Source organism: Oncorhynchus keta, chromosome 28, assembly GCF_023373465.1.
Source record: "Oncorhynchus keta strain PuntledgeMale-10-30-2019 chromosome 28, Oket_V2, whole genome shotgun sequence".
NCBI lineage: Eukaryota > Metazoa > Chordata > Actinopteri > Salmoniformes > Salmonidae > Oncorhynchus > Oncorhynchus keta.
The window spans coordinates 65,533,974-65,678,152 of record NC_068448.1 but is presented as its reverse complement, the minus strand read 5'-3'; the positions used below and the strand labels follow the sequence as shown (position 1 = coordinate 65,678,152).

Below are 144,179 nucleotides of genomic sequence, written 5' to 3'. Positions count from 1 at the left end.
AAAACACTATGCTTTCTCTCGCTCTCAGATCAATGAGTTGAGCCATGTTCAGATCCCTATCATGCTGATGCCTGATGACTTCAAGGCCTACTCTAAGATCAAGGTGGACAATCACCTCTTCAACAAGTAAGTGTACAGACTCGCACAACACACACAAATCAAAATGCTCTGATGTTAAATGTCTATCTCAATAACGGCTTGTACTGTGTATGTGTGTGTGTAGGGAAAACATGCCGAGCCATTTCAAGTTTAAGGAGTACTGTCCTCTGGTGTTCCGCAACCTTAGAGAACGTTTTGGCATCGACGACCAGGATTTCCAGGTACACGCACGCAGAAGCAGACTGAACTCCTCTCTCTGTCTTCTGAATCTTGCTATATTTCTTTCATGTTTATTGCCAAGTTTCTCTCTTTGTCAGTACCCTCGGAATACAGTTTTACACACAGAGTGAGTGTGTGCTCTGTGTTGGCAATAGGGAAGTCTGTCTTCTGGTCCTCTGTAGCTGTCTTTTTGTCTCATGTTTATATCACGGTGGAGGGAGAAAGAGTGGGTGAGGGTAGGAAGAACCACACATGGAGGGGGGAAGGGGTTACAGAGAGGAGTGCGGTAGGGAAGTGATGTGTCTCTGGGGTTGCTCTGGAGGGCATCAGCTGTGTGCTGGGGGCAGGAGGGTGGCACACACCCAGGGGAAGGAGGGGTGTCTGTCCACACACACACTCGAGCGCACACACAGTGGCTGGGCTGGTGCAGGGTGTGAGCGATGGATAGAAGGGCCTTAGAAGCCTGCCTGACTTCAGCTGTCTCTGACAATCACACACTGTCTCTCTCTCTCCCACACATTCTCTCTATAGATTCAAAAACAGTTTCAGATTTTTACAGAAATGTGTGATTCACTGTTCTTTCTCTGTTTGTAGAACTCCCTAACCCGTGCAGCTCCGTTAAACAGTGATTCCCAGGGTCGGAGTGGGGCTCGCTTCCACACCTCCTACGACAAACGCTACGTCATCAAAACAATCACCAGTGAGGATGTGGCTGAGATGCACAACATCCTCAAGAAGTACCACCAGGTACACACACACACACACACACACACACACACACACACACACACACACACACACACACACACCTCAAGAAGTACCAAAGTACAATCCAACTCTCCTCCAATGCTTCTATTTCTCTAGTTCATAGTGGAGTGTCATGGCAACACGCTGCTGCCTCAGTTCCTGGGGATGTACCGCCTCACAGTGGACGGAGACGAGACCTACATGATCGTCACCAGGAATGTCTTCTCCCACCGCCTCTCTGTCTACAAAAAATATGACCTCAAGGTAGGTAGGTAGGTAGGTAGGGGTGGGAGGGGATAATTGGAGACTTTCATAAGGAAAAAGGAATGTCTGACATCTTTCTGTCTATCAGGGCTCCACTGTGGCCAGGGAGGCCAGCGACAAGGAGAAGGTACAGTAATTTACACACACACACACACACAAATCAACCAGACATATATATGGTGTGTTTTAGTGTATTGATATAGACACTAATTACGGAGTTTGATTCTGATTCCTGGCCATCCCCTGTCCTAAAAAAGCCATGGGGGGGAGGGACCGACGGCAGGGGGGACCGAGGGACCGACGGCAGGGGGGACCGAGGGACCGACGGCAGGGGGGACCGAGGGACCGACGGCAGGGGGGACCGAGGGACCGACGGCAGGGGGGACCGAGGGACCGACGGCAGGGGGGACCGACGGCAGGGGGGACCGACGGCAGGGGGGACCGACGGCAGGGGGGACCGACGGCAGGGGGGACCGACGGCAGGGGGGACCGACGGCAGGGGGGACCGACGGCAGGGGGGACCGACGGCAGGGGGGACCGAGGGACCGACGGCAGGGGGGACCGAGGGACCGACGGCAGGGGGGACCGGGGGACCGGACCGAGGGAGGGGAGGGGACCGGAACGGGGGAGGGGACCGGAACGGGGGAGGGGACCGGAACGGGGGAGGGGACCGAGGGAGGGGAACGAGGGAGGGAGAGAGCTGTGTGTTAACACCTGGTCCATTAAACCAACAGCTTCTGTCATTACCTATCGGCCCTTCCTTATGTCATCAACTACATGGCTCCACTTCTACTGAGCTGGTTTGCTTTGGTTTTTGGGGTGGGAGTGGGGGTAGTTCAAACTGTTCATCTTCTTCTGTTAAGACCCCTGCCCATTATACTCACCATACTCTTGCACGCTCCGTATGTCTTCAGTTTGCTGCTGCTACAGCAGTCCCATTGCTTCCCCTGCTTGCTGTCTGTGTGTGAGAGACAGAGATGTTTGTGCCAGATGCTTTGTTTGTCTTCTAGAGAGTGAATGTTTTTTGTGTGTGCGTTTACATTCCTGGAATATTTGATCAGATGGAGTTTGTTGTATGCTTCAGTTTTCTGGTAATGAGAGCAGACTTTCCTTGAGAGTGAATGAGTGAATCAGCCCAGAGCCGTGTGGTCTAAATATATGGCTCTGATTCAGCCAATGGCAGTTGTACAAACAGAACACAGGCTTTGATTCTGCAACCTTCCCTGTTGGCAGGAATCTTCCCTGCAGTGTGGGAAAGTGCGATGTGGTGTGAACTGGCGTGTGAGACTGAACTTTTCGGCATATTTAGACTGTGTGTGTGTGTGTGTGTGTGTACACGAGTTTGTGTGCGTGTCTGAGTAGCTAGATTATCATTTGAACCCGACAGGTCGGCTCTTTCCTCCTAAAACTGTAGAAGCTCGGCCGGGTGGAACACCAAAACCAGCGGGGCGTTGTAACTTCGGGGAACCCCTCAGTCTAAATATAGCCCTCTGAGGAAGAAAATAGGGACTTAAATGGAAGTACAGAAGCTGTTGATCACACACTGTACTACACAGTAAGCTCTCTTCTCTCAGCTTAATGTGTCACTATTACAGAATGCCAATAGTTATTTCTGACAGATCAGCGATAACGGACTAGCCAAGATGTGGAACGACTTGAATTGTTCAATTTACAACCACCACGGCTGCAGTGCTACGACAATACCTACTGCTGCTGCTTTTACCACAGTCCCAGCATTCACAGTTGTTCACTGTTTATTCCTAAACGTTTGACATCCCACACACACACACACACACACACATTGTATGCTCACAGAAATCCGTGAACAGGCATGCCATGACCACCCACCATCACTGTTCAATACATGACTTGTGAATTAATTAAAGGCCTTCTCACATTGTGTGTGTGTGTGTGTGTGTGTGTGTGTGTGTGTGTGTGTGTGTGTGTGTGTGTGTGTGTGTGTGTGTGTGTGTGTGTTCAGGCCTGACTACTTGCACTATCATGTTTCATCTCTAATGGCAAACTGGCTTTAACTACAAATGTTCTACATTTTCAGGTTAGGTTGATTCATTGGTTAGTTGGTAAAAAGTTGTGACTGAGTGGTATCCATAGGCACTGCTGTGTATTCATGAATACAGGAGGGGTGAATGGAGTTACAAGGTATTTGGTGTGTGTTGAGGTACATGGTAGTTAGTATGTGTTAGGTGGTGTAATGTGTGTAACAGCTGTATGGTGTGTAGTGTTTCACACACAAACAACTCTTGACTGATTGCATGCCCCCCACCCACCCATGCACGTTCTCTGCATGGTCCTACATCTCTAGGTTCGTCTCCAACACCTCCACCAACCACTCTGTTCTGCATGCTGTAGACTCACTTGTCCTACTGTCCTCACATGGAACCTGGACTTTTATTTCACATCAACATATTCATACTTTACAGCCAGGGTGGGCAATGGGGCTGCAGTATGCACTGTGCGGGGTTTTGTTCCAGCCCAGCTCTTAACACACCTAATTCAAGTGATCTCGTCACAGTCAATGTTTAGACCCTGAATAGTGATGTGATTAGGAATCAGTTGTGTTAGTGCTGGGCTGGAACAAAAGCCTGCACTCCCAGCTTCCCCCTGGGTCCAGAGATTTGTCATGGTACCTGTTTACCACTATAGCTCTCTGCTATCTAACGTTGTTATTGTTTCCTCTCCCTGGGTTCCTCCTGCCAGCTGGTAGTGGTGTTATTAACACTGTTAGCTACCGGCTGGCCCTCCCTACAGGCGACATGGCTTTTACCTGACACAGTTTGTCTTAGCAGCAGTCTAAAAGAACACCTGAATTGCCACCCTAGCTGTTACAGCGCTTTCTTATGCGCACAAAACCGGAGGATATGCAGATTCTGTTTACACTTAGCAGATGCTTTATCCAAAGAGATTTGCAGTACAGTGAAAGCATACAATTTAGTATGTGTATGTGATCCCTGCGGGAATTGAACTTGTAACCTTGGCTTTTCTAGCAGCACTTGCCAGGCTGTACACTCTTTCAGAAGCTCTCTTTCCTTGCCGCGCTTTAAACTAATACAGTTTGTATATTTCTTAAACACTTGCCTTTCCTTAAAACTTCCTTCCTTCCTGTCCCCGGCTCTCTCCTCTCATCCTCCTACCTCCATCCCTCCCTCGCTCCCCTCTTCTAGCAGCCACGCCCTCCTGAGGATGCGCCACCGCGGCCCAAATCTAACGTTCAGCAAAGGCTGCAAACGCTGCGGATCGCCACGCGCTTTTACTGCGCCATGAAACACGTAAGAGACGTAAGGAACAAGGCCAGGCATGCTCAATCTATCTACCTATCAAATCATATTATAGAACCAAGTTCAGGCATGCTCAATTTATCTACATATCAAATCATATTATAGAACCAAGTCCAGGCATGCTCAATTTATCAGATCAATCGTATCATTTTATTTTCATAGCTTTTTCAGATTCATGTAATGACGGATACAGGACACCTGCAATGAACTGACATGTAGGAAACAGGCAGATGGAACTGGCTTATTCTGGAACAGTTTTTCACACTGCTGTTTTTTCCCCCTTTCCTCTATGGCTATTGACTCTCAACCAATCACTTTCACTTCCTGTCAATCAGAAATACACACACACACAGTATAATGATGCTGTTCCTCGGAGTGTGTCAGTGTCTGAAATGGCACCCTATTCCCTATATAGTGCACTGCTTTTGACCAGGGCCCATCAGTCCCCCTGGCTAAAAGTGTGCGCTATATAGGGAAAACGGGTGCTATTTCAGACACAACCTGTGTGTAGCTGACACAGATTCCCATTCGGTGTTGACGGGTAGGCAGAGAGAGACACACGTGACTGGTTAGAACAGCTGTTGTCTGAGCATGCCCAGAGCACAGCACCACTGGGCTGCAGCTGCTCACCACCAGGCCTGGCCTCTCCATTCCTCTCCTGTCCTTCCTGACCAATAATCACAATCCTGCAGTACTATCATCACACCAGGCTGTTTCACTGACCGCTTTTGGTTTTATTGACCTTTTATTTACCTGGAGGTTTGACTGTATATTTGTTGATACTTCAGTTGGTGATCTGTTACAATTCTCCTGTTCTCTCTCGCCAAGCTGAGTCAAATGCACTATCAAGCGACCTCGCTCACATCCGATGTGCCACAAACTTCCTGTAGCGCACTGGTAATGATGATAGAGCTCAAAGAGATCCTTCATGTCATTCTATGATGATGCCGTTCAAAAAAACTTGAATTTGAAGGCCTTGTGCAATGGCCCTATGATCGATCTTATCTCTACCCTGTTCTCATTGTTTTTCTCTCATTTTCTCCCTCTCTCTCACATTCTCTCACTCTTTTGGCTGTTTTCATCTCACTTCATCTATTCTACTCTACCATGTCAGCCCAGTCTACCTCTGAACCACAATCGTTACGTACAGCACCTGATCTACTGCTTGTATGAGCTGCTCTATACTTTCTCTGATATCTGAACTGATCATTGAGCGATTTAGAGTGGTTGATCAGGAAGATGAGTGTTTGGGAAGAGATTGAGGATGCATAGAGTGGGTGGATGGATATTTGCAATGTATATTATTTTCAGGATGATGTCTGTAGCTGGTACTAGTGTGCCTCTACCTGCTTGTTGACTCTCCACATTATTAAACGTTCACCTATCTGAGTGTGCAAGAGAGCCTCGGCCATTGCAGCATTGTTTGTGGTCTTTGTTGCTATATGTGTGTGAGTTTGTGTGGCCGCTTTTCCCTTGCTGCCGTAGAACTGCTTCTGTCAGCTCTCTGAGCAGTGCTGCTGCTGTGACTTCATTTCCTGCTCACTCCTTCCTTTGTGCCACAGAATAACACCCCCTCCTGACACCAGCCCCCCTGCAGACCACAGGCCACACATGGTGCTGTAGCCAGATGGCTCAATGGAAACTCACATGCCTCCATAGAACTCCCACTGTCTTTAACTGTTGTTATATATGTCACAGATCACTTATTTCAACGAGTCAGTTTGTTGGATCATTTTATAGATTGTACATTTGGACTCCTTTCTAATAATGTAATTGGTTATAGAGTCCTGACTGTGTTTGTCTGTGTGGGGCTTCAGGCCAAGGAGCTGCCCACCTACAAGGACAACGACTTCATCAACGATGGACAGAAGATCTACATTGACGATGACAACAAGAAGATGTTCCTGGAGAAACTACGTAAAGATGTGGAGGTGTGTGTGTGTGTGGTTCTGTTATTTCTTCTGGTGTGAGTGAATAAATACTTGGGTTGGATTAATCCTGGTCTTAATCCTCTTACCAAAAGTTTAATTCTCCCCTTTTACTCTCCATTACTTTATTTTATGTCTCCTTTCTCCCTCCCTCCAGTTCCTGGCCCAGTTGAAGCTGATGGACTACAGTCTGCTGGTGGGGATCCATGACGTGGAGCGGGCTGAGCAGGAGGAAGTGGAGAGTGAGGATAACGAGGGGGATGATGAGGGGGAGAGTGACGGAGGGATTGGCACTCCCCCGGACTCCCCCAGTAACACCCTGGACAGCACCAAGCCCCTGTCCCCGGGGGAGTTTGACCCCACCATAGACGTCTATGCCATCAAGAGCAATGACAGTGAGTGGAGAGGGGCAATGAGGGAGAAGAAGGAAAGGGATAGAGGAGGGGTACAGAAGACTAAAAAGCAAACGATTCACTTCAAAACAGTGGGTCAGAAATACCAAATAGATGAGCAGTATGGTTGTAGCCCTCTCGTGGCTTCATGTTATATAATTAAGCAATATACCACAGCTAAGAGCTGTTCTTAGGCACGACGCAGCACAGTGTGCCAGGATACAGCCCTTAGCCGTGGTATATTGGCCATATACCACAAACACCCGAGGTGCTTCATTGCTATTATAAACTGGTTACCAACATGTCAGCCAATCAGCATTCATGGATTGAACCACCCAGTTCATAATATAGGGATAATCCTGTGTGTCTGTGTCCAGGTGCTCCTAGGAAGGAGGTGTACTTCATGGCGGTCATTGACATTCTGCAGCATTACGATGCCAAGAAGAAGGCTGCTCATGCTGCTAAGACCGTCAAACATGGGGTGTGTGTGTGTGTGTGAGGTCACATGCCTACTTCTGTGTTGGTGTAAATGTTGTGTGTTTGGGTTTCTTCCCTTGACTGACTGTCGTCCACCGTGTGTCTCCCCCTGCAGGCGGGAGCTGAAATCTCCACGGTAAACCCAGAGCAGTACTCCAAGAGGTTCTACGACTTCATCACCACCATTCTCTCATAGCCCCCAGGGGAAGGGGAGGGGGCACTTAGGGAGAGATGGAGAGAAGGGATGGGTGAGGGTGGGGTATTGCGCTCCATCTCTCCGTCAGCAAGGGTGTCCCTCTCAGCAGCTAATACCATCATTCGTTTACATACATCTTCTCCGCTGTTACATTGAACAGGAGAACTGCTATTCTAGGTTCTAGTCTGTACTTTTTTATTAGTTTGTTTTGTTTACTTTGGGAATGTTTATTTGTTTTTTTTACTGCCTCTTAACACCACGTCCTCAACCTGCATTGTTTTTGTTTGTTTGTTCTGCATTCCTGTTTGGGGGGGATGAGGATGAACAGGGCTGTGATTGGATAACAATAGCGCGGTCACTCGGAGTAAATAGTATAGGGTGAAGTGCTCGTCTTCAGGAAGTATGAAGCAGTCTTCCAGTAGACCTTCAGCCAGACCATCCAATCGCCATTTAGTACAGCCCTGCCCCAGCCAAAGCTACTTTCCTATTTGTCCCATCATCCATCACTTTCCCTTTAGACCCTCCTGGCAGTGGATGTTACTACTCCATTCTCACCTTACACTGCTATCCTCCTGTCACACACACTGCTCTCCTCTACCCCTCCCTCCATACACAAGATAAGTTTAAGATGAGTTGTGTTTAGTAAGACTGGGAGCTGGTCAGTAAGGGCTGTGTTTAATAAGACTGGGAGCTGGTCAGTAGGGCTGTGTTTAATAAGACTGGGAGCTGGTCAGTAGAGCTGTGTTTAATAAGACTGGGAGCTGGTCAGTAGGGCTGTGTTTAGTAAGACGGGGAGCTGGTCAGTAGTAGGGCTGTGTTTAGTAAGACGGGGAGCTGGTCAGTAGGGCTGTGTTTAATAAGACGGGGAGCTGGTCAGTAGAGCTGTGTTTAATAAGACGGGGAGCTGGTCAGTAGAGCTGTGTTTAGTAAGACGGGGAGCTGGTCAGTAGAGCTGTGTTTAATAAGACTGGGAGCTGGTCAGTAGAGCTGTGTTTAATAAGACGGGGAGCTGGTCAGTAGAGCTGTGTTTAATAAGACGGGGAGCTGGTCAGTAGGGCTGTGTTTAATAAGACGGGAGCTGGTCAGTAGAGCTGTGTTTAATAAGACTGGGAGCTGGTCAGTAGAGCTGTGTTTAATAAGACTGGGAGCTGGTCAGTAGGGCTGTGTTTAATAAGACGGGGAGCTGGTCAGTAGGGCTGTGTTTAGTAAGACGGGGAGCTGGTCAGTAGAGCTGTGTTTAATAACACGGGGAGCTGGTCAGTAGGGCTGTGTTTAGTAAGACGGGGAGCTGGTCAGTAGAGCTGTGTTTAATAAGACGGGGAGCTGGTCAGTAGAGCTGTGTTTAATAAGACGGGGAGCTGGTCAGTAGAGCTGTGTTTAATAAGACTGGGAGCTGGTCAGTAGAGCTGTGTTTAATAAGACGGGGAGCTGGTCAGTAGAGCTGTGTTTAATAAGACGGGGAGCTGGTCAGTAGGGCTGTGTTTAGTAAGACGGGGAGCTGGTCAGTAGGGCTGTGTTTAATAAGACGGGGAGCTGGTCAGTAGAGCTGTGTTTAATAAGACGGGGAGCTGGTCAGTAGGGCTGTGTTTAATAAGACGGGGAGCTGGTCAGTAGAGTTGTGTTTAGTAAGACTGGGAGCTGGTCAGTAGAGCTGTGTTTAATAAGACTGGGAGCTGGTCAGTAGAGCTGTGTTTAATAAGACGGGGAGCTGGTCAGTAGAGCTGTGTTTAATAAGACGGGGAGCTGGTCAGTAGGGCTGTGTTTAATAAGACGGGGAGCTGGTCAGTAGAGTTGTGTTTAGTAAGACTGGGAGCTGGTCAGTAGAGCTGTGTTTAATAAGACTGGGAGCTGGTCAGTAGAGCTGTGTTTAGTAAGACGGGGATCTTGTCAGTAGAGCTGTGTTTAGTAAGACGGGGAGCTGGTCAGTAGGGCTGTGTTTAGTAAGACGGGGATCTTGTCAGTAGAGCTGTGTTTAGTAAGACTGGGAGCTGGTCAGTAGGGCTGTGTTTAGTAAGACGGGGAGCTGGTCAGTAGGGCTGTGTTTAATAAGACTGGGAGCTGGTCAGTAGAGCTGTGTTTAATAAGACGGGGAGCTGGTCAGTAGAGCTGTGTTTAATAAGACTGGGAGCTGGTCAGTAGAGCTGTGTTTAGTAAGACGGGGAGCTGGTCAGTAGAGCTGTGTTTAATAAGACGGGGAGCTGGTCAGTGTTTAATAAGACGGGGAGCTGGTCAGTAGAGCTGTGTTTAATAAGACGGGGAGCTGGTCAGTAGAGCTGTGTTTAATAAGACGGGGAGCTGGTCTGTGTTTAGTAAGACGGGGAGCTGGTCAGTAGGGCTGTGTTTAATAAGACGGGGAGCTGGTCAGTAGAGCTGTGTTTAATAAGACGGGGAGCTGGTCAGTAGAGCTGTGTTTAATAAGACTGGGAGCTGGTCAGTAGAGTTGTGTTTAGTAAGACTGGGAGCTGGTCAGTAGAGCTGTGTTTAATAAGACTGGGAGCTGGTCAGTAGAGCTGTGTTTAATAAGACTGGGAGCTGGTCAGTAGAGCTGTGTTTAGTAAGACTGGGAGCTGGTCAGTAGAGCTGTGTTTAATAAGACGGGGAGCTGGTCAGTAGAGCTGTGTTTAATAAGACGGGGAGCTGGTCTGTGTTTAGTAAGACGGGGAGCTGGTCAGTAGGGCTGTGTTTAATAAGACGGGGAGCTGGTCAGTAGAGCTGTGTTTAATAAGACGGGGAGCTGGTCAGTAGAGCTGTGTTTAATAAGACTGGGAGCTGGTCAGTAGAGTTGTGTTTAGTAAGACTGGGAGCTGGTCAGTAGAGCTGTGTTTAATAAGACTGGGAGCTGGTCAGTAGAGCTGTGTTTAATAAGACTGGGAGCTGGTCAGTAGAGCTGTGTTTAATAAGACGGGGAGCTGGTCAGTAGAGCTGTGTTTAATAAGACTGGGAGCTGGTCAGTAGAGCTGTGTTTAATAAGACGGGGAGCTGGTCAGTAGAGCTGTGTTTAATAAGACGGGGAGCTGGTCAGTAGGGCTGTGTTTAATAAGACGGGGAGCTGGTCAGTAGAGCTGTGTTTAATAAGACGGGGAGCTGGTCAGTAGGGCTGTGTTTAATAAGACTGTGAGCTGGTCAGTAGAGCTGTGTTTAATAAGACGGGGAGCTGATCAGTAGAGCTGTGTTTAATAAGACTGGGTGGGAGCTGGTCAGTAGAGCTGTGTTTAATAAGACGGGGAGCTGGTCAGTAGGGCTGTGTTTAATAAGACTGGGAGCTGGTCAGTAGAGCTGTGTTTAATAAGACGGGGAGCTGATCAGTAGAGCTGTGTTTAATAAGACTGGGTGGGAGCTGGTCAGTAGAGCTGTGTTTAATAAGACGGGGAGCTGGTCAGTAGAGCTGTGTTTAATAAGACGGGGAGCTGGTCAGTAGGGCTGTGTTTAATAAGACTGGGTGGGAGCTGGTCAGTAGAGCTGTGTTTAATAAGACGGGGAGCTGGTCAGTAGAGCTGTGTTTAATAAGACGGGGAGCTGGTCAGTAGAGCTGTGTTTAATAAGACGGGGAGCTGATCAGTAGAGCTGTGTTTAATAAGACTGGGTGGGAGCTGGTCAGTAGAGCTGTGTTTAATAAGACGGGGAGCTGGTCAGTAGAGCTGTGTTTAATAAGACGGGGAGCTGGTCAGTAGGGCTGTGTTTAATAAGACTGGGTGGGAGCTGGTCAGTAGAGCTGTGTTTAATAAGACGGGGAGCTGGTCAGTAGAGCTGTGTTTAATAAGACGGGGAGCTGGTCAGTAGAGCTGTGTTTAATAAGACTGGGAGCTGGTCAGTAGGGCTGTGTTTAGTAAGACGGGGAGCTGGTCAGTAGGGCTGTGTTTAATAAGACTGGGAGCTGGTCAGTAGAGCTGTGTTTAGTAAGACTGGGAGCTGGTCAGTAGAGCTGTGTTTAATAAGACGGGGAGCTGGTCAGTAGGGCTGTGTTTAGTAAGACTGGGAGCTGGTCAGTAGAGCTGTGTTTAATAAGACGGGGAGCTGGTCAGTAGGGCTGTGTTTAATAAGACGGGGAGCTGGTCAGTAGGGCTGTGTTTAGTAAGACGGGGAGCTGGTCAGTAGAGCTGTGTTTAATAAGACGGGGAGCTGGTCAGTAGAGCTGTGTTTAATAAGACGGGGAGCTGGTCAGTAGGGCTGTGTTTAATAAGACGGGGAGCTGGTCAGTAGAGCTGTGTTTAATAAGACGGGGAGCTGGTCAGTAGGGCTGTGTTTAATAAGACGGGGAGCTGGTCAGTAGAGCTGTGTTTAATAAGACGGGGAGCTGGTCAGTAGGGCTGTGTTTAGTAAGACGGGGAGCTGGTCAGTAGAGCTGTGTTTAATAAGACGGGGAGCTGGTCAGTAGAGCTGTGTTTAATAAGACGGGGAGCTGGTCAGTAGAGCTGTGTTTAATAAGACGGGGAGCTGGTCAGTAGAGCTGTGTTTAATAAGACGGGGAGCTGGTCAGTAGGGCTGTGTTTAATAAGACGGGGAGCTGGTCAGTAGGGCTGTGTTTAATAAGACTGGGAGCTGTGTGTGATTTACGAAAACACTGACTGATCTGGTTTGTCTCATTCTGGATAGTTCCCAGGAAGTTGGTGTGTGACTTCCTCTGGGAAAGGGCAGGGCTGTGGTGTGATCCTTCATGGACCTTTGATCCTGCATTGCCATCAGCACCTTAAACAAATCATTGCACTTTTATGTTGTTAAACATAGGATTTTTTTTGTTCTGTTACATGTGCTGCAACAAGCACTGTTTGAAGCTATCGAACTGTGCCCCAAGATTTTTGATGGGGGTGTAGTAGGGATGAGGGAAAGGGTCTTGGCTGTAAGGCACTAGGGAGTGGGAGGGACTACAGGTGGGTTTGGGACAGGGCCTGAATGTAGTGAGTAGCAGAGAGAGAGGAGGGGTGTGTTCCGGACAGACAGCCCAGTGTTTACCTCTGGCATTGTACCTGCCTGAACCAGAGTCTTAGCCACATCTGTCTGTCTCAGGTCTCCAACCCCGGCCCTGAAGAAGTACTGGGTATGCAGGTTTTTACTCCAGCCCAGCACTAGCACACCTGATTCAACTAATTTTGGTCCAGATTGAAGACCTTGATTAGTTGGTTATTTGAATCTGTACGTGTAGTTATGGATCCCCATTAGCTGCTGCCAAGGCACCAGCTAATCTTCCTGGGGTCTGGCAAAATTAAGGCTGTTATACAATTTTAAAAACATTACAATACATTCATAAGAGATTTAACAACACACTGTGTGCCCTCAGGCCCCTACTCCACTACCACATATCTACCAAACAAAATCCATGTGTACGATTGTGTGTAATGCGTATGAATATGTCTGCGCCTATGTTTGTGTTGCTTCAGGTGTTTTAAAGCTGGGCTGGAACAAAAGCCTGCACACCCAGTAAATCTCCAGGACCGGAGTTGGAAAACCCTGAGACATACAAAGATCTCTACATATGGTTCAGGCCTGAATCGGACATGTCTCAGGTTTTCATGAGAGAAGGGGAGGGTGGGGAAGAGGTGCTGGGTTGTAGAAACATATGCTTTTGTTTAAGTGGTGACGTCATGCCAACCTGTCAGCCTCTCCTTTTAACATTTGTCTGTTATTCAGACTTGTTGGTGTTTTTGAAAGGTTGTTTATCTCTGAATTTGGCAGGTTTGAATTGACTTGGTAAATTTGTATATTTTGCACAAAAAGGAACCAAATGTTATGCATCCGATCCTAACTGGTTGCTGTGGTCTTAACAAGGGAAACACAATATCAATATACCTGTACCAGAACCATATACACACTGAGTGTACAAAACATTAGGAACTCCTACCTAATATTGTGTTTCACCCCCTTTTCCATCAGGGCATGGACTCTACAAGGTGTCGAAAGCGTTCTACAGGGATGTTGGCCCATGTTGACTCAGACTTCCCACAGTTATCAAGTTGGCCGGAAGTCCTGTTAGTGGGGGACCATTCTTGATACACACAGGAAACTGTTGAGCATTTAAAACCTAGCAGCATTGCAGTTCTTGACACAAACTGGTGCTAACACACTTACTAACATACCCCGTTCAAAAGGCACTTACATATTTTGTCTTGCCCATTCACCCTCTGAATGGCACACGTACACAATCCATGTATCAAGGCTTAAAAATCCTTCATTAACCTGTCTCCTCCCTTTCATCAACCCTGATTTAACAGGTGACATCAATAAGGGATCATAGTGTTCACCTGGTCAGTATGTTATGGAAAGAGCAGGTGTTCCTAATGTTTTGTACACAGTGTATACTGTTTGACTCTCTCTATATATATGGCTCTGACTTGTACCAAGTGAGAAGAGTCTGGTGTTTTATCTGTGATTGGTAACCAACTAAAACCAGTAACATTGTCCTCTACTATTCTATCACAAGCAAAAACCTTACATATTGTTTTAGATGCATAGATTATATTCACATATATTTTTACATTGCATTTAAGTCATGAAATATAATTGTATTTTAAAGCACCACCCTTTGAGTGAATGACAGTGTTGGGTTATATGAAGAATGATACTGCTTGAATTTGTACAATGCTTGTACGTACTGTAAAAACAAAACAAATGCATGTTGCAGGAATACGCTTTCTTCCTCCTATGTCTTGGCTGTTTAAATCCATTGTAGCTCTCCTAGACTTAACCCCATCTGAGTCTCTCCTTACCATGCTTTAAACTGTATTTGTATCATATACACTGTGTAAGAGGTGTGCCTTTATACTCCAAATTATTTACATTTTTACCTTTTTTTTAAAACTTTTTGTTTATAAAGTTTATTTTAATAATAGGGTGGTTACTTTGAGTTTTATTTTCCACCTTTTCTCCCTCCCTGTGTAGTAGGTGTTTTCAATCTATTATTGTTATGGAGTCAATGAGTTTTCAAACAAAACTAAAATGTCAGTCTCTGTTGTGGTAATTTTATGGGTAGAATATAGTCATTAGGCACTGATCCAGTTTACCTTCCCCAAATCCTAAACTTGCCATTTGGGGGAAAACTGCAAATCTGAACATAGATCAGTGTCTAGGGACAACGTCTACCTCCTCCCTGGTGTGGAGATGGCATCTATGCTGATGTTAACCCTTCGTTCCTTGCTGCTTCTGTCTCAGTAAATACCTTTTTGTTTGTGTCGTGGCTGTGGTCTGTGACTGTCGTGATGGTGTTTGTCGGGCTTGTCCTCTGACCACTTCCTCAAGTTTGAGTGTGTCTGACATGGCACCATATTCCCCGTAAGAGTGCAATTATTTTGACAAGAGCCCACTTAGGGCTAAGGATTATAGTTAGATGGGTTCTGGTCATAGGTAGTGCACTATTTAGGGAATCGGGTGCTATTTCAGATGCAGACTACACTCTTAGGAGTCGCTCCCCCCTGTCCACCATCTAATGTTAACGTCACTGCATCGTCACTGCTCACTAAGCCCTAACCTTTTTAGGTTAAGGGGAAACGTCTACCTGCTCCACCTTCCACCCACTGGCCAGCTCTCACTTTCCTCACGAACAGGACTCAAAGAGGATACAGCTCTGTTTGGCCTTGATGGCTTCCTGTAGTCAAGGTGAGCACACTGAGAGAAAACAGAGCGTTGTTTTTGCTCTAGGAGGATGGAGGCTGGATCCATAGAGAATATGCTGCCATGTCACAGACTTGGACCTTACTCACTGAGCCCCAGTCCAGTAGGATATAGGGGGCTGGTTTTGTCCATTGTTGGCTGGTCCTTCAACCCTCACCCTCTGCGTAAAGGCTTCAATATTCCCCTACTAAACCTACCATTTTGCCAAAAGCAACTTTTCCTATCTATGTGCGTTCATCTACAGTCAAAACGACCCCACATATTAGCTTTAACATATTGTAAGGTGTAAATGTACCAGTTTGATTGAATCTGTACATTTTTTAATGGGAGTGTGTGTGTCACAGATGGGTGTTTAATGTTCACAGCTGTTGGGACAGACTGGTGTGAGGTTTATATGTGGAGTTTTAACTGTTTTGGGAAATAAGACATGACTTGGGCTTGACAGAATCTGCAGGGGCAGAATTTTCTCAATTTCTTCTCAGAAAGGATTTAAAGTTGATAATACTCATAGAATTAACTCCAATAAAACAAAATACCGTTACAAAATAAATAAGTTTGTTGGAATTAATAGGCAGCCAGACTAGATGACTATAAAGGTTTTGGTGAGAGCTTCCCTGCAGATTGTGTCCTGTCTGTAATGATGACCCAGAGTCCTTGCTAACTGTTGCTAAAGTGTTGTGCGTGTGTATTGCTGTCTGCTGGTGGTCAGTGGGAGTAAACTGTTGTGTGCTGTGAGGGAGGCTAACTCATGTTCTATGATGTTTATTGTTCAACACAATGATAATAATAATAAACTCCTTTCCATAAGCATTTGCTCAAATACAATAAAGCACTTGGTCTGCTAAACTAAAGTCTGCTTAGAATACTGTGCTTTTCCATTATTGTCACCATCTGACGGTCTTTTGGGCTTTATTAATTCATGTGTCCTGTATTTTTCAAGGTAGTGCCATTGAGAAGCGTCTTTTTTTTCGGGAGGAAGACTTAAGGCGGCTACACATACAGGACACGACTAAAACTACATGCTACTTGAAGGAGATTCAAAATGGAATCACAAATGATATACAAACTCTTCCAACTGTGACACAGGCACATTCTATTACACAAGCTAGTCCCTGCATACGGTTTGCCCTGTTGTTTTTGACGAAAAAGATTACATCCTTTAGACTTTAGGGTGGTGTTTAAAATATTATTTTAAATTATTACGGATATTTATCTGCATCTTCGTCTATGAAAGGTGGGCTTTTATTTAACTGAAGAGTCATATTTTCGTGTAAATGAAACATTCTGTCTGAAATGGGTGTTCAATTCCATCAGATGCGGCATAAATATCAGGATCAAATACAGGGACATGCAAAAACGAAATACACGTGATAATGTTCACAAAATAGTTCGTTTTGATTTGTATTTATTTATTTAGGAATTAAGTATAATTTATTCCTTTTTTGTCAAGTGTTCTTGGCTAATTCTTAAAAATAAATCAATGCTCATACAGTTTTGCTCATTTGCTACGGTAAATGAATAGCCCCCAAAAGAAAAGAGAACTCATATCTCCAGTTAGTCTTTGGTCTAGGTAGGCTGGATCTGAGTAAATTCATTTAATTTTGCTAATTGTATTGATTGTGACTTGTGTTGAGCCCAAATCCTGCATCACACACGTTTAATCCAGCGTCCATACGCAGATAAACTATCCCGGTGGTTGAGTCAACCCCAGAGCAGCGGAGGGAACCGGAGTTGAAAGTCCGATGTGGGAGAGAACGCTGTGTCAATTAACACCAGTAACACGCTGTTCAGATAGCCAGCAATTAGAGGTGTGTGTGTGTATATATATATATATATCAAAAAGGGTTCTACCTGGAACCAAAGGGGTACTCCTATAGGGACAGCCGAATAACCAATTTGTAAACCTTTTTCTTAGAGTGTATGATAGCCAGTGTGTATGTATATATATATATATATATATATATATATATATACACACACACTGGCTATCATACACTCTAAGAAAAAGGTTTACAAATTGGTTATTCGGCTGTCCCTATAGGAGTACCCCTTTGGTTCCAGGTAGAACCCTTTTTGATTCCACGTAGAACCTTCTGTAAAAAATAATAATAGTAATAGTAAAACGCTTATTCACAGGGTGGGGATAGCCGAAGAACCCATTTGGCTTCTTGATAGACCTATAACTTTTTTTTGTAATTGTGACCCCCTTTAGAAAGCCTGTGTGTAGGCTACTTTTTACAACAACAAAAACATTCGTAATGTTATTTCGTTAATCCTATTAGAGTCGGTTCTCCTGCTTTTATGCCTACACAGTTCTTTCGAATTCTGTGGTGAGTTTATTTTGAATAGGCCTATGTGTCTTTTTATTTATTTAACTAGGCAAGTTAAGAACAAATTCTTGTTCACAATGACGGCCTACCTGGGAACAGCGGGTTAGCTGCCTTGTTCAGGCGCAGAACGACAGATTTTTGCCTTGTCAGCTTTATTCCATCCAGCAACCTTTCTGCTACTGTCCCAACGCTCTAACCACTAGGCTACCTGCCGCCCTTAGCATACATTACCAATAGCTTCCATAATAACCTATATGACAGTTTTGGTGGCGAGTATAGGCTAGCCAGCTCAATAGACAAGAGGAAAATCACATAGAAAAAGGAAATAGTGACTGAAATTACGTTTATGCATAGAGCCTTACATTTCTCAATTGCCTCTGGCTGGCCTTGGTGTCGTTTCTGTTATTGATAGTGACGGACCGGGTAGCATAGGGCGTGGATCATCAACTAGATTCAGCCGCAGGCCGATTTTTTTGCTGAGCGGTTGGGCTGAGATGGTTGGACCGGAACATAATTACAAATAATTTGTAAACTACAAACTGACCGCAAGAATACTAAACAGACATTGTTGGCGATTTTTTTTTTAACCTAAAACACAATTTCAAACCTTGCTTACAATTTATATACGATCACGTGCCTCTCTTATGCGTGGGAATACTTGGGAACAGATTTCTTACATTCAAATCACTTGGAGCTGATTTCCTGGTGTTTTTAGTCTATGTTCAATAGTGAAAAAATTGAATGAAAAAAAATAGATATTTTTTTTTCTCAGTAAACTTGGTGGGCCAAATGAAACAACCAGCGGGCCAAATTCGGCACGCAGGCTGCCAGTTGGGGGACCCTGGCATAGGGGATCACTTCTGCGCATCATTTAGCATCTAATGTACTGCCATGCACTCGTGAGCAGTTCATTATTTATTGACCCAAGATTGAAGCTAGAATAGTTTCAAATCCCTCAGCAGGTAATGCACACTGCCTACTCAAACCCGGCAATATTACAAATGTCAATGTGTCGGTATAAAACACTAAATAGCAAGAAACATGATACCAACACCAACTTTCTCACCGCTCTATGGATTCCTTGTTAAATGCGCCTGTATCTCCCCCGTTCCACCTTAAAGTTAATTTCTGGTATCCCTGACATCCCCTTTAAGAGGGCGCGTTACACCCTTGTGTGGCCGGGTGGGGGCGCTCGTAGATTGTGTCATCGCCTACTAGGGACTGGGGAATATCTGTGTGTTTAATTTCCGAGTGGAAGCCTAATTTTATGCTCACTGTTAAAAAATACATTTTTAATAGATTTAACACCCCGTATACGACATAGGCGAAAACCAACGAATAGTCTAACCGCAGACAAAATCAAGTCCAAATCATTTAGCCGCTAGGCAATTCGTTGTCCTTGCTGTTTTTTTATTTTTTTATTATACAATATTACATAATCAGTTAATTATCAGCCCACCAAGGCTCACGAAACAAACTCTGTCTAGGGGGGCAGAGTGCAGCACGCACGCGGAGAGATGCATCTTCTCGGTGTAGCCTTCTATAACGCCACTGCTCCGAGCACAGTAGAACAGTTCGGAGAAATATTTTATTACTGCCTTATGTAAGCGTTGTTTACGTTGCACAGAGAACGTGTAACAGCTGATATCCCATTAAAGTGTTGTAATGTAATGGCAAGTCTTTTGAAAACAAGGATGCAGGCCTGTTTTAAACACGTGACACAATGCATCTGTCACCCTTTCTTAGGTGACAAAACTCGGCATGATAACGAGGTTTTTTAAAATCTTTTAAATGAATGAAAAATATATTAACATATTTCAGAATGTGTACGTTTGAGTAGAATTGTATGAACTTTTATCAGTATTAACTGAATTAATTGACCATGTAACTAAGACATTTTCAATGCAGTTTTATTTTCAATAGTTATTTTAGTCATCCATAATTTTCCTAAATAATTCATTTCTAATGTTTCATATAAAGGACTGACCACATTACAGAGTATTTTCTAGAACACAATTGCAGAATGTCACACCCCATATAGCATGGGAACAATATGCCTTCAGGTAATATGAAACAGGGATCCGCTCTGAACTCCCAAGTAAGCAAGTCTCAAAGAATCTGCTCAAACAAACAACTACCATAATATGATGATTTAGGACTAAATCGCTAATAAAGCAGAAAGCCTTTTTTTTCATACAGAAGACAGGACTGCTAATGTGTGTGTGTGTGTGTGTGTGTGTGTGTGTGTGTGTGTGTGTGTGTGTGTGTGTGTGTGTGTGTGTGTGTGTGTGTGTGTGTGTGTGTGTGTGTGTGTGTGTGTGAAACTGTAAGCCCTACACGTTGTTTATAAAAACGTTACAGCTACTGTATGCATATGCATAGGCTACACGAAACCACAAGTAACCTAGCTAGTCTGCTAAAGCGTAAGCATGTTGGTATCAAGCTTTTGTTTTGTTTATGCTAGTTTATGCTATTATATAACTTAAGAAAATGCAGTAAGCATATGTTGTGGATAGGCTTGCCTATTGAATCAGTAAAATATGTATTTATAAAATAAACCTAGCCAAATTAATTTAAATGGCCAAACCAGTAAAGGACCAATGAGGTAGTTGAGGTGAAGGCACTGGAACATTTCAAAGTGTCAACCAAAGTGCATTATCTTAATTAAGGAATCAGATTGTCTTATTTCAAAAATCATCTCAATGGACCAGCCTTTTTTTCTCCTGATTTTACATCATATCCCTGACTGCTGGTCTATTTGATGTTTTACTGATCAATATTCAATTGCTTTCATTGAACTGGGAAATAATTAGGCCTACATTTTGACTTAACTTTGAACACGTTTCGATAATAAAATCTGTCAACACAACCTCCAAAAGGACGTTCTTCACTAGCTAGTCCCTAAATTGATATCAAAGGCTATATTTTTTCTAACATGATAATTGCTTGATTGGCTTCAGACACCTCTCACCATCAGCCTGTTTCGGAAACACATCAAATAATAGCCTGTATAGTTTGACATATGGATGAGAATTATACTTGATTTATTGATTTATTTTCAGCAGGCGTAACCTGTATGCATTGTGATCCATGGATATTTCGTTAGACATATTTCATTCCAGCAAAAGCAAAGGTAGCTTCCTACATATTTTGAAGTTCCACATATTTGAAGTATTGGGTCTATAAACTGTTCGACTTCGTCCGTTGACGATCCGTGTCCCAAGGCGTTTGGGTCCGAGTCGAATTACCCTCTAAACAAGTTCCAATCAAACCAAACCTAACCATCCACGGTGACGTGCAGATCTTATCAAAACCGGGACGCCGGGAGGGTCAAGTCACGTGGTATTATAAGGATTTAATTCATTCATATAACTCCTGTTTGATTTCGTGGAGCGTAAACGAGGTGGGCATCGCGTTCCCTTAAGGGTTAAATACAATGCGGACTGAATCCCTTGCTTTTCCCCTTTCTTCCAGACCCAAATACCCAATTTAAAGAAGTGGTCCAAAAGATGTCTGAAACCTGAGTGGTAGAATACAGGAGAACCAGACAGTCAATGGTCCTATTGTGTTTATTAAGAAATATAACTTTTAAAGTGAAAAAAGGGAGCTTTTACAATAAAAAGTGTATTTGACATACAGTATCAGCCTGCTGCACTAGTAAGTGTTTGGCTTCTATGAGTTATATAGCATCTCTCTTTTCTCACAAATCTGCTAGGCAGAGAAATTACATTTTCATGTTTCTCCTTTTATTTCGTGTTCAATAGCCTACCCTTTTCCGCGACAATCCTTTTCAGGCCTCACTGTGAGCTCATTCCAAAGGTGATGAATTGACTTCAATTACTTTTCAACAACTCAGTTATTAACTAAGAAAAAATTAAGATAGAAAGTAGGCCTAATAAAATATAATTCATCTCAAAATGAAGGGACTGTGGCAAGGTTGTGTCCATGATTTGGACGTTGTTTTGGAAATGTTTCCTAATGTTAGACCAAGACTAGCCTATTTGTTGCTATGAATTAATGAATAAATATGAGCTAATCATTTGTTTTGCTATAGATCAATAGAATGTGTGTAGCTATATAGGCCTATTCGTTGGTGTGTTCGTGGCATTCACCCAGCGCATACCGCGGAGCCTGATTCCGTGGTATGAGGGGCCAAAGGTCACCGCTGGACGAGATTGTTCCTAATAAATCCCCGCAGGCGGGCATGCGGGCGCAGCCACGTCCACAGCCTATCGGACAAACAATGGCGTTTATCAATGACGAGAATGCTCGTGTTTGAGCTGTCATTTTAGAATGCAGAATGGAGCGACATACTTTTTTGTATTAGGCTATTTCAATAAAAAAAATACGTGTTATCCTTTTTATCCAATGGAAGGTGGTCAAAATAGAACCGGTGGATTAGGCTACACCAGTTCAGTGGATTCTGTTTAGGAATATTGTATGTAGCTGCTGTTGGTCTACATAACAATGTATAGAATAATATGAATGTTTTGTAGCCTAGCCTAGGTCTATACCTCATTTATATTTCAAAGGCAATTATGAACAACAATTCTGGACATATTTAACTTAGTTTATATTGAGCCTCAATATATCTTCCTTCCTACTCAATAGATCTTCCTACCTATAACCTTAAATCATCTGGCATAAGTGATTCCAAATATCACAGGGCAGTTTAGTGTGATTTGATGTAGGCCTATCTCTCTGTGCAATATCATCATTTTTTTCTGTAAATTCTATAGCCTATATGTTACGATGTCAATGACAAACATTGACAATTGTTGCCGACTATTTTTGGTAAATACAATGATTTAGCCTAAATAAATAAAATGGTTGATCGCAGCCCTGTTATATAGAATTTCAGCTATAATCAAGATAAACATAGACTCATCGACCGTGGCGCTTCAAGAGAGGAGAAATACTTGAGAAATCACTATAATAATTTCAGCTGCTATAAGTTGGACATTTAAATCAGTTGTTGAACAGCTGTTCTGAAGCTATAGTTTAAAATAAGCGAGTCCTCTCATTCGTGTAAAAGGATTAGAAATGCACTAGAGGAATTTAAACTATAAATTCAGATAGGTAAAATGTACGAGAACAATAGTCTGTCTATACCTTCAACAATTATTCAATAATATGAATAATAATTATAAGTAATTAGAATAAAAACATGGACTACTAAGCCTATAGATTGGTATGTTAGCCTTTAGTTTATGCCTGATGGGGGTTGTTGTGAAATCAGTCTTTTAACCCCGAAGGAGGTCGCTCGGGGCCAATCCGCTTCAGAGGAATTCAGAAATGGGATTGTTCGAAGACCCGAGGCAGCCCTTTTTTTCCACGGCTGTAACTTTCATAAGCAACACTTTTGCTGAAGGACTGCTATAGTAGTAAAATGTTTGTAAATTATTAGCCTATGGGTGATCCTGTTATTGTATTCATTGCCAATATAAATAGGCTACATGTAGCTGTATAAATACAAAGACCTGAAACTTAATGATAAAAATGTATAGATTGAATATGAATGCAGGTATATACTTAGGCTAATTAAACCTAATTATACTTAAAGGCCCAGTGCAGTCAAAAACGTGATTTATCCTCTGTTTTATATACATTTCCACACTATGAGATTGGAATAATACGAAGAGCTATTTGAAAAAACACCTGACATTTCAACCTGTTTTGGTGGGAGGAGTTTTGGCCTTTAAATTGGTTAATATACTAATAAGAAATAGAGTTACAAAACTCTCTGCCAATCACAAATCGTTTTTTAGTTTTCCTCTCACCACTCAGACCCCTCCGAGACAGTCCTAGACAAATTCTTACTTGAGAAACTGCTCTTGTTTTTTTTTTGACCATGTTGATTGAAAACAATCACAGTAAAGTACTTCATTCTTACCCAGAAATGATTTGATATTGAGATTATAAGGGCTGCATTGGGCAGTCTAAGCATATCCTCATAAATGTTAACTCGTTTTATTTATGCTTAACTATCTAAATGCACCCTAGGCTATAGGCCCTTATGGGATCTCTCAGCACCTGAATATATGTATAGCCGAAGCTTTAAGAGATTAATGCAGAATAGGCCTACAGCAGTTTTATGCGGATTTTGTGCTGAATCTAGAGGCTGACGTTTTGCTTGGAATGACTATTTTCCTGACTTGTTCCTTGTCCTCTCCGCAAAAGAAGCTTTAAAATCGCGCTGGGCTCCATGACCAGGCTCAAACCTTCTGCCAGGCGGTTACCCCCTCGACCAACGAGCCCCATATGCAGCCCCGCTCCCTCGCGATCAGGAAAAGCCTCTCCCTGCAACCTGTCGAGGATATTGCTGAAGGCTTGGGGTGCTTCTGAAACCAACATGATTTCACAAATGTCTTTGGATCACGTCATTTTAACCAGACGAATACAGGCGCCTTTGAAATATGCCCTAGATAAGTTGGCTTCATGAACTCATTGGCTGCAATATGCGAGCGAGCGTTCAGCTTCACGCTGGAGGCCTTTTGTGTCTTTTGATGCATGCATCCATGCGTTGTTATATAATTTGAAATATGTTACATAATTTGGACTACTTCTCATGACATTATTCTCTCCAATTTTGTTCGAGGCCTGTTTGTATTGGACTGAAATAGCTCATTATAAAACCTTCATTGAAATCACATTAAGAGCTATGGTTATTTCCAACATAACTGTGAACAGGCTATATATTTTAAAATGTGACTAAAGAAAACTAATATTACCTCCGCACGTTTATCATTTAAAATTAGGCCTAGTGAATTTAAAATTAGATACAATAGGCCTATGTTCATTGAATATGTTGTCATTATATTAACAGTGCATCACAGGCAAAATAAGTAAAATAGTCAGTTTCACTTGCAGTTTGAACCAGGCGTTTCGGCCTTCACCAGCGATTGACTATAGAATACGTTATTCTATAGGCCTGTCATAAACCCATTAATGGATACTTATCACGCTTTCTCTAACCGAAATCAATGTAGCTACGCCGCGGTGGAGAGGTTAAGGTTTACCGCAGAAGGAGGAGGATGATCAGGCAACCATGTTTACTGGATTGTGGACTAGGCTATGGGAAAATAAATAAGCATATTTTATGCTTGCTGCAGTGATGGCACACTATGGTATTTCACCTAATATATATGGGAGTTTATTCAAATTGGATTTATTTTCAAATTCATTGTTGGTCTCTCTCGCCACAGCATACATGTGTACAGGGTAGACAGTCTTTCAGCTCTCACAGTCTCTTCTGTTTCTCGAACTTCAAATTTAGGATCGGCTTAAAACAAAATCTCAGAAACAAAAACAACTTCATGTCGTTTGAGTCGAACAATCAACCGTTGGCTGCAGAGGCGGACGCTTACCCCAATCCGCCATCCCGTTCACACAACAAAATAGAAAACCTACTTCAAACTAATAGCGCTCACTTTTGCCTCTGGTGGCTGGTTTTTACGTCATCTCCTTATGTCCTCAGACATGGATGGACGTCGAATACTGATTTGTCTCACGGGTGACCTGGCTGGGGCAGTCCACAGCATCTCTCTGGCCTCAGATGAACGACATGATGCAGCTCTATGGAATCACACAATTGAAATACTGTGTGCTGTAACATGTCACTGACAACTTTAAGAATAGTATGACAGTATAAGCAAATATATACTCAATAACTCCTCTACTCAATAACTCCTTCCACGGGAGAACTGTGAAATGTGAGGAGTCAATGGTTGGTTTTTCAACAAAGTGCCAAAGAAAAACTTTTATTACACTATAGTAATTAAAGTGAATAATGGTATTAAATAACAATTAATGCAAAAGTCTTCAAAAATCAGAATGAGGCGTGCTTCGATCTGGACGCATTGTGTCCTGCACAATAAACCACAAACACATTTCCACGCCACTAACTTTTCTAATAAAGTTAAGATAGTTTTCTGCTTAAAGTTGAAATTGCATTAAAAAAAGGCTAGATATGTACTTTCCTCTTCAGCTCTCATTTACTCACGACCAACATCAACAGAAGAAGAACTTTTAACTTAATAACAGAAAATTGCTGAAAATATAAACCATTCACCAATTTTGCAAAAAGGGATAACATGAATTTATACATTAGTTTAGGGTATAGACACATACTTTGGAGAATTACTTCAATTGTAGATTTAAATCACGAGTTGACTAAAAATAAAAAATGATGCCCATGTTTCGTCTTCCATCTTCGCCTCCACTGCAGGGTTGCATGCAGGCTTCAGGCAGTCAGTCTCATAAAGAAGCGAATAGGAGATGTGCTGTTATGATCACACCTCTGTTATCATGGCTGCTATCTCTGCTGCTCTGTCAATGGAGACCAACCAGCGTGTTTACATAAGTCAGCGTTGTAAAACAGACACCCGTCGGTTAAGTAAATAACCACCATTGTCAGTGAGACAATAAAAGCTATGGGTATTTCACTTATACGGTCTTTGAATTATACGGACTGAAGTGAAAACGTTTGTTCTGAGAGAGGTTGAGTTTCTATCGGTGCAATGATGGTTCGTGGTGTAGCGGTTTAGCCTATACATTCGTCTGGTTCAACGGGGCAGGCTGGTACAAATGCCAGGGTCCTCGAGCTTTCGCTTATGCAGGAGGTTATATAGGTCACACACACACGCACGCACACGCACACACACACACACACACACACACACACACACACACACACACACACACACACACACACACACACACACACACACGCAACTCTATATAGTACGTTTTTAAAATACTAGCTCATTATAATATGAGCGTGAGTGTAATATCCCTCACCTCCAGAAGACTCTCCAAGCCGTTACCGTAGCAGGATTGAAATGCAGGGTAACGGGTCGCCAATATAGAGCTATGGATGTGAAGAGGTTAACTGCATGGTTAACTGAATTTCCACTGGTTTTCACCTACATAGGGTGCACTCTCCAATAATGTGTAGGCTTTTTAGAAGTTGAAGTACAGGCTTCAGCATCATCATGAGTGTCAGTGTTGGATTTGTAGTGACTAAAGCAGCTCTTTCTTGCTAAAGCAACATTATTTTGTGATTTCAATAGCTCAATATCTATTCATTTGAAAATAATTATACTTTTAATAATATAATTATTTCAATTGTTGAGCTAATCAAATTCGTCGATGGACTTACCATTATTCAGTAGTTGGGTCATTTGATTCAGGCGTTGGTGTAACACCCTGCATGACCAAATCAGTTGTGGATTTCTGCTGTACATGGTCAACTAGGGCCTAGTGCTGTACGATCACATAGTCCTACTTTGGTCTGGCTGCATTTACCTATGGAAAATAATGAAATAGGCCTAATAAAAGTGTTGAAAGTAAGCCTAGGCCTATTACTATTCCAAAGACTATTGGTAAAATAAGACTATTGGTAATTTGGACAATTAAGTGCACAAAATGCATATCGGAACTTGGGCAAAGGTGATTTCTGGTATTCATAATGTGTAGGATCAGACTTTATCAGACTGCATGGGACGGGTTAACAGCAGCAGCATTTGCCTATTGATTACAGTCAGTGTGGTCCAAAGTTATTTATGCTCGCCTAACACGAAATCTCCCGGAAATCTCCCATTGAAATAAATGCAACATTTTACAATAAGATCGAGATACTAAATGTGTGTCAATGTTTTATTTATTTTGTCGTTATTTAACAGACAAATCAGTTAAGAACAAAGTCTTATTTACAATGAGAGCCTTCCCCGGCCAAACTCGGACGCTACTGGGCCACTTGTGCGCCGCGCCGCCCAATCACGGCCGGATGTGATACAGCCTGGATTCGACCCATGTACTGTAATGACCCCTATTGCACTGAAATGCAGTGTCTTAGACGGCTGCGCCACTCGGGAGTATTGGTGAAGTATTTATAGACAATATTATATAGCCTATACCTATGTGGAGCGATGCAGAGGGTTCGAGGGTTATGCCTCACTATAGCTGTTCGAACCCGCGACTATGTGCCTCAGAAACAGTTCCCATGATTTGCATGTTCATTTCAAAATTCGACGCTTTAACCTGGATTCGAACCAGATACTGCAGTGACGACTCTTGCACTGAGACGCAGTGTGATAAACCAAATTGTTTCCCACAAGCACCAATGAAAACTAGCCTATATATAGATTCAAATGTATTTTACTGAAGCTAGTAACTTGTGTGTGTGTGTGTGTTTTCTATCGGCCCTATACATCTTAAAATATAAATCATTAGCCTAATTAATTATATTATTTATTTGTTCATTAATTCGTATAAGTATTTTGCATTATGGGATTTTGAATAGTCTTTTCAATGACCTTTTGAGAGGAAATGAATGACAGGCAACAACATATATATTTATTTTTTTGTTGTACATTTGAGAGATTTAATCATAGAGTAGTGACAACTTTGATCGGTCTTTCGTATTTAATTGTCTGATAGCTCAGTGCGTTCTGCTGACCCTGATTCAGGCTGTGTCCTTCAACGTTAATCTTTTAACTTGTTTTTCTAAACAAGCACAGCAGGGAAAATACTGTATTGAGTGCTTTGGATGCGATAACTGTCCACGCAGCGATGGCGCAATAAAGAATAGTCAACGCCTTTTGTAAATTGCTTGTTTTTTCTTGATCCAACTAGTGGTTTAACTATTTTAATCCCTCTCTGCCTATCTCTTGTTATTGTATATAGTCTATTGGTTCGCAATCCGCATTGGAATTTATCTCCAATAGTCGTCTGTTGCTGCCTCCAGGCAGATAGGCCTGGCCTAGGTTAGACTGCCCTCTACCCCGGGGTCCACCCATCAACCTCCTGGTTTACCATACCATAAAATCCCATTAATCAAAACCGCAGCAGAGAAACAAACATGGCGGATGAGATGTTGTCGGTTGTGAATGGGTACTATGCACTACGAGTCGATCATATATTCCTGTGGATATCAATGGTGAAACCCTTCGTACGGCCTTAATGGCAAACCAAAGCAAAAGGTTTGTGTATAGAAGTGCGTGTACTGCTAGAAGTTTGTACTGACTTGGCCTATATGTTCACTAGGCCAACATGTCCATATTACGTAGAAGTAGGCCTATAGTGTGTATCAAACATGGCAGCGTAATATCTCTGTGGGTCTTAGTTACATTTCTGTAATGGATAGTAAAAGTTGTCCCTTGCACCAATATTTCCTAATCCAAAATACACTCTGAGTTACACATTTGTCCAAAGAACCAATTCTCTTCCAATATGGTATCCTCTTGGTGAGGTTTCAGTCTATGTAGGCATACAGTGTAATACCAATATGAATGAAGTGTGTGATTGTTCAACTCACAACAAAGAGAAGGCAGCGTCACTCACACTCAGATGTCTTTAATGAGTCATTCATAACTCGGAAGAAAGGGAAAGTGCTTCAGAAATCCAACATTCAAGGTTTTCATTTCGAGTGCATTATCCTAAACAACAATGATATACAAAACCCAGTAATTCACAAAAATAAATATTCCGTTTTTTATATAAACAGCCAGTGACTTCAAATGTCATGTCAAAACCCTGACCTCAATCAAGTATTGTATCAAAAAGCTAAAATAAGGTTTGGAGCTGAGAGGAAAAGCGAGAGGGAGAACGAGAGGGAGAACGAGAAAGAGCCCTGTGCCTCGAGCTGCTACACCATGCAATTATTTACATTGACAGCGTCACTGTCAGAGCTCTTTTAGTCTTCCCTAAACGCCTCTACCACCATCTCCTTGCCCGGGTGATGTTCTCTGTGATCGGCGTGAGAATTGGCGAGTACCTACAACGGGAAGTGTGTGTGTGTGTATGTGTGTGTCCTCTCTAAACTGGGCTGTATATATCCCTCCTCTGGCCCAGTACACTTTGACGCGGGGATTACGCGGTGGAAGCTTCCCTCGTGCAACATATGAATTCCATCCCTCCCCTCCCCATAACTCCCTCTAGGTTGGAGAGAGATTACGTCATTTTCAAATGGAGATTAAAATGGCTGTGTTTAGTTTGGAGGCAAATGTGCCATTTTTAAGTGCTTCTCTACCTTCGCTACAATGGAAGTGCGCACTATGGTATGGGAAGCCTACAGGCATGGGGTGGTAGAGGTGCATGTCACACACAGATCAATCTATACAAACTCTGAGCATTGTGTGAAACGGAGCTTTTTTTCTCCCTTAACTACAATCACCAATCGAATGGGCTTTTGTTTCTGTCTTTGCTGCTGATGTTGATGTGAGAATCCTGACATTATCAGGCATATTGTTTGTGGTTATGTGCCAGGCTGGCTCGGACTCTCTTTGTCACAGGGAGAAAAGCTCATTCTTAGCCACAACTTCACCAAATCAACATTTTACGTTGGTGGAAAAATATCGATATTTAGGTGCAACTTCAGTTAAATTTGACTGAATTGTATTTTTTATTTTTTTGGTCTATTCTTCGTTTATTAATTAGCAACGTAAGGATCAATGGAAAAAGTTTGACATATAGGCCTATACATTCATCACGCGTCCATATGTAAAGGCTAGATTTATACATGTTTATGTGGCAACATTAGAAAATATTTTTCTGACTTGATTCATGTGAGAAAACAGCGTAGAGACTATATCAGTAGAAGTGGAGACATGGAGAAGGACATGGCCTTTTGTGGAAAACAGAGTGCAATGCTTTCATAACAAAGGGCCACAATCAGCTTTGTGTTTTGGCCTACATTTTCGACTGACTGTATAGTCTATTTTAATAATTTTGTATGACTGGAGATGTTCCCAGGTCAATTCAGCACCGTGGGCTTCCCAGCAGAATTTAACAGGTAATTATGCATTTACCCCCCGAGCTAATAGCTAACTATTCCACAGCAACGTGCTGTGCTGGGCATTTTATTCATTCTTGCAGATGTAAGGATACAATAAACAACTGATAAACTGCTCTAATACCATGTTGACCCAAATAGAAAATAATTCAACCTCATGTGAATGGCCACAAATAACCAATTATATATTTTAGATGAAATATTTAAATGGACATAAGCTAGTAGCCTACCGTATCTTACATTTATTTTATTTTAACTTCTCTCATAATGTAGGCTATCCTACAATCATCAAGCGGAAATGGGACCCTAGAGTGTGTCAAAGTGCAAAGCATGTAGGCCTACCACTTGTGCTTTCATGTGTTGTTTCTAAATGAAATGACATTAGGCTCGGTGTGTTGTAAGACATCGTTTTGGTGTGTTTGGGTTTTTGTTTAAGTGTGATGCAAACCCCAAACTGGTATTAGGACAGCGTCTTGGACAGGAGTGTAATTTTCACTGTTTTTCTCATACTTTTTTCGTGTAGGACATTGCGAATGTTTTAATTGACAAATAAATGTGTAATGTAAAGGAACATGTCCCACCAAAATGCTAAAAAAGGCTGTCCAGGACGTGTGATTTTTCACTGAAAGGCTTGATCTGTGTCAGGCCTGGGCAGTCTCTCTCTGTGTGATTGTCTGTACATAAGGCCTGCAGTGTTTTGGGGCCTTTATGGGTGCTGGCGGCTGTCTGACTACAGCCAACATAAGTTTACCAGGAAATACTCTCATAAATACAAACAACGCTGGAAACCATATCACAAACACGGAAAATCTGCAAGCACCAGCCAGACCAGAGTAATGGTAATTTCCCTCACAATTCTTCCTAATTCAATATAGCCTGTCCAAAGAACATTATGATTTTGGACTTGCTTGGATAAATTAATTGACATTTGAAATCGAATTCAAAAACAGTTATCTGAATTAGATAACATTTAGATAAAATTTACCCAAACTCTGGCAAGCATAAAATAAAAATTGAAATGAGGGTTTCTACAAGGTTTTACAAATCCTATAGTGAAAAAAACAACCACGGCTCATAATAGGACTAATGTGACAGACAATAGTAGTAGCCCTAACCATGTTACCAAAGGAAAACCCTGAATCTGTTGATTAAACCCAATTTTACCCAAGTTAAAGCTGATGTTAGAAAAATACAGTAAAGAAGACCAACATATAGGAGTGCTGTGATTTTTATGAGAGGGAGTCTCCCCCTCTCTTTCTCTCACCACAAAGGGAGTAGGCCTACAGCACAACAAAATGTTTACTTCACTGAAACCCTGGTACAATCCAACCGCTCGAGCGTCAAGGCGAAGAGAAAATAGATCCGAGAGAAAGTCATGTAAACCCATTTTGCCAAACCGTGTAGCCTATTGCTTATGGTAGATAGCTTGTTTAGAGTTAGTTAGTCAGAATAAATCCACGAGGAGGGATCGTCCAGTGGCATGGGTAGAGCATCTCAAATATGGTCCGCGCGATATGGAGAATAGTAGTGTATATAACTGATCTATAACTCCACAACGAGGAACGTTTTAAATCCACTACATCATATAAAGGATACAATTTAAATGAAAACAACGGAAGGACGCAAGCCATTAGAGTCTCCCATTCAGTTTAAGACGCAAGTTGTCGTCAACGTAGGTTTCCATCCAGGTGTTTTTTCTTTCTCTTGTTTTTGTCAAAGAAAAAAGCGTGAACATTTCCTGATTCTCTGAGCGGGTGGGGGAGGGACAGGCAGACCGCCAGGCTGCCATCGCCACACGGGGTGAGAGCGAGGGGGAGGTCGGGGTCCCCCCAGAGAGTTCAGAGAGTAAGCAGGGCTTAAATCCCCGTCGCTGCCCACTAACAGGGACGGAGGAGCGGGGAAATTCGCCATGAAGCTGAAAGGCCTCTTCAGAGGGGCTGCTACATTACTGGACGCGCGTTTTCGTTTAGTCGCCCCTGTTAGATCCTCAGTATTTCCCTCACAAATCTCAGCTTTGCCCACGGGACGAGAAGACAAAGTCCTGTCAACTTTAGACACGTTCTGTTTCTGCTGCACCCTTGAAATTCCAGGCTTCTTCCCCAGCACCAGACTCCTGTAGTTTTTCCTGACCCCAGCTCCGTTTTTATACTCCCCTTCCTCGGGACAAGGGGTGTCTTGAGTGCTCCCGCATTCCTGCAAGCCGGAGGAGGACTTGGGAGCCCCAGCAGAACTTTCAATGGCTTTGGTCTCGTTGTTGAAACAGCCAGCAGCTTGTTTGATGTCGCCGCCGTAGTATTGGCCATTGTTGATAACCGCCTCGTCTCCTAGGCATTGGAAACCAGAGGCTTGGCTATAGTATTCATATTCATCATAGCTCTCCTCCACTTTGATTTTCACATTCTGCAGGTTGAAGGGGGGAGTCTTGACCGCCCTGCTGCGCTCGGGGAGGGGACCCGCGGCCACTGATAGCTCCTCCGGCTCAGTCTTAATGGTTTTGAGCAGAAAGGGCAGTTTCAGGTTGGGGCTGATTCTCACCTCACTTTTTAGATTTGTAGCTAATGAAAGCTTGTTGTTTTTAGGCTTGGGGTACTTTGTGTCTTTGTCAGGCGCGGAGTGTGAGCTCAGAACTGGGGGGCATTTGTTTGCGTGTCCCGTTGTCCTGTGTGGAAGAACCGCTTTTATTCCGTTGGGGTTAGGTGAGGGGCTCAGTGCGTACAATTTTCTGGACACAGGCTCGGTTCGCTTTATCTCTCGTTGGGTCTGGACCTGGGACCCAGGAACCTTCCTGTCTCTCCTCTTAGTGAAATAACTCCCACGGGTGACAGGCGAGCTGAACCTGTGTGTGTGTGTGTCCTGCTTGGCCTCCCTGGCTGTAAAGTCATATTTCGGTTGTTTCTTCGGAATGTCATAGTCCACCTGGTTTGTTCCAAACTGGCCCACCGGTTTAGATGGCTGCTGCTGGTGGCTGTAGTGGAAGGTAGGCTGCAGGAGCAAAGGTGCGTTAGTGAGCGAGATAGTTCTACTGTTGGATAGAGTTCTAGAGTTCGACTGATTTCTAGTGCTGGAGAGAGTTGTGGAGAGAGATTGGGCATTAGGCAGAGTTCTAGTGCTGGAGAGAGTTGTGGAGAGAGATTGAGCATTAGGCAGAGTTCTAGTGATGATATTTTTGGTGGTGTTGAGAGAGGGGAACCGGGCCCTCCTGAAGCGGATAGACTGGACAGACACTTGGCTGGACACAGAGCTGCTATCAGACTGAGATGAACTCTCCTCATCAGAACTGACCTCAGAGCTCTCCAATGGGCTCTCCTCTTCATCCTCCTCATCAGAGGTCCCAGAGTTGCTGCTGGTCGATAAACTGGAGCCGATGTCGGAGTCGTTGTTGAGGCGCTCTGAGTAGCAACTGGACTCCGTGTCACTGCTGTAGCTCTCCGGGAACCCTCTCACATGTTGATGCGGGTGACGATGGTGGTGATCGTGGTGGTCGATGTAAAACTCGTGTCCAATGTCAAAATGGCTCAGAGTTGTCCGGTTGTGGTTGTAGTGTGTTTTGGGCTTTCTGCAGCACTTGGGCTGCACGAGGAGCACCGGGTGGTGTGTGTGAGAGTAAGTGTGTGAGTGTGTGTGTCTGCTCCTGCTCCATGACTGCCTCGCGCCGCTGCTGCCTATATCCCTGCCGCCGCCCCCCCCGCGCCTCCTCTTCCTTTTGTGAAGTAGGTCGCCGGTTGCAGAGAGCCTGGACTGAGCAGCAATGGCGGACTGAAACAACACTGGTTGCCCGCTGACCACGCTCCGGAAAAACGAGTGTCCCTGGCTAAACGCGACGCAATTGCCCGGTATTTGACCAGTTTCATAGTTTTTAAAGGGTTTACATGCTGATTTGGTGACAGAGGAGTAATCCCGACCGAGGGATTTATTGTAAATTTGAGGTAGATTGGAGTCGGGGCGCAAGGTTGGTTGTTCTCTCCTGCCGGCTTTGTTTTTGAGGGACATAGTCTGTGGAACGCTGTGCAAACTTAACCAAACTTTCTCCCTCCATAACCCGGCAGGGTGCGTGTCTGCGTTGAGCTTGCCTTCGCCCACACCCTCCGGTAAACTGTCTTTCTTTGCTTTTCTTTTGTTGGATTTTAACACGCGCTCCGTTTTGCAGGAGAAATAAAGCGCCTCTACGTCCTCCCGTGATATCAGAGTACATTTAGCGGCGTGGAAAGCAATAGAATTGATTGCTTTGAGCTTTCTTAACTCCTCCAAATCACAGTGGTGTTTTTTAACGTTCAGGTGATCCATGCGTTTGTGCACGGTGGTTCGGGGAATATTTTTCAGCAGGTCGGTGAAGACCTGGGAGAGGGCGAACATTTGTTTTCCTTTTATCAGCAGGTATCCCAGCCTCACTCCCTGCATTTCCTCAAACCCAAACTTCAGGTCTCCCATGTTGCTTTTCACTCTCTATTGTAATAATCTCAGCATTTAACTCGGTCAGTTGTATTCATGCAGCAACGAAAATAAAGGAATAAACTCCCTGTTTTGAGCTCAATGCATTCTGACTCGCCGGCCGCTGCTGATGCGTCCTAGTAGGCTACCTCCAAGCTGCGTCATGAACAGGCAAACTTTGAGATGCCGAGTTAAATGGAGTGGTATCGGATGGGTTCACAGCATCAGTCCCCGGGCCCTGCCACGGACCAGGCATGGTGGAGGAATGCGAGGGATTACCGCCAGACCGGCTGCTGGCTGTCTGCTATCCCCTGTCTCTCCTCCTCTCCTGCTCACTCCCTCTGACCGGCAGCACGACAGGAAGGTGTATACCACTGCCACAACGAGAGGATAAAAAAGAGAGAGGGGTAGGGAGAGAGCTACACAGAGAGAGGGAGGGAGAGAGAGGGGTGGGGGGTGGGAGGGAGGGATGGAAGGAGAGAGAGAGAGAATAAGAGCCAAAATGCAGCTGCTCTCCTGGATTCGGGGTTAGCCACAAATAAAATGACAGAGGGGAAGTGCACGAGCCCGGAGACACCTTCATCAATTAATGCCCTCAGACTCGAAGCTTATTGGACGCCGCTGACAGGTGATGCAATAAAAATGGATATTCCACCCCCTGACACCCCCCTCTCAAACCCCCCGTTGATTACCATACTATTGTACCTCCACCTCCGTTTGTTAAGTATGCTAAATAATTCCGCTATGACAAGTTCATATTTCAATATTGTTTTTTAATAGATGAAGTGGTATAGCTGAACTTGCTGAAATGGGCAAGTCGTCTTCTATATCCTGCTAGTAGGCTATTTATGGCGTTATGCCTATATCGCTGTCAGTCAAACAACGTGGGATTATTGAGAGCACAAATATCATTTCAAAGAAATATAGGCCAATAGATGGCATATCATTTTCATGGTTAAATTCAGACATGTTTGAATTCAGACGTCTGTCAATCTGTCTTAACCCCCTTGCTAATTATATTGTGAAGGTTTGTTGTAACATTCTTTCAAATGGACTCAGACAAAGAGATTTACATTTTTCACCTGAGTAGAACGCTGTTTGAACTCCCAAATGTAGAGTTATGTCGGGGTACTCAAGGAAATTAATCTTAAGCATGAGTTTTTTTTTGTTATTTCGTGAATTGTCAAAGGTGAAAGGGGATCTCATTCTAACGACGATTTAGCCAAACCTTTACGCATAGCGACACATATATGCATGGGCGGCTTGTTATTTCAGAATTAATACAAACATAGGCATACATACACCATTTTGTTATATTTGATTATTATATTTGATGAGTTTTCGATACCATTCTACATTTTGTTGAATGCATTTAGGTTGAAACTTGGTGAATGGTCAATGTGTGTGTGTGTGTGTGTGTCTGTGTGCCCTCCTCTTACATTTTGTATTAATTAAGGATCCCCATAGCGTGTGTGTATCTCTTCACAGTCCGCGTTGTTCCATAAGGTGTATTTGTATATTTTCAGGCTTGGAGAGACTTTGGGTCAGCGTGCATTGCCGTTCACCTCGGTATTAATGGTCAGTCTTTCTCGCGGTCTTATTCTAAACCGATAGATATGCTATTTCTATCTCAGCCACCGAGTCTGCTGTTCCCTGGTCCACCACGATAAAAACATGAGCAACGTGACGGACGATTTGTCTGGGAAAAGCTCTAGCTTTCACTTGCTGTAAAAGTGCACGCTCAGAGTTGATTTTCCCCAAGGCCTCTTCTGCAAACGTGATAATAATTAATATCAGGTTTATTATAGGCCTATTGAACATAGGCATATCAGTATGTATTTTTGTAAAACACACACACTGTTTAAGGCTCTATCATGCACATGTTGATAATGGGTTGATATTCTGAGAGCAGAGCAGGGTGAAGCTGAGAGGAGAAATGTCACACTGTGCCATATCATCACTAAACTGCGCCCTGCTCCTAATGTAAAGAGGCCTTTAATGGGTTGTTAATTGTTGTTGTTGTTGTTGTTGTGTGTGTTCGTGTGAGACAACAAGCATGCATATGAGATATATATGATCATTAATGATGACGGTTTAACCCGTACAAGTATATTTCCCTTGGTTTTATCGCTAATTTTGGTAAATTTACGGTATAGGCCTAGGCTTCGCAGCTCTCAGTGAGCCCGCAGATGATCTGGAGAAATGACCGGCGATGGCGTTATACGGACTCGTTGAATTGTGAAATTAACGAAAAGAGAACATGCAAATCATGGAAACTGTTTCTGAGGCACATAGTCGCGGGTTAGAATAGCCATAGTGAGGCATAACATAGGTATAGGCTATATAATATTTGTCTATAAATACTTTACCAATACTCCCGAGTGGCGCAGCGGTCTAAGGCACTTCATCTCAGTGCAAGAGGCGTCAATACAGTCCCTGGTTCGAATCCAGTCTCTATCACATCCGTGATTGGGAGTCCCATAGGTCGGCGCACAATTGGGACCAGAGTCGTCCGAGGGAAGGCCGCCATTGTACATAAGAATGTGTTCTTTAACTGACTTGCCTAGTTAGATAAAGGTTACATTTTTTTAAACGTAAAGTTGCAGAGGATTGTGGTGAGGGAAGGATGTAAGAAAAGGTGCGAGGGGGTGTGAGTGAGAGGGAGAACTTTGGAATTCTACATCCTGCCCTTGCAGTTTAATTCCATAACAATATAAAGAACGCATTGTTGGTTGGTGCTTTTCCACTAAGGAGCTCCAATATACTTCGATTATTTGTGAAAGGTAGGCTACATTGGGGAGTGTTTTCTTTGTTTGTTTATTTAGCCTATTTGTTTGTTATTTTGTTATATTATTATAGGCTATAATGTCAACGAAGTGGTTGTTGTAATTGTGATGATTCACACTATTCAATGGATGACTCCGTCATATTACCGACATAAGAACTCCAGTCTCACCTTCACAGAAAGAAATACACAACTTCCTGACTCATTTGTTGTACTACTCTGCTTCAGTCCTACACAGCCGGTTCTATGGGCCATATATTATCATCAAGTCTTTAGGCGCTTCTAAACCACTATTGCACATTCATTAACGTGTGTTTACTTAGCAGCCTGTGATCCAGGGCCAGGTACAAGTGGAAGCACATCCCGGCCTGTAGCTCCCTGCTGAGATCGAGGGCTGAGCGGTGTCAGCAGGCCGCAGAGTCGGGAGACCAAATGGCCTGATATTACTATCGATGCTGAACTGTACGCACCGTCATTAGGAGGTTTTCGGTTCCACCTGAATTGTGTGTGTAGCGTATATACGTGGTAAGTAGCCTACATGTACTAAGTAGGCAAGGAGGAAGGCACAATTTGCATGAGACACTTAGTCTTTCACCTCTGTGTGTGTGTGTGTGTGTGTGTGTGTGTGTGTGTGTGTGTGTGTGTGTGTGTGTGTGGCGGGGGGGGGGTGTCTTTAATCCAACCCAGCCCACATCATGACTTTTCCCAATTGTACCATCTTCAGTGAACCGAGTTATCATGCATAAAGTATTCTATAGCTTTTGAGGTGTGTGTGGATAATTGTTTTGCCTTCGGATGGACAAAGGAGAAGGGTCCTCTGTTTGCAGAGCTCCACCACCCTGAGGCCTGATCCGTGGGGATTACGGCTCTACCTCTCCAGCTCTGCCCGGCCACAGAGAGCCAAAGATAGCCGGGCTGGAGAATGTTTGGTTGGATAAAACATATGGTTTGATCTCGCCTTGCAGATATAAAAACGTTCGTAGCTTCATCAATACTCATCAATACTTTATGCAGATGTCATCACAGTTCTGTTCGGAACATTGTCTGAAGTCACTCGGTCTGAAGAAGTTAGCAGACAGACAGAAATATAAGGCCTGTCTGTTTTCGGGTTGAGGGAATGTCGGCATAGCAAATCATTGAGTTTACAGGCCAACAGAATAAATCTCGTCTGATTGGACACTGAACGTTTTTAGCCCTTATAACACATATGTTTGCTGTCATAGGTTAACGATCCTGTTATGAATAAAACAATAATAATGAAGTAAAGTGACACGTTCACAGGGTCAGGGGGAATCATGTATAGGGCTATCAAAAATTATGCAGAAATTGATACGATGATTTGTAGGCCCCTACTCATCGATCCATCTCCAATAATTTCTTAAATTGACGTTCCCTGAATTAATCAATGACGCGTAAAAATAAGGTATTTTTTTGTCCTGCAATAGATATTTAAATGATGTGATGATGCAGAAAAGACGCATGTGCCCCATCGGATCAACCCAAAGGGCAATTAAAAAATGTGACAAAGTAGACTGAATGTTTTGTATTTAACCCGTTACCAAACCTATAGTCTACAACCCATAGCCTAAATTCACTGATATTGTAGGCTAAAGACCCTCGAATCATTATTGTGTGTAACAAGGTAAATTAGGCCTACTGTGAATTTCATTTGTGTAATTTCAGGGTATGGGGAAACCTACAGCGCATATTTTTTGTTATAAAGGCCAACATTTTATACAACCTTAAAGAATGAATCAAAATACAAAAAATATATATTATTTTATGTGAAAACCCTAAATGTATATTGAGTATTTGTTCATGGTCCGTGCTATTCCCCTGTACTCTATATGAACCTCCCTATTGCAGCTCGGTATTTTCTTGCTCTGGATAGTGTTTTAAGTTCGACATTTTTAAACCACGCATTTGTTTACCCATTACACATTGTTTTCTTATATAAGCTAAACGTTTGGGCTGCTCTTTCGTTTTGTGTTGCAGTTCTGTAGCCTATTTAACATCGATATTCCTATCAGCTGCTACAGGCTATTCAGAAGTTGTGGCTACTGTTGCCTGCGTTTCTCCGGCCCATTGTGAGAGGAGCCCCCTCGGTCCCTCTCTTCTCTTCTCTCCCTCTGAGCTCAGCCGGTCAGGCCGGTGGACTGCAGATGACTCACGCCCCAGAGCGGCACATCAGCGTGCTGCACCTCAGCGAGCTGCATGGAAGCTCAATAATACCCGGGGAATACCGCGACCAGAGAGACCCGACTGTCAGACTAGCCTCCTGCCTTTCCAGGGGCGCACATTCATCACTCGGGCGGATAGATATGTTTGTTGTAATGTGCACGTGTGCTTTTGGCGAAGACATGGCTGCGCAGATGGAGGAGATTGGCGGATTAGAGCGAGTGGAAGGTAAGAGGACACACACACTTAGTCATTCACACACACATGCGCACGCACTCACACACGTCCGCGCTTTTCTCGGAAAACGATGCAGAACAAAGAACAAAGAACAAGAGTAATGTTTCCCTCTCGTTTACACTTCTAAAGCATTTTCTTGGCCTTTATAGCCTACAGGATGTGGTTGCGCTCAGGTATAGTATATTTGAGAGACGTGTGAAGTGAATACGAAGATAAAAATACAGGCCTATGGGACGAACAGACAGTAGAATATTTGAGGATTAAACAACATACATCGGCCTCCCATTACGAACGTAAATGCAGTTATTTTAACAAAATATGCCCACGTGGAAATGTTGAGGCACACGACTTTAAAACCTGTGGTGTAGCTATTATATTAGGTGTATGTGAGTGCGCGTGTTTCCCATGTGGGAAAACCACACCACAAAACGGATATCTGTCAACCGTGATTAAATAGCTGAATAACTCCCGTTTGTGTTTCGGTTGATTTCTTAAAAAGCAAACCCGTTGCTCTGAAAGTGCTTCACTCTACCCAAACTCTGAAATCCCAAAACCTTAACCCTTGAAACCAACTTGCTTCTCTAACACCCAACTCATAGTGTTCATTTTATTAACCTTGTCCCTTTCCCCACCCTGCCCCAAGTCATTTGTTTTGCAATGAGTTTTATGGATACACTTGGTCGAGGCACTTGTAGATAGGCATTTTACGGCACAAATTCACTAGCCATGCCAAAACAAATAAATTATCTTTTTCGGATCCCCCCTAAGAATGCGATTTTACATGCAATCTGAGCCAGAAGTGTGAGCGTGTTGTTGCTGGAGGAGGGGGGGGGGGCACCAGAGAGGAGAGGATGTAGGCCTATGTCCAATAGGTATGCAGGCTGTTGCCACAGTAGTGTCTGACGCGTCACCACTGCTCCAGTAGATGTGGAGGATGTGATTTATTGTCAGATCTAAGCACACGACCCATTCCCTTGACCTTTCTTGAATACCACACGTTTTGGACGGAGGCTTATTTCACACACACACACAAAATTATTTTTCGTGTATCTTACACATCATTTCGCGTGCATGTCATGCATTTTACTTTCTCATGTTTTTAGGGGAAGTTCAACATGTAGCTTGCAACTTAGTCTTTACTTCATAGCCCAATGAATTTACCTCTATACAATCTCTACCAGCTTAATAGCCCCGTCATGCTATTGTAGGCTGTTTTTATTTAAATCAATAATTTAATTGATGTCAAATGTAATTTAATATAGGCCTAGTTCTATACAATCATTTAATATAGCCTACATTACAATCAAACACAGGCCATTATCAGTTGGCTACTTTATTTCATTGACAGTGGAGGGGTTACATAGTTTTAATTTCAGCATGATTATTTCATCAACATTTTTTAAATAATAATTGTACATCTGATCTGACATTAATCCTCAATTATAAACAACAACATTTCAATCAACGAATTGGTGCATCAATTTTTGATGACCAACAATATTCGTGTGCAATAAGCTATTCATCTGTCAAATTTTAACATTCTTTCAAATCTAAAACATATCACAAATCACAGCACAATAAATGAACACGGTCTATTTTATGGACAGGGATATGGCCTGTAGTCTAGCGATTTGTTACCTATCAACGTACCAATAAATAATTCATAAGGACGCCAATGGGTCTTAGAATTAGGAAATATGCTGTGTGTAGCCTATGGATGGTGTATAGCTCTATTGTGCAACCCATTAACTAACCCTCCAGGCCTGAGGTTGTATAGGGACGTTCCCTTTCCACTCCGACGAGGCTGAGACACACCAAGGCCGGCTGCAGAGGGGCAGGACCGGTCTGGTAGTGTTCATTTTCAAATCAAATTGTACGTGTCACATGCGCCAAATACAACAGGTGTAGTAGACCTTACAGTGAAATGTTAACTTACAAGCCCTTAACCAACAATTCGGTCTTAAGAAAAATAAGTGTTAATAAGAAAGTATCTACTAAATTAAACTGAAGTAAACAAAACTGCAATAATAAATAATTAAAGAGCAACAATAAAATAACAGTAACCAGGCTATGTACAGGGGGTACCAGTACAGAGTCAATGTGCGGTGGTACAGGTTAGTCAAGGTCATTTACATGATATGTACATGTAGGTAGAGGTAAAGTGGCTATGCACAGATAATAAACAGAGAGTAGCAGCAGCTAAAAATGGGGGGTGTCAATGTAAATAGTCCTACTGTTGCTATATGTCAACTATGATTTGGGAGAAAAGTATGAAAAAGCTCAATATGGAGATAGCAAGGCTACTTGTTAGACCATTCTGGTAATCCAGATTCATAAATTAAACAGTTGTGGAGGGTGTAAGAGCAAATGCGCACAATCTCATTCATGGAGTGTTATGGCCCTCCCCCACTGTCCCACGGTCTCCTCTCCCTTCCCTCCGGAAAAGAAAGGAAAATGCAGCTCTCTTCAGTCTTAGGTGCTTCCTTAGCTGAGAGAGAGAGAGAGAGTGAGGGTAATGTTTACTTTTCATTTTATTGTTTATTTCACTTTTGTATATTATCTACTTCACTTGCTTTGGCAATGTTAACATATGTTTCCCATGCCAATAAAGCCCCTTGAATTTAATTGAATTGAGAGAGAGAAACAGCATTCCCTCCCCCATATGCCCCCCTAGGCAAAACTATGACAACATAACAAACAAAAACAGGTCACAACTCCTGCAGCTATGTCGCATGCTGGGTATGTACATAGTCAATGGTAGGCTTCGAAGGGACTCCTATGGTAGGTACACCTACAGTTCATCTCTTGGCTGTAGTACTGTTGACTACTTTATCACTGACTCCAACCCAGAGTCTCTCAGAGCGTTCACAGTCATTCCACTGACAACCCTATCAGATCATAGCAAAATCACAGTCTACTTGAACAGAGCAATACTCAATCATGAGGCATCAAAGCCAAAGGAACTGAGTAATATTAGGAAATGCTATAGATGGAAGGAATGTAGTGTGGAAACCTACCAAAAAACAATTAGGCAACAACACATTCAATCCTTTTTAGAAAACTTCTTGGACAAAACATTCCATTGTAATAGTGAAGGTGTAAACTTGGCAGTATAAAATCTTAACAGTATATTTGACCTCTCAGCTTCCCTATCAAATCTAAAAATGTCAAACAGGAAACCGAAGAAAATTAACAACAATGACAAATGGTTTGATGAAGAATGCAAAAACCTAAAAAATAAATTTGAGAAACCTCCAACCAAAAACACAGAGACCCAGAAAACCTGAATTTACACCTTCACTATGGTGAATCACTAAAACAATACAGAAATACACTACAGAAAAAGAAGGAACAGCACGTCAGAAATCAGCTCAATGTAATTGAATAATCCATAGACTCCTCCTGGAAAAATTGAAAAACACTAAACAAACAACAACACAAATAATTATCTGTCCAAAATGGAAATGTATAGGTAAACCACTTCTCCAATCTTGTTGGCTCAATAACAAAGATCAAACAGCAAAAACATATACATGATCAAATACAAATCTTAGAATCAACTATTAAAGACTACCAGAACCCACTGGATTCTCCAATTGCCTTGAACGAACTCATGGACAAAATAAAAACCCTCCAACCCAAAAAGGCCTGTGGTGTTAATGGTATCCTCAATGAAATGATCAAATATACAGGCAACAAATTCCAATTGGCTATATTAAAACTCTTTAACATCATCCTTAGCTCTGGCATTTTCTCCAATATTTGGAACCAAGGACTGATCACCCCAATCCACAAAAGTGGAGACAAATTTGACCCCAATAACTGCCGTGGGATATGCGTCAACAGCAGTCTTGAGAAAATCCTGTGCATTATCATTAACAGCAGACTTGTACATTTCCTCAGTGAAAATAATGTACTGAGCAAATATCAAATTGTCTTTTTACCAAATGATCATACGCCAGACCACGTATTCACCCTGCACACCCTAAATGACAATCAAACCAAAACAAAGGCAAAGTCTTGTCATGCTTTGTTGAGTTAAAAAAAACAACCTTTGACTCAATTTGGCATGAGGGCCTGCTTTACAAATTGATGGAAACTGGTGTTGGGTGAAAAACATACAACATTATAAAATCCATGTACACAAACAACAAGTGTGCGGTTAAAATAGGCAAAAAACACACACATTTCTTCCCATAGGGCCGTGGGGTGAGACAAGGGTGCAGCTTAAACCCCACCCTCTTCAACATACATATCAACGAATTGGTGAGGGCAGTAGAACAGTCTGCAGCATCCGGCCTCACCCTACTAGAACCTGAAGTCAAATGTCTACTGTTTGCTGATGATCTGGTGCTTCTGTCACCAACCAAGGAGGGCCTATAGCAGCACCTAGATATTCTGCACAGATTCTGCCAGACCTGGGCCCTGACAGTAAATCTCATTAAGACCAAAATAATGGTGTTCCAGCCGCCAGGACCACAAATGCAAATTACATCTAGACACCGTTGCCCTATAGCCCACAAAAAACCTTGGTATAAACATCAGCATCACAGGTAACTTCCACAAAGCTGTGAACGATCTGAGAGACAAGGCAAGAAGGGCCTTCTATGCCATCAAAAGGAACATCAAATTCAACATACCAATTAGGATCTGGCTAAAAATACTTGAATCAGTTATAGAAGCCATTGCCCTTTATGGTTGTGAGGTCTGGGGTCTGCTCACCAACCAAGAATTCACAATATGGGACAAACACCAAATTGAGACTCTGCATGCAGAATTCTACAAACAATATCCTCTGTGTACAATGTAAAACACCAAATAATGTATTCAGAGCAGAATTAGGCCGATACCCGCTAATGATCAAAATCCAGAAAAGAGACGTTCAATTCCACAACTACCTAAAAGGAAGCGATCCCCCAAATCTTCCATAACACCTACAGAGAGATGAACCTGGAGAAGAGTCCCCTAAGCAAACTGGTCCTGGGACTCTGTTCACAAACACAAACAGACCCCACAGCCCCAGGACAGCAACACAATTAGACCCAACCAAATCATGAGAAAACAAAAAGGTAATTATTTACTTGACACATTGGAAAGAATTAATTAAAAAACAGAGCAAACTAGAATGCTATTTGGCCCTAAACAGAGAGTACACAGTGGCAGAATACCTGACCACCGTGACTGACCGAAACTTAAGTAAAGCTTTGAATATGTACAGACTCAATGAGCATAGCCTTGCTATGTGCCGTCACAGCAGCAAAATTTGTGACCTGTTGCCACAAGAAAAGGGCAACCAGTGAAGAACAAACACCATTGTAAATACAACCCATATTAATGTTTATTTATTTTCCCTTTTGTACTTTAACCATTTGCACATTGTTACAACACTGTATATACTATTACATTTGTAATCTCTTTATTATTTTGGAACTTCTGTGAGTGTAATGTTTACTGTTCATTTTAATTGTTCATTTCACTTTTGTATATTATCTACTTCACTTGCTTTGGCAATGTTAACATATGTTTCCCATTCCAAGCCCCATGAATTGAATTGAGAGAGACAGAGAGAGAAAGAGAGAGAGGGAGATAGATGGTCGTCGCAATGCATATTGTAGTAAGCATTTCACTGTTAGTCTACACCTAGGAAGCATGTGACAAATAACATTTGATTTGATTTTAGTTTGATCACCAAGCAGAGGCTAACTAAAAGCTGGCTAGCATGTGCCTTCCAGGAGTATCAACATGCCATATATCTCAGACTACACATGGCTGTGAAGACTCTCTGGCCCAGCTCGCTAATTACTCATTACATACCGTGTAATTATACGTTTGGCTTATTGTTAGAACCAACAGACAGATGACTGAATGAGGCACTGAAGCCATGCCATGCGTCAACTCATCCTCAGGTCCGTGCGATATAGAACTAGAACTTTGAGTTGGTGTGTGTGTGTGTGTGTGTGTGTGTGTGTGTGTGTGTGTGTGTGTGTGTGTGTGTGTGTGTGTGTGTGTGTGTGTGTGTGTGTGTGTGTGTGTGTGTGTGTGTGTGTGTGTGTGTGTGTGTGTGTGTGTGTGTGTGTCGTTGCATAATTATTATGTTGTTTAATTATTTAAAAACATGAGTGCAGACAGTATAAAACCATTTTGATAAATCATATATTTGTTAACAGCCTACTCATAATGAACAACAGCCAGCTATGGAGGCGAGGTGAACAATAATGCAAACAATAGATCAAAAGAGAAGGTACTCGAGTAAAAAAGATAATTATGCATTTATAAAAGCTTTGTTATTAGTTGACCATACGTTTTCCACTCATCTCTGTCAGGAAAGCCATACGCCACAGCTTCATATGATGTTCGATATTGCAGCCTAACAATCGACACACAAATAAGATCCCATTTATTTAGTGGCCTTTTTTGTTAACGAACAAGGTTGTGTGTGTGTGAGAGAGAGAGGGGGAAGGAGGAGTTTATCATTACCCCTCCATCCATGATCTGAACATCAATTATTAACGGTGTTGATCTAGCGTCAATGTTCATCATACACAACAAGGACGATTTGGCTGTCTGAATTCGGTTTGATGAAGGCTGGTCTTAACCAATCTTTTACACCTATAGTTTCTCACCCCCCAACCTGGTTTACCCTCCACGTTATCTGGTTCAGTCTCCCCATAGACCCGATGTCCCATTCACAGTTTTGTTCTAGTTCTGAACTGGAGAGGATTTTCGACATGAACAGTCAAGTGTGAAATATTTAAAATGTTGCCTGCATGGGAAATAATTGTAAGACATGTAACATACGACAGAAGGTAAAATAAATAGGCTAATTATTTGGTCGAAATTTAGAAAAAAATGTATTTATTTATGTTGGTTGTTATATATTTTATATTAATTTTCATAATTATATAGGTAGCCTATGCAATGTATTTCATTTTTTTGAGTTCAGTGATTACACAATTTGTTTTGAAAACCTGTTCCTTCGTATTCCACCATCATACCTTCTATATATAGGTCTTTACTCTGCAGTTTTCCCACTTAATCCCCACAGCCCTTAGGCCTCCAGGCTGCATGCAAGACAACCCCCATCGCCATGAGTGTCGCATAGAACAGGACAGTCATGCAGTGTCATGTTGGTTTAATGTAGCCTATGGTCTCTGCCCGTGTTAATAAGCAGGCTCCCGACTGAACAGAGGACTGACTGCCAGATACCGTTGGCCAACATTTGTCTGAAGTGGTAGCCAACAGTGGGAGGGGCTGAGGAGGCCATATCTAATACAATAATTCATAGATGGTAGATGGTGTTTCCCAAATATCTTTAGTGATGGGATGGTATGCACATTCATAAAAACACCCAGATGCTGGACTAGAGGGTAAACTGAGAAAGACCCAGCTTGGCTTCGAAACGCTGCCCAACCGATTAAAATAAACGTTGAAAGTTGCCTACCAGGCATATTTATTATTGAATCATTTCACAATTTCATTCACACAACATTGAACATTTCTTAGTCTTTTAACCATTTGCCCAATCATTGAGCATAGGCCTGCCTATAGACGTATCCTACAGTTAATGGAACGTGACAAGCGATTCAAAAGGGTTGTGTAAAGAAAAAGACAATATATAATTATATGGTTTACTAAATTCGGTTAAAAAAATATATAGGCCAAGTGTAAAAAAAGAGAAGAACATTATTTTTTTTAATGCATCGTTTTGGAAATGTGAATGGGGTCAATTCGTTTGAAGTTTTTCTCATTTTAAAAGGGTTGCATTTCACAGGGGCTGAAGTTTGGAGTCAGCAGAACTGTTTCTGCTATGTTACCGAGACCCTGACAAATACAATACATCATCAATTATATTCTAAACATGTGAAAAACCTTACCTTGAAATATATAACATCTGAGAGCAAATCCAAGAAACCAACCGCAATAGTTTTTCAGCCTTTGGATGAATTTGGATCCTAGTCATAAGAAGCATGGCACTGCATGACAGAAAACATATTTGGGAAAGTTGGTCAGATGTAGAAATGTCTCTCTTTAGCAGTTACAGTGTACTACATCAGTGGAGATCAAATCTGTCATGTCAGGGTTAAACATGAGGCTCACCCCCATGTCTCAAACACTAACCACAACAAACTATAACAAGTCACATGAGGTGTGGAACTCCCAAAAACATTTTACATGGTCAAATGTGATGTTGATACAAAAAGACATTACAGTTCACTAGGCTATTTTATCAAATACATTTTAAAATACTTTGTAAAAAAATATAGCCTACATACAAGTTTGGAATTTAAAATATTGTGGATTTTCACGGTTTAATTAAGTATATGGTACTGAAGTTCTTGAACTGTTATAGGTTCATGACCAAAAATAACTGCGATGTTGTGCCATGTATTAGCCTATAAGCCTAAGAAATTACAAATCTTAGTTTCATGTGTGCATGCAAGGTTAGCCTACTATTTTCTGAAAAAGAACATATAGGCAAATAACAAACATAGACCCAATAACAGAATAGGCATATGTTTGTTATATGTTATATGTGTTGGCTATATTATAGTTTTCCACAAAACAGCATATATATTTGACACTGACCCCTGTGCCAGCAGTATGCATCATTAAAATTAAGCCAATATATAACCTCGCTATATAGTTTCCATTAGTAAACCTGTTATAGGGGCACTGAATTGTAATAGGAAGCAGCGCAGAAGTAATTTCCTCTCGCCAATGCATGAACCCTCTTCTCTCTGAGCACGAAGAGAGCACATGTACGGGAAGACTTAGACTTAATCAAGTGCAAGTTGTAAAAATAATTTGCTATTTCAGTGTTTCAGTAGCCTCCAACCCTCCGACAGCTGCCCCCCTCGCCTTCCTTTGTTCTCGCCAACTCTAATAGGTTTTCCCCCGCCACACACAATTCACTTTTTTTCCTTTTCCTCCCCTCTTCCCCTTTTCCCCGTTTTGTGCGGAGCCCAGTGTGGACTGGAGCATTTGAGCAATTTGAAATTAAAGCCAACAATAGGGAGACCACTCCCGGGGACCTCTCGCTCTCCACATTACACGGAAGACGCTCGTGTGCTCTCCCACATTATTGGCAAGTCATTACGTTTCTCTGGAAACCAAACCGCGAGCGAGCGGGAGACTTCTGAGGGCTCGCGGACGGTGATGCAAGCAGAATATATCCATGCACAGTGCAGTTTCTCTGATTGATTCAACCAAGATTATGTCATTAACAACGTTCAAAACAAAAGTGTAATGCAATTTTGTTTAAAAAGTGTGCTTTTGCATTTCATGTGTGTAAAGTGGAAGTAATTTACTGAGTTCAACATTTAATTTAAATTAAAAATATATATATATTGATTTGACATGCCCAGTTCTGTTAAAAAACATTTATTAGATTATTTGGGATTTATTTTAGCTCATAATTTGACTTTTGAGTCTGCCCTGAGTTAAACACAAAAATACACATGCAAACATATTAGTTCAGCTCCATTCATGCTTTATGTAGGCCTTACATGTTTTTCTCTAATTTAAGATTCTAGCAGTGATGTTTGAGAGCAGATTTGACTGTATACAATTATCGCACTCATTCTAACCCCCGAGTAATTCCACATACATTTCTCCCTCACTGTGCCTATTCCTTAAACCATTTTGCAACACACACACACACACACACACACACACACACACACACACACACACACACACGGGATGATATATAGGCCTAATTGGAAAGGCAATGTCAGTGACACAAACAAACACTTATGTTTTATTCAGGGCTAATGTAAAGGCAGTGGGTATTGTCAGATGTGTACAGGCTAATAGTGTTTGCAACCAACAAAAAACCTGGGCCATGCATGCATCATGCAATTCACCATGAAACGTTCATATGCAAATGAAAGTTGACCTACAGTGTAGTGTCTTATAGTGCTCAATGAATGACATTATATTCTTTGAAAGCAAAATTATGTCTAGGTTTTCTAAACATGGTTTTAAACTATAGGCCTTGGCTACATCTTTATGCTATTTAAAAAAATATTTAATGACAACAATAGCCTACAAACAATAGAGAAATCGTCATACGTGTTTTTGTTATGATAAGGTATGCATTATGCATATTTTAAAAACCTCATGTTGGTATTTGGTGGATACAATGCTGCCAATCGCAATTCACCATTTGTAAAAACCACGCATGGCAGTAGCTGGTGTTACAAAAGTTTCCAAAGCAAACACATTCGTTTTAAAAGGCCATGTGGAGTCAAAATGGCGCCACGCAAACTGGCAACACTCTTTGAGCCAATCACATCCATCCTTTCTGCGCTGTCACTGGCCATTCGTGATTACGCACTTCCACTTTCCGACCGGCCGCTTCTTCTCGCTCGCGCGGTGTGTATCCTTCGCTGAAGTGGAAAAAAATACGGTGTCGAAACGGATTGTAAACACGACTAAAACATGACATTTCGGCCAAGTGAGACCAAAAGCGTTGTCACAGTGGGTAGATGAGGATCTTATGCAAAGGTTTAGGCTCATCTTTGTTTTCTTCGCATGTTCACTTTCTCCGTAGATGGTCTCCGGCGAGCTGTGCCTGGCAGCGGACAACGACTTTTTGGCAAATAATATGAAGGAGATGATTGGAGGTTGCTGCGTGTGCTCAGACGAGAGAGGCTGGGCAGAAAACCCTCTCGTCTACTGTGACGGTCACGGCTGCAATGTTGCAGTCCATCAAGGTAAAAACCGAATAAAGTCAAATGCAAGTAACATGAAATTTGTTTGACTAACATCCGATAACTAACGTTAGCTAGTTGCTAGCTAGCTCGCTAAGGCTAGCTATCGCGGTTGATCGCCTGCCATGAAGCTGGCTAGCTATCAACGTTAGCTGGGGTGTATTCATTACGTTGATTCTGTTTTAAAAAATGGAAGCAAACTGAACGAAACGGGGAGTGATCTATCTGCGTTTGTCCAGTAGGGATGGTCGTTTTCTATGTTTGCTTCCGTTTGGTTTTTAAATGGTAAACGGTTTCCGTAATGAATACTCCCCTACTCTAGCTAGTTTTGCTATTAGCTAGCTAGCGAACTATTCAGCTAGCCAATAGCCAAGGTTATATTGTTAGTTAGCTAACTTTAGTTCTATTCAATCGACAGTTATGCGCGCGTGTAGTGTGGTAATGTTAATCATTGGGTAAGATAAAGTAGCTAACATGTTATTTAAGTTCTACGAGTTGTATAGCCAAGAAAACATTACAGCCTATCTTGACAACTACAGACATTTGTTACTTTAGCCAACTCCATACCCACGCTACCTAGCTAGCCTTCCTGTTTAGTAGGTATGGAGTTGGCTAAAGTAACTAACATTCCTGCAGCTGTCAACATTGGCTGTAATATTATCCTGGCTACTATTTGTAGAATTTAACAAACATGTTGGCTACAAGGTCTTACCCAATGATACACATTACCACACTATCAGTGATGATAGCCAACTACTAAATCATATTTGCCCAATGTATTGCGAGATACGTTTTGTAAACAATAGTGCCATGCGGTTAGGGAACTAGCTAAGTTGTTATACAGAAGGAACCAGACTGTGTAGCTAGCTTAAGATTGTCTGCAACACATTAAACCCAAACAAGACAGATGGTTTCACAGATCCAAACAACAATGTCAATGGTACTCAAATTCTGTTGACAAAGTCACAATCAGAACTAGGCTGACTGACTCTGGTACCCAGTCAATACTGGTGATTTTGGCTTTGTGAGAGAGAAACTCATGATCATTGTCATGCTTCGTTTCGTAGTTGTAATAATTCTGGTGAATTGAATATCTGGCCTCTTACCCATACAACTCAACACACCTATTTGTACATGCTTTAGACCCTTGTTATTAAATACCCACCCACCCATTCGTTTTAAATATGAATTCATTGGGTCAAAATTATAAACATTTTTTATTTAACATTTATTTAACTAGGCAAGTCAGTTAAGAACAAATTCTTACTTACAATGACAGCCAAACCTGGACGACGCTAGGCCAATTGTGCGCCGTCCTATGGGACTCCCAATCACGGCAGGATGTGATACAGCCTGGATTAGAACCAGGGACTGTAGTGATGCCTCTTGCAATGAAATACAGTGCCTTTACACCTCTGTGCCACTTGGGAGTGTAAATGTAATCTGTAGCTAACCAACACATTGTGACACGATTGTACCAATCACTGACTCCTCTGTCCACAACAATATAAACATTACCCTTTTTATTATCAGTGGATTATTTCTGTTGATTAGAGCTGTCCCGACAAAAAAATCTTGGTCGACCTGAGAGTCGTCCTGTTCTTTCAACCAATCGATTGGTCGAAATGTTTTAACTTATTTTTCCATATATAGACACACGCCCTATGTGTTTGAATAAAATAAACTACATATGCACTGAGCTTGTCAGATGCTTTAAGCACACATTTTGATTAAATAATTAAGACATACATGACTTGAGAATTAGCCCGATGGTCACATTGTATAAAAAAAAAGTGAGTGCCTGTGTGACTAGCACATGTTGTCTCGCTCTACTCCCTACTGCTGCAAAAATGCACCCCAGCACAACACCATTTCAGCCATTTAGTTTCTTACTTGTTTCTGACTGACCAGTTCTGTTACTGAAGTCCCTAATTTGTTTAGGAAAAACATTCCCTATTCCCTCAGCCCTTGCTCTCTTTGTGAAACATGTAAGCATACCATGCATGTGACCAATAGGGTCTGACCTATAGCCTATCATAATCACATCAATAAATTGGTTATAACAAACTCCAAACACAGTAACACGTGACAGCAAAATGGATGCGGAGGATGTGAAAAAGAAACCCGAACTGGGCGGATGTTTACTGGTTGCTCAGGAGGGAAAGGGGAAGTCAGATCTGTGGAAGACATTTGACTTAGTTGAGGAAACTACTGGAGATCAAGAAAAAGGAAGTTATCAGAGCACACGTTGTGTGAGTATTGTGTGGCAAACAGTTGCTTTTAGATTACAATATTATAACTTTTTCTGACCATTTGGAACAGTGTAAACAACACTAAATAAATAAGTGTACCAGAGAGTCTGATCTAACAACGACAAAAAATATATATAAAGCCTTTATTACAGCAGACTAAAAATAGATGCATGCATTAATTTGCTGTTTATTGCATAGTGTAATTATTCAATGCTCTCTTTGATATTTAATTTTAAAACTAAAATGCTTGGTTGCATTTCAAGCATGAATGTCTCGTATGCAGTTTGATGTCATGAACAAATTAATTATTGATACATATTGAAATATAGGCCTAAGTAAGTTAGAGTATAAGACTTAACAGGATGTGCTCTTAGGCCTACAAGTAATACAAGGCTACTAATGATAACAACATTACATATTATTATAACGATGATCATCATAATAAGGAGATCAAGAAAAAGGAGGATATATGAGCAAGAGCTGCATGCATATTATTTTACATACAGGTGCTTTTACTTTACAGTATAATTTTTCTGCCTTTTTGGAACAGTGTAAACAACACTAAATTAGTTATGGGTGGTCACAAGCCATCAAACAAAGCCGAGCTGCTTGAATTTTTGCGCCAGGAGTTGCATAAAGTCACACAACATCAATGTGAAAGACTGGTGGAAAGCATGCAAAGACGCATGAAAACTGTGATTGAAAATCAGGGTTATTCCACCAAATATTGATTTCTGAACTCTTCCTAAGTTAAAACATTCGTATTGTGTTTAAAAATGAATATGAACTTATTTTTTTAGCGTTATTCGAGGTCTGACAACACTGCATCTTATTTGTTATTTTGACCAGTTGTCATTTTCTGGACATAAATGCTCTAAATGACAATATATATATATATTTTAAAATCACGTACATTTTATTTTGCCCATATTTTGCAGCCCTAGTGTGAGATAGGTTATTGTGGTTAATAACTGTGTTCTCTCTGCAGCGTGCTATGGCATCGTGCAGGTGCCCACTGGACCCTGGTTCTGCAGGAAGTGTGAATCTCAGGAGAGAGCAGCCAGAGTGGTGAGTCTGATCAATAGAATATCAACAATGCATTCTCAGCACTGTATTTTATGATAGAGCTTCCACTAGTATTAAGTTGATACGTTACAGGAAAGTATGTGGTATTAAATAGGTACTCTCTGGCACTTACTTCAAAGAATTCAACACAATTGGCAATTACCTGGTAGAGCTGGGACAGTAAACCAATAACTATTGTTACCGACCATACTGATCACTTATCGCAGGCATTTTGCATATGTCGTTCATTACAGTAAGTAGCCTATACTAGAGATATGTGAGGTTTGAACTTAAACATATTATGAACTTAAACTTACGCTCTTTGTTATCACATTAATTCAGCCAATTTACGGTGATATGGATTTTTGTCCATATTTCCCAGCTCTACTACCTGGCAGTAAATACTACCATGTGGTGCTTGTATTAACCAATCCAAAAAAAACAAGTACAACATTGGTTAATATTACAGTGACAGAGTGGGGTCATGTCCGTGGAAGCAACAGGCATGCCTAAGACGCACCCCAGCGTATTTCTCATCCTGGCTGTAGAAATGGTTAAACAGTGGTGTCATAGTCTCTTATGATATTGTGTGGACAAAAACTGTCAGGGATGTTGAGGGATGGCTTGCATCCTGTGGGAGGGGTGGAGTAACGGGTGTGAAATTGGCACGACTGGAGAGATAAAAACACACGGACACAGACACACAGGAAAGGGAAGCAGTCTTGGGCAGCAGTATGTTTGTACTGTACGAAAAGCTGAGGCTTGAAGCCAACTAGGCCCTCCCTTCCTATGCTATGGGGTGGAACCAACTTATACTTATTTGATAAGTGTTGGATCACTGATTACCCAAAAGTGTGTGTTAGAAAGAGATTAGGGCACATGCTTGTGAGTGTATCTAAACCAAATGTATTTATATTGCCCTTCTTACATCAGCTGATATATCAAAGTGCTGTACAGAAACCCAGCCTAAAACCCCCAACAGCAAGCAATGCAGGTGTAGAAGCATGGTGGCTAGGAAAAACTCCCTAGAAAGGCCAAAACCTAGGAAGAAACCAAGAGGAACCAGGCTATGAGGGGTGGCCAGTCCTCTTCTGGCTGTGCCGGGTGGAGATTATAACAGAACATGGCCAAGATGTTCAAATGTTCATAAATGACCAGCATGGTCAAATAATAACAGTGAACGGGTCAGGGTTCCATAGCCCCAGGCAGAACAGTTTAAACTGGAGCAGCAGCACGGCCAGGTGGACTGGGGACAACAAGGAGTCATCATGCCAGGTAGTCCTGAGGCATGGTCCTAGGGCTCAGGTCCTCCGAGAGAATTAGAGAGAGCATACTTAAATTCACACAAGACACCGGATAAGACAGGATAAAAACTCCAGATATAACAGACTGACCCTAGTCCCCCGACACAAACTACTGCAGCATAAATCTGGAGGCTGAGACAGGAGGGGTCAGGAGACACTGTGGCCCCATCTGATGATACCCCCGGACAGGGCCAAACAGGCAGGACATAACCCCACCCACTTTGCAAAGCACAGCCCCAACACCACGAGAGGGATATCTTCAACCTTGTCCTGAGACAAGGCTGAGTGTAGCCTACAAAGATCCCCCCCATGGCACAACCCAAGGGGGGCGCCAACCCAGACAGGAAGACCACGTCAGTGACTCAACCCACTTAAGTGACACACCCCTCCTAGGGACGGCATGGAAGAGCACCAGTAAGCCAGTGACTCAGCCCCTGTAATAGGGTTAGAGGCAGAGAATCTTCTGGAGGATCTTCTGAAGAGATGAGTCTTCAGTAAAGAGTTAAAGGTTGAGACCAAGTCTACGTCTCTCACATGGGTAGGCAGACCATTCCATAAAAATGGTTCTATAGGAGAAAGCCCTGCCTCTAGCTGTTTTTTTAAATAGAAATTCTAGGGACAATTAGGAGGCCTGCATCGTGTGACCGTAGCGTACGTGTAGGTATGTACGGCAGGACCAAATCGGAAAAATAGGTAGGAGCAAGCCCAAGTAATGCTTTGTAGGTTAGCAGTAAAACCTTGAAATCAGCCCTTGTCTTAACCTCATAGTCCGCCCCATCCCGCATGCGGTCGCGTTACTACAGCCTCAAGCTCATTACCATAACGCAACGTTAGCGATTTCTAAAAATCGCAAATGAAATGAAATAAATATGCCTGCTCTCAAGCTTATCCTTTTCTTAACAATCCTGTCGTCTCAGATTTTCAAAATATGCTTTAGAACCAGAGAAAATCAATAATTTGTGTAAGAGTGGTGATAGCTAGCTTAGCATTTAGCGTTAGCATTTAGCACGCAACATATTCACAAAAACCAGCAAAGGGATCAAATAAAATAATTTACCTTTGAAGAACTTCAGATGTTTCAATGAGGAGACTCTCAGTTACATAGCAGATGTCCAGTTTTTCCTGAAAGATTCTTGTGTAGGACACATCGTTCCGTTTTGTTACTATGCATTTGGCTACCGAAACTAACCGAAAATTCAGTCACCCACACGTCAAACTTTTTCCGAATTAACTCCATAATATCGACTGAAACATGGAAAACGTTGTTTGAATCAATCCTCAAGGTGTTTTGTCATATATCTCTTCATTGAAATGGCAGTCCTAGAAGCCTTCTTTGTTCTCTGATTCGGATGGAAAAATACTGGTAGCTGACTTTTGCGCACCAATTTCCACGCAGACACCGTGCGGGACACTTGGCAATTGTAGTCTCTTATGGTCAATCTTCCAATGATATGCCTACAAATACGTCACAATGCTGCAGACACCTTGGGGAAACGCTAGAAAGTGTCCGTTCATTCCTGTCGCATTCACAGCCATATAAGGCGATCATGGAAAACGTACCTTCAGAAATCCTGTTGATTTCCTGGTCGCTCAAACATCTTGGTTTTGCCTGAAGCTTTTGTTATAAGGCACTCACAGTGAAAATCATTGCAGTTCTGGAAACGTAAGAGTGTCTTCTTTCCAAAACTATCAATTCCAAGCATAGTCGAGCATCTTTTCGTGACAAAATATTGCGCTTAAAATGGGCACGTCTTTTTATCTAAAAATGAAATAATGCCCCTAGAGGACTAACAGGTTAACAGGAAGCCAGTGTAGGGAGGCTAGCACTGGAGTAATATGATCACATTTTTTGGTTCTAGTCAGGATTCTAGCAGCCGTATTTAGCACTAACTGAAGTTTATTTAGTGCTTTATCCGGGTAGCCAGAAAGTAGAGCATTGCAGTAGTCTAACCTAGAAGTAACAAAAGCATGGATTAACTTTTCTGCATCATTTTTGGACAGAACATTTCTGATTTTTGCAATGTTACGTAAATGGAAAAAATCTGTCCTTGAAACAGTCTTGATATGTTCGTCATTCATTGAAATGTACAGCTGTATCATCCGCATAGCAGTGAAAGTTAACATTATGTTTCCGAATGACGTCCCCAAGAGGTTAAATATATACTGAAAACAATAGTGGTCCTAAAATGTAACCTTGAGGAATACCGAAATTAACAATTGATTTGTCAGAGGACAAACCATTCACAGAGACAAACTTATATCTTTCCGACAGATGAGATCTAAACCAAGCCAGAACTTGTCCGTGTAGACCAATTTTGGTTTCCAATCTATCCAAAAGAATGTGTTGATTGATGGTATCAAAAGCAGCACTAAGGTCTAGGAGCACGAGGACAGATGCAGAGCCTTTATAGTATAGTATATATCTGCTTGATAAAGAGTTTTGCTAATCGCCCATGTCTCCCTCCCTCCTGTTTCTTTCTCTGCAGAGGTGTGAGCTTTGCCCCCACAAAGACGGTGCCCTCAAGAGGACAGATAACGGAGGTAAGAATCACCTATATGTCTGGGATAGGTGTGTTGTGAGTAGGGATGTGACAAATGGAAAAATGTTCTTATCGTTTAAACTGCCATTTTTATTGGCATGACGTTCGAAAAAGTAATACAATTCCATGTGAATTCACAATGCAGCTGCGGTGCTGCCAGGACTGGTTTGGGTCTCACTGTGTGTCCCTTACAGATGGTTAAAGGGGCTACACAGGATTTTTATATATGATTTTGCATTTCAATTTCAGAAAATGTCCATAATATATTTGCAGTAATAGTGGAATGATAGCCTTTCACAGTATTACTTACCCACAAGTGTTGTGATTGGCTGTGATATTCGCCTATTGATTTCTCCCACCGGACTGGCACCTGACTTTGTGGCTATGCTATCTAGTGGAAATCGGGTCAAGCAGGCAATGTATAAATCGTTCTGTCATTTCCTGGTTGATGCACTGTTTGCTCAATTTCTGTTTATATGGGAAAGCCTACAATACTCAGTTCATGTTATGATGAACCATCTGTAAGGGACACACAGTGAGACCCAAACCATTGCTAGCAGCTCTGCAGGTTTTAGAGCTTTTTGAAGCTGGTGGACCAAAAGTGAAAGTGAAAGGCTCAAGTGCAAGTGTTCGATTCTCTGCCATTAGCACAGTTGAAAATGTGATGGAACCCTTTTAACTTGTATTTGGTACGTGGGAATTTAACCACAAAATGTATTTTTATGTCCACTACGCCATCACACACATGTTTATTCGCAACAAGTAAATTTGATGGAAACATCTCTGGTGGGAAAATGTGCATATTGTTATCGTGCGGATTTTAGAATATTTGCATGAAAATCTGTCTCAATTGGATGGAAACCTAGCTAGTGATGTTCTTTTTTCCCTCAGTTGGGTTTAGTGCCTGGTCTTGTCCGCTCTGTTCCAATGAGTCCTGCGTGGCATGTTGACATTGTAGAGAGAAACAGACATGCGTGTTCCTGAGAGTCTTATATCTCAGTGATGGGGTCATAATATTTTGAAGCTTAAACCATTCAAAAGATAGACACATTTGTAGGAAGAAAACAGAAGCATGGCGCTTGTAACGCCAGGGTAGTGGGTTCGATTCCCGGGACCACCCATACGTAGAATGTATGCACACATGACTGTAAGTCGCTTTGGATAAAAGCGTCTGCTAAATGGCATATATTATTATTATATTATTACAACCACCTCTAGCGGCCGCGGGAGGTTACTGACGTAAACCCGGTTCTATGAACCAAGCCCCTACTTTGGGAAACACTGATATGGAGCCTCGTTGATCTGAGTAATCCCATCAACTATTGACACACAGGCTGTTGGCCTCTAACAAGGTTCTGTGGTTAGCCAATGCTTATTTTGTCTCATTAATGGGATGTGTGCTGCCTGTTGTGTGTGTTTATGAGGGGGCGAGCCAGGCTTGGGTAAATAGGGCTGAGAGGAGGCTCCTCTCTGGGTTCACCAGGAGGTCACAGCGAAGACTGTAAACATGGATGGAACGTACACTATAAATACAAAAGTATGTGGACACCCCTTCAAATTAGTTGATTCGGCTATTTCGGCCACACCTGTTGCTGACAGGTGTATAAAATCGAGCACAGCCTTGCAATTTCCATAGACAAATAATAGGCAGTAGAATGGCCTTACTGAAGAGCTCTGTTACTTTCAACGTGACACCATCATATGATGCCACCTTTCCAACAAGTTAGTAAGGCACATTTCTGCCCTATTAGAGCTGCCCGTGTCAACTGTAAGTGCTGTTATTGTGAAGTGGAAATGTCTAGGAGCAACAACGGCTCATTATCGACGTGGTAGGCCATACAAGCTCACAGAAAGGGAAAGGTGGATACCTAGTCAGTTGTACAACTGAATGCCTTCAACTGAAATGTGTGTTCCGTATTTAACTTCTCTAGTGTAGGGGGCAGCATTTGGAATTTTGGATGAAAAGCACGCCCAAATTAAACTGCCTTCTACTCAGGCCGAGAAGATAGGATATGCATATAATTAGTAGATTTGGATAGAAAACACTCTAAAGTTTCCAAAATGTTTAAAATAATGTCTGTGAGTATAACAGAACCAATTTGGCAGGTGAAAACCTGAGAAAAATCCATTCAGGAAGTAGGATTTTTTGTTGTAGTTTTCTATTCAATGCCATTGCAGTATCCATTGACCTAGAACTCAAATTGCAGTTCCTATGCCTTCCACTAGATGTCAACAGTCTTTAGAAATGGTTTCAGGCTTGTATTCTGAAAAATGAGGGAGTAAGAGCAGTCTGAATGAGTGGACCCTGCCGTGTCAGAGCTTTTTCATGCGCGCGGCCAAGAGTACCTTTCGTCTTCTTTTTTTAAATCTTTTTTTTTGCATTTTCCAATTAAGAACATTCAAAACAAAAGTGAAAGGATATTAGTCAACGATAGGACAAAGTGACAGTAACAGACTAGCGTAACAAAAAAAAACACAAAAATTATATAAACAAACATACAAGAATAAAAATAACGAGACATTGGATCACCTGCCGTAGGCTTCATATTATACATTACGTGTGAAACATTGTGAGGATTATATATAGATTCAATCAATGAGATGTGGGGGGAGATTCTCCATATAGTCAATAAAAGGTTGCTAAATTCTGTAAAATGTCTTTAACTTATTCCTCAAGCAGTAAGTGATTTTCTCCAAAGGGATACAACTATTAACTTCCGAAAGCCACATTGCAACTGGCAGGGAGGAATCCAATTTACATTTCAAGGCAATGCATTTCTTGGCAATCGCTAGAAATATTTCTGTTAGCTTTATAGTATGGCTTTGCCTAAGATTGGTGTTAGTAAAGTTACCCAGTAGACAGACCTCCGGGTCTAAAGGGAATGCAACCCTGTGAATTGAGGATATGGTATCGCATACCCCCTGCCAGAAACCGTGTAGTTTTGAACACTGCCAAGTGGAATGGAGGAATGTTCCTTCATCTGAGCCACATCTAAAACATAGGGAGGAGATATCTTGGTTGAACCTGTGCAGTCCAGATGGGGTGATATAGAGCTGATGGAGGAAATGAATCTGGATCAGTCTGTATCTGGAGTTCAATGTGGATGTAACACCATCCCTGCATAGGTCACTCCATAGATCCTCATCAAGATCAATACCCAGATCTTTTTCCCCATCTAAGTCAGGGTTTATCTAGCCCAGGCAGTGTTAGTCCTGACATAAGAGCATCGTATACACGGGAAATGGTCTTGAACAGTGGTTGGTCTGCGTGGCAGAGTTGTTCAATAGGTGACATCTTAGGTAGGATCCATTGTCCCTTGAGAGTCACCCTAATAAAGTTTCGTAGTTGTAGGTAGCTAAAGAAGTCCCTGTTAGGCAAGTGGTATTTCTGTTTCAGCTGATCAAAAGACATAAGAACTCCCTCCTCGTAACAATGTTCCAGAAGAGTGATCCCCTTATCAGACCATGGTCTAAAGTTACTATTCTGGAAAAACATAGGGATCAATCTATTGTTCCATAAAGGGGTTTTAGGGGAAAGGAATCCCCCTCGTCCAAACAGCTCATGCAGTTTGCACCATGCCAGGGCAGAATGTATGATTAACCTCTTGCTCCTCCTACCTGGCACGCAGGCGTCCCATCTAGACATCTGGAAATGCAAATGTGCTACGCTAAATGCTAATAGTACTAGTTAAAACTCAAACGTTCATTAAAATACACATGCAGGGTACTGAATTAACGCTACACTCGTTGTGAATCCAGGCAACAAGTCAGATTTTTAAAATGCTTTTCGGCGAAAGCATGAGAAGCTAATATCTGATAGCATGTAACACCCCAAAAGACCAGATGTCCCATAATCACTATTGGGTCTTTTTTTCGATTAAATCGGTCCATATATAGCCTAGATATCGATCTATGAAGACTGTGTGATAAACGAAAAAAAAGAGCGTTTTGTAACTTAATTTTTTTAAATTAAAAAAGTTGACGATAAACTTTCACAAAACGCTTCGAAATACTTTTGTAATGCAACTTTAGGTATTAGTAAACGTTAATAAGCGATCAAATTGATCACGAGGCGAAGTATATTCTTTAGCTGTCCGTCCGGAAATAATGTCCGGGTAAATCTCAACCAAAATATCCGGTCGGAGACCGGAAGAAATGCGCTGCCTTGCATCTGTTTGACCAAGAAACAAATAGTAGGCAAATGACAAGACTCTAGACAACGTGTGGAAGCTGTAGGTATTGCAACCTCAGCCCCATTAAATGTGGTTCACCTTTATCAATGGGTTCAAGTCGCGCATGGATATATTTTTCCATTTTCAGTGATCAGATTTTCCTGCACTTTTCGATGAAACGCACGTTCTGTTATAGTCACAGCCGTGATTTAACCAGTTTTATAAACGTCTGAGTGTTTTCTATCCACACATACTAATCATATGCATATACTATATTCCTGGCATGAGCAGCAGGGCTCTGAAATGTTGCACGATTTTTAACAGAATGTTCGAAAAAGTAGGGGGTAGGAGTAACAGGTTAAAGGGTTGTCTGTGATGGTTTTTATAGATTTTCTGTCCCATTTGTAAAACAATTCTGCCCCAGTGTCATCATTTACCTCAAGCTTTTCAATGTTCAACCATGAGGGAGAGGGACCATTGTCAAACCTCTGAGCCAGAAACCTAGACTGTGCACCCAGTAGTACATTCTAAAATTGGGGAGGTTTAAGCCCCCTTGACTGTAATCAAGGGTCAGTTTATCCAGGCCAACCCTAGGGGTTTTGCCGTGCCAGATAAACCGTCTGGTCAGCTTGTCGAGAGTGGAAAAAAATGCTGCGGGAACAGGGATAGGGAGAGATTGAAACAGATATAGAAATCTGGGCAGGACATTAATTTTAATTACATTGATTCTACCCAGTAGAGTGAGAGGTAAGTCCATCCATTTACAAAGGTCAATCTCCACCTTTTGCAACAAACTGGCCAGATTGAGTTCATAGAGGTTGTTCAGATTACCATCCACCATTATGCCCAAATATGTGAAGCCCATAGGCGACCATCCAAAAGGAAACTTGTGCTTGATGGTATGATGGTCAAAGACAGACAACGGTAAGATTTCGCTTTTATCAAAATTGATATCCAGAGAAAGAACTATAACACTGTAGTAGGATCTGCAAGTGAGAGAGGGCTGCAAGTGAGCGAGGGAGTGTTCTGGGTTTGTTAGAAATAAGATAACGTTGTCCGCAAAGTGATAATTTATGGGTATGGGAGCCCACCTCAAAGCCATGTATGTCAGGGCACGTTCTAATGGCCTCAGCCAACGGTTCGATGGCAAAGAGGTGGGGGCTAATTGGGCAACCTTGTCTGTTCCCCCTATAAAGAGGGAAAGAGGAGGAAGTAATCCCATTGGTAGCAATCCTAGCTTTAGGAGATTTGTAGAGTGATTTTATCAAATTTACAAACACGGTACCTAAACCGAACTTTTCCAAGACGCGAAAGAGGTTTGGCCATTCAACCCTATCAAAGGCCTTTTCAGCGTCGAGGGAGACTGCGTCACTAGGTATTTTGTTTTTGTTAGCAAGGTGAATTATATCAAAGAACCTTCTGAGATTATTGGAGGACAATCTATTAATTATGAAGCCAGTCTAATCTGGGTTGACCAACAGGGGAAGACATGACTCCAGTCTCTTGGATAGCATCTTGGTGACCAGTTTACAATCTGTGTTAAGGAGAGAGATTGGTCTATAGAAGGCGCACTTTAGAGGGGTTTTCCCTTTCTTGTGGATTGCAGTAATCACTGCTTGAGAGAGAGACTCTGGAAGGCAGTTGTCTTCTCTGGCTTTTTTAAGTACCTCCATAAGCTAGAGGACCAACAGCTCCCTAAATTCTTTATAGAACTCTGGAGGGAAGCCATCCTCCCCAGGAGATTTATTAGAAGGTAAGGATTTAATGGCCTCCAACAATTCAGGAACTGAGAAGCGTTCACTCAGGCGCTCGCTGTCTTCCCCTGACAGGCATGGGAGGTTGAGAGAGGAGAGAAAGGAGTCGATCTCTGATAGATCATCGCTCTATTGGGAAGTGTAGAGGTCTTCATCGTATTTCTTAAAATATTATTAATTTCAGTAGGGTCGAAAGATATCTCATTAGTAAGAGTTTCTATGGCATTAATTGTTCTCTTACTTTCCTCTGCTTTCAGTTGCCATGCCAATACTTTGTGAGCTTTCTCTCCAAGCTCGTAATAACGCTGTTTTGATTTAGTGATGGCCCTCTCAGCTTGATATGTGTTCAGAATGTTACATTTAAGTTTTTTATTTACCAAAAGCCTGTATAGATCTTTAGTCGGGCCTCTTTGGTAGGGTTTCTCTAGCTCGGAGATTTCAGATTCAAGGGCACTCAGTTCCGCACCGTGTTTTCTCTTCAGCCCTTTAGTATAGGAAATAATCTGTCCCCTCAGATAGGCCTTCAATGTGTCCCAAAGAATGAAACTGTCAGGAGCAGAGGGTTTGTTTGTCAAAGTAAAAATATTGATCTGTTATTTGATGAATGCACAAAATTCAGGTTGCTTTAGGAGTGTAGAATTTAGTCTCCATCTATATGCTCCATTTACCTTGGTTGGAATGGAGATTGATAATACCAGAGGAGAATGGTCACTAAGCAATCTGGGGAGATACTCGACATCTAACACTCTATGAAACAGTTGTGTCGAAAGTAAAAAGTTATCTATGCGTGTGTGTGTCTTGTGTGGGTGTGAATAAAAAGAGTCGTCCCTATCCTGTGGGTGCAACTGTCTCCAGATGTCTAGTAAATTGAGATCTTTCATGAATGATATGGTGAGCTTGCCGGCTTTGGTAAGAAGTGAGGGTTTATCAGAAGACCTATTAAGAACTGTATCTAAGCAAAATTTTTAATCTACTCCAACCAGTAGCCATCCTGGTGGTGCTTGAGCAACCTGAAGGAAGACATTTTGAATAAACATATGGTCATCGAAGTTAGGAGCATAAATATTCAATAGGGTCCAAGACTCTGAAAACATATGCCCCTGCACCAAAACAAACCTGCCAGAGGGATCAGAGATGGTGTTGTTGACGCAGAAGGGGATGTGTCTACTTATCAAAATTGCAGTTCCTCTTGCTTCGGAGTTAAAAGAGGATGCAAAAACTTGTCCTACCCATTCCCTCTTCAATTTCTTGTGTTCACTGCCTGTAAGATGTGTTTCTTGTAAAAACACAATGTCAGCCTTTAATTTCTTGAGGTATTTATAGACTCTTTTCCTTTTAATCGGGCTGTTAAGACCTTTTATGTTGAATGTGACATATTTTAGTGGATTAAGCATAGGTTGGGTTTCAAATATGTAACTGCTCGCTTTCCATCTTGCTCTTACTAGCTAAACCTTGGCGTAAACTAAAACCTGCGAGCTCTCTAAATTGAAAACAAACGTTGTGAATATATATTTATGGCTGAATATTTACTGCCCACGGTAAGGGATGCTTGAGTCTCTTTTCGAAAGATTAACATAAATGAGGGGGAAAGCAGTGGGCCTAACTAAGCCCACTTATTGCTTCGCCCAGTAGATATGGACTAAACCAAAGTATACTCTCCTGTAAATGTAATAGAACTCACCCCGGGAAGATACGGTTAGTTGAAAATGTACAAATCAATTATAGTGACCGGGAGATACCAGCAGTTCAATCCGGATAAGAGAAAACAAACAAACTGCATTTTATCCCCCAGAGAGACCGTCCTGGCTCAGACGCGGCTCAGTTCTTTGAGAAAAGTGTGCACTTCTCCCGGTGTGTTGAAGAGATGGCTTCGGCCTTTGTACTGAACTTTCATCCGCGCAGGGTGGATTAGGTAGTCGGTGATGTTCTTCTCCTTCAGTGCTTTGGCGGCAGGTCTGAACTCTTTGCGACGTCTGGCGAGATCCGCGCTCATATCTGGGAAAAGGCTGACCCTCTTTCCATTGATGGTGATGTCCCCTTTGGCTCTTTGCGAGTTGCAGTATCTTCTCTCTGTCTTGGAAACGGAGGAACCTGATCAGGATGGCTCGTGGGGGCTCATCTGGCCGGGGTTTTGGCGCTGATGTTCTGTGGGCGCGTTCGATTCCCAGCGGCTTGGTGAAGTTGATTATGCCTCGGACCTCCGGGATCCATTGAGTGAAGAAACGGACCGGGTCACGGCCCTCGCTGTCCTCTTTCAATCCCACCACACGGATATTACTACGTCTACTCTGGTTCTCCATCTGATCTACTTTGTTTTTGAGGTAGGCATTGTCCTTTTGTAGTTGTGTCAAGACCTGGTCATGTCTAGCGATGGTATCTTCAACTGTGCTAATGCGCAGCTCTGCCTCAGTCGTTCTCAAAAGGAGATCATTCATGGAGGATTTCAGGTCGTCAAAGGAAGAATGGAGTTCAGCCGATTTCTTATCAATTTTCAGAGAAAGACCTCTGTTACCATCCTGAATTTCCCGGAGGAGAGTAGCCAGCATGGCGGCAGGCTCGCAAGAGGCCGCTGAGAGCAACAGTCTGGAACTAGCTGTAGCGTTATCGTTATCTTGGGAATCAACAACGTTTTGGTCGTCCTTCTTGCCTCTCGGTCGGAGGTCCATGGCTCTTTGGGAAGGTAAGTACTTGACAATTTATCAGCCGATGTTAGAATATTGTTTCAACGTTGTTATTTAGGTAAAAATAGAATAACTTTGAAGAGCTCGGTTTGTCAACGTCTGCTCAGCTCCGCGGCATCACGTGCTCCAGAGAGTGCCTTTCTTGTTTACCTTTTATATTGACAACGTTATTGTCCGGTTTAAATATATTGATTATTTAGGCTAAAAACAACCCAAGGATTGAATATAAACATCGTTTGACATGTTTCTGTGAACTTTACGGATACTATTTGGATTTTTTTGTCTGCCTGTTGTGACTGCGTTTGAGCCTGTGGATTACTGAAGAAAAAACTGAGATTTTCGGATATAAAGAGACTTTATCAAACAAAAGGAACATTTATTGAATAAATGAATGTCTTCTGAGTGCAACCATATGAAGATCATCAAAGGTAAGTGATTAATTTTCTCTATTTCTGACTTGTGTAACTCTTCTACTTGACTGGTTACTGTTTGTAATGATTTGTCTGCTGGGCTATGTTCTCAAATAATTGTACGGTATGCTTTCGCCGTAAGCATTTTTTAAATCGGACACCGTGGTTGGATTCACAAGAAGTTTATCTTTAATCCTATGTAAAATAGTTGTATATTTTCTGAATTTTTATAATGAGTATTTCTGTATTTGAATTTGGAGCACTGCAATCTCACTGGATGTTGGCCAGGTGGGACGCTAGCGTAGAGAGAGGTTAACCCAACTCCTCTGAATCAGAGAGATGCGGGGGCTGCCTTAATCGACATCCACATCTTCGGTGCCCGGGAAGAAAGGGACCACCGAGTTTAGAACCGCATTTAAAAATCGTCTGTCCTCTGTTGCAACACTCACTACCGATTTCAAAACTACCTCTGGAAGCAACGTCAGTACAATAACTGTTTGTCAGGTGCTTCATGAAATGTACACCATCTGGAAGTCCGATGGACGAATCTGGGTTCGGGAGATGCCAGGAGAATGCTACCTGCTCCAATGCGTAGTGCCAACAAATGTTTGGTATAGGAGGAATAATGGTCTGGGGCTGTTTTTCATGGTTCAGGCTAGGCCCCTTAATTCCAGTGACGGGAAATCTTAATGCTACAGCATACAATGACATTCTACACAATCCTCTGCTTCCAACTTTGTGGCAACAGTTTGGGGGGGGAAGGCTCTTTCCTGTTTCCGCATGACAATGCCCCATGTGCACAAAGTGAGGTTATACAGAAATGGTTTGTCAAGATCGGTGTGGAGGAACTTGACTGGCCTGACCTCAACCCCATCAAACACCTTTGGGATGAATTTGAACGCTGACTGCGAGCCAGGCCTAACCGCCCAACATCAATGCCCAACCTCACTATTGTTGTTGTGGGTGAAAGGAATCAAGTCCCCACAGCAATGTTTCAACATCTAGTGGAAAGCCTTCCCAGAGAAGTGGAGGTTGCTATAGCAACATAGGGGGACCAACTCCATATGAAGGCCCATGATTTTGGAAAGATATGGTTGACGAGCAGGTGTCCACATTATTTCTTGCAAAACACATTTAGCTCTATCATCTATACAGCAAGTAACTGCTTTATATGGTCAGTAAACATCAATAATCATGTCATTTTAGATACGTGAACGTTCCTATTCATTTGCCATGTAGCTAACTACGCAAACACTATCATTTAGCTTGCTTCATCAGAGATTAGGTTTTTAGAAAGACCTTGACATTAGCAAGTCCTTGTCCTGGTAAAGTTGTCAGTCATACTACTGTCTTCACCACTATAGATCAAATTGTATTTGTCACATGCGCCGAATACAACAGGTGTAATAGACCGTACCATGAAATGCTTACTTTACAAGCCCTTAACCAACAATGCAGTTTTAAGACAAGAGTTAAGAAAATATTTACAAAATAAACTAAAGTAAAAAATGTAATATGGGAAATGAGTTCCCAAGTGTCGCAACGGTCTAAGGCACTGCATCTCAGTGTTAGGTGTCACTACAGACCCTGGTTCGATTCCGGGCTGTATCACAACCGGACGTGATTGGGAGTCCCATAGGGCGGTGCACAATTGGCCCAGGGTCGTCTGGATTTGGCCGGTACAGGCAGTCATTGTAAATAAGAATTTGTTCTTCACTGACTAGGCTAGTTAAATAAAGGTAAAACAAATATATAAAAGTAACACAAAATAACAATCATGAGGCAATATACAGGGGGTACCTATACCAAGTCAAGCATTATTTGGATATTGTCATCTAGTTTTAGTGATAGATGTGCAGATGAGGATGTGCAAGTAGAAATACTGGTGTACAAAAGAGCAGAAAAACATAAATAAGCAAATATGGGGATGAGGTAGGTAGTTGGTTGGATGGATGGGCTACTTACAGATAGGCTGTGAACAGCTGCAACGATCGGTAAGCTGCTGTGAACAGCTGCAACGATCGGTAAGCTGCTGTGAACAGCTGCAACGATCGGTAAGCTGCTGTGAACAGCTGCAACGATCGGTAAGCTGCTGTGAACAGCTGCAACGATCGGTAAGCTGCTGTGAACAGCTGCAACGATCGGTAAGCTGCTGTGAACAGCTGCAACGATCGGTAAGCTGCTGTGAACAGCTGCAACGATCGGTAAGCTGCTGTGAACAGCTGCAACGATCGGTAAGCTGCTGTGAACAGCTGCAACGATCGGTAAGCTGCTGTGAACAGCCGATGCTTGAAGTTAGCGAACGAGATATAAGTCTCCAACTTCAGTGATTTTTGCAATTAGTTCCAGTCATTGGCAGCAGAGAACTGGAAGGAAATGTAGCCAAAGCAGGTATTGGCTTTGGGGATGACCAGTGAGATATACCTGCTGGAGCGTGTGCTACGGGTGGGTGTTATCGTGACCAGTGAGCTGAAATAAGGCGGAGCTTTACCTAGCAAAGACTTAAGGATGACCTGGAGCCAGGGGGTTTGGTGCCGATTATGTAGTGAGGACCAGCCGACGAGAGCATACAGGTCACAATAGAATATGGGGCATTTGTGACAAAACGGATAGCACTGCGATAGACAGCATCCATTTTTCTGAGTAGAGTGTTGGAGGCTATTTTGTAAACGACATCGCCGATGTCCAGGATCGGCACGATTGTCAGTTTTACGAGGGTATGTTTGGCAGCATGAGTGAAGGAGGCTTTGTTGCGAAATAGGAAGCCACTTCTAGATTTAATTTTGGATTGGAGATACTTATTACAGTCTAGCCAGACACCTAGGTATTTATAGTTGTCCACGTATTCTAAGTCAGAACCGTCCATATTAGTGATACTAGGCGGGCGGGTGCAGGTAGCGATGAGTTGAAGAGCATGTATTTAGTTTTTATTAGCATTTAAGAGCAATTGGAGGGCTCGGAAGCATTGAAGCTCGTTTGGAGGTTTGTTAACACAGTGTCCAAAGAAGTGCCAGATGTATACAGAATGGTGTCGTCTGTGTAGAGCTGGATCAGCGACATCATTGATTTATACAGAGAAATTAGTTGGCCCAAGAATTGAACCCTGTGGCACCCCCATAGAGGTCCAGACAGCAGGCCCTCCAATTTGACACACTGAACTCTGTCAGAGAAGTAGTTGGTGAACCAGGTGAGGCAGCCATTCGAGAAACTAAGGCTGTTGTGTCTGCCGATAAGAATGCGGTGATTGACAGAGTCGAAAGCCTTGGCCAGGTCGATGAAGACTGCTGCACAGTACTGTTTTTTTATCGATGGTGGTTATGATATCGTTTAGGACCTTGAGCGTGGCTGAGGTGCACCCGTGACCAGCTCGGAAACCAGATAAACGGAGAAGGTACGGTGGGATTCGAGATGGTCAGTGATCTGGGTAGTGGGTTCGATTCCCGGGACCACCCATACGTAGAATGTATGCACACATGACTGTAAGTCGCTTTGGATAAAAGCGTCAGCTAAATGGCATATATTATTATTATTTTTTATCTGTTTGTTCACTTTGCTTTCAAAGACTTTAGAAAGGCAGGGCAGGATGGATATACAGTGGGGAGAACAAGTATTTGATACACTGCCGATTTTGCAGGTTTTCCTACTTACAAAGCATGTAGAGGTCTGTCTTTTGTATCATAGGTACACTTCAACTGTGAGAGACGGAATCTAAAGCAAAAATCTAGATAATCACATTGTATGATTTTTAAGTAATTAATTTACATTTTATTGCAGAACTTAATATTTGGTACAGAAACCTTTGTTTGCAATTACAGAGATCATACGTTCCTGTAGTTCTTGACCAGGTTTGCACACACTGCAGCAGGGATTTTGGCCCACTCCTCCATACAGACCTTCTTCAGATCCTTCAGGTTTCGGGGCTGACGCTGGGCAATACGGACTTTCAGGTCTGGAGACTGGATAGGTGAGATGCTTCTTACGGAGCCTCTCCTTAGTTGCCCTGGCTGTGTGTTTCGGGTCGTTGTCATGCTGAAAGACCCAGCCACAACCCATCTTCAATGCTCTTACTGAGGGAAGGAGGTTGTTGGCCAAGATCTTGCGATACATGGCCCCATCCATCCTCCCCTCAATACGGTGCAGTCTTCCTGTCCCCTTTGCATGCAGAAAAGCATCCCCAAAGAATTATGTTTCCACCTCCATGCTTCACGGTTGGGATGGTGTTCTTGGGGTTGTACTCATCCTTCTTCTTCCTCCAAACACGGCGAGTGGAGTTTAGACAAAAGCTATATTTTTGTCTCATCACACCACATGACCTTCTCCCATTCCTCCTCTGGATCATCCAGATGGTCATTGGCAAATTTCAGACGGGCCTGGACATGCGCTCGCTTGAGCAGGGGACCTTGCGTGCGCTGCAGGATTTTAATCCATGACGCCGTAGTGTGTTACTAATGGTTTTCTTTGAGACTGTGGTCCCAACTCTCTTCAGGTCATTGACCAGGTCCTGCCGTGTAGTTCTGGGCTGATCCTCACCTTCCTCATGATCATTGATGCCCCACGAGGTGAGATATTGCATGGAGCCCCAGACCGAGAGTGATTGACCGTCATCTTGAACTTCTTCCATTTTCTAATAATTGCGCCAACATTTGTTGCCTTGTCACCAAGCTTCTTGCCTATTGCCCTGTAGCCCATCCTAGCCTTGTGCAGGTCTACAATTTATCCTTGATGTCCTTACACAGCTCTCTGGTCTTGGCCATTGTGGAGAGGTTGGAGCTCTGTTTGATTGAGTGTGTGGACAGGTGTCTTTTATACAGGTAACGAGTTCAAACAGGTGCAGTTAATACATGGTAATGAGTGGAGAACAGGAGGGCTTCTTAAAGAAAAACTAACAGGTCTGTGAGAGCTGGAATTCTTACTGGTTGGTAGGTGATCAAATACTTATGTCATGCAATAAAATGCAAATTAATTACTTAAAAATCATACAATGTAATTTTCTGGATTTTTGTTTTAGATTTAGTCTCTCACAGTTGAAGTGTACCTATGATAAGAATTACAGACCTCTACATGCTTTTGTAAGTAGGAAAACCTGCAAATTCGGCAATGTATCAAATACTTGTTCTCCCCACTGTAGGTCTGTAACAGTTTGGGTCTAGAGTGTCTCCCCCTTTGAAGAGGGGGATGACCGTGGTCGCTTTCCAGTCTTTAGGAATCTGACGATATGAAAGAGGGGTTGAACAGGCTAGTAATAAGGGTTGCGACAATGGCGGCGGATCATTTTGAGCCCAGCTGATTTGTAGGGATCCAGATTCTGCAGCTCTTTCAGGACTTCTGTCTGGATTTGGGTGAAGGAGAAGCAGGGGGGCTTGGGCCAGTTGCTGCATGGGGTGCAGAGCTGTTGACCGGGGTTGGGGTAGCCAGGTGGAAAGCGTGGCCAGCCGTAGAGAAATGTTTATTGAAATTCTCTATTATTGTGGATTTATCGGTGGTGACAGTGTTTCCTAGCCTCAGTTCAGTGGGCAGCTGAGAGGAGGTGGTCTTATTCTCCATGGACTTTAGTGTCCCAAAACTTTTTGGAATTTGCAGGATGCAAATTTCTGTTTGTGTGTATGGAGACTGTATGGTTTTATGGCCCTGTTTTATGGTCCACTGCCAGATTCTTGGAGGGACTTCAAAACAACATCCCCTTTTACACCCTCTTTCTCCTCTATCTCTTCTCCTCCCCCTCTCATCCCCTGTGTCCGCCCCGGCTAGGTCAAAGGCAGGGCAGGGGTTCAACTGTAAGTTGAAGCTTATTGTTGTTCCTGGAATAGAGAGAGAACGGAGGGAGGGAGATACTATTCACCACCATCTGACTTGTCATTCAACTGGCCCACTGCCCATTCCTGCTCAAGTTCGTCAGCTACCTTTCCCACTAACACGATTGAAATGGAAAGGGATTTGTGTGGGTGTGTGTTTGAATAGGTAATAGTGTATGGGCTGATGTTTGTTCTCTGTGTGTTTTATAGGTTGGGCCCATGTGGTGTGTGCCCTCTACATCCCAGAAGTGGAGTTTGCTAATGTCTCCACCATGGAACCCATCGTACTGCAGTCTGTACCCCACGATCGCTACAACAAGGTACACATACTTCACTCTGTCTGTTTGTGTCCCTACATTTCTGTGTGTGACTGTTTTTTCCTCTGTGTGTGTGTGTGTGTGTGTGTGTGTGTGTGTGTGTGTGTGTGTGTGTGTGTGTGTGTGTGTGTGTGTGTGTGTGTGTGTGTGTGTGTGTGTGTGTGTGTGTGTGTGTGTGTGTGTGTGTGTGTGTGTGTGTAGAAGTGTTATATCTGTGAGGACCAGGGCAGAGAGAGTAAAGCTGCCACCGGAGCCTGCATGACCTGTAACAAACATGGCTGCCGACAAGCCTTCCATGTCACATGGTGAGCCAGAGCCACATTCAAATACCTACATCTTCATTAATGCATGTTTACATTGTGAGCTTCATTCAAATACCTACAATTTGTATGTAATATACACTGACTGTCACTGTACAAAACATTGCGAACACCTTCCTGATATTGAGTCCCCTTGCCCTCAGAGCAGCCTCAATTCGTTGAGGCGTGGACTCTAAGGTGTCGAAAGCGTTCCACGGGGATGCTGGCCCATGTTGACTCCAATGCTTCCTATAAGTTGGCTGGATGTCCGTTGGGTGGGGGATCATTCTTCATACACACAGGAAACTGTTGAGCGTGAAAAACCCAGCAGCATTGCAGTTCTTGATACACTCGAACTGGTCTGCCTGGAATCTACTACCATACCCCGTTCCAAGGCACAATCTTTTGTTTTGCCTATTCACCTTCTGAATGGCACATATACTCAATCCATGTCTGAATTGTCTCAAGGCTTATAAATCCTTCTTTCACCTGTCTCCATCCCTTCATCTACATCTAGTGGACAAGTTCCATCAATGAGGGATCATAGCTTTCACCTGGATTCACATGGTCATTCTCTCATAGGAAGAGCAGGACCTCCTAATTATTATTTTTTTGTACCTTTACTTATCCAGATTTTTTCATTTGTTTTATTTCACCTTTTATTTAACCAGGTAGGCAAGTTGGGAACACGTTCTCATTTACAATTGCGACCTGGCCAAGATAAAGCAAAGCAGTTCGACACATACAACGACACAGAGTTACACATGGAGTAAAAACAAACATACAGTCAATAATACAGTATAAACAAGTCTATATACGATGTGAGCAAATGAGGTGAGATAAGGGAGGTAAACGCAAAAAAAAAAGGCCATGGTGGCAAAGTAAATACAATATAGCAAGTAAAACAATGGAATGGTAGATTTGCAGTGGAATAATGTGCAAAGTAGAAATAAAAATAATGGGGCGCAAAGGAGCAAAATAAATAAAATAAATACAGTAGGGAGAGAGGTAGTTGTTTGGGCTAAATTGTAGGTGGGCCACGTACAGGTGCAATAATCTGTGAGCTGTTCTGACAGCTGGTGCTTAAAGCTAGTGAGGGAGATAAGTGTTTCCAGTTTCAGAAATGTTTGTAGTTCGTTCCAGTCATTGGCAGCAGAGAACTGGAAGGAGAGGCTGCCAAAGAAAGAATTGGTTTTGGGGGTGACCAGAGAGATATACATGCTGGAGCGTGTGCTACAGGTGGGTGATGCTATGGTGACCAGCGAGCTGAGGTAAGGGGGGACTTTACCTAGCAGGGTCTTGTAGATGACATGGAGCCAGTGGGTTTGGCGACGAGTATGAAGCGAGGGCCAGCCAACGAGAGCGTACAGGTCGCAATGGTGGGTAGTATATGGGGCGTTGGTGACAAAATGGATGGCACTGTGATAGACTGGATCCAATTTGTTGAGTAGGGTATTGGAGGCTATTTTGTAAATGACATCGCCGAAGTTGAGGATTGGTAGGATGGTCAGTTTTACAAGGGTATGTTTGGCAGCATGAGTGAAGGATGCTTTGTTGCGAAATAGGAAGCCAATTCTAGATTTAACTTTGGATTGGAGATGTTTGATGTGGGCCTGGAAGGAGAGTTTACAGTCTAACCAGACACCTAGGTATTTGTAGTTGTCCAGTTATTCTAAGTCAGAGCCGTCCAGAGTAGTGATGTTGGACAGGCAGGCAGGTGTAGGCAGCGATCGGCTGAAGAGCATGCATTTAATTTTACTTGTATTTAAGAGCAATTGGGGGCCACAGAAGGAGAGTTGTATGGCATTGAAGCTTGCCTTCAGGGTTGTAAACGCAGTGTCCAAAGAAGAGCCAGAAGTATACAGAATGGTGTCGTCTGCGTAGAGGTGGATCAGAGACTCACCAGCAGCAAGAGCGACATCATTGATGTATACAGAGAAGAGAGTCGGTCCAAGAATTGAACCCTGTGGCACCCCCATAGAGACTGCCAGAGGTCTGGACAACAGACTCTCCGATTTGACACACTGAACTCTATCAGAGAAGTAGTTGGTGTACCAGGCGAGGCAATCATTTGAGAAACCAAGGCTGTCGAGTCTGCCGATGAGGATGTGGTGATTGACAGAGTCGAAGCCTTGGCCAGATCAATGAATATGGCTGCACAGTAATGTTTCTTATCGATGGCGGTTAAGATATCGTTTAGGACCTTGAGCGTGGCTGAGGTGCACCCATGACCAGCTCGGCAGCCAGATTGCATAGCAGAGAGGGTATGGTGAGATTCGAAATGGTCGATAATCTGTTTGTTGACCTGGCTTTCGAAGACCTTAGAAAGGCAGGGTAGGATTAGATATAGGTCTGTCGCGTTTTGGATCAAGAGTGTGTCCCCCTTTGAAGAGGGGGATGACCGCAGCTGCTTTCCAATCTTTGGGAATCTCAGACGATACGAAAGAGAGGTTGAACAGGCTAGTAATAGGGGTGGCAACAATTTCGGGAGATAATTTTAGAAAGAAAGGGTCCAGATTGTCGAGCCCGGCTGATTTGTAGGGGTCCAGATTTTGCAGCTCTTTCAGAACATCAGGGAGAACATCAGGGAGAAGGAGAAATGGGGAAGGCTTGGGCTAGTTGCTGTGGGGGGGTGCAGTGCTGTTGACCGGGGTAGGGGTAGCCAGGTGGAAAGCATGGCCAGCTGTAGAAAAATGCTTATTGAAATTCTCAATTATAGTGGATTTATCAGTGGTGAGTGTTTCCTATCTTCAGTGCAGTGGGCAGCTGGGAGGAGGTGTTCTTATTCTCCATGGACTTTACAGTGTCCCAGAACTTTTTTGAGTTAGTGTTGCAGGAAACAAATTTCTGCTTGAAAAAGCTAGCCTTGGCTTTTCTAACTAACTGTGTATAATGGTTTCTAGCTTTCCTGAAAATCTGCATATCACGGGGGCTGTTCGATGCTAATGCAGAACGCCATAGGATTAGGATTAGATTAGTCTCATTGAGATAAAATCTATTTTTCAAGAGAGACCTGGTCCAACCAAGACAGCAGCGGAGGGGACAATGTTTTGAGACAAATATCAGACATTCTGTAACAACTTCCAGACATATACACCATAAAAGAACACGTTTTGACGTAGACACGCCAACATTTCAATTGCAGAAACGCATACAGACGTCATGGATAAATCAATCATATGTACAGCTGCATCAAGTCCTAATGACAATCACATTCCTCCTAATGTTTTGTACACTCAGTGTATATCTTCTTTTGTCTCTTGTCTTTTCCTTTCACTTTTCTCTCTAGCCCCTTCTCTCTCTTGATACATATTCTCTCTCCTCTCCTCAGTGCCCAGTTTGCTGGGTTGTTGTGTGAGGAGCAAGGGTCGGACGCAGACAACGTCAAATACTGTGGCTACTGCAAGTACCACTACAGCAAACTGGTAAGATCTCTCTCTCTGTATTCTGTCGTACTTGTCTAACGTTCTTACTGTGCTGGGGGAAGAAGTGGTCTTATCTCTCAAACTTGGAATCTAGTTTTTCTTCCCAACCCTCTGTCTGTCAGAACAAAAACTGTAAGCTTTTTGAAGGCCTGCACTTCCTCTACACACACTGGCACTCCACGCCATGGACACACACACACTGGCACTCCACGCCATGGACACACTGGCACTCCGCCATGGACACACACACACTGGCACTCCACGCCATGGACACACACACACTGACATTCCACGCCATGGACACACACACACTGGCACTCTAAGCCATGGACACACACACTGGCACTCCACGCCATGGACACACACACTGGCACTCCACGCCATGGACACACACACTGGCACTCCACGCCATGGACACACACACTGACATTCCACGCCATGGACACACACACTGGGAAATACCTTTCCTTTCTTAAATGACTTGACATTCTTCTCTGCCAATTACAACTGCTGAAATTGGAGCCATCCGTTCGTCTCTACCTCTAGCCCCTTTCTCTCTCCCTCCAACCATCAACCCATTCCCTCTCCTTTTTCACCCCTCTCCTCTCTTTCCCCCTCTCCAGCACTTCTCTCTCCCCCACTCCTCTCTCCCCTCCAGCCCCACTGTCTCCCTCGCCCATCAACCCCCATCTAATCAGCATTGCCTCCCAGGCCTTTTGTCCCCTTCACCCCCCTGTTCTTTGTGTGCTAAGCCCATGCTGGGTTAGAATTTGGGGGCTGGGAGAGGGTGAGGGGTACTGGAGTTAGGGTTACAAGTGGGCAAAGAGATGCTTTCCAATTCAAATAAGTACACACCATTCCACACAGACATTGTATAAATGCTTTCACTTACATACACTTTCTCCCTCTCTCTTTACCTCTTTCACTTTGGAGCTAGAGCCCCTGCTGTGTTGCAGATTTTGTGCTCCTCCCCTACATCCTTCAGGGGGGAAAATACACACACACACACACTTTTCCCCCCTGGGTTATTAAACAACTAATTGACCGATGTCGGTTCAATTACTCAAATTCCATTCCATTTTTTGGGGCGGGTGAGCTCAACGCACAATTCTGTATTGAGAAATCAAATCAAGAACTATGTGGGATCCTGGACTGAAGAGAGTTGTATTTTTCATTAGGCAAATATTCTACCTAGTTCAGAGGAGAAACATGGTAATTAACTACAATGACCATAATCCATTGCGCCTGTTCTTTCCCGGCTTGGACAGAGACGCATAGCCTACACACAGACCACATGGGAGAGGAATAAACACAACGACAAGAGTGATAGAGGTAGTTCTGCTAGATTGATAGTTGTAGTAGTTGGTAATAAGCAGTCTTGAAAGTATGCCTTATTTACTTTGAAGAACTGGTAAAATGATTTTGTCACACAGCTCTTCAGCATACTTAGACAGCTACTAGTTATAGCCAGTTAGCTGCTTGCCTAGCTAAATTGGTCAAAGACCGTACCATATGGGGAGCACAGAGATAATGTTAGATGGTTGGTTGTCTGCCTGCCTGGAACCTAGAGAGGAACCAGGCTATGAGGGGTGGCCAGTCCTCTTCTGGCTGTGCCGGGTGGAGATTATAACAGAACATGGCCGAGATTTTCAAACGTTCATAATGACCAGCTGGGTCAAATAGTAATAATCACAGTAGTTGTAGAGGAAGCAACAGGACAGCACCTCAAGAGTAAATATGAACAGTTTAGGGTTCCATAGCCGAAGGCAGAACAGTTGAAACTGGAACAGCAGCAAGGCCAGGTGGACTGAGGACAGCAAGGAGTCATCATGCCAGGTAGTCCTGACGCATGGTCCTAGGGCTCAGGTCCTCCGAGAGAGAGAGAGAAAGAGAGAATTAGAGAGAGCATACTTAAATTCACACAGGACACCTGATAAGACAGAAGAAGTACTCCAGATATAACAAACTGACCCTAGCCCCCCGACACATAAACAACTGCAGCATAAATACTGGAGGCTGAAACGGGAGGGGTCAGGTGACACTGTGGCCCCATCCAATGAGACCCCCGGACAGGGCCAAACAGGAAGGATATAACCCCACCCACTTTGCCAAAGCTCTACACAATATTGTGCTGCTGATGCCAGGTGCCATAGCAGTCTCTTTCTGCTGTAAAGTGAGTATCAACAGGTATAATAAACAGATAGATATATATATACAGCCTTGCGAAAGTATTCGGCCCCCTTGAACTTTGCGACCTTTTGCCACATTTCAGGCTTCAAACATAAAGATATAAAACTGTATTTTTTTGTGAAGAATCAACAACAAGTGGGACACAATCATGAAGTGGAATGACATTTCTTGGATATTTCAAACCTTTTTAACAAATCAAAAACTGAAAAATTGGGCATGCAAAATTATTCTGCCCCTTTACTTTCAGTGCAGCAAACTCTCTCCAGAAGTTCAGTGAGGATCTCTCTGAATGATCCAATGTTGACCTCGAATGTGTCATCAAATGGAATGAGACGGAATTCACGACACAAGCGGTTCACAAAATGTTTTGTGTTAGGCTATAAAAACTGATTTTATCAAACAAACGATCATTCATTGTGTAACAATGAGCATTGGGATTGCAAACAGATGAAGATCGGCAAAGGTAAACAATTTATTTTAATGCAGTTTGTTTTGTTAGCCTGTGCTGGTTGAAATATATATATTTTTACGGGGCTCTATCCTCAGATAATCGCATCGTATTATTTCGCAATAAATCATTTTTAAAATCTGACAACGCAGTTGGATTAGCAAGATTCTAGGCTTTCAATACATGTGAGACACTTGTATTTTCATGAATGTTTAATATGACTATTTATGTAGCGATCACCATATTTTGTGGAATTTCAGCCCGCTACCGGGTTCCGTGCGCAGAGAGGTTAAGGAATGAAAAATAGTCATCAATAAAAGCTAAGTAATACACAACTGAAATATTTATTATTACATAGTAATTTCCTCTTTTTCTATTGATGTCTACCCAATGTGCACCAGACAGAGACAATGGAATGTTTTGTCAATTGAATGTAGACCATTTTTTGCTTTGGAATTTCCATTAAAAAGCTCAAATCATTTTAATGTCATTATTTCATAATGCATTTAATGTAAAAAAAAAAAACAACTACACTAAATCGAAAACCTCAATTTATTTTTTAACAAATGAACCGGAACCCGAACCATCCTCAAAGCAATAATTGCTCAGGACACACGCACGCAAAAAATGAATGCTTGTAGTTCTATTGAACCTGTGGAATGGCTTTGTATGGCCTGATGTAATTAGGCTGGTACAGCATAGAGGAGATGAGAAACGCATGACGAATAAAGGACAGACAAACCAATGTTATTAGAAGGGATTTCATAAGACGCTACATGGGTTGATGAGTGACATTTACAGGTTTTGTCTTCTTGTTGGGACTAGTGACATTTTTATGTTTTGAGATTAATATACTCCTCTTTGTGGTCAAAAATTATGTTGGTGTTTTAATTTTTTTATTTTGGTGCCTTTTACCCATTTTTCTCCCCAATTTCGTGATATCCAGTTGGTAGTTACAATCTTGTCCCATCGCTGCAACTCCCGTACGGACTCGGAAGAGGCGAAGGTCGAGAGCCATGCGTCCTCCGAAACGCACCAATGTGTCGGAGGAAACACTGTTCAGCTGGCGACCGAAGTCAGCACGTATGCGCCAGGCCCCCACAAGGAGTCGCTAGAGCCAAACCCTCCCCTAACCCAGAAAACGCTGGGCCAAATGGGCGCCGCCTCATGGGTCTCCCGGTAGCGACACAGCCCGGGATCGAACCCATATCTGTAGTGACTCCTCCAGCACTGCGATGCCGTGCCTTAGACAGCTGCGCCACTTGGGAGGCTTGATTAATGTTTTCTTACAGTAGACAAGAATGGGTCTAGCTCAACGTTTGTTTTCTTTGGATAGATTGGTGGTAAATCTAGTCATCTTGAAATAGTCTGTTGCTGGTAAATTGCGTCTGAGGTAGAACAGGGGAAGGGTCCCCGTTCTATGGTATAGAACGAGGTGTATTTATTTGACTGTGTCATGAAATGGTGATTTGGAGCAGTCGTTTTTTTGATTGTGCATCAGTCTTTGTTAATATTTTTGTTTTACTATGTTAATTAAATTATTTATTTGGTCTTTATTTAACATAGGTCTTCTGTCCGTCTACTTTTTAGTAATAAAAAAAAAATAGCTTTAATGTATTTATATAGCTTGGGTCTACTCTAGTAACGTGAAGTTCCTCTCTACCTTTTAGCGAAGGAGCAGGGCCCGAGGTAGTAGGGCTCAGAGCCTTAGTGACTCTTCCTCTCAGTGTTCGGATAAACTCCTTGACCACCAAGACGACAAGGTAAGGTGGCCCCAACATCTAGTATCTCTATTTCTACGTGACTGTGACGGACACAGCAACCATACGCCCTCTCTGAACACACACACACACACACACACACACACACACAGACACACACACACACATTGTAGATGGAGGGAACTACACACAGCACAGAGACACAGCTAAGGATAGAAATGCCCTAGCTAATTTAGTTGGCTTGAGTGAGTTTATGTCTTAGGTCAGGGATATCAAACATTTAGGGGTTCACAGTGAAGCTAAAATACATTCTCATGAACACTGGGACCAAATGACACCAGTAGGTAGGCCCATGGTACATGTCTTAACTTAGTTTGAGATAAGCTGTTGGTCAAAAGATGGCAAAATAGTAGTAAAGGTATGTGTCCATTTAAACCACTGTAAATCCACTCCATAGTGCCCTTCAACTTGAAACTTGTCATAGATATCATGGACGTCCCTAAAATGAATCACAGAATTTGGTATTGATATCTTTAAAAATCGAACTATTAACAACTCATTGTTTGAATATGTAACGCTATTGCTCAAAATTATCTGCAAGCATCTCCTCATGACCCATATGTCAGACTCTACATCAGTCTTTAATGTGTTAGATTTTTTTTTTAAATTATGCATTCAAATATACCTAACAGATGCACGTTAGGACATATGCTAGATAAAAATACTTTAAAGATATTCTTCTCATGAACCATTTTGGAGTGGCAAGTGGTTAAATTAAAACACAAATAAGTCAGGTTGACTCCAGATTTGGTATATCGAAAAACTATCATGTAGTAACCAAAAAAGTGTTCAACAAATCAAAATATATTTTATATTTGAGATTCTTCAAAGTAGCCACAGCTTTGCCTTGATGACTGCTTTGTACACTCTTGGCATTCTGTCAATCAGCTTCATGAGCTAGTCACCTGGATTGCATTTCAATTAACAGGTATTCCTTGTTAAAAGTTCATTTGTGGAATTTCTTTCATTAATGCATTTGAGCCAATCAGTTGTGTTGTGACAAGGTAGGGGTGGTAAAATACCAAATCCATATTATGGCAAGAACACCTCAACTAAGCAAAGAGAAACGACAGTCCATCATTACTTTAAGACATGAAGGTCAGTGAATCCAGAAAATCTCAAGAACTTTGAAAGTTTCTTCAAGTGCAGTCGCAAAAACCATCAAGCAATATGATGGAACTGGTTCTCATGAGGACCGCCACAGGAATGGAAGACCCAGAGTTACCTCTACTGCAGAGGATAAGTTCATTAGTTACCCGCCTCAGAAATTGTAGCTCAAATAAATGCTTCTCAGAGTTCAAGTAACAGACACTTCTCAACACCAACTGTTCAGAAGAGACTGCGTGAATCAGACCTTCATGGTCGAATACGGCAAAGAAACCACTACTAAAGGACACCAATTTTGAAGAGACTTGCTTGGGCCAAGAAACACAAACAATGGACATTAGACCGGTGGAAGGAAATCTGTTCTTTGGTCTGAGGAGTCCAAATTTGAGATTTTTGGTTCCAACCTCCGTGTCTTTGTGTTGTTCCCACCGTGAAGCAGAGAGGAGGAGGTGTAATTATGTGGGTGCTTTTCTGGTGATTTATTTAGAATTCAATGCACACTTACCCCACGTGGCTACCACAGCATTCTGCAGCGATATGCCATCCCATCTGGTTTGGGCTTAGTGGGACTATCACTTGTTTTTCAGTAGGAGAATGACCCAAAACACACCCCGGGCTGTGGAATGGCTATTTGATGGAGTGCTGCATCAGATGACCTGGTTTCCACAATCACCTGACCTCAACCCAATTAAGGTGGTTTGGGATGAGTTGGACCGCAGAGTGAAGGAAAAGCAGCCAACGAGTGCTCAGCATATGTGGGAACTCCTTCAAGACTTTTGGAAAAGCATTCCAGGTGAAGCTGGTTGAGAGAATGCCAAGATTGTGCAAAGCTGTCATCAAGTCAGTTGCTATTTGAAGAATCTAAGATGTAAAATCATTTTAATTTAACACCTTTTTGGTTACTACATGATTCCATATGTGTTATTTCATAGTTTTGATGTCTTCACTATTATTCTACAATGTAGAAAATAGTACAAATAAAGAAAACCCTTGAATGAGTAGGTGTGTTTTTTCGTGTGTGTGTATTTATCCCCCCCCCCAGAGAAAAACAATCTCGTTAAACATTGAAATGACAAAATCCAATTTGAAACTGTGTAGAACTTATAATGGACCTACAATTATAGTCTCCTCTGTCCAACTTACTAACAGTGATCGAAGCAAAATCTAGACAGTCAGGGAGCATCAAACATTACAAAGCGATGGATAGAGCATGTTTTCATATTAACGGTAAAGAAATATATATAATGTACGTGCGGCCCTCTGGGGAAAAAATGTGTTTGACACCCTTGTCCTAGGTCCTTAGAATGATCGTGAGACACCAGGGATCTCGGTCTCAAACCAACACTTTATAAACCAGTCAGAGTTAATCAGTCAAGGTCCTGTTTGTGACATACACTCATCCGACTATGCCACTACTGTGTGAGAGAGAGCGTATGGTTTTCTGTCCAGCGTTATCGATTCTCAATTCTGGCAATGGGCCTGTTCTAATACCTTACACATGCATCCTTCCTTCCTTAGTTACCACTGATCTTACATGACATTGTAGGTGTAATCACCTATACAACCATATTAGATCAGTGATTACATATAGGAAGGAAAGAAGGAAAGTGCATGGTTAAAGGTAGACCCAGGCATATGACATCTTTGTTTACGGTATGGGGCGTTCCTGCTTCCAACAATAAACATTTAAACTGCGGAGAATGTCTCTGTTGGGTATCACATCAAGTGAGGGAGGGCCCAAAATGATCCTCGGTCGATAAGAATATAGTTGTTAATGGCTGTAAGCAGGATGTTGCTCCCAATATCTTTGATGTCATGTTTCTGAGCTCACCTTTTTAAGGTGTATGAACAGGACCATGGTCTCTGGCCATGTATCCTCTTCTTTTACGACATTAGGGGAAGTCACCCACTCCAACAGTCTGTTTCCCTCCCGATTGACCCACTCCTTGTTGCTTCACCTCATTGTGTTTTTCTGATTGGATAATGTGGCTGTAGTCCATTGCCTGCTTTTTTTGTATTTCAGTTGTAGGTAGTTTTTTTATTGTATTCTTTTTGGACTGCAAAAGCCAATTTGATTTTCTGAACTTTGTTTTTTGAGATCTTGAGTTTTTAGCTAACATTGTCACAATACCATATGAGTGCCTTGAGCATTCTCCTGTATTACCTTGTCAGTCAACTGGAATATGACTCATGCGTGAACCTGTAACTCAGTTTTTTTGGGATGATACTTTTAATGAAGCATTGAGGATGGTGTGTCTGTGAAAAAAGCAGAGTTAACACATTTGTCTTGTTCCCTTCCTTGCCCTGGCTTTTGTCACACAGCCTGATTTGCATTAGCAAGAGGACCCATCCCCCTCCCTCCTACCCCCTACACATTCCAGGGTCACGGGTCAGAAGGCTCAGATGTGTGTGTGTGTGTGTGTGTGTGTGTGTGTGCGTGCGCGCCTACCTATTTCCAAACCCTGCAGCCAAATAACAAGGGGCTAAAAGTCTCCTTCCGCAGGCCGCTCATACAGTCTGTAAGAAACACACACACACACCGGCTGGTCAGAGGGCCTGCAGGAAACTGCCCAAGGGAATTCCTGCCAGGCTGGGGTGGATTATTTACCCTGTTTTCCTCTTCCCTCCCTCCCTTTTTTTCTCCGTGTCTCCAGCTCTGATAAGGAGGGAGTCTCTCAAAGTGTGCAAAGCGAAAAAGTGGATGTGTGTGTGTTTGGACATTTGACCCTCTCAGCCTAACTCTGTCCATCAACACCTACCGCTGGAATGTTAATGAGAAACAACAAGGGAATCCCCGGGAACCTACCCTGTTAAAAACACACACGTATAGTTAGCAACAATGACCTACCAGCCTTGACACACCCTGGGAGCTACAGGGAAGAAAAAGATAGGAGGACAACAGAGGGATTGCGGTAGAGAGAGGGTTGGTGGAGAGAAAGGGGGAAAGATAGAAGGATGATGGGTCCAGGGTCGATGGTTGTCATGGTGCTGTCTGTCGGTAGCATGTTAAGTCTCATGTTGTCTCACAGGATCACTGCATATTTTCACACCTGCCAGTGGTGTGGCCCTGTGGGGTGAGAGGAGTGAGGGTGTGTGTAGCTAAGGGTGTAAATTGAGTTCTAAGGTGTTTAGACCATGGATCTGGTTGGGTAGAATCTCTCACCAAGAAGACCGAAAAGCCTGTGTCTGTAGATTTTAATCTCTTTTTTCTGTCTTAAGCACTTAATTTTTTTCTTATATTAGTTTCAGTATAACTATCCTTTCACCAGACTGGGGCTGTGAATTGAAGATCAGTTTTCTCTTGCTCTTCTCTTTCGCTCTCATTTTCTCTTTCAGAAGCCATGCCAAAGGTTTGGGACCAGAACAACCCAGACACTCATCTGTCTAATCCTCCGCTTTCTTGTCCTTCCGTAACGATCATCCATTCCTTCCCTTTCTCCTCAGAAACACAAAGAGAGGGAGAGACACAAACCCAAACACAAGAAGACTCTAGAGCTCTCCCCTTCCCTCGCTTCAACTCTCATGCTTGCCTCAGACAAGGTGAGCTCACTCCTCCTCTCCTCCCTCCCTCTCTTTATTTCTTTCTTTCTTTCTCTGTCTCTCCGTCTCACTGTGGGTTTAATGTCAAATGAACATTGACTAGCTCTGTTAGGCATTATGCAGGACTGACCTCTCATACTCCCCTTCCTCCTCTCGCCTCTTCTCCTGTCCTGTCCTCCTCTCCTCATCCCTCTCTCAGAGTTACAACAGCAGCAGCAGCAGTGGTGGGGTAGTCTCCGCTATGCCTGCCGCCTCTCAAAAGCGATTGGATGACAGCGCAGCCCGTTTCACCACTGCCAACTTCCAGGAAGTGCCGGTGCACTCCGGGGGTTTAAAGGACAGCCCCCCCACAGGGTCAGAAGGCAAACCGGGGTCGGAGGTCAAACAGGGCAAGAAGAGCATTAGCCAAGGGATTGGTGTTCAGCGCGGACGCAAGTCCCTCACACCTGGGAAGCCCCTCCCCTCTGCTGTGGTCACTACGGCAACCTCCTCCACTGCCGCCTCCTCCACTGGAACCTTTCATCAAGGTGAGATTGATGCGCTGTTTACGTCTGCGTGTTTGTGGCGTGCCTGTGTCTGACAGTTGTTAGATGTTGTCCAGAGTGCCAGAGTTAGTTAGCGTATGGCCAATATAAGTCTCTCTGGCTAGACCCTGGCTGCTGTAATCTGTGTGCTCCGCCACGCACACACACTAAAGTGCTCAGATGCCATGAGTGTCGCTTGAACCCGGCCCCCTGTGGCAGCGCGTGTCAGCCTCGAGGGGTCAAGTTTGGAGGTCTGACGTGTTGTAAGTGGCATCTAGTGGGGAAACAGTGTCATAGTCCAGGAGACTGAGGGAAAGAAAGCAAATAAATATTGTGTGTGTGTGTGACCACCTTTCCATCCACAGTTTTTATGTGAGTAAAGTCATACTCTATCAAAAAAATAACTACAGCTTTGATGGATACAGGAATTTTCTGTCATTTTTTAAATGCAGACAGATAATTTGTTCAACATGGTGGGGGTAAAATAAATGTGAGAAATGACGCTGAACACACCTTTATGCACAAATTTTTATATAATAACCATCATATGGAAGTAAACTTGGAGTCATGCGACGATATGGCGTGTGGTCCTCCGACGACCCTGGAAAGCATGCAGTTTATTAGACTACAGATTTCTTTTTAAATATTAACTTCACAGGGTGGTGAAAGTGCACGGTGTCGGTGATGCTCCTTTCTGATAGGGTCTTATTCTGGTAACACGATGATCCATGCTTGACTACTGTTTGACCTGTAAATAGTCATCATGTACACTAGCCTACCCGCACTGTATCTGCAAACTGTTAATTAGATCGCACGTGCCAGAGTAGGCACATTTGCTATTTAACTCAACAGTTTGCAATTTCAATTATCGGTAGAGTTGAAAATGCGATGCAAACACATAGAAAAGTTCAATGTTTATTCGGGACATGAAAACTTAAGCGAAAAATAACTGTCATCACGCATTGATTCTGTTTGGAAACACCACTGGTGGGAAAATGTGCATATTTTCTGTATGCATATTTTAGAATATTCGCATGAAAATCTGTCGCCAATTGGCTGGAAACCTAGCTTGGGTGTGTTTTAGTCTCCAAACAGCTTCTCCTCTCTCTCTCCCAGCTCTCCTGCTGTCCAATAAGACGTCTTCCACCTTGACTCCTCCCACATCTGACTTCCTGGGCTTCTCTGATCCGTTGCTACGCTCCGGTGGTGGGGACTCCTTTTCTTCGCCCTCATTCAGCCGTTGCCTAGTGAAGCCCAGTGAGGTCACGGCCTCGGAGGGCATGGCTTCGCTCAGTACCTTCGGATCAATGATGTCACTTCCTGGTGGCGTAGCTGGTGGTAAACTGTACGAGAACTCTCACAGCGAGCTGACGGGGAACGTTGCTTCCACAGCTGGCTACAAACGCCCCTCATCATCCTCCTCTTCCTCTGCTGGGTCCTCCTCTGGGCCAAGTATGGGGGAAGGAGGAGAAGAAGGGGTGAAGAAGAAGAGAGGAAACTGGAGGAACCGATACGGTCCCTGCTTCAGTGTCCCGGACGGCAAGGCTACAGACGGACCTGAGCACCACACAGCACCGCTACCTCTCCCCTCCTCTTCTCTCTGCTCCACCTCATCCGCCTCGCCGTCCCCCTCCTCTACCAGCGCTCTGCCAGGCCGGCCCGGAGGAGAGAGAGTAGGAGAGAGAGGAGGTCTGCTGGGTGTTGGTGTTAGCGTTGGGATCCAGAAGTCTCCTTCCCTACTGAGGAACGGCAGTCTGCCGTGTCACGGAGTCACCTCTACTCCCTCTGGCACCGGTAGGACACACACACACACACTTACCTTACTGTCTTTCATAACTAATTCTATCAGTGTTTTGTGTCAGTGGCTGTGTAATGTTGTGGTGAAGACTGATAACTGTGGGCTAAATAGAGAGCTGCCTGAAGCAGCTGAGGAATGGAAAGGATGAGAGCAAATCACTGGAGAGTATTGAGCTTCAGCGCTGGAGAGAAGGTGGGGTTAAAGGGGAGGGAGGGAACAGAAAAGCACATGAGAGGATAGATGGAAGGGGGAGGGAAGAGGGGAGGGAAGGGGAGGGAAGGAGGGTTGAACAGGCAATTAGTAGCTCTTGTATTAGACTCTGTTAGAGAGGAGGGTTAGAGTGCTATGAACCCTGCTGGACTACACTGTGTGTGTGTGTGTGTGTGTGTGTGTGTGTGTGTGTGTGTGTGTGTGTGTGTGTGTGTGTGTGTGTGTGTGTGTGTGTGTGTGTGTGTGTGTGTGTGTGTGTGTGAAACAAACCAGCACACACACTGAAGTGCGTTTCATCTTGTGTTCTGTTGCTTGGCAACCGAGTCAATTCTTTGGAGTTCCCGTCTGCTGCAGGAAATGTCTCTTAGCATCCTTCTCTCTTCTCTATCCCTCATAATCACCATATTTGTTCACCTTCTTTATTCTCTATATTTCTACCATGTCCTCTTTCATTCCTCTTTACAGGTTCTCTTTCCGTCTCTCCTGTTCTGTAGGCTCTCTCCTGTTCTGTAGATGCAGTAAAGATCTCAAACCAAACAATGTAAATCCCCAGCAAAATTAGCCCACATTCAGGCTATTGTTTACATGTGTATTTCACAGTATGTTATGGTAAAAATCGTAGTATAATGCTTGTATGGATTTCAACTTCATTACAGTTAGAAACTACTTTGACTACCACCACTGATTTCTGTATGCTAGCTATGGCACCAGCTTATACGAACGAGAGTTAGCGTTTAGCAGTCACTTCTAAACTTGAAAAGGAACGACTTCTAAATGTTATGCAGTGAAAATTGGCAACTATATCCAAGTCAGACTTTAGTAACCACTTTGTGAGCCTATTACAATACATCAATCATGATGGATTTGATGATTATCCACTCTGTTAGATTTCAGACTGTCAGATTTGTTGAATGTGCGCCAATCCGGTGTCGTCCTAACACCCACTGTCTGTGTTTCATTGACCTCTACCGGATCTATTGGTGCTTCTCCTGTTTTATAGGCTCTCTCGATGTTCTCCCTTCCTCACCTGTAGCTAAATGTGTGAGTTTGTGTGAGTTTTCGGCGCCAGACTAGTGACCGGGAATATTTACATTTATTGGACATTTTGAGAAGTTTACTGGTCATCCATATGCATTGGGTGCGTAAACCCATTAGGCCGTCCAGTGTCCACCAACGCACGAGGGATATAAACAAGGGATATTGGCCAAATGAGACACGTTTACGTGTCCTTAAAACAAATTACAAAAACACATCCTTGTTTCAATTTGTAGCATATGCAAAAATGTATATAGCCTATTTTATTGGTTTTTACTTTCCTAAAACAATAGTTGTCCACTTCACGGTTCAGCTGCTATGAAACGTGAGCACTAAATGCATCAGGGCGTTGCATGCATAGGCCTATTGGCTGTATTATATTAATATTTAAAATAAAAAATATATATATAAAGAAAGAGAAGTTTAGGCCTAGCCCCAGAGAGAGAGCGCAAGAGATTGGAGATGTGCTGGTGGCATGCTACGACACCGACATGCATTTCTTTATACTTAGGCTACTGTGTCTGCTATACAGATATAGGTGTACAGAAGGAGGCAAATTCATTCATTTTCAATTAGAATATTTTTTATAAAGATAAGCATTATATTGTTATAGGACTCTGGTAGGCCTAAAAACAATCTTCCTCACCTCAAGTTCAACTGTCAAAGTCATTTGAAGCACATGTGCCCACTGCCTTCATATCATAGGCCTCCAGTGTAATAGGCTAATAGACACATCACACCAAACCTTCACAAAAGGTTTTAGACTTTTATTAGGGTAATATCAAAAGTACACTACTTGAGCAAAAGTATGTGGACACCTGCTCGTTGAACATCTCATTCCAAAATCATGGGTAATTCATATGGAGTTGCTCCCCCTTTTGCTGCTATAACAGCCTCCACTCTTCTGGGAAGGCTTTCCACTAGATGTTGACACATTGCTGCGGGGACTTGCTTCCATTCAGCCACAAGAGCATTAGTGAAGTCGGGCACTGATGTTGGGCGATTAGGCCTGGCCTGCAGTAGGCGTTCCAATTCATCCCAAAGGTGTTCGATGAGGTTGAGGTCAGGGCTCTGTGCAGGCCAGTCAAGTTCTTCCACACCAATCTCGACAAACTGGTTCTGTATGGACCTCTTTGTACACGGGGCATTGTCATACTGAAACAGGAAAGAGCCTTCCCCAATATGTTGCCACAAGGTTGGAAGCACAGAATTGTCTAGAATGTCATTGTATGCTGTAGCATAAAGATTTCCCTTCACAGGAACTAAGGCTGAACCATGAAAAACAGCCCCAGACCATTATTTCTCCTCCACCAAATATTACAGTTGGCACTATGCATTCAGGCAGGTAGCCTTCTCCTGGAATCTGCCAAACCCAGATTCATCTGTCGGACTGCCAGATAGTGAAGCTTGATTTATCACTCCATAGAACGCGTTTCCACTGTTCAAGAGTCCAATAGCGGTGAGCTTTACATTACTTCAGCCGACGCTTGGCATTGCGCATGGTGATCTTAGGATTGTGTGTAGCTGGTCTGCCATGTAAACACATTTCATGAAGATCCCGATGAACAGATCTTGCGCTGAAGTTGCTTCCAGAGGCAGTTTGGAACTTGGTAGTGAGTGTTGCAACCGAGGACAGACGATTTTTACCCGCTACACGCTTCAGCACTTGGCGGTCCTGTTCTGTGAGCTTTTGTGGCTTACCACTTTGCGGCTGAGCTGTTGTTGCTCCAAGACATTTCCACAACACAATAACAGCACTTAGTTGACCAGGGCAGCTCTAGCAAGGCAGAAATTTGACGAACTGACTTGGAAAGTCACTGAGCTTTTCGGTAAGGTCATTCTACTGCCAATGTTTTTCTATGGAGATTTCATGGCTGTGTGCTTTATTTTATACACCTGTCAGCAACGTGTGTGGCTTAAATAGTTGAATCAATTCATTTGAAGAGGTGTCCACATAATTTTGTATATACTGTGAATTGGAAAAGTATTCCGACCCTTTCCCTTTTTCCACATTTTGTTACTTTACAGCCTTGTTCTAAAATGGATTTAAAAACTAAATCCCCCTGATCAATCTGCACACAATACCCCATAATGACAAAGCGAAAACAGGTTTTTAGAAATGTTTGAAAATGTACTAAAAATAAAAAACAGAAATACCTTATTTAGATTAGTATTCGGACTCTTTGAAATTGAGCTCAGGTGCACCCTGTTTCCCTTAATCATCCTTGATGTTTCTGCAACTTGATTGGAGTCCATCTGTGGTAAATTCAATTGATTGGACATGATTTGGAAAGGCACACAACTGTCTATATAAGGTCCCGCAGTTGACAGTGCATGTCAGAGCAAAAACCAAGCCATGAGCTCGAATGAAGTTGTCTGTAGAGCTCTGAGACAGGATTGTGTTGAGGCACAGATCTGGGGGATTGCAGGTCCCCAAGAACACAGTGGTCTCCATCATTCTTAAATGGAAGAAGTTTGGAACAACCAATACTCTTCCTAGTACTGATTGCATGACCAAACTAAGCAATCGGGGAAGGGCCTTGGTAGGGGTTTGACCAAGAACCTGATGGTCACTCTGACAGAGGCCCAGAATTCCTCTGGAGGCTGAAAAGATTTGGCATGGACCCTCAGATCCTCAAAAAGTTCTACAGCTACACAACTGAGAGCATCTTGACTGTCTGCATCACCACTTGTTATTGCAACTGCTTGGCATCCGACCACAAGGCTCTACAGAAGGTTGTGCCTACGGCCCAGTACATCACTGGGGCTGAGCTCCCTGACATCCAGGACCTCTAAACCAGGCGGTGTCAGAGGAAGACCCTAAAAATGGTCAAAGTTTAAAGCCACCCAAGTCATAGACTGTTCTCTCTGCTACTGCACTACAAGCAGTGCCAATGCACCAAGTCTGGAACCATACAGGACCTTGAGCCGTTTCTACTCCCCAGCCATAAAACTGCTACATAGTTAGTCCGGTTAGCTATTGGTTAACTATTTAACGATCTGCATTTGACCCTTTTAGCACTAACTCTTTTTACTTATTACATACGCTGCTGTTACTGTTTATTATCTATCCCGTTACCTAGTCACTTTATCCCTACCTATATGTACATATCTAGCTCAATTACCTCGTACCCCTGCACATTGACACGGTACTGGTACTCTGTGTATATAGCCATGTTATCGTTATTTATTGTATTTGTTCCTCATGTTATTTCTCTTTTTTACTCTGCATTTTTGGGAACGGCCCGCTAGTAAGTATTTCACTGTTAGTCAACACCTGTTTTTTACGAATAATGTAACAAATCAAATTTGTTTTGATTAGTTGCTATTGAGTTCATATTTGAGAGTTGAGAAATAAAAAGTATATCTACAGAAACTGAGAACATCCTCTCTCCATCTGTGACAACAGGATAGCAGTGTGTTCCCAGCAATTGGATGATTTTTTTTTTATACAATCAGAACACTTCTTCCTCTCGGGAAAGGAGAGAGTGGTGCGCTCAACACAGCAGCAGGCCCCAGTGAGACAGGGACAGTCAGGAAGACTCTTTCATTACAGGAATCATGAGGGTGATGTACTTCACTGTGACCAAATCATGATTTTAGTCTCCTAAAAATGAGGACGTTTTGAGTGAGGTGAATGAATGTGAAGCCCGCACCGATGCGACCAACATATTTTTAAAAATTGCACAGCCAAGTCACAGGGTCTCAAAATGTGGCTTAGTGGTCACAGTCTGGAACCCTGCCTTGAAGGCTTCTCACTATAGGCATACTCTCTTTTGTTTTAATTCAATGATTGTGTGTGTGAACGTGAGTGTTTGATGGATGGAGGTGAAATGGGGGTTAGATTTGGGCTGAGTTAATGTTTGATAGTACAGAGAGGGTGTGTGGGTTGAGGTTAATCAGTGCTGGTTAATGTCATCGGGAGGGCAGCTTGGGTTAAAGTGGTCTTCATGTTTTGCAGGACTCTAGCCGTCTGATCTGATGTTGGCTGCGGATCAGTGTAGTAGTATTCTCCCTTGCTTAAACCTCTCTAAACCTGCATACATCTCTCCTGGAGAGACCTGATGACTGGAGACAACCACACACACACCAGGCTTTCCATTAGCTGGCAAAAAAATGTTTAAGCCGTTAAGTAGAACTGCTGCGGCCAAAATGACCGTAAGAAAAAAATTGAAATACCAGTTGATGCTAATACATTTCACCATCATGCTTATCGGTCTATAGGTTAATGTGTATAATTTTGTGGAATTAAATTGGCCTGTGTATAGTCGTTAGTCAACATGCATTTTATTTTTCCAACACAACTATCACACGCACAGCATACAGAGACAATTTTGAGCTGGATTTCTCCTAAAGAGTAAAACATATGCTTTTATGAACCCATTCATCATGTTAAAAAAAAACGGTTTGGTGCATGATTTACAAAAAAAAAACTTTTAATTTCTCAACTGGTCATTTAAACTGCAAGCTCTGACCCAACTTTGCTATTTGGTGATTATTTTGTTGTTTATTTGTACTTTATATTCACAAAATGTATCTTCTATCATTTCTTATAACCGACAGGAACTTTTGAACATAAGATCAGCAGTTACCTCAATTCCGACTGACTCATCTGCCCTGGGCTCTTTCTGTAATTCTGACCCAATTGTCGGGGTATCCAAGAGGAAATGCTGGCATTTGTGGCAAGAAATGGGGAATCCTGCCAGGATTAAGGCGAAGGGAAAACCTGCCACCTCTTCCCTCCATTCTATTGGTCACTTGATAATAAGATGGATGACGTTCGAACGCGGATTTGCTACCAACGGGACTCTCTAAACTGCAATATTCTCTGCTTTTCTGAAGCATGGCTTTTGGACAATGGCTATCCAACTGGATGGATTCTCCATGCACCGAGTGGACAGGACAGTAGAGGAAGGGGAGGCGTGTGCCTCTACATCAACAACAATTTGTGTTCTGACTCACGCCGATTTTAGTTTGTCATCATTTAGACTAATTTCCAAACTTCCATCAACAAGTCTCCCTTGCCTCTCAAGCAAGCATACAAGGCCCTACCTTTTCCACCATTCTGCAAATCAGATCATGACTCCGTACTCCTGCTTCCTGTTTACAAGCAGAAGCTCAAACGGGAAGCACCAGTGCCATTAACAAATGAATCAGAGATTATGCTACAGGGGTCTGTTTGCTAGCTCTGATTGGAATATGTTCCAAGACTCCCCTGATAACATCGATGTGCTAACCACCTCCGTCACCGGCTTCATAACGAAATGCATCAGTGATGTTGTCCCCACCGTGAAGGTTTGCTGCTTCCCCAATTAAAAGCCCTGGATTAAGACAGAGGTTGGTGCTACGGTAAAGGACAGGGCTACCGCACACTGGGCCATTACAGACAGTCCTGATGCTACAACTCAGAATAGGAACAAGTACAGGAAGTTGGCTACGACCTCTGCAGAGTCATTAAACGGGCAAAAGGACAATATTGGAATAAAGTGGAGTCATATTTACGCAGGCTCCGACGCCCATCCCATGTGGCAGGGGCTACAGTGCATTACGGTTTACAAAAGAAGACCCAGACCCTCTCTACCAGACAAACTCTACACATTTTATGCACCCTTCAACAATAACACCATACTGTGCATGAGGGCCCTCACTGAAACCAGAGGACTAGATGATCTGGCAGACAGCGCTTGACAGCGCCTCTTCCCCCTCCGAAGGTTGAAAACATTTGGCATGGGGCCTCAAATCCTCAAAGGTTCTGCAGCTGCACCATTGAGAGCATTTCGACTAGCTGCATCACTGCTTGGTATGGCAACAGCACCGCCTTCAATCACATGGCGCTACAGAGGGTGACGCAGACAGTTAAGTACATCACTGGGCCGAGCTCCCTGCAATCCAGGACCTCTATATCAGGCGGTGTGAAAGGAAGGCCTGGAAAATTGTTAAGGACTCCAGCCACCCAAGCTGTAGACTATTCTCTCTTCTTCCGCACAGAATGTGGTACCGGTGGATCAAGTCTGACACAACCGTTTCTATCCCCAAGCCATAAGACTGCTAAATAGATAACAAAATGGCTACACAGACGGCTAATCAAATAGCTAATCAAAGTTGACCCTTGTATTTATCTCTGCACACTCAGGACTTTACACACACTGACACTCGCATACAGTCTTAATTTACGCTGCTGCTACTCTGTTTATCATACATCCTGATGCCTATATAATTTTGGCATGTTTTTCCATTTACTTCCCTATTTGCATTTACTTTCCCGACCACTATTTCTCTCCTGTTCTATTTGTTTTCATCAACCAGGGCCTAAAATGTACTTTTTGGCCCACAAGTCACTGTGGCAGGTAGATGAAAAAAAATCTACCAGCCCAAATATTTTTTGGCCATAATTACTTTTAACAAAACAAATAATAAATAAAACAGATTACCATGCTTTGTAATGTTTCTATAACAAGACATGTATTAGTAAGAAGTAATGTGGTATATTGTTGAATTTCATTACATTTTTTTTGTGACCTCAGTCTTTTAATCAAAATATCAGAGCCAAAATGTTCAACAGCACCTTTAAGGGTGGGAGGTTACCGTGGTAATGGGGCGGTATGTGAGAGATTTGGGATCTGACTAGGGCATCTCTTCACTATCAGTTGAAGCAGCAGACTCAAACTATCATTTTGAAAAACAACTGAGGTTGTGAATAAAACAATGTAAATAGCCAAGAAACACAAGGACAAAGTCAAATTAGACCAACTTTTATGCCTGTGCACAGCGCCTCCACAAATGAATTTATCAGCACTTCACTCAGTGAGCTCAGCTCCCCTGCCAGGCAGTGTTGTTGTGCGAGGTGGGATATAGGATTATAATTTATTTGTGCAATTAGCAGCTATGAAACAAAACAGCAGAAATAAAGCTACTGCAGTATTTTTCTAACTCTAATGTGCTTATGCTTGACTTTTGACAATCTTTATTTGCGAATGAAATGCTTGCACTGTAGAGCCCTGCAAATTGACCATGCGCCAAAGTGACTGGTGAAATAGACATTCTTGCTCGCTAATGCCTAAATCTACCCAATTTTGGTGGGTGTTAATTGTATGTCCTGATATCAACTTTATTTTATTGTCCAGAAGCCACAGGCAGAATCCTAGTCATATTAGCAACCCGTCCTAGTTGTTGCATCTTTGGATTCCTCCTCTTTCTAAGTTTCTAACATAGAAGTTCCATATATGACAGAGATTAACATTTATCAGGTGCACTGTTTAGAATGATGTGTTTTCCCAGGTGCGCTATTCAGAATGGAGTTTTGCCAGGTGCGCTATTCAGAATGGAGTTTTCCCACATTGCATTTTGGCAAATGTTTCAAAATGATGTTTTATTGGCTGCTTCATTACATTAGTTGCATGTTCTGTTAACCTCTCTGGGATCGTTTGGGACGCTAGCGTCCCACCTCGCCAACAGCCAGTGAAATTGCAGGGCGCCCAATCCAAAACAAGAGAAATCTCATAATTAAAATTCCTCAACCATACAAGTATTTTACACCATTTTAAATATACACTTCTCGTTAATCCAACCAGTGTCCGATTTCAAAAATGCTTTTCGGCGAAAGCAGGACATATCATTATGTTAGGTCAGCAACTACTCACAGAAACAATTCAGCCATTTTCCAAACAAAGAGAGGTCACAAAAAGCAGAAATATAGATTAAATTAATCGCTAACCTTTGATGATCTTCATCAGATGACACTCTCAAGACTCAATGTTACACAATACATGTATGTTTTGTTCGATCAAGTTCATATTTATATCCAAAAACCTCAGTTTACATTGGTGCCATGTTCAGAAATGCCTCCAAACGGAGAAATTGCAGAGAGCCACATCAAATAACATAAATACTCATCATAAATTTGATGAAAGATACATGTTTTACATAGAATTAAAGATAAACTTGTTCTTAATGCAACCGCTGTATCAGATTTCAAAAAAGCTTTATGGAAAAAGCACAATGTTCAATAATCTGAGAACAGCGTATACAGTTACCCGCCAAATTGTGGAGTCAACAAAAGCCATAAATAGAATTATGAATCTTCACTTACCTTAGCTGATCTTCGTTGAAATGCACTCCCAGGACTCCCACTTCCACAATAAATGTTTGTTTTGTACGATTACGTCCATATCTATGTCCAAATACCTCCGTTTTGTTCGCTCGTTTAGTTCACTATTCCAAAGGCACAATGCGAGAGCGCAAAATCCAGAGGAAAGTCAAGAGTTCCATTACAGTTTGTAGAAACATGTCAAATGATGTTTACAATCCTTAGGGTCTTTTTATAACAAATCTTCAATTAATATTCCAACCGGACAATAACGTATTCATTAGAGAGGAAAAAGAAAGAATGGCGCGCCCGCAGTAAACAGCTGATTGGCCTCAGCCTAGTCCACTTGTTGAAACAGGTTTTATTCGACAACCTTCCATAATAGAAGCCTCAAACAACTTTCTAAAGACTGTTGACATCTGCTGGAAGCCCTGGGAAGTGCAATCTGGCCCCATAGACACAGCATATTGGATAGGAAATCACTTAAATTAAACTACAAACCTCAGATTTCCCACTTCCTGGTTGGATTTGTCTCGGGTTTTCGCCTGCCATATGAGTTCTGTTATACTCACACACATCATTCAAACAGTTTTAGAAACTTCAGTGTTTTCTATCCATCCAATAATACTAATAATATGCATATATTAGCATCTGGGACAGAGTAGCAGGCAGTTTACTCTGGGCACCTTATTCATCCAAGCTACTCAATACTGCCCCCCTGTCACCAAGAAGTTACCAAGATGCATTTTCATAATCTACATGTGATTTCTGTCATTCTGATCACCGTGGGTGGAAGCCCTAATGGATTATGTACCCAATGCATATGGGTCGGGTAAATTTCTCACGTTGTCCGGCGCTGTATTTTCCTAACGCTAACCCTGACACACACACATATGTTATTGGAGGCTGAGACGTGGTGGGTCCCTGGCTTGAGAGGGTTACTAGGGGTTGAGGGGTTTCCAGGGGGGATATATGGAGGGAGTGAGGAAAGGTGATGTTGGTAAGTCCTTATTGATCACTTTGATTGATTCCCGATTGGACAGTCCTACGCCAATGCAGCTGAGCTAATAGGGCTGGTCCACACTCACACAGAGCTATGTCTTACTATACTTGTGAGGACTTTTCTCCTTAACCCTAACTCCTAAACCTAGCCCCTAAGCCTAAAATTGTTTTTTAACAAGTGGGGACCGGCAAAATAGTTGTTACTATTCTCGTGAGGAATTCTGGTACTCAAATCAAACTTTATTTGTCACATGCGCCGAATACAACGTGTAGACCTTACTGTGAAATGCTTACTTACAAGCCCTTAACCAACAGTTCAGTTCAAGAAGATTTAAGAAAATATTTACCATGTAGACCAAAGTAAAAAATAATCAAAAATAACAATAACGAGGCTATATACAGGGGGTACCTGTGTATGTCAATGTGCAGGGGTACAGGTTAGTCGAGGTCATTTGTACATGTAGGTAGGGGTAAAGTGACTATGCATAGATAATAAACAGTGATTAGCAGCAGTGTACAAATTAAATGTGGGGGTCAATGTAGATAGTCTGGTGGCCATTTTGATTAATTGTTCAGCAGTCTTATGGCTTGGGGGTAGAAGCTGTTAAGGCGCCTACTTGTGTATACTCAAAAGTATAGTCAAACGTGAACACACACCCATCCATCCTTTATTCTGTGTTGTTGATAATTAACTAGGGTCCATAAAAGCATATTCACTACATGTATTCCTGTGTTGACATGATAAATGTAACTCCACCTTTGATGTATTGGCCCAGTGGTAAATGGAGGCTAGCTTTGGGATATGGATATATGTAGGCTAGGTGTAGCAAAAGGGTAAGGGTAGCAATCTCTACCCCATTTTTTAATTTTTAATTACAAGACTGGCTTATTACTAATGTTAGATTTGTATATAATTTATGATGGCATCAGATTAAGTAGTGTAATTTAGTCAGTTTAGTCTGATTTTAACATTAATATCTGGTAATTGTGGATTATCTTTCCAACAATATTGTGTAGGTTAGGAGATGTGTTCTATTGTGTTTGTATGACCTGAGGAGTAGTCTTGGAGTTTCTGCAGTACATGATCTCTCGTTTTCCTTCGTTCTCCATCTTGCACTCTCATGCACAAAGCACTCTTGTTTCTCTAGTGAATATGTGCTGCCCACAGCCATTCAGCCTTTTGTGGGGTGAGGGGGGCCTCTCACTCCTACTCCCCCTCTCCCTAGGGGTCACTAAGGGGCAGGGGCAGAGTTTATACCGGTTAAGTGTGTGTGTGTGTGTGTGTGTGTGTGTGTGTGTGTGTGTGTGTGTGTGTGTGTGTGTGTGTGTGTGTGTGTGTGTGTGTGTGTGTGTGAGAAATCAATAAAACAGCAGCAGCAACAACTTAACAGATAGAGGGCATGTGATGGGGGAGGTACATGAATATGAATGGAGCTCCCACCCCCTTTCCCCCAGTATGAAAAGCTGTGTGTATGTGTGTGATAGAACAATGTGTGAGTCATCAGATTTCTGCTTGTTATTCTGGGTCAGTGGCAGGACAGGTCTCCATCCACTGTGTTTTTAATATGTAGTTGTGTGTTTGTCTACATCAGGGGTCGGCAACAGGCGGCTGTGGGCCAAATTCAGCCCATTGTCTTAAGCTGAAAACGAAAAACTTTTTTTATTTAGGAAATCTGTTCCCATGTATTCACACGCATAAAAAGAGACATATGATTGTCTGAATCTACATTAGGTATGAAATTAGTTATTTTCAAAGGCAGTCACTTTTTTTTCACCTAAGTTGTGATAAATTTGCAGTGTACAAATTATTACAGTTTTGTTCCGGCCTCCTAACTATCTACTCTGACAAAAACCAGCCTGCAGCTTAATCTAGTTGCCTATCCCTTGTGTACAGGGTGCATGTGTGAGAATGTGTTTGTTGTTGATTTGGTCCAGCCCACTCGTTCATGGTACCATGCACACACTCACTACTGTACTGCACGCAACTCATATAAACACGAGACAATGAAGATTAGTTTATTTTCATGATTATGAAACAGAATGATGATGATAATAAAAGTTATGTTGATGACGGTGATGTCTCTCCTTGTAGGTGCGTTCTCCAGTTGTGATGTGTCGTCAGGGGTGGGACCTGCTCCTATGAGTGGAGCTAACTCTGAGTTGCAACAGCCGATGGCCTCCCTAGCTCCTCCTAGTCCCTTCACTGCCACAGCCCCCATGATCAACACGGTCTCCCCCCATGTGAGTACATACACACACCACAGACAAAGACTAGGCCCGTGCTGAACAGAGTCAGATCAACATTAATGTCAGAGACCTACTAGTTATATTAAGTTCAAATAGGTTTAGAAAAGGATGAGAGAGGAGTTCTCAGGGCTGTGATGATCTTGGCATTTTGGATGAGGGTTATTGGGCAGCTAAATGGCAGTGATAACTGTTTGAATAGCAAAACATATATAGAGTACAAGTCAAAAGCTGGACACACCTACTCATTCAAGGGTTTTTCTTTATTTGTGCAATTTTCTACATTGTAGAATAATAGTAAAGACATCAAAACTATGAAATAACACATGGAATCATGTTGTAACCAGAAAAGTGTTAAACAATCAAAATATATTTTATATTTGAGATTCTTCAAAGTAGCCACCTTTTGCCTCGATGACAAGTTTGCACACTCTTGACATTCTCTCAACCAGCTTCATGAGGAATGCTTTTCCAACAGTCTTGAAGGAGTTCCCACATATGCTAAGCACTTGTTGGCTGCTTTTCCTTCAGTCTGCGAGCTAACTCATCCCAACCCATCTCAATTGGGTTCAGGTCGGGTGATTGTGGAGGCCAGGCCATCTGATACAGCACTCATCACTCTCCTTCTTGGTCAAATAGCCCTTACACAGCCTGGATGTGTGTTTTGGGTCATTGTCCTGTTGAAAAACAAATGATCGTCCCACTAAGCGCAAACCAGATGGGTTGATGTATCGCTGCAGAATGCTGTGGTAGCCATCCTGGTGACTGACCGTGTCACCAGCAAAACACCTTCACACCAACTCCATGCTTCACGGTGGGAAGCACACACGTGGAGATCATCCGTCTACCTATTCTGCATTTCACAAAGACACGGCAGTTGGAACCAAAAATCTGAAATTTGGACTCATCAGACCAAAGGACAGATTTCCACTGATCTAATCTCCATTGCTTATGTTTCTTGGCCCAAATAAGTCTCTTCTTATTATTGGTGTCCTTTAGTAGTTGTTTCTTTCGACCATGAAGGCCTGATTCCCGCAGTCTCCTCTGAACAGTTGCTCTTGAGATGTCTGTTTCTTGAACTCTGAAGAATTTATTTGGGATGCAATTTCTGAGGCTGGTAACTCAAATGAACTTGTCCTCTGCAGCAGAGGTAACTCTAGGTCTTCCTTGCCAGTGGCAGTCCTCATGAGAGCCAGTTTCATCATAGTTTTTGCGACTGCACTTGAAGAAACGTTCAAAGTTCCTGACATTTTCTCGATTCACTGACCTTATTTTCTTAATATAATGGTGGACTGCCATTTCACTTTGCTTATTTGAGCTGTTCTTGCCATAATATGGAATTGGTCTTTTACCAATAGCGCTATCTTCTACAAACCAAACCTACCTTGTCACAACACAACTGATTGGCTCAAACGCATTAAGAAGGAAAGAAATGTCTCCCCTGTTAATTGAAATGGATTCCAGGTGTCTACCTCATGAAGCTGGTTGAGAGAATGCCAAGACGCCTCACAAGTCCTCAACTGGCATCTTCATTAAATCGTACCCGCAAAACACCAGTCTCAACGTCAACAGTGAAGAGGCAACCCCAGGATGCTGGCCTTTCACTTTGGTCAATCTTAATCAGTCCAAACAATTCAAATTCTTACTTTCCAATTAACTTCCCATTCCCTTTGTTACCTTCACTAGTCTCCACATCTCTGTTTCCTTTAACTCAGAAGCCCTCTCAATCACCATCATACTCTACCTCTATCTTTCTGTCTAACGTTTACTTTACCAGGTGAACAAAAGGTTTGAAATTACAGTCAAAACAAACATGATAACTTCTGTTCACAGGGAGGCCACTTTAATTTCTCGTGACTAGGGGGACAAAGTGTCAGAAATTTTCCATGGGAGTTAAGCCCAGGAATTTTGGGGATTTTGCTTAAATTCATAGAAAAATTTAGCTTATAACAGTGAACTTTTTTATGGCAATGCCAGGTCTTGTGGGATGTTTTGGTTAAACTATCCCCAATTCAATGGAATTGCAACCCTCTGCATGCACAGTGCATTCTTCCATTACATGTGCAGTGCACTCTTCCATCACATGGTCAGCTGATTGTCAAGATCTTGCACACTAATGAGATGCTATTGAGCCCAAACTACTACACTGTCTGAGCCAAGGACTACATGCTTTCTGGTAAGTTTTGATTACATTACTGGATGGGGTGAATATATTTTATATGACATACATTATTTTTTTGTTAACTAGTAAATAGTAGCCTACAGCAAAGTGTGTTTAAATCATTTCTAACTTGTTAACAATTTCTTCTTGTTAGTTTTTTCTACCATGTGAGTTTTTAGCTTGCTTGAGCCTGCTAACTGAGTGTTAATTCACCTGTTTGAATACATGTTTCATGTTTAAATAACTCCTTTGAAAGATAAAAACATTTATCTAACTGCTTAACTACACTGCTCAAAAAAATAAAGGGAACACTAAAATAACACATCCTTGATCTGAATGAATGAATTATTCTTATTAAATACTTTTGTCTTTACATAGTTGAATGTGCTGACAACAAAATCACACAAATTATCAATGGATATCAAATTTATCAACCCATGGAGGTCTGGATTTGGAGTCACATTCAAAATTAAAGTGGAAAACCACACTACAGGCTGATCCAACTTTGATGTAATGTCCTTAAAACAAGTCAAAATGAGGCTCAGTAGTGTGTGTGGCCTCCACGTGCCTGTATGACCTCCCTACAACGCCTGGGCATGCTCCTGATGAGGTGGCGGATGGTCTCCTGAGGGAGCTCCCAGACCTGGACTAAAGCATCCGCCAACTCCTGGACAGTCTGTGGTGCAACGTGGCGTTGGTGGATAGAGCGAGACATGATGTCCCAGATGTGCTCAATTGGATTCAGGTCTGGGGAACGGGCGGGCCAGTCCATAGCATCAATGCCTTCCTCTTGCAGGAACTGCTGACACACTCCAGCCACATGAGGTCTAGCATTGTTTTGCATTAGGAGGAACCCAGGGCCAACCGCACTAGCATATGGTCTCACAAGGGGTCTGAGGATCTCATCTCGGTACCTAATGGCAGTCAGGCTACCTCTGGCGAGCACATGGAGGGCTATGCGGCCCCCCAAAGAAATGCCACCCCACACCATGACTGACCCATTTCTTTGACCGTTTGATTTCACAGAAGTGTGATTGACTTGGAGTTACATTGTGTTGTTTGTTCCCTTTATTTTTTGGAGCAGTGTATTTATCTGTACATTGAATTGTATTTGTTGTTTTTTATTAGTTTTTTTCTCATCTTTCCAGTAAAATGCAACGAGCACTATCCGATGTGTGGAAACATTTCACTGCAGCTGTATTTTTATTTTATTTATTTTTTATGTTTTATTTTACCTTTATTTAACCAGGCAAGTCAGTTAAGAACAAATTCTTATTTTCAATGACGGCCTGGGAACAGTGGGTTAACTTCTCTAGGATAGGGGGCAGCATTTGGAATTTTGGATGAAAAGCGTGCCAAAATTAAACTGCCTGCTACTCGGGTCCAGAAGATATATGCATATAATTGGTAGATTTTGATAGAAAACACTCTAAAGTTTCCAAAACTGTTAAAATAATGTCAGTGAGTATAAAAGAACTGATTTGGCAGGCGAAAAACTGAGAAAGATCCATTCAGGAAGTAGGATTTTTTAGTTTTTCTATTCAATGCCATTACAGTATCCTTTGACTTAGGACTCAAATTGCAGTTCCTATGCCTTCCACTAGATGCCAACAGTCTTTAGAAATTATTTCAGGCTTGTATTCTGAAAAATGAGGGAGTAAGAGCAGTCTGAATGAGTGGACCCTGCCGTGTCACAGAGCTTTTTCATGCGCGCGCCCGAGAGAGTGCCTTTCTTGTTTACCTTTCATATTGACAACGTTATTGTCCGGGTGAAATATTATTGATTATTTAGGCTAATAACAACCTGAGGATTGATTATAAACATCGTTTGACATGTTTCTATGAACTTCACGGATACAATTTATATTTTTTTGTCTGCCTGTTGTGACTGCGTTTGAGCCTGTGGATTATTGATTTCTGACTTGTGTAACTCTCCTACTTGGCTGGTTACTGTTTGTAATGATTTGTCTGCTGGGCGATGTTCTCAAATAGTCTTACGGTATGCTTTTGCCGTAAATCATTTTTTAAATTTGACACCATGGTTAGATACACAAGAAGTTCATATTTAAACCTATGTAAAATACTTGTATGTTTTCTGAATTTTTATAATGAGTATTTCTGTATTTGAATTTGGTGCTCAGCAATCTCACTGGATGTTGGCCAGGTGGGACGCTAGCGTCCCACATACCCTAGTGAGGTTAATTCCCATGGAAAGTTTACACCTCTGAATATTCCCCAAAATGTGTAACCCTACACGTGACCCCTCCTCCCTTTTCTCAATTCTATAAATCTATTTTAAAGGAAGACAGAATAGTGTCTCACAAGATTAAAACCTCTAGGGTTTTCCTGAGTCTGCGAGGAGTGTATGTTTGTGCCAAAAAAAACAACATTGTTCCTACTCGATCAGGTGTAATGTGCTTCGTGATTTCCGAAATCAAAACCCCCAAATATATGTTATCTCTTGTTTCACTGGTTGTACTTTCCAATATGATGCCTTGTGACTGTGCTCTACCAAATAGTTTACTATTGTGGTGATGTCTGGCATGAGTTTCCTCGTCCCTTTTTACGCAAATAAGAAATCACTACATACTGTATCAACACAGACCCCCTTAAATTTACACCCTTTTAGCGATTGTTTTAATTCTCACAAGAATTATCCAACTATTCAATTATCCCAAAATTAGATCCATCGGAATGTAAAATTATCCGGGCATTGTTACTGGTCCCATGTTCAAAGACATGGGTAGTTGTCGTATCGCTTTTGATTCTGCCCGTGTCACCAATAAATATAATACTTTTCCCATCGTAAATTTAGCCAGTGGTGCCCCTCTACACTCAATTTTCAAATGACCAATGGCCCAACACACTACGCTAATAAACCATACTAATATACACTACCGTTCCAAAGTTTGGGGTCCCTTAGAAATGTCCCACATTTTTTGTCCATTAATTAAATACAGTGTAGACATTGTTAATGTTGTAAATGACTGTTGTAGCTGGAGAGGGATGATTTTTAATGGAATATCTACATTGGCGTACAGGCCCATTATCAGCAACCAACACTCCTGTTTTCCCATGTTCTTAAAAGCGTTGGTGACTTACTGTGTTGCTGGCAACTATTTTATTTTACGTTCAATTTTGTTATTTTCCCCCGACATTTACTGACAACTTCCATATTCAACGGGTGTTGAGCGTTTGTAAATTCATCAGTTATTCTGCACTCTGGTGCATTCAGATGAGTGCTCTGAAATCCGAGCAGATAGCCTGAGTGAATTCACGAAGCACCCAAATTAACAATGTCCGATGAGAATACACAATGACTATATCATTTAGGTAAGAATGACGTAAATAATGAAGTCAATACACTTTGGGTAGTTAGATGGCATATAGTTAATATACTAGAAAGTTTGATGTATTAGTAGCCAACGAACGTTAGGTAGCTAACATATATTACCGGTACATACTGCTGTAATGATATGCTATGCGGATCATACGGATGGCGTAACTAACAAATTGTCATAATTAGTTAAAGCAATGGATTTGTATCCACTCTCGCATATTTCCCGTCAGCAGGGAAATGCTGCCCAGTTTGATCCATAATTGGATTTTTTCCATATTCGAGCCGAATTGGTAGAATACTCTTGTGCATATTTTAGTGCCTCTATGGTTTTGCTATAGTTTTACCTCTTCCTGACCATGGCCAGAGTGTTTAGATTTACTCACTCACTGCTCTTAATTCTAAGGTAGTGATACCCAATTCCCCAGAGTGTAGTTATAGTATTTGTGCCTTTTAATTGGTAACGGTTTTGATACCTTGTATTAGAAACAATACTGGAACTTCTGCCAATTTTATTACTGGAGGATGTGTTCCTTTATTCGATCACACTGTGCATCCAGTCGGGCTGATAGGGTCAATCATCCATCCATAATATTAATCTCTCATCAATACACACACTTGGGAAACAAAAACAGACACACAAAACAAACCGTATTCGGTTAGGAACGTCTTCCGTTCTTGTAATTTGAAAAGAGTAGTTTCTTCTCCATCTAAATATATTTGAACCAGACGGGCTAAATCACTTCTATGCTCGCTTCGAGGCAAGCAACACTGGGGCATGCATGAGAGCATCAGCTGTTCCGGACGACTGTGTAATCGCGCTCTCCGTAGCTGACGTAAGACCTTTAAACAGGTCAACATACACAAGGCTGCGGGGCCAAACGGATTACCAGGACGTGGGCTCCGGGCATGTGCTGACCAACTGGCAGGTGTCTTCACTGACATTTTCAACATGTTCCTGATTGACTATGTAATAACATCATGTTTCAAGCAGACCACCATAGTTGCTGTGCCCAAGAACACAAAGGCAACCTGCCTAAATGACTACAGACCCGTAGCACTCACGTCCGTAGCCATGAAGTGCTTTGAAAGGTTGGTAATTTCTCACATCAAGACCATTATCCCGGAAACTCTAGACCCACTCCAATTTTGCTTACCGCCCAAACAGATCCACAGATGATGCAATCTCTATTGCACTCCACACTGCCCTTTCCCACCTGGACAAAAGGAACACTTATGTGAGAATGCTATTCATTGGCTACAGCTCAGCGTTCAACACCATAGTACCCTTAAAGCTCATCACTGAGCTAAGGATCCTGAGACTAAACACCTCCCTCTGCAACTGGATCCTGGACTTCCTGACGGGCCGCCCCCAGGTGGTGAGGGTAGGTAGAAACACTTCTGCCACGCTGATCCTCAACACTGGAGCTCCCCAGCGGTGCGTGCTCAGTCCCCTCCTGTACTCCCTGTTCACCCACGACTGCATGGCCAGGCACGACTCCAACACCATCATTACGTTTGTAGACGACACAACAGTGGTAGGCCTGATCACCAACAACGACGAGATAGCCTATAGGGAGGAGGAGGTCAGAGACCTGGCCGGGTGGTGCCAGAATAACAACCTATCCCTCAACATAACCAAGACTAAGGAGATGATTGTGGACAGCAAAAGGAGGACTGAGCACGCCCCCATTCTCATTGACGGGGCTGTAGTGGAGCAGATTGAGAGCTTCAAGTTCCTCAGTGTCCACATCAACAACAAACTAGAATGGTCCACACACACCAAGACAGTCGTGAAGAGGGCACGACAAAGCCTATTCCCCCTCAGAAACTAAAAAGTTTGGCATGGGTCCTGAGATCCTCAAAAGGTTCTACAGCTGCAACATTGGTTGCATCACTGCCTGGTACGGCAATTGCTCGGCCTCTGACCGCAAGTCACTACAGAGGGTAGTGTGTACGGCCCAGTACATCACTGGGGCTAAGCTGCCTGCCATCCAGGACCTCTATACCAGGCGGTGTCAGAGGAAGGCCCTAAAAATTGTCAAAGACCCCAGTCATAGACTGTTCTCTCTACTACCTCATGGCAAGCAGTACCAGAGTGCCAAGTCTAGGACCAAAAGGCTTCTCAACAGTTTTTACCCCTAATCAATAAGACTCCTGAACAGGTCATCAAATGGCTACCCGGACTAGTTGAATTGTGTGCCCCGCCCCCCCAACCCCTCTTTTACCCTGCTGCTACTCTCTGTTTATCATATGCATAGTCACTTTAACTATACATTCATGTACATACTACCTCAATTGGGCCGACCAAACAATGCTCCCGCCCATTGGCTAACCAGGCTTTCTGCATTGTCTTTGCTACAACAAAGACAATGTGCACAACCTGTCACAGAACAGGATTTTCTATGATGTTCAAAAGAAATTCAGTCTCACCCTTTATTTTGTCTGTTCAGAATGGCGTATCCACTCAATGACGCTCCCTGCCGGTCCGAGGCGGGTCCTTTTCTGCTCCGTTTTAGTCGGCATGTGGGCTCCCTTGCTCGCAGTTAACCTCGGTCTCCTCCCGCACAATCAGCATGCAGCGTTAGCAATCCCATCCTCGTCACCAAATTGTGGTAGCAATTCTGTAGGAAAAGAGAGACTGCAGATTCTTTCAAACAACAATTTTATAAGATTTGAAAAAATCATCACCAAGAATGTTTGAGTTGAAAACTTAACAGTCGGGTCTCTGCTTTTATAGAAAAATACTTCTTTCTTGTATATGTAGCAGTCAGCAGATCATGTGAAAAAAAGGTCATTAGTTGTCTGTGCAGATTTAAGATAGCATGAGGTTGATAGCCCGAGGGCTCAGCCATCTAACTGCATTCACAACAACAAACACTATATTGTACTCCTTTCTGCAAGTTTCCATGCATGTGACTTCCTGTAAATAGTAAACCCATAGGATGTCACATGCTGCGGTTGCACCCAAACGTCTCTTACCTATACGCCCAGTGTTATGACTAAGTCACACCAAGACAAGTTTATAAAGGTTAGAAAACACTAGCATATAACAAGAGACTATTCTTTAAGCGGTAAAACACGGGATAGCATGACTAATGATGTCATTTTCCACCACAGTCTTCACTTATGTTACCAACTCCATCCAGTCGTCCTCCATGTATTGTAACTGAGACTCTTTTGTCCCTGCAGGTGAGTGGGTTACCAGGTCCAGTGTTCAACATGGCTCCCTCCCACATGTTTGGAAACCGACTCAACCCTAACTCTGCCATGGCTGCCCTCATCGCACAGTCTCAAGCTTCCCCCGCAGGTTTGTGTGTGTGTGTGTGTGTGTGTGTGTGTGTGTGTGTGTGTGTGTGTGTGTGTGTGTGTGTGTGTGTGTGTGTGTGTGTGTGTGTGTGTGTGTGTGTGTGTGTGTGTGTGTGTGTGTGTGTGTGTGTGTTTGACCATGAATAGGCCACGGTCTACAGAGGGTTCAGAGGTCACAACACCAACTGACCCACTGCTCAGGTTACGTCACACACTCGCATGCATACACACATACAGCGCTTAGTGACCGGGGAGTGGGTGGTGAAGGTGGTGTACATATGGGGGTAGTGTGAGAACAGTGGGGGAGAAGTGGGATAAATAAAGGGGGAGGGTCAGGAGAAAATGGGGGAATAAAGTGTTTCCTGGTGTTTCAGTACTGCCTGCAGCCATTGGTCCTCCCTGACCTCTAGGGTTTAACTATATTGTGACTGACCGTGGGTGTGTGTGTTCTTTTGAATGACAGGCTGCTGGTGGAAGAATGGAAAGGGTTAAAAATAAAGGAAAATAAAAGAGGGGAAGGGTGTCTTAAGTGGAGGCGAGTGCATGCTGGTGTGTCTTTGCACATGTGTTTGTGTGTGCATGTGTGATTTATTACTCTCGTAGAGGAAAATTAAAAGAGACGTCTGGCCTGGAGGGAGAAGAGCGAGATAGCGAGAGAAAGTGTGTGTGTAAGAGAGAGACACACAATCACAGTGTGGTAAGTGTGTTATTTACTGTGTGTGTGTAGATCAGGAGGTAGGAGATGGAAACAGCATTGCAGCTCCAGGCTTCTCCAGACGAGCCTCTCCCAAGACCACCCTCTGTCCGCGGTAAGTAAACACACATATTTTCTCCCTTTTCCCCACACACACTCCCCCTATTACCAGTGAGCCCTTATTTACATTCCACACAAAAATATCTCTGCCCATCCCCCTCTCTTGAGGGTTTCCCTCCCACAAACACACTCTGGTTCTGGTCTCTCCCCCTCCATGAAGGCGTTTCTGTCACTCTCCCCCTGATAAAGGCGTTTCTATCACTCTCCCCCTCCATGAAGGCGTTTCTGTCACTCTCCCCCATAAAGGCGTTTCTATCACTCTCCCCCTGATAAAGGCGTTTCTATCACTCTCCCCCTGATAAAGGCGTTTCTGTCACTCTCCCCCTGATAAAGGCGTTTCTGTCACTCTCCCCCTGATAAAGGCGTTTCTGTCACTCTCCCCTGATAAAGGCGTTTCTGTCACTCTCCCCCTGATAAAGGCGTTTCTGTCACTCTCCCCCTGATAAAGGCGTTTCTGTCACTCTCCCCCTGATAAAGGCGTTTCTGTCACTCTCCCCCTGATAAAGGCGTTTCTATCTCTCTCCCATAAAGGCGTTTCTCTCTCCCCCATAAAGGTGTTTCTCTCCCCCATAAAGGTGTTTCTCTCCCCCCATAAAGGAGTTTCTATCTCTCTCCCCCCATAAAGGCGTTTCTATCTCCCCCCATAAAGGCGTTTCTATCTCCCCCATAAAGGCGTTTCTATCTCTCCCCCATAAAGGCGTTTCTATCTCTCTCCCCCATAAAGGCGTTTCTATCTCTCTCCCCCCCATAAAGGCGTTTCTATCTCTCTCCCCCCATAAAGGCGTTTCTGTCTCTCTCCCCCCATAAAGGTGTTTCTCTCCCCCCATAAAGGCGTTTCTATCTCTCCTCCCATAAAGGTGTTTCTATCTCTCCCCCCCATAAAGGCGTTTCTATCTCTCCCCCATAAAGGCGTTTCTATCTCTCCCCCATAAAGGCGTTTCTATCTCTCCCCCATAAAGGCGTTTCTATCTCTCCCCCCATAAAGGCGTTTCTATCCCTCCCCCCATAAAGGAGTTTCTATCTCTCTCCCCCCATAAAGGCGTTTCTATCTCTCCTCCCATAAAGGCGTTTCTATCTCTCCCCCCCATAAAGGCGTTTCTATCTCTCCCCCCCATAAAGGCGTTTCTATCTCTCCCCCCATAAAGGCGTTTCTATCTCTCCCCCCATAAAGGAGTTTCTATCTCTCTCCCCCATAAAGGAGTTTCTATCTCTCTCCCCCCATAAAGGCGTTTCTGTCCCTCTCCCCCCATAAAGGAGTTTCTATCTCTCTCCCCCCATAAAGGCGTTTCTATCTCTCCCCCCCATAAAGGCGTTTCTATCTCTCCCCCCATAAAGGAGTTTCTATCCCTCCCCCCATAAAGGAGTTTCTATCTCTCTCCCCCCATAAAGGCGTTTCTATCTCTCTCCCCCCATAAAGGCGTTTCTATCTCTCCCCCCCATAAAGGCGTTTCTATCTCTCCCCCCATAAAGGCGTTTCTATCTCTCCCCCCCATAAAGGCGTTTCTATCTCTCCCCCCATAAAGGCGTTTCTATCTCTCCCCCCATAAAGGCGTTTCTATCTCTCCCCCCCATAAAGGCGTTTCTATCTCTCCCCCATAAAGGCGTTTCTATCTCTCCCCCCATAAAGGCGTTTCTATCCCTCCCCCCATAAAGGAGTTTCTATCTCTCTCCCCCCATAAAGGCGTTTCTGTCTCTCTCCCCCATAAAGGCGTTTCTATCTCTCCCCCATAAAGGTGTTTCTATCTCTCCCCCATAAAGGTGTTTCTATCTCTCCCCCATAAAGGCGTTTCTATCCCTCCCCCATAAAGGCGTTTCTATCTCTCCCCCCCCATAAAGGTGTTTCTATCTCTCTCCCCCATAAAGGCGTTTCTATCTCTCCCCCATAAAGGCGTTTCTATCTCCCCCATAAAGGTGTTTCTATCTCTCCCCCATAAAGGTGTTTCTATCTCTCCCCCATAAAGGCGTTTCTATCTCTCCCCCATAAAGGCGTTTCTATCTCTCCCCCCATAAAGGCGTTTCTATCTCTCCCCCCCATAAAGGCGTTTCTATCCCTCCCCCATAAAGGCGTTTCTATCTCTCCCCCCATAAAGGTGTTTCTATCTCTCTCCCCATAAAGGCGTTTCTATCTCTCCCCCCCATAAAGGCGTTTCTATCTCCCCCCCATAAAGGTGTTTCTATCTCTCCCCCCATAAAGGTGTCTATCCCTCCCCCCATAAAGGTGTTTCTATCTCTCCCCCCATAAAGGTGTTTCTATCTCTCCCCCCATAAAGGTGTTTCTATCCCTCCCCCCATAAAGGCGTTTCTATCCCTCCCCCCATAAAGTAGTTTCTATCTCCCCCCCCCACATGCTTCAGCTCTGCACTTTCTTTTATTTTTGCTCGTTTATCTTTTTACAAAGATGGTTTGCATTTTTCTCTGTTTTTATGGTGACTAGCATGTGTGTGGATGTCTGGGAAAGGGATGTGTGTGGAGCGATGGGTGTTTTGGACACTGAAACTTTTACACACTTTGTGGGATGGGTAGTTGAAATCAACAAGATACTACTTTCAATATTTCTGGATGTTTTACAGTGCATTCGGAAAGTATTCAGACCCCTTCCCTCAGGTGCATCCTGTTTCCGTTGATCGTCCTTGAGATCAGGGAGGTTCTTGATCAGGGAGGTGACCAAGAACCCAATGGTCACTGACAGAGCTCCAGAGTTCCTTTGTGGAGATGGGAGAACCTTCCAGAAGGAGAACCATCTCTGCAGCACTCCATCAATCAGGCCTTTATGGTAGTGGCCAGAAGGAAGCCACTCCTCAGTAGAAGGCACATGGCATCCACTTGGAGTTTCCGAAAGGCACCTAAAGCCTGGGAGAAACTCCCTAAATACAGTTTGCCAAGCTTGTAGCGTCATACCCAGGAAGACTCAAGGCTGAAATCACTGACTCAAGGCTGAAAAGTTGCTTCAAAAAAGTACTGAGTAAAGGGTCTGAATGATTATGTAAATGTGATATTTCTGTTTATTTTTTTATAAATTTGCAACAACAAAAAATGTTTTTGCTTTGTTATTAAATCAAATGTTATTTGTCATATGTGCCGAATACAACCGGTGTAGACCTTACAGTGAAATGCTTACTTACGAACCCCTAACCAAAATGCCTTTTTTTTATGTGCGGGGGCACCAGTTACTTGAGGTAATATGTACATGTAGGTAGAGTTATTAAAGTGACTATGCATAGATGGTAAAAACAGAGAGTAGCAGCAGTGTATAAGAGGGGGAGAGGAACAATGGGGTGTGTAGATTGATGATCATTTTTTTATTTATTTAACCTTTATTTAACTAGGCAAGTCAGTTAAGAACAAATTCTTATTTACAATGACAGCCTAGGAACAGTGGGTTAACTGTCTTGTTCAGGGTCAGAACGACAGATTTGTACCTTGTCAGCTGCCCCCAGAATAAGGCTGTAACGTAACAAAATGTGGAAATGTGCAGGGGTTTGAATACTTTCAGAATACACTGTAAATAGATAGTACTATGTATAACTGCATAATGGAATCTGCTCTCTGTATAAGAATTTTTTTTTTTTTTAAATAGGAAAACACAGGATCTGGTCAGAGTGCATTACATGACCATAAGTATGTGGATACCAGGCGATTCCAGGCTGTATCACAACCGGACATGATGGAGAGTCCCATAGAGCGATGCACAATTGGCCCAGTGTCGTCCGGGTTAGGGTCTGGCTGGGGTTGGCCATCATTGTAGCCTAGTGATTAGATATTTGGACAAGTAACCGAAAGGTTGCAAGATCGAATCCCCGAGCTGACAAGATAAAATCGTTCTGCCCCTGAACAAGGCAGTTAACCCACTGTTCCTAGGCCGTCATTGAAAATAAGAATTTGTTCTTAACTGACTTGCCTAGTTAAATAAAGGTTAAATCAAATTAAAACATCCCAAAGGTGTTTGATGGGGTTGAGGTCATGGCTCTGTGCAGAACAGTCAAGTTCTTCCACACCGATCTCGACAAACCATTTCTGTATGGACCTCGCTTTCTGCACGGGGCATTGTCATGTTGAAACAGGAAAGGGCCTTCCCCAAACTGTTGCCACAAAGTTGGAACCACAGAATCGTGTAGAATGTCATTGTATGCTGCAGCATTAAGATTTCCCTTCACTGGAACTAAGGGGACTAGTGCGAACCATGAAAGACAGCTCCAGACCATTATTCCTCCTCCACCAAACTTTACAATTTGCACTATGCATTTGGGTAGGTAGTGTTCCTTTGCCTTTCGCCAAACCCAAATGTGTCTGTCAAACTGCCAGATGGTGGAGCGTGATTCATCACTCCAGAGAATACGTTTCCACTGCTCCAGAGTCCAATGGCGCCGATCTTTACGCCACTCCAGCCAATGCTTGGCATTGCGCATTGTGATCTTAGGCTTGTGTGCGGCAGCTCGGCCATGGAAACCCATTGCATGAAGTTCCCGATGAACAGTTCTTGTGCAGACGTTGCCTCCAGAGGCAGTTTGGAACTTGGTAGTGAGTGTTGCAACCGAGGACAGACTATTTGTATGTGCTTCAGCACTCGGCGGTCCTGTTCTGTGATCTTGTGTGGCCTACTACTTCGCGGCTGAGCCGTTGTTGCTCCTGGATGTTTCCACTTCACAATAATAGCACTTACAGTTGACTAGGACAGAAATATGATAAACTGACGTTTTGGAAAGGTGGCATCCTATGACAGACCCACGTTGAAAGTCACTGAGCGCTTCAGTAAGGCCATTATACTGCCAATATTGTCTATGAAGATTGCATGGCTGTATGCTTGATTTTATACACCTGTTTGCAAACTGGTGAGGCTGAATCCACAAATTTTAAAGGGGTGTACATATATATAGTGTATGTTGGCTTTATTCAGTGCCAAAATATTTTTCTTAACCAATAGGAGGACTCTGTATGATGTGGTTCTTTAGCGTCATGTGGAGAGTTGGCTTCACTCCTGCTTTGTATTCACTTGTGTGTTCTTGTCTTGACGTCACTTTTCCGAACGCTTTTCCGGCATGGCTTCTTCAGTCAGATTCATATTAATTATAAAAATGCAAATGAAAAGTGAAATGTCATGTTGGTACTTTTATTTGAAAGGATGAAACAAATGAGAAAATGTATTTATTTTAAGAAGAAAAAGGTTTCCTTCAGTTTGTTCCAAAAGGGAGAAAATATTTGCTAATTGAACTTTTCCAATGTGTGTGTGTGTGTGTGTGTGTGTGTGTGTGTGTGTGTGTGTGTGTGTGTGTGTGTGTGTGTGCCAACGAGAAGTCCGATGGAATGGTAAAAAGGCTCTCCCTCTTGTTTGTTTATTATTCCAGAACCGTGAAGTTCTCTCATGACTCTTTTTCTTCCCTATCTTCTGTCTCTCTTTCACTCATCAGTGTCTCAACTCACACAGAGTGATTTACTGCACCATGGGTTCCCACCACACACACCTCTCTCTCTCTCGTTTTCATTAGCTCACTTAAGGACAAATTGATTTGACATTCTCCATGTTTGTTTGATGCTATGTTTGGTTGTTAATATCCTTCTTTTTTTTTTCTCACCCATCCCTCTCTCCCTCCAGTTCTCCTCTAGGTGGGCTGCAGATCCGGTATGACCCAGGAGGGTCGTTGGGGTCAGGTTTGGGGGGGCTTGGGTCAGGTCAGGGAGGGGGAGACACAGTACCCCCGGTGGCCACCTCTATAGAACAGCTGCTGGAGAGACAGTGGAGTGATGGACAACAGTTCCTACTGCAGCAGGGAGCACAGGGAGATGGTGAGCACACACACCTACATTACTTTTTTCATCAAATCTAATCTACTCACCAATCATTGCATTGTTTGGATAATTCAATTTTATTGGTTTAATTTAGTTTCCTCTCTCCCTCTCTCGCTTCTCTCCTCTCTCTCTGCCTGTCTTTGACTCTCGCTTCTCTCCTCTCTCTCGCTTCTCTCTTCTCTGTCTGTCTCTCTCTCTCTCTCAATTCTCTCTCTTCTCTGTCTCTCTCTGTTTCTCTCGGTCTCTCTCTTTCTTTCTCTCTCTCTCTTTCTCTGTCTCTTTGTGTGGTAGTGTTGGGGATGTTGAAGTCCCTTCACCAGCTGCAGCAGGAGAACAGGCGTCTAGAGGACCAGATTAAAACTCTGACCATGAAGAAAGAGCGACTGCAGCTCCTGTCAGCTCAGCTGTCTGTGCCTTTCACCCCTACTACTGCTGCCCAAGGTACACACACACAGCCCTATTACTGCCTCACCTCGCCCTAACAAACACTCGTACAAACCTTCACTCTCATTGCCTGCCTGTGTGATGTTGTGTGTTTCAGATGTGAAGAGTGACTCCTCTCTACCCATACCTGCTCAGGTAAGGCAGTTGAAGCTCCAGCACATAGTGAGTGAACCCAGCTAGCACACTAGTTGTTATGCTGTCATTACATAGAGCTTTTGGAATGGTAAGAGATTGCATAGGATATATTGGTTAACAAAGCTCGCTCTCTCTCTCTCTCTCTCAGGATAGCGTGTCATGTGGTCGTAGTAGTGGTGGATCTACCTCTTCTCTGTCCACCCCCCCCTCCGTCTCTCACAGCCCCCCCCAGCCGCATCAGCTCAACGGGGTTGCCATGGGAACCATGATGCTGGGAGGTGGAGCCGGGCCAGGGATGGGGGGGATAGTGGGGGTTTTGAACGGAGTCATACAGACCACCTCCAGCCCTCACACATACACACATACCTCTGCACCGGGCACCAGCGCCACTCTGCCCATCTCCAGCTCCATTAACAACAGGTAGGTTGTTACACTACATCTGGCTGCCTGGTAGTCTGCATTTCTGGTGACCTTGTAGTCTGCCTGCCTGGCTACCCGGTAGTCTGCATTTCTGGCTATCTGGTAGTCTGCCTGCCTGGCTACCTGGTAGTCTGCCTGCTTGGCTACCTGGTAGTCTGCCTGCTTGGCTACCTGGTAGTCTGCCTGCTTGGCTACCTGGTAGTCTGCCTGCCTGGCTACCTGGTAGTCTGCCTGCCTGGCTACCTGGTAGTCTGCCTGCCTGGCTACCTGGTAGTCTGCCTGCCTGGCTACCTGGTAGTCTGCCTGCCTGGCTACCTGGTAGTCTGCCTGCCTGGCTACCTGGTAGTCTGCCTGCCTGGCTACCTGGTAGTCTGCCTGCCTGGCTACCTGGTAGTCTGCCTGCCTGGCTACCTGGTAGTCTGCCTGCCTGGCTACCTGGTAGTCTTGCCTGCCTGGCTACCTGGTAGTCTGCCTGCCTGGCTACCTGGTAGTCTTGCCTGCCTGGCTACCTGGTAGTCTTGCCTGCCTGGCTACCTGGTAGTCTTGCCTGCTTGGCTACCTGGTAGTCTTGCCTGCTTGGCTACCTGGTAGTCTTGCCTGCTTGGCTACCTGGTAGTCTGCCTGCCTGGCTACCTGGTAGTCTTGCCTGCCTGGCTACCTGGTAGACTTGCCTGCCTGGCTACCTGGTAGACTTGCCTGCCTGGCTACCTGGTAGTCTTGCCTGCCTGGCTACCTGGTAGTCTTGCCTGCCTGGCTACCTGGTAGTCTTGCCTGCCTGGCTACCTGGTAGTCTTGCCTGCCTGGCTACCTGGTAGTCTTGGCTACCTGGTAGTCTTGGCTACCTGGTAGTCTTGCCTGACTGGCCACCTGGTAGTCTTGCCTGACTGGCTACCTGGTAGTCTTGCCTGACTGGCTACCTGGTAGTCTTGCCTGACTGGCTACCTGGTAGTCTTGCCTGACTGGCTACCTGGTAGTCTTGCCTGACTGGCTACCTGGTAGTCTTGCCTGACTGGCTACCTGGTAGTCTTGCCTGACTGGCTACCTGGTAGTCTTGCCTGACTGGCTACCTGGTAGTCTTGCCTGACTGGCTACCTGGTAGTCTTGCCTGACTGGCTACCTGGTAGTCTTGCCTGACTGGCTACCTGGTAGTCTTGCCTGACTGGCTACCTGGTAGTCTTGCCTGCCTGGTAGTCTTGGCTACCTGGTAGTCTTGGCTACCTGGTAGTCTTGGCTACCTGGTAGTCTTGGCTACCTGGTAGTCTTGGCTACCTGGTAGTCTTGCCTGACTGGCTACCTGGTAGTCTGCCTGACTGGCTACCTGTCCTTCCATTCATTGAAATGTCTGTCTGTTTTTGGCTTTGAAATTGATTCCCTTATATTTTCTCCCTTCCTGCTTTCCTATTGGATTACTGCAGCTCAGTTACTGCTAAAAGCAGGTGAGTGTGTGTGTGCGTGTGTGTGTGTGCGTGGTTTTCTAACTGTGTGTGTGTATGTCTTTGTGTGTTTTTAGGTTGGGTGCCTTGTCTGAACAGCAGAGGCTCTTACTGCACCAGCACCAACTACAGCAGCTACTCTCTTCACAGCCCTCTGCGGTAAACACACACACCAAGCACCACTGTACTAAACACAGCAGGCTTATTTATCAGCGTTCCAAGGTCACATGATTAATTATCTCTCTCTCCCCCCTCCCTCTCTCTCTCCCCCTCCCTCTCTCTCTCCCTCCCTCTCTCTCTCCCTCCCTCTCTCTCCCCCCTCTCTCTCTCCCTCCCTCTCTCTCTCCCCCTCCCTCTCTCTCTCCCCCCCTCTCTCTCTCCCTCCCTCTCTCTCTCCCCCTCCCTCTCTCTCTCCCCCTCCCTCTCTCTCTCCCTCCCTCTCTCCCTCCCTCTCTCTCTCCCCCTCCCTCTCTCCCTCCCTCTCTCTCTCCCCCTCCCTCTCTCTCTCCCCCTCCCTCTCTCCTCCCTCCTCTCTCCCTCCCTCCCCCCATCTCTCTCTCTCCCCCCTCCCTCTCTCTCTCTCCCCCTCCCTCTCTCTCTCCCCCTCCCTCTCTCTCTCTCTCTCTCTCTCCCCCTCCCTCTCTCTCTCCCCCTCCCCTCTCTCTCCCCCTCCCTCTCTCCCCCCCTCTCCCCCTCCCTCTCTCTCTCTCTCCCCCCCTCTCTCCCCCTCCCTCTCTCTCTCTCCCCCTCTCTCTCTCCCCCCCCTCTCTCTCTCCCCTCTCTCTCTCTCCCCCTCTTTCTCTCTCTCCCTCTCTCTCTCCCCCTCTCTTCTCTCTCCCCCCCTCCCTCTCTCTCCCCCCCTCCCTCTCTCTCCCTCTCCCCTCCCTCTCTCCCCTCCCTCTCCCCTCCCCTCCCTCCCTCTCTCTCCCCTCCCCTCCCTCCCTCTCTCTCCCCTCCCCTCCCTCTCTCTCCCTCCCCTCCCTCCCTCTCTCTCCCCTCCCTCTCTCTCCCCCCTCCCTCTCTCTCTCCCCCTCCCTCTCTCTCTCCCCCTCCCTCTCTCTCTCTCCCCCTCCCTCTCTCTCTCCCCCTCCCTCTCTCTCCCCCCCCCCTCTCTCCTCCCCTCCCTCTCTCTCTCTCGCTCCCCCCTTCCCCCATCCCTCTCTCCCCCTCCCTCTCTCCCCCATCCCTCTCTCCCCCCCTCTCCTCCCTCCCTCTAGGAACAGCAGCAGGTGTTGTTTTACCAGTTGATGCAGCAACAACAGGACCTCCATCAACTTCAATCTCTCTCCACCTCCTCCCAGCATCCCTCCATCCCTCTCTCTTCCACTCAGCTGCCCATCACCTCCCTCCTTTCCTCCTCCCACGTCCACGGCCAGGGCACCATCACCGCCAACCCCTTCCTGGCACTGCACACACACTCACACCCTGATACACACACACACGCCACTGCACAGAAACCCCGGCTGGCTGAAAAGGCTGTGGGCCTCACTGGACAGGAGAAGACCTGACCCACAAAACAGCTCTCTCACTTTTTCTGTTGCGCATTCTCTTTTTCTCTCTCTCCTCTATCCATCTCTCTCTCTATCCATCTCTCTATCTCTCAGGGGTCTCCACAATCATATGAACTCTGATCAGTGCTGTGCTTTCAGCACACAAGTTAGCCCACATAGAACTACAATTACTACAAACTACAAAAATATCAGGACACTAACACAGCTGACTGATGACTCATAGCTCTGCTGGAGAGATGAGGTCTGGGAACTATGACATTGTAGTTTTAGGAGAGGCAGGAGTCCTGCACTGGACATGTAACTGCTGTTACCTCTGTCTGTCTGAGCATAAGACCTAACCAGCGACCACTCTCTAATGTAAGACTGACTGACCGCTCAGCTATGGAAGCCTTGCTATGACTGTCTTTTTCTGCTCTACCTACTTCACACACCAGCCTATCAGGGCCCGCAACCTTCAGCATCGGCCAATAGGAATCCACAACAGTCAGTAATGGCAAGTCAGGGTCCATTCCCCAAGTGCCTAAGGCTGAGGGGGAGGGTTACTCATGCTACTCGACCTGTCAGTCATCCATTCTCACCATATTACTGGCTGTCAAGCTGCGTTGACCAGGCAAAAGGTCATGCAACACATTCTGAAAAGCTGGAAACCAGGAAATGTATTTTGCAGGGTTCACAAAATACCGAAACCAACTTTATGAATTCTGTTTTTATTTATTTAGCATTTCTTTATGTTATAATGGGTGCAGGATGCTATATTTTAAAAGTACCCACTGTTCTTCAAGAATTTGTTTTATACTGCTGTTTAAAGTTTTTCACACATCTTGCTGTTAACATTTTTGATGGGAAAAAAAGTTGTGTATTGATAAAGATTGAACTACTGGCGAATGGAGGTGGTTTGTGGTGGTGATGGTGTACATAGCTGTTATTGTCAGAAGAGGTGTGGGTTCAATGCCACAGTTTTGACTTTGTGTAAATAAATATATATTTTTCATTGCCTGTGGGGTGTAAATAAGTGATTGTGATTGGCAGTGTTGGTGTAAAGGATAGCCAATGAAGCCTAATTTTGTGTGTGTAAATCTTAGGACCAGACTACAGGCGATGGTGACTGGACACAAAGTATTAATTTATTTTTATATGTGCAGGGACATTGTTTTGTTGTTGTTTTTATTTGTTTTGCACCGTCATTTTATACTCCACCTCTGGGCACCATGTTTCCATCTGTGTTCACTTTTGTTTAGATCAATTTTGTACAACTGAAAAATCATAACCTCCTCAAATGTTTGTATTTCAAAACACCAAAATGTTCTGGATAAATAAAGAGACCGACTGATGGTAAAAAGAGTCAGCGTAGCCAGTGGGACAACATTATTGGAGTGAGAAGATGGTTGAAGCTTGATTAACAGCTCTGTTTAAGTGCTTTTTGTCAACAGCATTTTTACACTTTGGTTGAATAAAGAACAGATCTACCTCCTCTAAGCCTGCTGTCTAATAGCATGTTTCTCCTCTTTACCTCCATCTCTGGACAGATGAAAAGATGACACTGACTTGACTCTCACTATATCGTTAGCCGTCTTCTCTCGCTCTAGTGTTTAACAGTTTCTGAATGCTCATTTTATAGTGGTCCAGGGTCCCTTGCCCCAGCACACACACACAGTGCTCCTCTGTCCCTGATGACTTCCTGCTGCCTAGCAGCGTGTGGGTGTGTGTACAATTCCCCTACATCTGCTTCTGCTCGTGGAAATTAAAAGCTCACTTTCCCCTCATCTCAGCCCCCCAGCAACTCTTAAACCCCCCTCTTCCGCCCACTCTCTATCAGCCCTGTCACTCAAGTCCAGGCTGTTTAAACATGCCCCCTCCCTACCTCCTTGTCTACCACTTTCATTCTCTCCTCCCCTGTCTTCTCGACATCACCCCTTTCTCCTCTCCTCCCCCTCGTTCAATCCATTCACAGCATTCCCGTTCAGGAGTGGGAGCAGTGCTGGCGTCCATCATTGATAACCTCCCAGCAGCCACTGCTTCCCGGGGGGGGGGGGTATGTAACAGCTGAGGGAGGACAACCATGCTGGCCAACAAGATGCCTGATCAAAAGTCTCTAACACTAAGATCCAGAACATCAGGGTTGAAGGTTCACACACAATTGAGCTTTTTAGTCCAGGAGGAGGCTCATCTGGGCCCGGGGAACTCCCCAAATGTCCAGATGAAGAGCTTAAAAGAAGTCCTAAGTAATAACAATTAAACATGCATTTAGTAATTAATTTAAACTACAGTTATTCAATTGAAACATTAATTTAGCCATTCAAATGAATCATATAATTTCCAGTTAGAATAACTTGAGTGCGGCGGAAAACCATTAGCAGCTGTAGTTTGGATTAAATCATTATGGGATGGGAGTTGAGAGGGGGATGATCCACTGAAAACTGCCTGGCCAAGATTCCTGTTCAGAATAGAACCAGATCACTCTGACAGAGGTGTTTAGGGCCAGGAACAGAGAGACGGAGGAGGGGATAGCGGAAAAAAGGAGAGCTGAAGAGAGGAAATCACTGAAGCAGCTGACGGGATTCCCATGGAATGTTGCCGGCATCAGACGTGTGTGTGTGTGTGTATAGGCTACCCCCCACAGGTTCCTCTCCTGTAGGATAATGGACCTGAGGAGAAGCAGCAGGATTCTCCCTCATCCCTCTTCACACACAGACAGTCTGTATTCTTCTGCTGACTGACAATCCTCTGCTTATCCCCCCATCCTACCCCTCTCCATACCCCTCTTCCTATACAGTTGAAGTCAGAAGTTTACATACACTCAGGTTGGAGTCATTAAAACTCGCTTTTCTTATTTTATTTTAACCCCCTTTTTCGTGGTTTCCAATTGTTAGTAATTACTATCTTGTCTCATCGCAACAACTCCCGTACGGGCTCGGGAGAGACGAAGATCGAAAGCCGTGCGTCCTCTGAAACACAACCCAACCAAGCGAGGAAACACCGTGCGACCTTGGTTAGCGTGCACTGCGCCTGGCCCGCCACAGGAGTCGCTGGTGCGCAATGACACAAGGATATCCCTACCGGCCAAACTCTCCCAAACCCGGACGACGCTAGGCCAATTGCACTGCTATGTAGTGCCCTCGACCACTGCAACACCCGGGAGGCCCATAAAAGGCCCACTCGTTTTTCAACCACTCTACAAATTTCTTGTTAACAAATTATAGTCTTGGCAAGTCGGTTAGGACATCTACTTTGTGCATGAAACAAGTAATTTTTCCAACAATTGTTTACAGACAGATTATTTCACTTAGAATTTCACTTAATCCAGTAGGTCAGAAGTTTACATACACTAAGTTGACTGTGCCTTTAAACAATTATTTAACTTTCTTATTGGACAAATACATTTGACATTTTACAAACACTAAATCTAATGATGTAAACTCAATTATAATAGGCCTATTTTAAATATCTTAGTGAAAACAAATATTTCAACTTCGATATTTTTACTGGCAAAAGTCTTAAACACATCTACTGTAAATTATGCATTCAGGCTGGATTAGTTGGATTTCTAAATATGATTTTTTTTCAGAGTGCAACTTCTAAATTTAACGTAAAATAAACACATACATTTCAGAACAAAATGTCTGGTTAATTGTAAGGCTCTGTGGGCTACTTTAAATCACAGTTTAGTAGTGTGTTGTGCGGTTTTCTATTTGTCAGCGGGGTGGAGTTAATCTTTCAGCCGAGCGAGGTGCAGCAGACCTGCGGTTATAGCCCACAGTCCGAACCGTTGACTTCGGCTCCAACATTGAAAGCGAGAAACTGAAGACCGATCACTGTTAGTCAGTCCGTGTCTAAATTGCCTCACAGTTTAAAACAGAGTTGCACTTTAACCAAGGAACATATATTCTAAAAACACTAGGTTTGTTTTATTTCTGCTATTCCCCATCGCAATGGGGAAATACAGGCAACGCAGTAAACACAAACGTGAGCAGCAGCACTGTAGAAGCAGGTTAGGTACGTCTCTAGACAGAGTTAGCCAACTCTACACGCATCTATTTATAGTCCTTTTCATTTTCATGAACTGTATCTACTTTGACTCTGAGCACTCTGACGAGATTATATTAGGTTACTTATTTTGTAATGCTTTCACGTTTAGTTAAGGCCTACTGCAGTCCAGAGCCCTTTATTGTAGAAGGCTCTACTGTAGTCTATCAACTGATGAAGATTTCAAATAATATTCAAAGGGAGGGTTCAGCTGAATTACACATGTAGATATTTATTTCCTTACCTTGAAGTCAGGCTATGGACAACGGAGACTGAAATCCATGCTTTGGTTTTGTAGGCCCTAACATAGTACTTCCTAACCAAAAACCAATGCAAGTCAATGTTAGCAATAGCATGCTTTTAAATTCTCCCCTGCAAGGATCGACATGAATTGATTAATCAATTGATTACTGTGATTGGTGGATAAATAGAACGTATCACATTATGAAGTCAGTGTAGGCTGCATGGGTGAATGAGTCTGTTTACTGGGTCTGGTCGGGCTGTGTATTTCTCGGTTCAGGGTCAGGATGAAAGATGGACGTTCATGACCCAGACACCCTAAGATGGCAGATATTAATGTAATCCTGCATGGTTATGATGAATGTGACAGGATATAGATCTGAGATCATCAGGTAAAAATAGACACGTCATTGGCTCATTACTGGACTCATAATAATGAATAATATAACCTAGTCCAGGAAGGGCCTGAGTCGTTCCTATAAGGCTATGTTAAATAATTCCAGCTGTAACGGATGTCAAGGGGATAGGATTTAAATTGGCTGTAATCTCCAGACACGAGGAGGGCCATCCATTTTAGTCAGGCACCCGCAGGCTGCACCAAGCACACAGAGAGCCATTCACCTGCAGAAGCTCATTTATTATGGAGATGCAGGGAGGCCCTGTGTGTGTGTGTTTGGGTTTCACTATCCTTATGGGGACCTGAATTCCTCACAAGGATAGTAAAACAAGGAAAACACATTTAGGCGCTCCCCACAATGACAAAAGGTCATTTTAGGGTTAGGGGTAATGGTTAGGAAAAACAGTATTTTAAATGGGAATCAATTGTTTGGTCCCCAAAAGGATAGTAAAACAAGTGTGTGTGCGTGTGCGTGTGTGTGTGTGTGTGTGTGTGTGAGTGAGAGAGAGGGAGTACAGATGTGTGAATAGATTTTGTGTATAAATGCAATTTTCCATGTTTATTTTGCAGCCTACAATCTAGGCCTTGTTACACCACCTCTCTTCTCTCTGATCCCTCCCCCATCCCCTCCACCTATCACCAGGCTCTGTTCCACCTCAAGGGTGTGGAAAGGCAGCACTACATGAGGTCCAGTGACCCCCAACACATACACACAAATACACAGAAAGAGAGAGATAGATACTGAGAGCACAGCGCTGAGAGTGGAATGTAGTCAAAAACGGGGGAGGATCAGTAAAGAAAGGACATGAGGGAGAACGAGAGAGAGAGGAGGTAGAACGAGAGAGAGAGGAGGTAGAACGAGAGAGAGAGGAGGTAGAACGAGAGAGAGAGGAGGTAGAACGAGAGAGAGAGGAGGTAGAACGAGAGAGAGAGGAGGTAGAACGAGAGAGAGAGGAGGTAGAACGAGAGAGAGAGGAGGTAGAACGAGAGAGAGAGGAGGTAGAACGAGAGAGAGAGGAGGTAGAACGAGAGAGAGAGGAGGGAGAACGAGAGAGAGGAGGGAGAACGAGAGAGAGGAGGGAGAACGAGAGAGAGGAGGGAGAACGAGAGAGAGAGAGAGAGAGAGAGAGAGAGAGAGAGGGAGGGAGAACGAGAGAGAGAGGAGGTAGAACGAGAGAGAGAGGAGGTAGAACGAGAGAGAGAGGAGGTAGAACGAGAGAGAGAGGAGAACGAGAGAAGAGGAGAGAGAGAGAGAGGGAGGGAGAACGAGAGAGAGAGGAGGGAGAACGAGAGAGAGAGGAGGTAGAACGAGAGAGAGAGGAGGTAGAACGAGAGAGAGAGGAGGTAGAACGAGAGAGAGAGGAGGTAGAACGAGAGAGAGAGGAGGGAGAACGAGAGAGAGAGGAGGGAGAACGAGAGAGAGAGGAGGGAGAACGAGAGAGAGAGGAGGGAGAACGAGAGAGAGGAGGTAGAACGAGAGAGAGAGGAGGTAGAACGAGAGAGAGAGGAGGTAGAACGAGAGAGAGAGGAGGGAGAACGAGAGAGAGGAGGGAGAACGAGAGAGAGGAGGGAGAACGAGAGAGAGGAGGGAGAACGAGAGGAGGGAGAGGAGGGAGAACGAGAGAGAGAGAGGAGGGAGAACGAGAGAGAGAGGAGGGAGAACGAGAGAGAGAGGTAGAACGAGAGAGAGAGGAGGTAGAACGAGAGAGAGAGGAGGGAGAACGAGAGAGAGAGGAGGGAGAACGAGAGAGAGAGGAGGGGGAGAACGAGAGAGAGAGAGAGGAGGGAGAACGAGAGAGAGAGAGAGGAGGGAGAACGAGAGAGAGAGAGGAGGGAGAACGAGAGAGAGAGGAGGGAGAACGAGAGAGAGAGGAGGGAGAACGAGAGAGAGAGAGGAGGTAGAACGAGAGAGAGAGAGAGGAGGTAGAAAGAGAGAGAGAGAGAGGAGGGAGAGCGAGAGAGAGAGAGAGGAGGGAGAAAGAGAGAGAGAGAGAGGAGGTAGAACGAGAGAGAGAGAGAGGAGGTAGAACGAGAGAGAGAGAGAGGAGGTAGAACGAGAGAGAGAGAGAGGAGGTAGAACGAGAGAGAGAGAGGAGGTAGAACGAGAGAGAGAGGAGGGAGAACGAGAGAGAGAGGAGGTAGAACGAGAGAGAGAGAGGAGGTAGAACGAGAGAGAGAGAGGAGGTAGAACGAGAGAGAGAGAGGAGGTAGAACGAGAGAGAGAGAGAGGAGGGAGAACGAGAGAGAGAGAGGAGGGAGAACGAGAGAGAGAGGAGGGAGAACGAGAGAGAGAGGAGGTAGAACGAGAGAGAGAGAGAGGAGGGAGAACGAGAGAGAGAGAGAGGAGGGAGAACGAGAGAGAGAGAGAGGAGGGAGAACGAGAGAGAGAGAGGAGGGAGAACGAGAGAGAGAGAGGAGGGAGAACGAGAGAGAGAGAGGGAGGGAGAACGAGAGAGAGAGGAGGGAGAACGAGAGAGAGAGAACGAGAGAGAGAGAACGAGAGAGAGAGAACGAGAGAGAGAGAACGAGAGAGAGAACGAGAGAGAGGAGGGAGAACGAGAGAGAGAGAACGAGAGAGAGAGAGAGAGAGAGAGAGGAGGGAGAACGAGAGAGAGAGAACGAGAGAGAGAGAACGAGAGAGAGGAGGGAGAACGAGAGAGAACGAGAGAGAGAGAGAGAGAGAGAGAGGAGGGAGAACGAGAGAGAGGAGTGAGAACGAGAGAGAGAGAGAGAGAGAGGAGGGAGAACGAGAGAGAGAGGAGGGAGAACGAGAGAGAGAGGAGGGAGAACGAGAGAGAGAGGAGGGAGAACGAGAGAGAGAGGAGGGAGAACGAGAGAGAGAGAGGAGGGAGAACGAGAGAGAGAGGAGGGAGAACGAGAGAGAGGAGGGAGAACGAGAGCGAGGAGGGAGAGAGAGAGAGAGAGGAGGGAGAACGAGAGAGAAGGAGGGAGAATGAGAGAGAGAGGAGGGAGAACGAGAGAGAGAGGAGGGGGAACGAGAGAGAGAGGAGGGGGAACGAGAGAGAGAGGAGGGAGAACGAGAGAGAGAGGAGGGAGAACGAGAGAGAGGAGGGAGAACGAGAGAGAGAGAACGAGAGAGAGAGAGAGAGAGAGAGAGAGAGAGAGAGAGAGAGAGAGAGAGAGAGAGAGAGGAGGGAGAACGAGAGAGAGAGGAGGGAGAACGAGAGAGGGGGGAGAGAGAGCAGGTGTGTGTGTCTTTAAAGACATTAGTTATTCTTATGAACTCTTTCTAACTTCCATATTCAGGCTGCCCTTTCTGTATTCCAATATATGGCTGTCCTTGATGAGTCAGTCCTTCCAACAGTGTGGTTGTGTCACGTTGGTCCTTGACATCTGTTAGCATACAGAAGACAAGCGCTACGTTAGAGAAACACTCACATCCTAATCATGTTTTCCCTCCAAGGACACACACAGATGACAGAGAGACACAGAGAGACACAGAGAGACACAGAGAGACACAGAGAGACAGAGACAGAGACAGAGAGAGTGAGAGTGAGAGAGAAAGGAAAGAGAGAACCAATGCCATAAGGAAGAAAGAACACACCAGGCCATGCAGGCTTCTAGAGGTTAGTGTTGATATTCGTTCTTCTTTGACTCTCTGAAAGGCAGCAGTGTGTTTAGGTCAGGTTAGCTGGATTAAGATGACCTTCAGCCCAACTGACATTCTGTATCACATCCGACCGTGATTGGGAGTCCAATAGGGCGGTGCCCAGCGTCGTCCGGGTTTGGCCGTCATTGTAAATAAGAATTTGTTCTTAACTGACTTGCCTAGTTAAATAAAGGTTAAATAAAATACAAACAAATTATACTGTTGCCTCCCTGTGTCACTTCACTACTACAGCCTCCCCCAAGCCTCTCAACAGACATTAACGTTAAAATCGTATCATTAAGTTTGTGTCTAATCTCTAAATATTCCCAATTCAACAAGGGGGTTAATGGAGGACGAGGGGGAGAAAAGTAATCTAAGGGCACCAGGTGGACCTTTTGTCAACATAATCTACAAGCCCTTGAGACCACACAAGCATGCAAGGACATACACACATACACTTCAACTGGACTAAGACCAGTGGATCTCTCAGACAACCATGGACACTAATCAGTAGAAAACCCAGGAGATAAAGAATTGAATCAAACCACATATCCTGAAGACTCACCCTCCAATTAGGAAGATTCAATGAAATCTGGAAAGTGCATTACTCAAATTAGAAGTTTGATATTGTAACGCGTGTGTGTGTGTGCGTGTGTGCGAGTGTGCGAGTGTGCGCACGTGCGTGTGGAGAGAGATGTATACCATGTACTATTTTTATTATGTGGGAGAGTGCAGGGCAAACCTGAGAAGGAGAGGAGAGCAGAGTGAGAGATGGGGCGAGAGGGAAAGAGAGAGAGAGTAGTGGCCTTTCAATGGCCAGACAAAGGGAGATGGGAGTAGGGGGTACCAGAGGGGGGTGGAGGGGAGGGGGCGTGCTGCTATGGGGATGTGATTGCATAACTTATTAAACAAAACGGCACTTCAAGGAGAACAGTCTACTAATGAGAGTTCATCAGATAGAGAGAGAGAGGAGCGAGAGAGAATTGAGAGTTACAGTTGAATCTTTCAGATGATTCTGAATTCTGTATGTTATTCATTCTTTTAAAGACGCCACTTCTGCACCCCCACACCCCCCAGCCAGGTCAACCGTGATACCAGTCCGTATTCGACGTCCATCGATGTCTGAGGACATTGGAAGATTGTGGAAACCGGCCACCAGGGGCAACAGTGAGTGTTGTGGACAGGGATGGTGCATAGGTGTAATCATCTGCTTCTGGTTCCAAAGGTTGCAGAAAATGTACCATTCAAAGGTTGCTAATTCAAACAACAAGCAGTGATAGCAAGTTGTTTCAGCAAAACAGTTTTTTAAAAACCTATCCCAAACCTTAACCCTTACCTTAACCATTCGGAGGTATTGCCTAACCTTAAGATTCCTTAGTTAATGCCTAAACTTAACCCTAACCTTCAAAATGAAGAGTTAAAGCCTAAAGTTAACCTTATACACTTCAATATCTGACGTTTGCAACAACTTTGAAATTTGACGTTTGAGAAACATGGATGAACGTCTAATTCTGTGAGAGCTAGTTGCACCCGCAGTCAGTTGGTCAGTCAGTAAGTCAGTCAGTCAGTCCGTCAAGGATAGAGCTGTTTCTTATTGTGATTTAACATTATTTGCGCGCACACACACACACAAACACACACCCACAAACACACCCAACAGCTGGTTAAGCAGGGAGTAGAGGTGTGGAATGGCAACAAGGAGAGTCTCTATCACCTCAGATATAGAGCCAGAGATCGAGGGCTTAATAGTAATGCTTCTATTCACAGTTATAAGGCTTCATAAAGGCTTCGTAGGCTTTGAGCTGCTGGAGCTACAGCTGTCTTTAGCAGCCGTAGAGCGTGTGTGTGTGAGGCAGAGAGAGAGGGAGGGGGGTTCCTTTGTTCTGTGAAGGACTTACCCAATCAGAGCATACAGTGTGTCAGGAGCACACAGGCATATATCAACTTCAATCTCTTTTTAATGAAAAATCCTGCCCTCTCTAATATGTGCAAATGAACCTCCTCTCCTCCCTCCCTCTCAGAGGCCCCTTCACCCTTTTCCCCTCTCCTTTCTTTTTCCTCTTCCACTGTCCCACCCTTTCTCTCTTTTTTCTCTCTCTCACTATTTCCCCCCTCCTAATTCTGTCTCTCTCACCCCACCCCCACCCCCACTCCATAATCCATCTTCCTCTCTCTCATTCTCCACTTTCTCTCCACTTGCTGTCTCTCATTCAGGGGTGGAGAGTAGAGAGATTGACAGAGGGGTGAAGATTGGAAACCAGGACTTTTAAGAGGAAATAGGGAGGAGGAGAGAGAGAGCATTTGCACATTGTGCATAGCCAATGTGCAAATGTATATAACATAACATTTTAAAATGTTTCTCTTCTTTTAAAACTTTTGTGATTGTAAGTTTTACTTTTAATTTCTGATTGTTTATTTCACTTTCGTTTTGTCACTTGCTTTGGTAATGTTTTATTTCACTTGCTTTGGCAATGTAAGCATATGTTTCCCATGCCAATAAAGCCCCTTTGAATTGAAATGAGAGTGAGAGAGGGAGAGAGAGAGAAAGAAATAACCCTTTTTTGAAAGGGAAAGGGGCTACCTAGTCAGTTTCACAACTGAATGCATTCAACCGAAATGTGTCTTCCGCATTTAACCCAACCCCTCTGAATCTGAGAGGTGCGGGGGCTGCCTTAATCAATATACACATCATCAGCGCCCAGGAAGCAGTTGTTGTGGTGGGTGGTTAACTGCCTTGCACAAGGGCAGAAAGGCAGATGTTGGTTCCAGAACCCTTTTTGGTTCCATATAGAACCTTCTGTAAAAAGGTCTCTGCATGGAACCCAAAAGGTTTCTACCTGGAACCAAAAGGTTTTTTCCTCGAATCAAAAATATCTCTTAAAATGGTTCTCCTATTGGGACAGCTGAAGAACCCTTTTTAGGTTCTAGATAGCACCTTTTTTCTGAGTGTAGAAGTTACCCTTCACAGATCTAAAATCAGCTTACTCTCCCCCAAACCGTAATGTACCCAATAGAGTGGGACAACTCAATACTGACCTTAGCTCAGTGTCTGGGGACTTCATACAACTCCTCTGTACTTCCAGAGGCCTTCCTCGCTCCCTTCTCTCACTCCTTGCGCTTTCCTTTCTCTTTCTCTCTCTTCTTCCATCCTATACCAAACTATACTCCCAGTTATTCAGTGAGTCTGATATTCTGCTTGTCATTCTGGCCATGCTGCTGATTGTAATTTATAAATTACAGTTAATGAGGGATTTTTGAAAACATGGCAGTATTCCGTGCTCCGTAGCGTTCCCAGCTCTAATGGATTTCCTGGTATGGAATCTATTCTCCCTCATTGTACTCGACAGGGGGTTCAACTGGCTACCCCCCTCCCCTATCTATTCCTTCCCTACCTCTCTCCCTTTCCCTCTCTCTCTATTCTCTCCATCCATCCCCCTCTCTCTATTTCTCTGTCTCCCCCCTCCCTCTTCACTAATTTCACTGGCTTAAGCGGTGAAGTGTATGAGGTCAGATCTCTGACAAAAAAAATAATTCTGATAAACTGTTTCGTTAAGTGTCAAAGTACTCATTTCTTTTCTTTCTGAAATGTTTATGAGTTTGACAATGAAGCATCACCAGTACATGTTCCAGTGATGTTGGCGTACATTCTCCAGGTGGTAGAATAATCAACATAACGTTTAACTTTTTAAAGTTTTTACTAAGCGTTTTGTCTAGTGCAAAGTCTGCACCAGCTGCGTTCCTAAAAAAGAAAATAATCAAAACAATAAAGAGAAAAAATAAGATTAGACCTTAAAGTTGTGTGTGTGTGTAACCAGGAGAACACACACATGCAAATCAAACCCATCAACAGCTTGTGATGAAGTGAGACATTGCGTAAACAGAGTGTGCCGTTACCATGGTACCCAATGTCACCTCAGAAAGAGAGAGAGAGACAAAGAGAAAAAGAATGATATGTTTAACAGTGATAAGAGAAACCAGCTATGTATATCACTATAACAGGTAAGATAGAACTTTATGAAAGTCTCCAGACTCTAGTCACTCTCTTTGTGCATATTCACACCAGACAAGACTGATATGAGAAGTTCAACCCAAATGTTAACATAACACTGTCATACACATGACATAACATTTCCGTACACATGACATAGCGAAATAAAAAGTAAGTTAGTAGCCAGCATTCACCTTGCCCTCATGGGAAACAGAACACACCAAGGCCTGGTGAAGGCCTGGTGAAGACCAAAGTCAAAACCGTTTTCCAAGCAACAGAAACATGTAGGGAAATGCTTGTACACATAGCACATACACATAGCTCCAACAGTGCAGTAATATCTAACAATACACAACAATATACACACATCTAAAAAGGTAAAAGAATGGAATTAAGAAATATAGAAATATTAGGACGAGCAACGTCGGAGACTGGAGTATAAATATACAGTGGGGCAAAAAAGTATTTAGTCAGCCACCAATTGTGCAAGTTCTCCCACTTAAAAAGATTAGAGAGGCCTGTAATTTTCATCAAATCCAGAAAATCACATTGTAGGATTTTTAATGAATTTATTTGCAAATTATGGTGGAAAATAAGTATTTGGTCACCTACAAACAAGCAAGATTTCTGGCTCTCACAGACCTGTAACTTCTTCTTTAAGAGGCTCCTCTGTCCTCCACTCGTTACCTGTATTAATGACACCTGTTTGAACTTGTTATCAGTATAAAAGACACCTGTCCACAACCTCAAACAGTCACACTCCAATCCCAGAACCACATAGTGAATGACCTGCAGAGAGCTGGGACCAAAGTAACAAAGCCTACCATCAGTAACACACTACGCCGACAGGGACTCAAATCCTGCAGTGCCAGACGTGTCCCCCTGCTTAAGCCAGTACATGTCCAGGCCCGTCTGAAGGTTGTTAGAGAGCATTTGGATGATCCAGAAGAAGATTGGGAGAAAGTCATATGGTCAGATGTAACCAAAATATAACTTTTTGGTAAAAACTCAACTCGTCATGTTTGGAGGACAAAGAATGCTGAGTTGCATCCAAAGAACATCATACCTACTGTGAAGCATGGGGGTGGAAACATCATGCTTTGGGGCTGTTTTTCTGCAAAGGGACCAGGACGACTGATCCGTGTAAAGGAAAGAATGAATGGGGCCATGTATCGTGAGGTGTTGAGTGAAAACCTCCTTCCATCAGCAAGGGCATTGAAGATGAAACGTGGCTGGGTCTTTCAGCATGACAATGATCCCAAACACACCGCCCGGGCCATGAAGGAGTGGCTTCATAAGAAGCATTTCAAGGTCCTGGAGTGGCCTAGCCAGTCTCCAGATCTCAACCCCATAGAAAATCTTTGGAGGGAGTTGAAAGTCTGTGTTGCCCAGCAACAGCCCCAAAACATCACTGCTCTAGAGGAAATCTACATGGAGGAATGGGCCAAAATACCAGCAACAATGTGTGAAAATCTTGTGAAGACTTACAGAAAACGTTTGACCTCTGTCATTGCCAACAAAGGGTATATAACACGTATTGAGATAAACTTTTGTTAATGACCAAATACTTACTTTCCACCATAATTTGCAAATAAATTCATTTAAAATCCTACAATATGATTTTCTGGAATTTTTACCCTCATTTTGTCTGTCATAGTTGAAATGTACCTATGATGAAAATTACAGGCCTCTCTCATCTTTATAAGTGGGAGAACTTGCACAATTGGTGGCTGACTAAATACTTTTTTGCCCCACTGTATGTGATGATGGGTCGTGTAGACATTATGGACAGTATGTGGATATAATATATAGTATATCTGAAGAATATGTGGATAGAATAGTATATGTACAGTAATTCAGGGGTGCATTGTCATCATGCATCATACTGTTGGATGTCTAAAAACCTTGACCTTCGAGGTCAGACACATATTTCTCTATAATGATAATAAATTAATCATGTTGTCCAATGAAAAGGTTTATCTACCTGATGTTCTCTCTGAGACCCAGGACAGGAGTGGGTTGTGTAACCTTGCTGACGCTCTGCTCTTTGGGTTGTCCAATTTCCTCAATAAAATGCAGTAGTAAACAACACTGTGCTCTCTGGGTTGGGTCGGGTCAGTCTGTGATCCTTCAGTTGAGCTTTGTTTCACTATAGAATTACAATTGATAGAATATCATGAATAGAATAGAACTGTTCATGAACAGAACTGTTCATTTCCATTCTAGTCATTCTAGAACTGTGGGTTCCCAGGGACCACGGGGTAAAAAATGTCCTCTACCTCAGAGCCCCATTAGCCGCTGTCTGTCTGGGAAAAATTGATTTTCCCTTCCCTTTCTCTTACTCTTACTCTTCTCCACCTCATTTCTCTTTCTCCACTTATTTTTCTCTTCTCAGGTTCTAGGTGTAGGCTGATCAACTTCTCTAGTGAGAGAGAGAGAGAGAGAGAGAGAGAGAGAGAGAGAGAGAGAGAGAGAGAGAGAGAGAGAGAGAGAGAGAGAGAGAGAGAGAGAGGGAGAGGGTAAAGGAAATTGAGAGGGAGGGGGAGGGAGAAGGAGAGAGGAGAGAGAGGGAGGCTATTTGCTGAGATACAGAGGCCTAATCATCTGAAGATCTTTCTCTCAAATCTTCTCCACCTCTCTTATTCCTGCTCTTCATCCCTCTCTCCCATTCCATCCCTCCCATCTGCCTAATCCTTCCTTTCCTTTCTCATTCTCTCATTCACTCTCTCCAATTCTCGCTGTCTTTTGGCTCTCCCTGTCTTCTTCCTTCCTCTGGCCTTCTTCCCTCCAAAACTCATCTAATCCTTTCTGTCCCTCTCTTTCTTTCTCTCCTTCCCTCTCTCCCTCTTTCTCTCTCCCTGGGATCAATGCAGCATTGATTTTCCTATCAATGGACATTAGTATGGATCAGACCTCTTTCGCACTGCCCTGCTTTACACACACACACACACACACACACACACACACACACACACACACACACACACACACACACACACACACACACACACACACACACACACACACACACACACACACACACGTCCTTCATTGTGGATGGAGGCCGGGGATGGACGGATGGACAGAGTGATATGGACAAAAGCAAAACAGCAAGAGAGAGAGGGGGGAGGATGGAGTGAGACATAAAGGATGGATAGATTGATGGAAGAGGGGCTGAGGCAAGGAGACACGGAGAGATCGATGAACAGACAGTGAAAGAAACAGGAGAAAATAGAATCCGACAGAAAATAGATTTTGTTTGTTTCCATCAGAAAGAAACATATTGTTGCTTTATCCTATATCCCCCATGCACACACACACACACACACACACACACACACACACACACACACACACACACACACACACACACACACACACACACACACACACACACACACACACACACACACACACACACACACACACACACACACACACACACACACACACCACACACACACACTTCATCCTCTCCTGTGGCTCTATTCACTCTGCAATCTACTAGTAGAATCTGTTGGGGTTTGTGACTGGGACCATATTCACTCTAAAATCTACTGGTAGAATCTGGGGGATATTGTTTCTCCTCATATTGACCATGTTAACATAGTTTACACAGTCATCTTTCTTTAGCGTCTCAACAATGACATACAATATTTCCATTTGTAACTACTGTCATTTCTGGTTCATCCCAGACTACTGTGTAGGGGAAGAAGCATTTAGAATGTTCCTCTTTCACATCATAAATTCAACGTATTGTTTCCAAGCCTGTCAGGACTAGTGGGTAGTCACATTCATTTTCTGAACAAAACAAAAATGTAAGTGAAACATAGTGTCTGTTAGTGAAACATAGTGTCTGTTAGTGAAACATAATGTCTGTTAGTGAAACATAATGTCTGTTAGTGAAACATAATGTCTGTTAGTGAAACATAATGTCTGTTAGTGAAACATAATGTCTGTTAGTGAAACATAATGTCTGTTAGTGAAACATAATGTCTGAAAACATAATGTCTGTTAGTGAAACATAATGTCAGTTAGTGAAACATAATGCCAGTTAGTGAAACATAATGCCAGTTAGTGAAACATAATGCCAGTTAGTGAAACATAATGTCTGTTAGTGAAACATAATGTCTGTTAGTGAAACATAATGTCAGTTAGTGAAACATAATGCCAGCTAGTGAAACATAATGTCTGTTAGTGAAACAGTCTAGTGAAACATAATGTCTGTTAGTGAAACATAATGTCTGTAGTGAAACATAATGCCAGTTAGTGAAACATAATGTCTGTTAGTGAAACATAATGTCTGTTAGTGAAACATAATGTCTGTTAGTGAAACATAATGTCTGTTATAAACATAATGCCAGTTAGTGAAACATAATGCATAATGTCAGTTAGTGAAACATAATGTCAGTTAGTGAAACATAATGCCAGTTAGTGAAACATAATGCCAGTTAGTGAAACATAATGCCAGTTAGTGAAACATAATGCCAGTTAGTGAAACATAATGTCTAGTGAAACATAATGTCTGTTAGTGAAACATAATGTCTGTTAGTGAAACATAGTGTCTGTTAGTGAAACATAGTGTCTGTTAGTGAAACATAATGCCAGTTAGTGAAACATAATGTCTGTTAGTGAAACATAATGTCTGTTAGTGAAACATAATGTCTGTTAGTGAAACATAATGCCAGTTAGTGAAACATAATGCCAGTTAGTCATAATGCCAGCTAGTGAAACATAATGTCTGTTAGTGAAACATAATGTCTGTTAGTGAAACATAATGTCTGTTAGTGAAACATAATGTCTGTTAGTGAAACATAATGTCTGTTAGTGAAACATAATGCCAGTTAGTGAAACATAATGCCAGCTTGAAACATAATGTGTTAGTGAAACATAATGTCTGTTAGTGAAACATAATGTCTGTTAAAACATAATGTCTGTTAGTGAAACATAATGTCTGTTAGTGAAACATAATGTCTGTTAGTGAAAACATAATGTCTGTTAGTGAAACATAATGTCTGTTAGTGAAACATAATGTCTGTTAGTGAAACATAATGTCTGTTAGTGAAACATAATGTCTGTTAGTGAAACATAATGTCTGTTAGTGAAACATAATGCCAGTTAGTGAAACATAATGCCAGTTAGTGAAACATAATGCCAGTTAGTGAAACATAATGCCAGTTAGTGAAACATAATGCCAGTTAGTGAAACATAATGCCAGCTAGTGAAACATAATGCCAGCTAGTGAAACATAATGCCAGCTAGTGAAACATAATGCCAGCTAGTGAAACATAATGCCAGTTAGTGAAACATAATGCCAGTTAGTGAAACATAATGCCAGCTAGTGAAACATAATGCCAGTTAGTGAAACATAATACCAGTTAGTGAAACATAATACCAATTAGTGAAACTCACGTCTCTCGTCAGAATGAGGATCGGACCAAAGCGCAGCGTGGTAAGTGTTCATGATTATTTATTACTCAAAACAGAAAAAACAAACAGTTCTGTAAGGTAAAATCAACTATACAGAAAACAACTACCCACAAAACATAGGTGGGAAAAAGGCTGCTTAAGTATGAATCCCAATCAGAGACAATGATAGACAGCTGCCTCTGATTGAGAACCACACTCGGCCAAAAACAAAGAAATAGAAAACATAGAAATTAAGAAACTAGAATGCCCACCCTAGTCACACCCTGGCCAAAGCAAAATAGAGAATAAAAGCCTCTCTATGGCCAGGGCGTGACAGTTATGCAGGCTCCGGACCTGGGACCGTCGCTGCAAGCTCCGGACCGGGGACCGTCGCTGGAGGCTCCGGACAGGGGACCGTCGCTGGAGGCTCCGGACAGGGGACCGTCGCTGGAGGCTCCGGACCGCAGATCGACGCTGGAGGCTTCGTGCCAAGGATCTTCACTGGAGGCTTCGTGCCATGGATCGTCACTGGAGGCTTCGTGCCATGGATCGTCACTGGAGGCTTCGTGCCATGGATCGTCACTGGAGGCTTCGTGCCATGGATCGTCACTGGAGGCTTCGTGCCATGGATCGTCACTGGAGGCTTCTTGCCATGGATCGTCACTGGAGGCTTCGTGACATGGATCGTCACTGGAGGCTTCTTGCCATGGATCATCACTGGAGGCTTCTTGCCATGGATCATCACTGGAGGCTTCTTGCCATGGATCATCACTGGAGGCTTCGAACGTGGAGCCGGAACATGTCTCACCCGACGGAGGAGACGTAATGGAAGCCTGGTGCGTGGATCTGCAACAGGGCTTACCAGGCTGGGGAGACATACTGGAGGCCTGGTACGTGGAACCAGAACAGGTCTCACCGGACTGGGGAGATGCACTGGAAGCCTGGTGCGTGGAGCAGGCACCGGATACACTGGGCTGTCGAGGCGCACTGGAGGTCTCGAGTGTAGAGCTGGCACAACCCGTCGTGGCTGGATGGTAACTTTCGTCCCGGGCAACTGCGGGGCGCTAGCACAGGAAGTAACTGGGCAATGCAGACTCACCAGAGACAGTGTGCAGAGCAGGCGCAGGATATCCTGGGCCAAAGAGACGCACTAGAGGCCAGGAGCGCTGAGCCGGCACCATCCGTCCTGGCTGGATGCCCACTCTAGCTCGGCCAATGCGAGGAGCTGGAATATAGCGGACCGGGCTGTGACTGCGCACTGGAGACATGGTGCGCATCACCGCATAACACGGTGCCCAACCAGTCACACACTCCCCACGGTAAGCACGGAGAATTGGCTAAGGTCTAAACCCTGACTCTGCCAATCTCCCTGTGTGCCCCCCCCAAAAAAAAATTGGAGCTGCCTCTCAGGCTTCCGTGGGAGGCGATCCCTCCCAGCCAGGATTTCCTCCCACGTCCAGGATCCTTTCCCATTCAAAATGTCCTCCCATGTCCATTCCTCCTGACCACTCTGCTTGGTCTTTTTGTGGTGGGTAGTTCTGCCACGTGTCTCGTCAGAAAGAGGATCGGACCAAAGCGCAGCGTGGTAAGTGTTCATGATTATTTATTACTCAAAACACTCAAACAAAATAACGAAGAGAAAAAACAAACAGTTCTGTAAGGCAAATCAACTATACAGAAAACAACTACCCACAAAACATAGGTGGGAAAAAGGCTGCTTAAGTATGAATCCCAATCAGAGACAATGATAGACAGCTGCCTCTGATTGAGAACCACACTCGGCCAAAAACAAAGAAATAGAAAACATAGAAATTAAGAAACTAGAATGCCCACCCTAGTCACACCCTGGCATAACCAAAATAGAGAATAAAATCCTCTCTATGGCCAGGGCGTGACAGAAACATAATGCCAGTTAGTGAAATGTAATGCCAGTTAGTGAAACATAATGCCAGTTAGTGAAACATAATGCCAGTTAGTGAAACATAATGCCAGTTAGTGAAACATAATGCCAGTTAGTGAAACATAATGCCAGTTAGTGAAACATAATGCCAGTTAGTGAAACATAATGCCAGTTAGTGAAACATAATGCCAGTTAGTGAAACATAATGCCAATTAGTGAAACATAATACCCGTCCAATACCCTGATAATAAGTGTCCTATTGTAACTTGTTTTCCTCTGCACAATTTACAAGCTATCTGGTCATCTTCATCTTTAAACGGCAAACTTGCATTTTAATTCACAAAATGTTGTAAAAGGTTAATAAATTCTACAATTAAAAATAGAAACACCATTACACACACAAACAAACAACACACACACACAGGCAGCAGAGATTATTGGGGAAACAGAACAAAGAAACATCCTTCTTTCAGAGCACATGTATGAAAGTTGATCCCCCTGCACAAGAAGCCTGAGAGGCCTGGGCGTCCTTCACCCTGCCTGATTGTAAAAGCACTTTAATTTGGGCAGCAGTGGACGCCTGCCTATGAGAGAGAACATGGAAAAAGAAAGCATGCTTTCTTTTTCTCTTTCTCTCTCTCTCTCTCTCTCTACTACCTCTGAGAGAGAGAAAGAGGGAGACTGAACCAGAGCCAGAGATAGAGAGAATGGATGGGTTTGCAGCAAAAGAAGAAGAAGAAGAGGAAAAGAAGAAGAAGAAAATATAAACACCTCCATAAAAATTATTATTCACAATGTTTCCACAGAGAAAATATATCAATAATCTTAACATTTATATGTATAATATGTGGGATCGATGCAGTTTTTGCCTACAAATACATTACATTAAAACTATAATAGTGGTATTGCTTTGAATCCATAATGTGCACTTTGGTTGGGGGAAAACACAGGTAGGCTATGCTACAGTTTGTTAATGCAACGTAATTGAAAACAACACTGTACATAACCCAAGAAGATCTAAATGCATATTTCCATTAAACTGATTGAGATCAAATGATGGCATGCAGATGCTGCATGGAGATTTCACCTGCAAAATCCGAAGAAGTATTATTAATGATTGACAGTGAGAAATGTGAAGGGATGGTGATGGTGCAAGCAGATCGCTCAAGAGTGACTTCGAAATTGGATGTCTATCCATGTCCTGAAGACGTGGGAAAATACCTTCAAAACCGGCCATTTGGGACAACAATGAGCACTATTGCTGTCAAGTTGTCTTGGGTTTTGCTAGGATGTTGCGGGCAGAGGTGGTGGATCTGTGTAATCCCATGACTCTGGATCAGTGTAATCTCCTGACTCTAGATCAGAAGGTTGCATGTTTGATCCCAGTGATGGACACTCATGTTTTAGTTTTAACCCTATCCCGAAACCTTAACCCCTTAACCTTCAAAATTCGATGCTTGGAGAAGTAGCCTAGTGGTTAGAGTGTTGGACTAGTAACCAAAAGGTTGCAGGTTCAAACCCCCGAGCTGTCGTTCTGCCCCTGAATAGGCAGTTAACCCACTGTTCCTAGGCCGTCATTGAAAATAAGAATTTGTTCTTAACTGACTTGCCTGGTTAAAATAAAACGAGGGCAAAGAAAATTATGTTTAGACATTCATTAAGTAGCACCCTCTTGAATTTATCCGTATTTCAGTGAGTGAAAGCCCTACAGGATGTTAAAAACACTTTGAAATTTGACCTTTGGAGCAACTTTGTAATGTGATGTTTGGAGAAACGTTGTTAAACGTTTAATTCTGCAGTGAGACTGTGAGAGCTTGTTGTGGATAGTGACCACAAATGTGTCCATATAGTAGATGTAAAGAAACACATGCGCAGAACGTAAATCAGATCTTTAGCTCTGCAGAAGAGGGTTAGGGGTGCGCAATGGATGCCTCGGCCATGGTTTAATTTGATCGGAATAACATTATTTTTTAAAATAAAAATGTACCTTTATTTAACTAGGCAAGTCAGTTAAGAACAAATTCTTATTTTCAATGATGGCCTAGGAACAGTGGGTTAACTGCCTGTTCAGGGGCAGAATGACAGATTTGTACCTTGTCAGCTCGGGGGTTTGAACTTGCAACCTTCCGGTTACTAGTCCAACACTCTAAACACTAGGCTACCCTGCCGCATTGAGGCCTATCATTAGCTCCCGAGTGGGACAGTGGTCTAAGGCACTGCATCTCAGTGCTAGAGGTGTCACTACAGTCCATGGTTTGATTCCAGGCTGTATCACAAACTGGCTGTGATTGGAAGTCCTATAGGGGCTTGCACAATTGACCCAGCGTCATCCGGGTTAGGGTTTGTTCTAAACTGACTTGCCTAATAATATAAAAAATAGCACGTCTAGAGATGTGAGTTCACTGTTTGAGGAGAGAGCCGAAGGTGCAGACGTAGCCTACCTACCCCACTAGCCTATATGAAGAGGTAGGCGTACAGCCTACACATCACACCCGGCTTCCATTTTGTCCAACAGCCCCAGTCAGACCGACAACCACAGAGCAGGGAATTGGCTAACCTTCACCCGGGGAACACGCACCACGCCGGGGCCAAGTATCGCCCGAGGGCGGAGGTAATGACTGACACACACACTCACACACATTGAATGAATGAGATCTCAGATAGCCTATAGCATATCAATTTTTGTTAATTTCAAAAATATTTCAGGATTCACAGACAATGCAAAGGAAAGCAACTGTTGCTGTTAGAAAATACTTTAAATCAACGCAAATCTAAAATAAAATATAGGCCGATAGGCTTAATTTTTACCAAAAAAATGTTTCACACTACAAAAATATAGGCCTATGTAAAACGTGACTTGAGTTATTTTGGCCTAGGCCCTATATATTCTTTATTTATTTACTTTTTGAGCACATTTGTTTGCACTTTTGTCCAACATTTTCTTCAGTAGATAAAACAATCATGGTCCTGACCTTGTGTGTTCTATTTTATGTTTCTCTGGGCATTTATTCAACGGTCTAGTAGTATTTATAAATATCCTAATTTCAAGGAAAAATAAAGTGAACAGCTTTTGTAGAAGAGAAAAGTGTCTAAATGTAAACAGACGGACCAAATGACCAAAAAGTATGTTGGAAATATGGAAATAGAAAAGAGCAGACCTACATTTTAGTGTTAGCCCATCTGCATGAGCAGCCCATGCAGCCCGGTGTGCACCCGCAAGAATCGGGTGCACGTGCGACAGAAATTATGCCAACGTGCCTTACGACTGTGAATGGAGAAAGTATAGCGGTGGATCGAGGGATATGTCTCAAATCTGACAACATGTAGGCAACTAAGCTATTCCTGCAGGCTTGACACAGGCATATATCACCGATTGCCGTGTATTTAGACTATTACACAGTGGAATGTTCCGTAAGCCGGTAAAGCTATATAGGATTTCACACCGAGATCTGTGCGTGCAAGGGAGGCTGCTGCGAGAAGCTAGAGCCGGGAAGAGAGCTGCTTTTCCCCAGCTTGATCCGGGAAGAGAGCTGCTTTTCCCCAGCTTGATCCGGGAAGAGAGCTGCTTTTCCCCAGCTTGATCCGGGAAGAGAGCTGCTTTTCCCCAGCTTGATCCGGGAAGAGAGCTGCTTTTCCCCAGCTTGATCCGGGAAGAGAGCTGCTTTTCCCCAGCTTGATCCGGGAAGAGAGCTGCTTTTCCCCAGCTTGATCCGGGAAGAGAGCTGCTTTTCCCCAGCTTGATCGAGAGAGGAAAAACCGCTGCGGAAAAGAGGAGAAAAACAAGTTTTACTCTGTAAAAAAAATTAAATGACCTTATAGATATGATACAATGTCATGAAGGTCTTAAATAAATCAGATAAACAATATGCTAAAGCATAATAATAAAACAACAATAGGCCGTAATAGGAATAGCCTATCGGTAACTTTATAGTGCCTATTATATTATTATTTATATACTGATATTAGTCCTCATGATAATAATAATAATGACAATAACCTAATAAAATTAATAATGTAACCATTATTTCAAAACATATAGGCTACATAAAAATAAAATAAAAATACAGGCCAAATATTGTGTTGGATACTTAGGTGCATTAAATGAGATACTATATTCTGCACTATGGGTTTCACAAAATCCATGCCTATGACCCGGACAGTGCAGCTTGTGTCCTCCTTGACCAAGACTTCACGTGAATACTGGCTTGTTGTTGTTGAGTCCTACAGTAGGCTAGTTGTCTATGCACAGTCAAATGATAACATCATGGGCTCCTTGTTTACTGATTCATACACTGATGGGATTTTCATCTTTAGCTATTCTAAAGAGATGGTTGTATAGGGCCTAAATCATTAACATTGTAGTCCTAGGTCTAAACATTGAAACCTGCCCTTTCAAAGTCCTTGATCTCTATATGCTGTATAGGCTAACACAAATTAGGCCATAAATAAGTGCAAGCAAGAACTGTTCGTCGCTAATCACCAGTCAAAAAACTATGTTTGTCTGTCAAACCCTGAACTATTGTGGTCTACAGGCCTACTGGCAATGCACCCATTGTGGAAATGATGGTATTAGTGTGTGTGGAGGGCGATCTAGACAGTGCA

At 43.4% G+C, this 144,179-nt stretch overlaps 3 protein-coding genes across 12 annotated transcripts in view; 2 read left to right on the top strand and 1 right to left on the bottom strand.

The window, feature by feature from the left end:
• The window catches only part of LOC118361683 (phosphatidylinositol 5-phosphate 4-kinase type-2 alpha), a 54,305-nt gene extending 38,234 nt beyond the window's left edge, over positions 1-16,071 (top strand). The window contains exons 2-12 of one of the 5 annotated variants that reach the window (XR_008083736.1): positions 29-126; positions 224-320; positions 913-1,065; positions 1,183-1,329; positions 1,418-1,456; positions 4,512-4,625; positions 6,443-6,556; positions 6,711-6,948; positions 7,323-7,426; positions 7,538-9,916; positions 10,294-16,071. Coding sequence is in view for 3 of the 5 variants with exons in the window: in XM_035741815.2 (XP_035597708.1) it covers positions 29-126; positions 224-320; positions 913-1,065; positions 1,183-1,329; positions 1,418-1,456; positions 4,512-4,625; positions 6,443-6,556; positions 6,711-6,948; positions 7,323-7,426; positions 7,538-7,618 (1,185 nt within the window). In the remaining 2 variants the exon portion in view is untranslated. Of the gene's footprint in view, positions 1-28; positions 127-223; positions 321-912; positions 1,066-1,182; positions 1,330-1,417; positions 1,457-4,511; positions 4,626-6,442; positions 6,557-6,710; positions 6,949-7,322; positions 7,427-7,537 lie in introns of all 5 variants that reach the window. The other 4 variants (XR_008083735.1, XM_035741817.2, XM_035741815.2 and 1 more) reach the window with 4 other exon arrangements.
• A 12,814-nt stretch (positions 16,072-28,885) lies between these two features.
• Positions 28,886-34,771, bottom strand: skida1 (SKI/DACH domain containing 1). Its single transcript, XM_052483635.1, has one exon. It carries the CDS (start codon positions 34,769-34,771, stop codon positions 32,057-32,059), a length of 2,715 nt encoding a protein of 904 aa, XP_052339595.1. The 3' UTR covers positions 28,886-32,056.
• A 478-nt stretch (positions 34,772-35,249) lies between these two features.
• On the top strand, positions 35,250-121,486 carry mllt10 (MLLT10 histone lysine methyltransferase DOT1L cofactor). Of its 6 annotated transcripts, none has more exons than XM_052483628.1 (20): positions 35,250-39,962; positions 50,527-50,689; positions 53,927-54,006; positions 57,794-57,848; positions 72,867-72,976; positions 73,175-73,278; positions 76,604-76,697; positions 81,006-81,098; positions 85,668-85,763; positions 85,963-86,290; positions 87,404-88,081; positions 100,511-100,659; positions 109,353-109,470; positions 110,197-110,278; positions 115,874-116,064; positions 116,359-116,508; positions 116,609-116,673; positions 116,795-117,066; positions 118,577-118,658; positions 119,717-121,486. In XM_052483628.1, exons 2-20 carry the CDS (start codon positions 50,527-50,529, stop codon positions 120,005-120,007), a joined length of 3,201 nt encoding a protein of 1,066 aa, XP_052339588.1. In that variant the 5' UTR covers positions 35,250-39,962; the 3' UTR covers positions 120,008-121,486. The 6 variants fall into 6 exon arrangements, with proteins under 6 accessions (XP_052339588.1, XP_052339590.1, XP_052339585.1 ...); XM_052483625.1 differs by lacking the exon at positions 35,250-39,962 and adding an exon at positions 46,387-50,348; XM_052483629.1 differs by lacking the exon at positions 35,250-39,962 and adding an exon at positions 46,397-50,430.
• Positions 121,487-144,179: the final 22,693 nt, after the last annotated feature.

Coding starts and splice junctions, on each gene's coding strand:
- skida1 (XM_052483635.1), bottom strand. CDS start 34,771: ATGGGAGACCTGAAGTTTGGGTTTGAGGAAATGCAGGGAGTGAGGCTG.
- mllt10 (XM_052483625.1), top strand. CDS start 50,067: ATGCATTATGCATATTTTAAAAACCTCATGTTGGTATTTGGTGGATAC. Junction 50,690..53,926: donor CAATGTTGCAGTCCATCAAG/GTAAAAACCGAA, acceptor TTCTCTCTGCAG/CGTGCTATGGCATCGTGCAG. Junction 117,067..118,576: donor TCCAGCTCCATTAACAACAG/GTAGGTTGTTAC, acceptor GTGTGTTTTTAG/GTTGGGTGCCTTGTCTGAAC.